Source organism: Lissotriton helveticus, chromosome 2_1 (assembly GCF_964261635.1).
Source record: "Lissotriton helveticus chromosome 2_1, aLisHel1.1, whole genome shotgun sequence".
NCBI lineage: Eukaryota > Metazoa > Chordata > Amphibia > Caudata > Salamandridae > Lissotriton > Lissotriton helveticus.
In genome coordinates, this window is record NC_136059.1 from 1,159,792,246 (window position 1) to 1,159,936,424 (window position 144,179).

Sequence of the window (144,179 nt, forward strand, 5' to 3'; positions counted from 1 at the left end):
AGAGAGGGACATTAATGTTGAAGCTGTTCTGCACTGCCCTAAAGTGAGAAACATCACTCACTGCATGATTTCCTACTCTGGTGAGACACAGTTGCTGTGCTATAAACTTACTTATGTTGTAAACTAGTGTTTATATCGTTTAGTTATTGTAATTGCTATGTAGTATGTTAGTAGTGGTCTATAATATGTTCTTTTTTCTTTATAACAGATTGTAATTATCTACAAAAAGAAGAAGCAATATGCCTACTAAATCTGTTCAAAGAAGAAAATATAAAAAAGCTTACTTTTCCAAGAAAACGCAATTACAAAATGTATGTAAAAAACAAAATACAGAGAAAATGAAGAATGCTCCTGGTAAGGCAACAAAACATTTTATACGGAAATTAACTCAATGTAAAAAAAGTCAAGATAATGCACAAAAGAAAAAAAATGTTTCTGCAACTACAAAGAAAAAGCAAAATCCCAGCAAAAATGTAGAAAAAGTTTTTGGAGATACTATTGTCTATATTAATAGACGTAAAAATCAGTTCATTGACATTCGTAGGCGAATGTTTTATAACAGAATTGTTTTAAATGTATTAAAAAATGTTAAGAATTGTAAAAGGAAAACAGATTTTTACAAGAAAAAGAAAAGTATAGAGAGGATAGTTGATCAGGCTTTTGAAATGAAAAAAAAACTATATATTTTAGTAATCAATAGAATTCGTACACTAGACAAGGTAATCAATGTTTTGAAATCAAAAAGTGAGTGAAAAAGAGTAATTAATCGGACTAATTTTTGTGATGTTTTTTATGGAGAATGGAAGCATAGTTCAAGTTGTGAGCCATTTTTTAATGAAGAGAGTTATTTTCAGGATAATGATTTGGTGCATGCAGTTGACATGAGTGGTCGAGCATATGAGGTGAAGGACGGTTGTCCGATTGAAAAAGAAAAAATTGTGCCTAGAAATGCAGAAGAGGTGTTAGCTGATGAAGTTTTAGGGAGACATCCTAAGGCTCCAGTGTACACTTGGAATTGTAGTAGTATTTGTAGTGTGCAACAGGATTCAATTGATTTGTTTAGCAATTTCTTACGTACATATACTAAGTCTAAAACAAAAAATTAAAATGTTGCAAGAGTTCGATCCTTGCAGAGTGAGAGAAAAAACTGGTTTGCATGGGCATTCACTGGCTTGTCTTTCTAAAAAAGTATGTCAGTGTGTTTTTCATCATTTTAGGATGTTAGCAGTACATCAGACTAAAGTGAGGAAATTAGTGAGAAGGATGTATTATGCAAAAAGTCCAGCACTTAAGCTAAAACAGGTAAACAGTGCTCTTTTGCATGGATCTGTATTAGATGTGAACAACATTTGTGAAGAAATTGAGTTTAGTTACTTTGGTTAAAAAGAGGGCAGTGCAGAAACTGATACAGTAATAGAAGGTAATGTGGAAGAGAACGTACAGAATATAAGTACAGAAAATGTTGACAATGAAATTACAAAGTTTAAGGTCATTTCAAGTGAAAGGCCACATTTTTCTTGTGTGTGTTGTCGACGAACTCATTATAAGAATCAGACTAGGTTAGTTGATTTATATGTAAAAAGTGATAAGGAAAATAATAATGAGTGGAAGGATTTTGCAACTTATTTGTTGGCAGAGAATTGTTTTGATTTGGGTTCTGATCTGCGTATTTGTAAATATTGTTATAATAAATTAAATGAAAACAAAATGGCTGCTAGAGCTGTACATAATAATCTTGAGTTGGTAAACATTCCTTCTGAATTGATGGATTTAAATACTTATGAGTCTATTCTGATTCAATGTGTGCATCCATTTCAGGCTATTGTTCGCATGGAGCCTAAGACAGGGAAATTGCCTCCTTCAGATTTACAGAGAGGATTAAAGGGAAGAGTTGTTTATTTACCTCTAGATTTAAACAAAAATATTGATACAATTGGTGTTGAAAAAGTGAAAGAGAAACTTCTGGTTATTCTAGTTAATGGCGTTCCTACAAAGAGTAAGAAAATCTGGAAAGAATTAGTGGATGTTAGGAAAGTCAAAAAGGCAACGTTGTATTTGGTAAAAAACAATCAGTACTACAAAAATGAATATGTAGGGGAAGAGGAAACAACTGTAGAAGAGGACAGTGATTTCTCAGCTGGGCAAATTGAAAAAGTAGATGTGTCTAGAAGTAAAAAAATTTATGAACATTATAGTGTTCATCTTCTGCATTCCAAAGAAGTAATGGGGAATGCTATTGAGTTGTTCCAAATGAAAGAAGCAAAAGAAAGACCCATTAGTATATGGGAAGAAAGCTTGGAAGCTCGTTGTTTTCCTCAGTTATTTCCAACAGGTCAAGGTGGTCGATGTGATGACCGATCTGTTCAAATTCCTGCATCTGAATACCAGACTTTAAGATTATATGCAGAAGATCCAAGGTTTGGCCAATGTATTCCATATTTGTTTCATCTTCTGTTTGAGAGTGATTTGTCTGGACTTTCCTATGCAGTGAACCATATACTGAAAATTGGAGTACATCTGCAAAATGTTTCGGCAAGGGACTTTATGGATAAAGTCCAACAGCAAGACACTATTTTGGAGTCTCAGCTAATTAATCTCATGGCATGTCAGCGTGGTACCAACGAGTATTGGTACCATCGTCATGGGGAACTGAAATGCATGCTAAGAAACTTAGGAACTCCTACATGGTTCCTTACTCTTAGCTGTGCTGAGTATGCTTGGGAAGACTTACTTCAATTTCTTCGAGAGGCAAATGCAAACATAGAAAATATAGAATACAAGACACCTGGAGAACTGTGCTCTTTGGATCCAGTTAATGTATGCAGGTATTTCAATCATAGATTTGAAGCTATGATGTCTTTTATCACAAACAAAAAACCTCCTCTTGGAGAGGTTTTGGATTTCTTTTGGAGAAAGGAGTATCAATCAAGAGGTGCTCCTCACATACATATGCTGCTATGGATCAAAGATGCTCCCAAATTTGGAACAGATTCGGATGACACAGTGAAGAGTTTTTTGAACAGTATTCTACATGTGTTGTTCCGAAAAGTACAGAAGAAAACAATTTAAGGCATCAAGTTATGGTTTCAAACCCATCGTTGTGGAAAATACTGTCGTCGAAAGTTCAAATCCAAGGACAAGTTCTACACAAAATGTCGTTTTGGATTTCCACGACCAGTAATATCTAAAGGAAGAGTAAATCATTTTATGTCTTCTTTGCGACATACTGTGACAAGAAAATCACCAAAAAATACATACAACTTAAAAAGAAATGAAGAGTCAAAATACATAAATGACTATAACCCAGTCATTTTGTCCATGTGGAATGCTAACATGAATATTCAATATGTTGCTGACAACTCTATTGCTGTGGCTCGATATGTAACGTCTTACATAACAAAATCAGAAAAGACAGAACTAAAGGAAATGTGGGAAGAAATTTCTCATGAAAAGAGTAAGAAATTGTACAGTTATAGTCTGAAGATGTTGTCGCATCAAGAAATTGGAGCATACGAATGTTCAGATCGGTTATCATCAGCAAGTCTATATGCCAAATCTAGAACAATCATTTGGGTGAGTCTAGGTCTTGCTGCAACACGAAACCGAGTTTTGAAATCTGTACAAGAAATTGAGTATTTGGCAGAGAAAGTACCAAACAGTACAGATATTTTGAAGACAAACATGTTGGATACATACTATCCAAATAGAAGTAGTCATCTTGAGAATGTTTGTCTCTATGAAGTACTGCAAAGCTATACTTTTAAGAGGAATATTACAGAAGATATCAATAAAGGAGTATATGCTGTAATTAGATGTGAAGGATGTCTCGTGAAACAAAGAAAAGGACATTTGATTAATCATCGAAAATTGAGTTGCGTATCTCCTGACAAAAGGGAATTTTACTATTTAGCTCTTTTGCAACTCTTTAAGCCATGGCGTACAGAAGAGGAACTACTTGGAGATTTTCTCAGTTAAGAAGATTCTTTCAATGCAAGAAAAAATACTATAGAATGTCCTGCTTTTACTAATTATCTGCAAATGTTGAACGATGAAATACAGCAAGAAGCTACAATTGCAGCAGAGATTGCTAGAGACAGTTCTCAAGACAGTCAGAGTTCTGCTTCATTGAGTCAGGATCCACTCGGAGGACCAATTATCCAAAATGAAGCTGCCACTGTCATGGATGAGGAGGAAAGAGCAATGAAACAAGCTCAGGAGGATGTAGTAAACTTAGAAGAATTAGAAAAACAACTAAACGTTGAGCAGAAACAAATATATGACGAAGTCATAGAACAGATTGAGCATGGTTTATGTCATGAGAAAAAAGAGTGCTCATGTACGTCATTTAAACCTGTCCAACTGTACGTGAGTGGAGAAGCAGGAACTGGAAAAAGTTTTCTAATTAAAGGAATTGCAACTTATCTACAGAAAATAACTGAGTCATCGCTCTCTTGTGTTGTTACCACTCCAACTGGGTTGGCAGCACATAACATTAAAGGGATTACTTTACATCGTTTATTGATGCTGCCAGTAGAGCATGATAATAAATTACAATACCACAAGCTACCTGGAGAAGCTTGTTGTGAAGTTTCCAGAGTCCTGAAGAAAATGAAACTTCTTATCATTGATGAGGTAAGCATGGTATCAAATGTAATGCTTGCTTTTGTGCATTTAAGAATGCAACACATTCTTAAAACAGGGTATGATGTGTTATTTGGAGGCACACACATCATTGCTTTTGGAGATCTACTGCAGCTAACTCCTGTAAAAGGACAACCAGTGTTTAAAATGCTTACGCATGAAGATACCAGAAAGTGCCTAGGAAGCATTGAAAATGTTAATATATGGTTATATTTCAAATATGCAGAACTGCTTCAAAATATGCAACAGGCAAAGGATGAAGATTATAAAAATATTCCTCAAGATATAAGAATTGGAAAAGTAAGTGAAAGAAGCTTTACAGGCCCGATTACTTTCAAATTTGTTTCCAAAAGAGAATATTCTCCCAGAGAATATTTATAGGAAAATTGCTGAAAACAAATCTGTGATATGCTTGATGCCAACTCTGCAAGAATGTGCAATCTTCAACAACAAAATGTTAAAGTTAGAAAATCAAGAGATTGTAAAACTGGAAGCTATTGATAAAATAGAGCATGAAGAAGCTACTATTATTTTGTCAGAAAAGTTGAAATCAAAATTGGATTCTTTAGAGAAGACAATATCTAAAACTGCTGGTTTTGAAAAGAGTCTATATGCATGTTTAAATTGTCATATAATTTTACGACGGAATTTACATGTGGAAAGAGGTTTAGTAAATGGAGCAATGGGTCATGTTGTTGATTTTGTGAATTACCGAAATAGAGATGAAATTGATTTTTTGAAAATTTAATTTGATGGAATTGAAGAAGTACAACAATTGAGTTGTTGTTCTGCTCGATTTTTGCTTGTGAAAGATTTATATGTCCGCCGAAAACAGTTTCCTGTTTGTTTGGCATATGCGGTGACTATTCATAAATCTCAAGGTTTAAGTGTAGATAGTGCTTTGGTGAACATTGGAAGTTCTGTGTTCAAGGAGGGTATGGCATATGTTGCTTTATCTCGAGTCAGAACTTTATCTGGATTATACTTGATTGATTTTGATGAGACAAAGATTAGTGCAGATCTAAATTGTGTAAAAGAATATAATAGGTTAAGAAGAGTATATGCTCCAAATTTACCTCAATATCCTTTATTTGAAAAGCGTGTGGTAGGCCGAAAAAGAAGAAATAAGAAAAATTGTAGCGAGGTTGTAGCAAAAATAAAAAAACTAGATGAACCAGTAATTGTAAGCAGAAAGGAAAAGGATTCTGTTGAACATGTTGTTGGATTTCAGTTTGAAAACAGTTCTGGTGTCAACTGCTATGCTAATGTAGTGGTTAATGTTGTTTTTTTTCTCCAAACTTTACAAGAGCAGATTGTTGAAAATCGGGATCAAAGATTTTGTTGTTTGTTGAATACTGTGTTTGAGAAATGTAGCAGTGATAAAACAAAAATAGAAAGTGTTTCTGATATTCGAAATGTTTTAGGCATATGTTCTGGTCTAAATCAATTTTCACAGAATATTCAGCAAGATTGTCAGGAATTTCTAATGTATATGCTTGTTGTATTGCAAGATGAAGGTATAGATGTTGAAAATCTTTTTGGCCTTTCTTATAAATGGCAGCTTGACTGCGACAATTGTTCCTTTTCAAGTAGTACTACAATAGACACTGAAAGATTTATATATTTGACTTTACCAGACTGCAAATCAGTGTCTTTTAATAATCTCGTTAGAGAAGCAAATCAAAACATGGTCTGTACCCAATGTAACTCTGCAATGCTATCAACATTATTTATACATCAATCTGTGTCCGCCAGGAAAAGTATGGAATTTATAACCTAACTGTGAATATACCCCTTCCTGTATATTTTGCTGCTATGCCGATCGCTATTCCTCCCCTTGTTAGGATTGTACTGAATTTCTCATGTGTTTTTTTAACATGTTTTAACAATTTTTATTGGATATATATGTAATATTCTGCGTGCTTTTATGATTGTTTTTTGGATGATCGAATAAAGCTTTCGAATCGAAATTGACAACTTTAATTAAAAATGTTGTGGCTTCTCAATTATCAATTTCAGGAAGAACCTTTGTAACTGCAGCAATTATTTTCCATGATGGTCCTTCTACAACATCAGGACATTACACAGCTTATTTAAAACATCAAAAAGGCTGGACTTATTGTAACAATACTCAATTGACATTCAAGCAACATTTGCCTTTTGACTTACAAAATTCTTACCTAGTGTTCTTACAACCCAAATTTTAGGAAAAGTAATTGGCCTAGCAAGATTAGAGCAGTTAATAAAAGTTAGCCTGCTGTTCAAAATTACTTTGTGAGTGAGAGTGATCAAGATAATAAAAAACTTGTAGTTCTCATAGAGGTAGTGTAAGTGTATCACATAGTGAGTGATATCAAAGTCAAAGTCAAAGTCAAAAAGCTTTATTTCGATAAAAATTCATTATCATAAAAGCAGAACAGCATAAAAAATTACAATTTAAGTTTTACTTTTAAAAAGAAGAATTCTGTATCTCTGGTCCAAGCAAAAAGTTTCTAGAATTAGTTGCTCAGTATTGCATAGCCAGTTAATTTTAAAATAATGAAAAGTTAAAACATTGCTAGAGTATTTTTTCCTAAAAAGAATTAAACAGATTGTTTTAGCTTTTTGGCTCGGATAGCCCAAGCCCAAAATAAAAATTTGGCTAGGGCACACACATAGGGTACATAACTGTCCGAAACAAGAATCCTAATTGCCACATCATGGCTCCTAGTTCCCAGCTGACGGCATAGGTTTTTCAACCACACCCTTCTTGGATTAGCATATTCCTTGCAGACAAACAGAAAATGCGCTAATGACTCTGGGTTGACTAGGCACGATGGACATAAATCAGATTTACCTAAACAGGATTTCCATCTTTTAGTAAAAGTGTTTAGTGGCAAAGTACCCGTTCTAAATCTAAAATACAAAGTCCGGGCAAAGGGTTTCCCAATTATGTCCAGATAGGGTTCGCGCCTGGGGTAGTCTTTAAACATCAGGAAGTCCTCTGTTAGCTTGCCAAGAGACATGCTGGAATGTCTTTGGGAGCAAATCCAATCCCGATAGAGCTTTTTGAGTATTTGCTTTGGTGGTGAGGTTCTACTTAACCAAGACTCAAGTAGGCCCAATTTAGTCAGTAAGATTTTCATGTCTTTTAACCATTTGATTCTGCCCCAGTGCGGTGATGCCATGATTTCTTTAAGACCTTTTGCATATCCGCTGAGTTCTTCTGCCCGCCAAATACGGGCCCATGGTAGTAGTGGACGGAATTTCGCAATTTCTCCAATCTGGGTACAGCCAAGGTCCATAAACAAAGGAAGTAGTGGGGTGCTTTGTGGAAGGGACATTATTTGTCTGCAAAAGTTGTTCTCAGACCTTTGCAGCGCTTCGGTAGATGAAAAGCCCCAAAGTTCCGCTCCATAAAGGGCAGAGCTGACACCTTTGGCTCCATAGATCTCAAGAACTGTTCCTATTGGTCGTGTTGAGCTAGAACGTTGCTCCCTCAAAAGGGCACCTGTGATCCTTTTATGGCTCAGCAGCATTTTGGCTAGATGAGGCGTCCAATCCATTTTGTCTGAAAGGCGTATCCCAAGGTAGTCAAAAACTTTTACCCTTTCCAAATGCTCAGTGTTTAGGGTAGGGGAACGCACATGCTGTTTTGGAGAATTGAGGACCAGGTATTTTGTTTTATTGGTGTTTATTACTAGGCCTCGGTCAGTACAAAATGATTGGAAATTATCCAGGAGTTTCTGGAGTCCCATTGGGGTTTTGGAGATTAAAAGCGTATCATCCGCGAAGAGGAGGGTCGGTATGCGTTCACCAGCCAGGGATGGTTCGTCAGATGGAAATTTGAGAAGATGCTCGACCACCCCATTGATATATAAAGAGAAGAGGGTGGGAGCCAGAACACATCCCTGGCGGACCCCTCTCTCTACCGGAATACAGCCCGTTTTCTCCCCTCCAGGGCCCCATCTAACTTGGGCGAAGCTATCCTGGTGTAACCTGACCAATAGGGATAATAAGTACTGTGGCAGCCCCATGTCACCCAGAACCTTCCATAGCATGTCCCTAGGGACAAGGTCAAAGGCAGTCTTTAAATCGATAAATGCAAGATAAAGACTGCCCTTGCCTATCACTACTACCTTCCAATAGACCATCATAAGCCTAAATGCTTGCTCAATCGTTCCAGTGCCTACTCTAAAGCCGGCCTGGAAGTCGGTAAGAATTTTATTTTCTTCTACCCAGTTGAGAATTCTGAGTAAGAGAACTTTACCGACAACTTTTTGGCTGATATCTAGCAAGCTGATCGGCCTATAGTTGGATGGGTCTTCCCTTGAGCCTTTCTTATGAATGGGGACCACCTCCGCCCCCTTCCAGGATGAGGGAATGGGGGCACCCCTAGAGATGGCAACAAGAAGGGAGTGAATCAGTTTGCCCCATTTAGCACTATCGGATTTTAGCAAATCCCCCGGAATGCCATCTGGTCCAGCAGCCTTTTGTGGAATAATAGAGCTTATTGCATATTCCACTTCCTTTAGTGTAAAATCAGAGTCACTGAGGTAAAACGTATAGTTAATATAAGGAGAGGGTAGAACAAGCCCTCCCCCATTGGGTCCGTTATAGCAGGAGTAGAGTTTCAAAAAGTGAGCCTCCCACGCATGACCCGGAATATTACAAGTTAAGAGATCACTATCAGGTCTGTTACGTGCCCTTATAGTGTCCCAAAAGCTTTTGGAATCTTTTTTCATGCTTGCTTCCTTAAGGGTTAGCCAGTAGGCATCTTCCCATTCCCTTTTAGCTAGCCGCAGGGCCTTTTTGTATTCGTTTCTGGCCGTTTGAATTGACAGAAGGGACTTCCCTTTAACTGCCACAATTAAGCGTGATTTGGCCTTTCTACATAGTGCTGAGTACCAATCATGCCTGCCTTTAGGTTTAGATAAGGATTTGGGTTTCCCTGCAGACCCTTGTGCCCAGAAAAGGTCCCCTATGGTTTTTATGGCTGCTTCAAAGATAGTGGTAACCTTATCTGCTGCCTTAGTTAGATCAATAGAGCCAATGACTTCTTGCGTGCCTTTGACCACTTCATCTATAGTGGATAATTTATCAATATTACACATAATCTTGCTCCACTTAAGGCGCCTGCCACAAGAGGAGACAGTAATCTCCTGTGGGCAACTCAATGGGGCTGGCAACACTTCAGTGGACCAAGAATCTTTTAATGATAAAGAAAGTGAGTTGTGGTCGCTCTCTATGGTAGGGATAACAACCATATCGATAACTAAATTCCAGAGTCCCCTGTCCAGCAGGATATAATCGATCCTTGTGGAGTGACCAACTCTGTTAAAAGTAGGAGCACCCAGCAGATCAGATCGTGTACGGCCATTTACTGCTCTTAATCCGAACTCTAAAGTTAGTGCATTTAGATGAATTGCACTACGAGTCCAGCGCTTAATGGGTGGGATAGAGAGGGTGGGAATACCCCACCTACTATCCTCTTCTCCTAGATCAGGTATAGTGAGTGATATCAGTATTACAGGAAATGTTGATCATGAGTGAGCCAGAGGTGGAAATATAACTATTGTTAGATGATTGAATAGATGTTGGAGGTTTTCATTCAGAAAGTCGGGTAAAGGGAAGTTTAAAAGTACTATTAAGTAATTTCCAAAAAAAGGACTTTTCATATACTATTTGGCCTCGTGGAAAAGTAAGTGAATCAAAAATGAGTATTTTGGGTAAATGTTGTCAATATATGTTTTTATATTACTTTACTTTGAGAGTATAATAATGACATACTAATGTTTTATTAGTTTGTGATTGTTGAAATGTACGTAACTTATTGTTGTTTGGAAAAAAACATTTAAGATATGTTTTTTTCTAAGTTTTACATTATTTATTGAAACGTCGTATGGGTTTTTTAAACACAATCTTTTTGATTGTGTTCTTATTTGCCTGCTGTCATATGATGAGTAGTATTGAACTCACTGTTTTTAGTGAAATTCAATATATTCTGAGAACAGCAAAATAAATCATATAACATATTGTACAAGTTATTTTGTATTTTGTATTGTGAAATATATATTATACTCTCCTTGTCTCACGCTCACTCGCCTATATTCACCCTCTATCACCCCTCTTTACTCACCCTCACTGCCCTTCTCTCACCCTCCTTCACCCCCGTTCCCTTACTCCGCTTCCCTCACTACCCCTCATTCCCCATTCCTTCACTCCCCTTCCCCTCTCTCCCCTCCGCCACTTTCCTGCTCTCAGTCCCTCTCCTTCACTCCCCTTCCCCTCTCTTTCCTTCCTTTGCTCCCTCACTCATTCCCCTTCTCTCACTCACCTTACTCCACTTCACTTACTCCTTCTCTCACTCCCTCTGTCCTCTCACATCTTCACTCCCTTTCCCTCACTCCCTCTCTCTTACCCTCACTCCCTCCATCTACTCACTTTGTCACTCCCCCTTCCCTCATGCTTACTCCCTTTAACTCACCAACACTCCCTCACTTACCTTTCTTTGCTCCCTCTCTCAGTCCCCTTCTCTCACTCCTTCCTTCACTCCCTCTATCTCCTCACTCCCTCACTCCCCTTGTCTTACGCTCACTCGCCTTTATCCACCCTATATCACCCCTCTTTCCTCAACCTCACTGCCTTTCTCTCACCCTCCCTCACTCCACTTCCCTCACTTATCCTCATTCCCCATCCTTAACTCCCCTTCCCCTCACGCTCCTCCCCCACTCATCTTTTCCCAGTCCCTCTGCTTCACTCCCCTTCCCCTTCTTTCCTTCCTTTGCTCCCTCAGCAATTCTCCTTCCCTAACTCACCTTACTCCACTTCACTCACTCCTTCTCTCACTCCCTCTGTCTTCTCACTTCCTCACTCCCCTTCACTCACCCTCACTGACCTTCCATCCCTCACTGTCGTGAATGCACCCTCACTCACTCCCCCTTCCCTCTCCCTCACTCCCCTTCCTTCACTCCCCTTTCCTCATTTAGTTTTGCTAACTCACATTCCTTTAGTCCCTTACTCACCTTCAGTTCATTTATCTTTCCATCTCTTCCTCTCTGCCACTGAATTTAACCACCTCATTATCCTCTTAGTAATTTGCTCTCCCTCTATTTCTCTTTCCCTCTCTCTGTCCTTCAGCGTTCCTTTGTTTCCCTTTCTGTTTCCTTCACTCCTACTTTATCTCTTAGTGCCCTTTTGTGATTTTTAATCTCCTGCCTTGTCTCTTGTATTTTGAAATATATATTATAAATATTATAACTTATCTTTTTTTCCTCTTCCACAGATATTATATTTAGTAAAAATATGTAATGAAGTTTACATTACTTATAAGGTAAGTTTCACCATCAAAATATAGTCTCTCATCACTCTTTTCCTCAACCTCACTGCTCTTCTCTCACCCTCCCTCACCCCCGTTCCCTTACTCCGCTTCCCTCACTTATTCTCATTCCCCATGTTTACTCCCCTTCCCCTCACTCCCCTCCCACACTCAGCTTCTTTCAGTCCCCCTTCTTCACTTCACTTCCCTTCCCCTCTCTTCCCTTCCTTCACTCCCTCACTCATTCTCCTTTCCTCACTCACTGTACTCTACTTCACTCACTTCTTCTCACACTCCCTCTGTCCTCTCACTTCCTCACTCCTCTTCCCTCACTCCCTCTGTCTTACCCTCACTCCCTCCATCCACTCACTCTCTCACTTCCCTTCACTCACCCTCACTCATCTTCCATCCCTCACTGTCATCAACTCACCCTCACTCACTCCCCCTTCCTTCTCCCTCACTCCCCTTGCCTTGCTCTCACTCCCATTACTTTGTCCTCCCTCACCCTCTTTCCCTCAATATCAATCCCCTTTTTTCACCTTTACTCATTCCCTTCCCTCACTCCCTGTCACTCTCCTTTGTTCACTCCACTTCGACTCACTCCCGTTCACAACTCACCTTCCCTCACTCCCCTTCTGTCACTTGTTCCCTCCGTAACTTTCTCCCCTTCATTCACTCATTTGATTCATTCATTTATTCAGTACACATTCTTTGAAAAAAAGAATGACACAATATATAAGGAATATAGCTCTTTTTGGAGAATTGAAGGTAGTTCTGAAAAGAACTTAAAAAAAAAATTTCTACTTTTTAAGAACGATTTTATATATTTTTAGGATTTTTTTCAGGAGAAAAACAAAACCAGGGAATCCAAAACTGCTCAACAGGAGCAAAAAAAAGGGGAGAAATTAGGGCTGGGAAGAGCAGTGGTGATCCTCCTTCTTACGGACAATTAGATCAATGCTCTGCTCCCCGTAGCAGAGCAGTTGATCACACTGTTTGCAGACGATTTTCAAATCTGCAAACACCGGCTGGATGTTGGGGATTAAAGTTGTTGTTCCTCTCCCAGATGATGTAGATGCTCCGGTAGAGGTGGTGGCGCCATCTCTAGAGGGATTGCGTGCCAGGTCCCTGGTGCTCTCCCTGGCAAAGTTGTTAGGATGCCTCCTCTCCACATGCCGGATCAAGGTGGCATTCCCAAAGCTGTATTTTCGGGTGGGATCCCCACATGACAGAGTTGTGTCACATATCCGGCATGTTACCTTTGCAGCATTACATTTCTTTCCCCCCTCTGGGAAAGTAAAGAACTTCCAAATAAAATGCTCTTGAATTTTTTTTTGGGGGCTCCTCAGGCAGGAATTCCACATCAGAATCTGAGGAGGGGTCCTGGGAAGCAGACATCCTTCAAAAATGAGTTTAAGAAACAGGCAAGAGGTGTTCTCTCAGCAATTGCAAAAAGGTAGTGAGGGAAATGGGTGAGGACTTTCCATAGTTGTGAAAAAAACTGTTATGAACCAATCAAAAGTGTTGTTATAAGGTCACAAGGCTTGACACGCGCTTACGCTGCGCGCTCCGGGGCGCTTACGGGGGCGCTTACGCTGCACGTACGTAGGTGCTTACGGAGGCGCATATGGGGGCGCTTACGCGGTGCGTATGAATGATGTTTTCCTCGATTTTTGGAAATGCTTTTAAAGTTAAAATACAGTTCTTAAAAATCAAAAATACTACTTTTATAAGTATGCCACTAAATGTCTCGCATTATTATTTATTTTAAATACATAAATATATTTCTTTTCGCTCGCGGGATTTGCGCTCTCGCTACGTGTACGGGTGCATGTACGGGTGCGCGCACCCTGAGCTCACCAGAGTTTAAATATTTAAAAAAATATATACAGGAAAAAACATCCAAAAAATAATATTATAAAAATATAGAATATTGGAATAATTAGAAAAAATTATAAAAATTAATAGCTATAAAAATTAGCTATTAAAAAAACTTGATAATTCACTTTAAAAAACGTAGGTTTCACACATGTTATAGTTAGGAATTAGCATTTAAAAAACCTTGCAAATCCACTGAAAAAACCATAGGTTTCACACACGTTATAGTTAGGAATTAGCATTTAAAAAACCTTGCAAATTCACTGAAAAAACCATAGGTTTCACACACGTTATAGTTAGGAATTAGCATTTAAAAAACCTTGCAAATTCACTGAAAAAAACATAGGTTTCATATCAGTTATAGTTAGCCGGACAATTTACTCATACAAATCCATTGAAATTCCCACGTTAGAGTTAGTTGTACTCACTATAACTGGCGCGCCCGCAATGCACTGCTAATGACGTCTCATATTACATCACTCATGACATAGTCAGTGACATCACTCATGACATCACTGATGACATCTCAAATGACATCACTGATGACATCACTGATGACATCATCCTTGTGAAAGAGTGGCAGACCCTCTCTCAGTGTAATATAAGTTTTGATACACACATTGAAAATTAGAAACAAAAAAATTCAATACAATGGAGAAACTAATTCCAGTTACAACAACCTATTCAGTAATTGCAAAATCTACATACACATTCACTCATTCACCAACATTTCTATATAGTTACTCATACACATACTCAATCATCATATGTACTCATTCACCTATACATCTTGTTACACACCGACACTCATCCTTATAGTTACTCACACACATACTGCCCCCGGTTTAGGCTTGCAACCAAGGGAGGGAGAACTTTCTCTGTGTTGGCTCCTCAATTATGGAATAAGTTGCCTGAGGAACTACGCAGAGAGGGGAATCTCCTGCGATTCAGAAAATGTCTAAAGACATTACTGTTTGGGAGGGCTCTGTGTACAATGTAGTCCGGCTGCTGTATCACCTTCTTGTGGGACACATAGTTATTGTATGAATCCATCTATTTCCGAGCGCCTAGAGACCTGTAGGTGATTGGCGCGATATAAATCTAAATTAACAATAACAATAACAATAACAATACTCACACATGCAAATAAATTATAAAACAACCATTCACTTGCTTATTCAGCTATACATACACCACTACTCTTACTTCTACAGAAACGTACACATACTTATTTTCTAAAACAATCACTTATAGGAACAAAAACTTATTTATTCAAGAACTCTTACTATCTCTCATTCTCACACATAATTAACTATATGCATCAATTCTCACATATACTAATTTAAAACATATGTAGTTACTCATAAAGATATGATTGAGACAGTCATTCACTCACTAACACACCCATACACACACTCATCCACCCATACAGTCCTGCACACATGCTGTCTTCAAAACATATATAAACAGTAAGCCACTCATTCATTCATCTATGCACAAAGTAATACCCCCACCAAACCATACAGATACTCATACTAATACTAAAAAAACGAACTAATAACCCATATAGACACTCATGTAGCTACTCACCAACCGAAGCAGCCGTCTCTTTATAAAGGGAGACAGTGATACAGATATTTATAAATTTAAACAATAATTGCTAATACATGTATTTAGTAAGATACACTAAGTCAGTTATACAATCAATTAAAAAAAATCCATTTAGACACTTATTTAACCGTTTGTTCTTCCATCGACGTTTAGGTACACATATATAAAACTTATATAAAACATATTTTTTCAGAAAGACACACATTCACTGGATGATGTCATCAGTGACATCATCCAGTATATATATATATAAACTCTGGCCCTTCCAATGAAGACAACTTATCGGTGTCATCTTATAGTGGGTCTGAAGGAAGTCTAATATCCACTACAATGGGTTCCACGGATTTAACTAACTTCACGCTAGTGGACGAATTGAATTTTGTCAACGAGGACCGGAGATATCATCTGCGCTCACGGAACATTCCTCAACCAGCAGGCTAAGCAGCAGCCAAAAGCGCCACGTCAGAAGGCACAATGCCAAAGCGCGGTGGAGGAAGAGGCACCACACGCAGGAATTGGAACAAATAATTACGACACAAGAAAATACTGTAATAAATTTGACTGACTTGGTACTTTCAAAGGCAGAGGAACAACTTCTATCTCTGGGTCTTTCTTATTGTCCTCCTAACAATTTTTCATACACTCAGGCACGGATCGACGTCTTTAAATTTATTAGAAAAATCAAACTCATGAAGTATTTTCTAATTCATCCACAATCTACTATTAGAGACACTGAGACTCCTGTAGAATCATTTGAACAACAACCATTACAGGTGAAAAATCTAGCAGGCCTCCAAACTTTGATCTCTTTAGCCTGTGAGGACAGTTCTCAACAATCTCCCACAGTCAGCCTGGTGATTCCAGTCAATAAATCGTCACCAACACCATTTAGAGGAAAATCTACGTTTTTACCTTTGATGCCTAAAGACGCCTTGGATGTATTCAGTGACAGGGTTATCACTGAACTTAAATCATTGAATCAAACTATTTTGGGAAAAAAAGAAAAAACAAATTGACTTCAACAACCAGCAATATACTACTTTGATTAAGAAAATACAAGGTAACACTAATGTGATAGTCAAAAATGCGGGCTAGGGGGGGAACACTGTTTTGTGGGCAAAATCCAACTACTTGCAGGAGGCAACTCACCAGTTAGGTGACCCCCTCTGTTACACTAAATCTAGCAAATTTGTCATGTTAAAAACGTATGATATTACCAGAAATAATATCAGTCATTGGCAAAGACAGGGTCTTCTTACTATAGAGGAAGCTACATTTCTAAATGTAACACATCCAATCACCCTTCTTTTTTATCTTTTACCCAAAATTCACAAATGTACTTCCCCAGTTCCAGGACGCCCTATTATTTCTGCACAAGGGAGCATCAATGAGAATTTGTCTAAATACGTAGATTTATTCCTCCAAACTCACATGGTTTCACTTCCCTCTTACCTCAAAGACACCACTGATTTTTTTGTTAAAATCAGTCAAGTCACGTGGTGTTCTGATTTTTGTTTCCTGGTTATGGACATAGAATCACTTTACACAAGCATCAATCATCAGCACGGTTTGGAAGCTATCCAATATTTTCTTGATATAAGAGTGGCTACTTTCAGAGAACATAATTCCATGTTGTTGGAAATGATACGCATTTGTTTATTTAACAACTATTTTCAATTTGACAGAGACATCTACCACCAAGAACGTGGCGTTGCTATGGGTTCGTGCTTCTCCCCCAGCTATTCATGTTTACATGTTGGCTGGTGGGAGGAGCACGTCCTCCGCAGAACCCACGGTCAATGGCTTCAACATCTAGTCCATTACTGGAGGTTTATAGATGATATTTTTATCATCTGGATGGGAACACCTGAACAAGCAGCTCTCTTCCTTAATGATATCAATATCAACAGCAGGAATTTAAAGTTTACTGCTACAATAACATCTACCTGTGCAGAATTTTTGGATGTTCAAGTTTACATTGACCAGGGACAGATCCACACCAAATTGTACAGAAAAAGCACTGCGGGATATTCTATTCTTCACGCCCGCAGTGCGTATCCACCACATACCATCCAAAGCATTCCGCTAGGCGAATTTATTCGCATTAAAAGAATTTGCAGTGACCCTAAGGTAACCAACCAATGTCTAGCTGATTCCATGCAAAGATTTTTGAGGCGTGGATATAAACAAGATCTTTTAAATCGTGCTCTTTCTAAAGTTCAAGGCCGCTCAAGGGACGAACTTTTGACCCCCAGTTCTAAATCTATCTCAGAATCTACTTCTTGGGGCACAGTTCGATTTATCACCACCTATTGTTCCCAGGTGCCCAAATTAAGACATATCATCAAAACACAGTGGCCAATTGTATTAACGGATGTTATTCTGAGCCCCATGTTACCCAAAACACCAGCAATCACTTTCAGGAGAGCTCCGTCCATGAAAGATGCTCTGGACAAAACACAACCTGAACTCTCCTCTAAAAACTCTTGGTTCACTAAATCAGTTTTTTTTAGATGCACATCCTGTCGGGCGTGCACTTTTGCTGTCAATGGTACTCATTATACATCAGCCTTCAGTGAGCTACCGTTACAAATCAATGAACATCTTACTTGTCGCAGTGATTTTGTTGTTTACCAACTCACATGCACTTGTTCACTTTCCTACATTGGGAGCACAAAGTTGCCTGCTAATCAGCGCATTTTGCAGCATATAAGGGCAATAGTAAATTCTGATATGAACTATCCTGTGGCTCGCCATTTTAAGGCTGTCCATGATAAAAAACTGAAAGATCTGAAATACACTTTATTAAGCTCAGTTCCCAATCCTGGAAGAGGCGGTGACCGAGAAAGACTGCTTAGACAAAGGGAAGCATACTTTATTCTGTCACTCGACACTAGGTCACCTAATGGGTTGAATGCATTTGACGAATTACATCATTTCTTATAATGTGATAATCCGGTGAATGAATCGTTTTTTTGCGGAGCTAATTTTAGATTTTCTGTAAATATTGCTTATGAATGGACTTTGCATAAAAACGATGGAATTATATGCAGGATGTTATGATACAACTACAAAGTCATGTTACAGGTTCCTAAAAGGGTTTTCAGTCGTCTGAATTTTTTTTTAATTGTAACATCAAAAAAACTTTTTTAATATGATTTTTTCTTCACGTTTGACAGCACTCACACTACCTATATCCTAGCATTGTTAACTTATCTGTAATATATGGACATGGTTGATTTGAATTGATTACATTTGCTGCAACTCAATATTACTTTTCATGCACTTGCATTTGATTGGTAAACTTTATTAATGTGGGCAATACTGCAGACATTAATGTTGGAGCACCATGCTCTCTTTATTTAATAATTTCTCAAATTTGTATTCAATATCAGTATGTACTTACACTGAATTGATTGTATGAAGTTATTGAGGAATCGAGATTGATTAATTAATTAATTTTTTGTCTCATGAGTTGCTTTGAGCACTATGCTACAATTCTTTTGGTTGTTCCATCTCGCTATGAATTGCGTTAAATGATTTATTTTAATGCTAGGTTTGCATTTTTGTGTACCCATGCGTCCTGTTTCTTTAGGCGCATGGGCTTTTATTCACTTCAAATGTACCTGCCTACTCCTGACGCGTCATGTGACCAAGCTCCTTCCGCGGAGCGAAACACGTCAGGGAGGGAACTTGCTCTGGCATTTTCAGATTAAAATTTCTGCACTGCTTACACTATATTGGTGTGATAGCGTTTGATATCTGACAAGGTTTCAAAACAGCGGAGAGGAGGTCCGCGCCCGTTCAAGACCGCAGCGAAAGGCGGTCGGGAGTCTTTTGATATATATATATTCATATAGGTATATATATGTTAGGCCTGGGCGGTGAACTTCGCTCCGTTCCCGGAGTTTGCAGAGTTTTGTGCACTTCACACTCTGCAAAGATCGGGGAGTGCAGAAAACTCCGCTTCGTGATTTGCGGCGGAGTTTTTTCCCCGCTCCGATCACGAACGGTAAGTTCACGAGCACAAGCTGCCGCTCGGGTAGATCGGGTAGAATTTTTTCCCAAGCGGCAGTAATACCAGCACAAATTGCAGTTTGCACTGCACTCTGCCACTCACTGTACTTCGCGGAGGTTTTTTGTAACTTCGCGGAATTTCGCGTAGCAAAACTCTGTGAACTACGACCAGGCTTTATATAAAAAAAAAAAATATATATATATATATATTTATATCCTACTAGCGGTTGCCAGTACGTAATTATAGTTAAGACCTAGTTTCCACAAGAAGACAACATTTTGATTTGCCAAACACTTTAGCGTTGTTTGAAGAATCCTAGCAAACGTTTCAATTTGATGCACACTTCAACTTCTGTCTTGAAAATTTCAGGGTGATCTTCCAAAGAGGGGCTGAGAAAAAGGGGGTCACAAAACGCTTTTTCTCCATGTTAATTTCCATTGGACACTTCAGACAAGACTAAAGCCCGAACTGCTGAATGGAATGACACAACATTTGACAGAATGGTAGCTGTTGGTCCAGAAAGGAGCTTTTTTCCTAAATGATTTTCTGGGGACATGCAGTATCCACATCCCCATCCAAGACCTCTTGCTGAGATCTGATTGGCTGCCAACACTTCACACCAGGAAGTGTTGGCAGCCATCTTGTGACTCGGTTGAACCAAGTAACATAAAAAACCTTTAAAAAAAACACCCTGGCCCCACAGGGACCCCGCTGGGCCAAAAAGCATTTTTTGTTTTGGAATTTTCAGAGGGAGTCTCTCTTGATCCATAACTACTGCTGAATCTTTTTTTTTAAACAAAGCGCGGGTTCCCCGCTTTGTTTGTAATTGGCCCTCGGGTGCGTCAGGTCGCAGGGGCATGTGTAAACTATATAAGAGGGGGCATGTGGGGTTCCCCTCCTTGGAGCCTCAGAGCCCCAGGAACCGCCACCTATCTGGGGCATTTTCATTAAATTATACAGGGGTTGCCCTGGGGACTGCCACGTGCCCTGGGCAAATGATGATTGAATACGGGGGACCCGCACGCTACCCCACAGCCCCAAGGAACGCCACCTTCCTTGGGCAAAATATGAATAATGTGGAGGGTCCATGCACCCCCCACTATCCCGGGGACCACCACCTCCCTGAGAAAATAGTTATAATTACAGTGGGAGGGCCGCATTGCCACCCATAACCCATGGGACTGCCACCTCTCCAGGGCTTTGTTCTGTAATGGTGGGGGGCCTTGTGGTCCCCCTCCCGGGCCAATTTCAGCCCGAGAGACCCCATTCCCTGGGGCCCGGCCTCTAGTGAGCGCACCCACTTGGCAATGCTGGGGACCTGCGAGGAGCTTCAAAGCCCCGTTATCTCTGCCAGCTCCCCGTCTCCTGCGGGAGCCAACATTGCTTTGACAGAGAGGGAGGTGCTAACATTTGAAAATATCTATATCTATATACATGACACACACATATATACTTACCTTAACTACACTTATCATGCTCAGTAAAGGCATGATGGATTAGGCACTAAAAATTGCATGTGTGTTAAAGGCTGTATGGTAAAACATCGTTGTAAAGGATGTTTCTGTCCTTGTATGACTGGGATACTAATTTAACTGCTCTAAAGTGATATGATTAGAATTTTTAGTTCTCTGGAAAGAGCTACACTATACTTGTCATTCGGTTCAATTCATTAATATATGAAATCAAAAATCTAAATAATAAAAGTCTTTTAACACTAAAACAAGCGCACAAATGCAACAAACAACAAAACAAGCTAAACTATTTCATAAAAACCAAAAATAGGTAATTATATGAAAAAAACTAAAAAAAAAAAATTTTAAAACAATTTGGCCCATATTATAGGTTAGGGGCTATATTCCAATCCCTGTTTAAACAAAGTTTTGCACAAGTATCGGAATTACAAGTTGTGTGATAATTATCACACCCTCCAATTTGTCCCCTGTTAGATCTGGCAGGTCAAACCTACCAAACTGGTTCGGAGGAAAGATCGTGTAAAAGAGGCTAAACATACAATATTTGGTGAGCATTCAACTGCCTCCTTTCACCCTCCCTTTCAAAGATACATGTGGCGTGCCACAAAGATCATCCCTTAGCCCCGCCATGTTCGAAATCTACATGACCCCCCTTGAACATTGTCAGATCCGATGGACTCAACATAATCTCCTACGCTGATGATACTCAACTATTTATTTATTTATTTTAGGACTTTTCTATAGCGCTGGCCAGACCCGAGGGTATTGGAGCGCTTCACAACAGGATATGTATAAGTCAAATACAGAGTCAACGAGTAAAAAAACACACAAAGATAAACGTTCAGATAGTCCACAGGTAAAATACACACAAAGATAAGCGTTCAGACAGACCACAGGTGATGTGGGCTGAGGTGTGACACTGAGGGATAGTGTTCAGGGGATCGGAGGTCCTTGTTGAGGTAGAACGGTCAGGGAGAGTTCTTGCTGACTCGGCAAAGTATTATCCTGCGAGATTCCCCTAGCGGTGTAGACCCCATGAGATGGAGAGGATATAGGGGATGAGGTCGGTTGCAGGTGCGTACGGTCTGAAGGTTGACATGGTTAGAGTTTGAGAATTACATAATTGGGTTCGGGAAGGCACGGTTGAGGTAGAGGTCTTTTAGGCAGCTTTTAAACTTTTGGAAGGAGGGAATAGTTCTACTGTCCACGGGGATGGCGTTACAGATTTTTGGAGCATTCCCTGCAAAGGAGCGGTTTGCCGTTTTCTGTTTGCGTGTTTTCAGGGGGATGAGAAGGAGGGAGTTTGAACTTCTGAGAATTCTAGATTGGCCGGCTTTATTGAGTTTCGAGGCTAGGTATTCTGGTTTCCCTGTGTGCAAGGCTTTGTGAGTCAGGCAGGCCATTCTGAAGCTGGCCCGCATTTCCACTGGGAGCCATTTTAGATCTCTTAGTGTGGGAGAGATGTGGTCAATTCTTTTTACTCCTGAGACCATTCTGGCCGCTGCATTGAGGGTGGTTTTTAGGGGTGCTAGGTGGGAGAAAGGCGTACCAGAAAGGATCGCGTTCCCGTAGTCCAGTCTGGATAACACCAGAGATTGGGTGGCTTGTTTGAGATCCGTAGGTGGAATGAAGGGTTTGATTTTGTTGAGTAGCTTCAGATTGAAGAAGGCGCTCTTCGAAGAGTTCTTATTGTGGTTATTCATGGATAGTTTGTGGTCCAGGGTGATTCCCAGTGATTTTACCGAGTTTGTCAGAGTGAGATTTACGTTGAGAGTATCAATGGCTTTCAACCACTCCGTCATTTGCGGGTTTTCTTCCTTGTTGGAGATGAGGAGGATCTCGGTTTTACCTTGATTGAGTTTAATGTGGTTCGATGATAACCACTCTTGGGCTTCTTTGAGAGTATTATTGAGTCTTAGAATGTCATTGAGGGAGGAGGATTCCAGGTAAATCTGGGTGTCATCTGCGTATAGATGCAAGGGGATGTTGGATGTATTCATAATGGCGGCAAGGGGTACCATGTATATGTTGAACAATTGAGGGGAAAGAACAGAACCTTGCGGGACGCCTCTGTTCACGGGAAGAAGGTCAGAAGTAAAGGATTTGATTTTGACTCTCTCGGAGTGATTCTGGAAGAAGGATGAGAACTATTGCAAAACCTGCTCATCTGCACCAACTCTCTCTTTGAGTGCCTTGATGAGAAGGCTATGATCTACCGTGTCGAAGGCTGCTGACAGGTCAAGGAGGACGAGTAAGCAGCAATGGTCTGAGTCAAAGGACTGACGGATGTCATCCACAATGTTAAGGATTGCAGTTTCCGTGCAACAGCCTTTTCTAAAACATGATTGATGTTGATCTAGCAGATTGATAGTGTCACTATGTTCCCATTTTTCCAGAATTTTGGCCAAGAAGGGAAGATTGGAGACCGGTCTGAAGTTATTCAGGTCGTTTGAGTCTAGGCCTGGTTTTTTCAAGAGAGGTGTTACTTGTCCGACCTTGAGGCAGTCGGGTATGATGCCCGTTTTTAGGGAGCTGTTTATGATTTCGCACCAGAGTGGGGCAAGGGAGAGTTTCAGATCTTTGGCCAATTGAGATGGTATAGGGTCCAAGTTGTGGGATGAGGGTTTGGATGTGGCGATTAATTCGAGAATCTCAGTTTCCGTGACGGGGTCGAAGGCGGACAAGGCAATTGCGGGTCGCCTGCTCGAGGTGGTTTACATTTTCGTGAGATTGTTGCCTGGAGGATGTGGGTTGATGTCAAGGGAAAGTTCGATCTTGTCGATTTTGTCGTTAAAAAAGTTGGCGAAGTTATCGCAAAAGGCTTTAGAGGGCTGGACAAGGGAATTCGACGGTTTAGACGTTTTTTTTTTAATGATGTCAAATATTCTCTTGGTCTGTTTTTTGCCTTATCGAGCGCAGTACAGAAAAAGTAGTTTTTTTCATTGTTGATATGATTTTGTACTTTCGTCTTGCTGATTTGAGCTTTTCGCAGTGGCTAGAGGAGGGGTTCATTCTCCAGAGCCGTTCTAAGGCTCTGAGTTGCCTTCTTTCTTCATTGATGACCTTGTTGAACCATGTTCTTGAGGGGATGCTCCTGTTTTTTTTCAGTTTCACGGGGGCAAGTTGGTCTAAGATGGAGGACATTGTTGTGTTGTAGTGTGCTGTGAGTTCTGCAGTAGAGAGGCCGTCTGGGGAGATGAGTAGGAGGGAGGATATTTTTTCTTTTAAGTCGGCAGTGTTGATCTGCGATAGGTTCCTAGACCACGTAGGAGGGTCTCTGGTGGAGGGCTGACACATGATCGGTTGCGATATGTGGAATAGGATTAGGTGATGATCCGACCAGTCGACTGGAAGGATGTGGTCTATAGTCACTGTGTCCTGTTGGGCGATGATGGCATCCAGGATTGCCCCTTTGTTGTCGGTTTCTTTTGAGCAGTGCTGGGTAAGCTTGTTAGAATGTGATAGGTCATTCAATGCTTGTACTGGAACACTATTCTCATCATTCCAGTGTAGATTGAGGTTGCCTAAAATTATGTTGTTAGTGCTTCGGAGGGAGCAGTGGGCTATCAGGTCTGACAGGTGCTCTGTGAACGAGGTGGTGTTGCCTGGTGGATGGTACAGGAGGTTACAATGGAGTACAGTGTTGTTGGCGGTACTGATGTTGGTGGTTAGGCATTCATAGGAGTTGTGGTTAATGGACTCTATTTCAGAAATCGATATGTTGTTGTTGTGCCTATTTGGTCTTTCCTATCCTTGCTGATGATAGAGAAGCCCGGGGGTGCGAGCATATCCAGAATGGGAGGCGAACAGTCGTTTATCCAGGTTTTGGTGATGAAGGCTATGTCTATGCCATGATTGAGTATGGTTTCTGCCAGCTCGGCGGCATGCTTTGATGCAGATCTGCAGTTAATAAGCATGCAGTTCATGTTGGATCTTTCTACTTTAGATTCAATAGGGATGTTGATGAGGAAGGCTGGTGGTCTAGGGGATTTCGGGAGTGTTTGATCGCTTCTGAAGCCGGTGATTACCTGGATTGTAGATTGCTCACCGCAAGGGGAGGTGTATGATGAGGCCAGCTCGAGCGCTCCGGGGACGTGGCTTCTGCGGTTCTGCTTGGTCTTGTGGCATGGTGCGGGGAGGGACGGGGTACCTGGCTAGGGGGCGGGGGCTTTGTATGCCTAGGGCATGTGCGGTGAAGAATGGTGGGGGAGGGGTAGGAGTTTAGGGGGGGTTGTGAAGCGTCAAGAGGTTGGATAGGATGAGATTCAGTCCTTGTATTATAAAGGCAACTTGATTTTCGATACGGACGAGACGGCAGTCTGTCTCAACTGATCCTCAACTGATCCTCTCGCTCACGGAGGACCCCTCAAACTCCAGAACCAACTTTCACAATGCCATGCATCAATATAGCCGAATTGATGAGTGGCAACTTTCTCCAACTCAACTCTGGCAAAACTGAAAGAACACCTCCACATGGGAACAGAGCTTGTGGGCTGTAGAGCTTGGACTCACACCGACTGACCACGCACCTAACCTCAGCATCATCCTCGACAGCTAACTGACCATGAAACGACAAGTTAAGGCAGTCGCCTCCTCCTGCTTCGACACACTTTGCATGCCCCGCAGAATCCTCAGATGGATTACAAAAGATATCAGAAAGACTGTCATCCAGGCCCTCGTCACCAGCTTCCTTGACTACGGCAATGCCCTCAACATCGGCATCTTCATCCAGCTCCTCGGAAGACTCCATACCATACAGAATGCTGCAGTCAGGCTCATCATGGGCCTTACCAAATGAACCCACATTCTCCTCCCTCTTGAGAGACCTCCACTGGCTCCCCATTCAGAAGAGATGTCAGTACAAGATCCTCACTCATGCATGCCTGCCAAGCCCTCCACGACCTAGGGCCTGCCTACCTCAACCATCTACTCAATTTCCACCAACCCACTAAACATGTGAACTCCTATTCACTTGTGCTCACACACACATCTTGTATCCATCGCAGCCTCAGTGGCGCCCTTTCCCTACAGCTCTTACAGCCCCCGCGCTGGCAGACTTCAGAAAGAGACTCAAGACCTGATTATTCAACGGAGACTCAGTGCCCAGTTACCCCCAGGGGTGACAGTGTTGCACTTTACAAATGCTGTTTAATTGATATACAGATTCCACATGTCATGCTTCATTTTAAAGTAAAAAACCGGAATAGTAGGTATTTTCCACATATGGAAAATATCTCACCCTCGATTAACAGTATTTAGCATATATAGTAAATGCACCACACTATTCAGACCAGCTTTGACTTTTATGTTTTTTTCTCTTTTTGGGATGATTAGCAGTTAGGCTGTAAATTCTGATCCCTGTGCAATTGCAAGCTGAGCAAGAAGTATTGCAGCATCTCAGTTTTCGCTTATCTATTTGTCTAGGGGAAGCCTGTTGAAAGGTAACTAAGGGACACTAGGCAAAATAATCAGTTTTGATGCTGTAAATTTCACATCTGCATATTGTGTCTCATTCCCAGGGCAGAAGGCCCTAATAGGATCCAATTATAGCACTATGGCCCACCTTATGTCATGGTCTGAATAGTATTTACCATACATGGTAGAAAATATTGCTCCTCAGTGGTATATTTATCACATGTAGCAAACACCTCCTATGCCAAGTTTTCAACATGAAAATGAGGCATAACATGCAGAATCCTTTATTAGAACACTGAATGTTGCATATTTTTCTTTTTTTCAGGGTCTTTTACCCCCGATACATTTTGGCATTTTTCATCGACTGAAATTTATCAGGAGAAAACTGTAAGGGTGTAGTAATTATCACACAATCCATAATTTGAATATAGTTCTTACCTTAAAAGGAGAGCCCAGTAATGGGAATGGCATTTACTAGGTGTAATAATTTCCCTTGAATCGATCCCAACTTGTAACCTTGCCCTTAATCTCTAACTTCCACTTTTCACTCCTCCAGGGGTAGATGAGTTCCGCCTAACCCGCCTGACTCCTATCCAAAACCTAAGGCAATACGTTTTAAAGTTAAACATAAAAGCCTGAATCCCTTTGATAGGGAATTTCTTAGTAGGACGTCCACCAGCATTAGGTACCAAACAATACGGTCCTCTTACATTTTTGAGAATTGCATGATTTAACTATTGTGAACTCCACTCTGAACTATGCAAACAGGCTTTATTTAGGTTTTACTGAAATATTTCTGAATTATTTCATAAAGCACAACACGCAGAGGCCCACTTTTGAGGTGGATGTAAGGAGACGAAGAAGGGCCTTATGTACAGAACCATTTTGCCATCTCAAAGCCTACAATTTGCAGAATTACAGGGTTTACAGGTAACTGCAGAATTGCTTTTTAAATCAACTAAACCCATTTTTTGATTTGGTAATATGCTACTGAATTACAAAAGGGGTTTAGAAATCCATAACAAATCACTATTTGTGGGGGGGGTTGGAGGTTTAGGTTGTCCCTTTCAAATAGTGATTCGTTCTGTCATGTGGAACAATGGAAATTTACTGACTCTAGAGCTGGGGTTTTAACACATTCATTCAGAAAATCAAAGTGGTCACATAAGGAACCCTGACCCCTAATGAATGTAGAAAAAGGTTTGATGAGGAACAGTCATTGGTCCAGGTGACCACTTTCTAACTCTCTGATCTGCACTTGAAAAATGTTTAATTTATTTCTAATGCATTTATAGATATGGTGGTCTGCTGACACCAACTTGCCACAGTCCCTGTGATGGCATCCAATCATAGTGAGCTGTGATTTGTGACCGATCTCATGAATATTGATGAGATAATTTAGACTGCAACCCACTTCAAATCAACGTTTTGTGAACCAACCGATCAGCCTATTCGACCATAGGTCAGTTTGCAAAATACTTTTCCATTCTCAAAAAGTTGGTGTGGTATTTGTGACCACTTTTTCTGAGTGGAAATTTTGCACATCAGGGCTGAGATTATGTATCTAGAGCAATAATGAGAATGCATTGGCTCATGGATTATGTTTATGTGTTTGTGTGCTTGATTTGGATGCCATAATGGCCTTCTGCCAGTCAACCTCCAAACAAAATGTTCATATAGGTACCATTTCACCTATAATCTACATACAGTCCTTGGGAGGTCTGATGACAGGTATTTAGATACCAGGTACCGGAATTCCAACACTCTATATCTACATTTGGAGGGCTCATTCACCACTTTTAGACCCAAAATTGAGACAAGTTTCTCCTAATTGTTTTTTAAGATTGCAGAACATTAGCTTCTATAGAGTATGTTTGTTGTCTGCTGCTGTGTATAATTGACATTCTTGTACCATATTATGCCCCTCATATTAACATTACTGGTATTGGTCTGAAAAGGTTAAGATTTCCTTAACAGAGATTTCTTCTGTACTTCCGGAAATTACCAGTAAGCTAGTTTTAGCCTTGAACTAGACATTTTATAAGCCTAATGTTACTTTTAACCCTTTTTAATGTCTTACATTGTGAGAGTGGTGAATAGTGGTCATTTGCTCAGAGGTTGATTACACATCCTTCACAAGTTCAGTAGGACAGTTCCTATTGTGTAGTGAGATAGAGGCCTTTGAAGCGAGGTTCATAACAGTTATGAGGTGGGAGATTTAGTTGTTCCAGATTCTGTGCGTGTAGATCTCTCTTACCTTTTTTTACTTCTTGCATGTCTTTGTCTAATTTCTGACTATGTATGTCCTTTTGCTGGGGCATTGCCCACCTAATGTACTTAGTTTCAAAGTCAAATATGAGGAGGCATTGTTTTTCAAAGCCCTTTAGTTAATGCAGCTGGTTTTGAAGCGGTGTGGAACAGGACAGGAAGCAAATGTTGTTCCTTCAGAATTGGGTTGATATGGTGAAGCCTTTTCAGGCACTTGGTGAAGTTGTCACAGTGTGAAAAATGCCAATCAGGTTGCCAAGAAGGTGCTGGGGAAGTTATAAAGCAGAGCATTGCCTCCATCCAGGTGAGAGACGACCAGGGCTTGCACAATTGCTATTGGTTTGAAGTCGTCTTCTGACATAAAGAGTGAAACTTTTTTTCAATAAGGAGAGCTGGAAGTAAGCACTCTGGGTTTTCATTTTGAAGTGTACTTTGAAAGACAGGTCTGTGCAGTCACTGAATACATCTGATTTGCATGGTCTCTCAGCTGGGGTGACAGACAATGGGATTGGCTCATGTTGGATAACAATGCCTGAATCTGCTGTAGTTTAGTGCTGTTTGGAGCAGGAGCACTTCAGGGTGGTGGACTGAGCTTTACGTAGGTGTTTAACTTAGCATCCAGTTCTCTGCTAGCTGAAAGTTGCTTTTGAGTACCTGGATGTTGTTAGATGGGACAGTTACATAGAGTTATGCATTGTCGCCGTATTTAGGAGACTGTCAATGAGTTTGGATCAAAGGTATTCCTTGTAGAGATTGAAGATGATCTTCAATGGGCAATGGTGTAGTGTAGTTCCTATATTCCCAATAGGCTCTGCACATTGGAATAATATATACTGCAGTTTTGACGTAGGACTAAGGTCAACTAGGTCTCTCCCGAATATATTAGACTTAATTATGTGCGTGCCAGCTAGCTCAGAGGTCACTAGAAACTTTCTAGAAAGTACAAGAAGGGATTAGTTTCTGACAACCATATAACATGACAACTTTGTTTCCCATGAATAAGAAATCAATCTTCAGAGTCGTGGAAACAATAGATGACTATTGTACTCAGTCAATCGTGTATACTTAGTTTCACCAGAGTTGCTGAGATATAAGAGAGACAGGCCTTTTCAATAAAAGGTATTTATTGAACAGTCTTCTATCTCAAGCATGAGAAATGTACTGCTACAATAGTAATGCTGGTTATAAAGTGCAAGGCATATAATATAAGCAGTATTATAAAGTAGTACTGTAAAAGCATGATATGGTTTCTAAGCCATAAGTTGCTTTAAATAGATAAAATGCATAAAATACATACAATGATAAAAGAGATGGCTAACAGTACTCAACTGGTGCTTCCAAAATACACCTACCCCGGTGTACCTGACCTAAGCCTACCACAAGGGAAGAAATAAGTTTAGGAGTAGTTTTAAGTTTAGTATTCTTTGCCTAGAATCTGCCTAGAGTCTAATCAAGAATTCTCTATGGGTCTAATCAGCTCCGTACCTTGGTTTAGAATGAAGGAGGTCTTGTATCTCTTTCTCAGGACTCGATCTCCCAGATACCCGCAAGGGTAAGCTGGAAACACTGGAGCTGGATTTCTCGGCAAGAGAAGAAACAGCGTCTCTCGGTGCGTCTGCTGGAGGGTCGGCTTCCTTCGGCACTTGCTGCTGCAGGGAGTCGGGCAAGTAGTTAGTCGATCTGCTCCAAGAACTACCGTGTGTTAGTTTGGGCAAATGTAAGCATATTTATACCATGAAGGTGCCGAGTTTATTTATTTATTTTTATTTTCAGAGTTTTGTATAGTGCGAACTAGATCCTTGACAGATATCAGAGCGCTTCACATACATATAAGAAGAGGACAATAAGAGGGAGAATGACATAAGGAAATTTGTGCAGGGTAAATGATGCTTACAGAGTAATACAAGGGGGAGAACAAACAGGCGAACTGAGTAAGTAGAGTTTATGTTCATGTGAATTTAGCCAGGAGGATCGCTTTGACTTTTTTTTTTAAGGATGCCGAGGATGAGATAAGTCTGGTTTCTAGGGGGAGGGCGTTCCAGATCCTGGGGGCCATCCCTGAGAAGGAGCGCTTTTTCTTGTGAAATCTTTGTGGTTTCAAGAGGAGAGTTTCTGCACTTCTTGTGGCTCTAGAGCCTCTGGAAGTTGTCAATTTCTGGGCGATGTAGCTGGGCGAGCTGTGGTGTAAAGCCTTGTGAGTAATGCAGGCGATTTTCATATGTATTCTAGCTTCTAATGGAAGGCAATTCAGGGATTTTAAGTCAGGAGAAATGTGAGAACGTTTTTTTGATCCAGTTATGAGCCTTGCTGCAGCATTGATAGAGGCTCTTAATGGAGCAGTTGTTGAAAGGGGGAGGCCACAGAGGGCGGTACTTCCATAGTCAATCCTAGGGATAACTAGGCCTTGGACTGCAGTTCTGAAATCGTTGGGTGGGGGGAAGGGTTTCAGTTTCCTCAAGGTATTAAGTTGGAAATTTGCTCCCTTGGTTGCATTACTGATGTGTCGTTGCATATTCAGATTGGAGTCGAGGGTGATACCTATGGATTTAGCTGAGTCTACAATGGTAGGTTGGACGTTGAGTGCAGTGAGGTGTTTCAGCCAATCTTTGGCGATGGGGATTTTGGAAGGGGGTGCGATTAAGAGGAATTCTGTTTTTAGAGCATTGAGTTTCAGATGGTTCTCAGCCAGCCAGGTCTGTGTGACTTTGAGTGTAGAGTTGAGTAGTTTGATGTCTTCAGGGAATTGTAGTTTGAGGTAGAGTTGGGTATCATCCGCATACATGTGGAATTGCAACTTAGATGCATGAAGCAGTGTGGTGAGTGGCTCCATGATAAGGTTGAACAGGGTCGGGGATAGGGAGGAACCTTGTGGGACACCAGGAGTAACTGGTACGGGTGTGGACATGGTATTGTTAGTTTTGAATTTCTGGGTCCGGTTCTGTAGGAAGGAGGTAAACCATTTGAGTACTGACCCCGAGATACCCATTCTGAGTTTCAGCAGGTCGAGTAAGTTCTCGTGTTTGACCGTGTCGAACGCAGATGAGAGGTCGAGTAGGATGAGGAGGCAGGTACCATTTTGGTCTAGAACTTGGAGTGCGTCATCAATTATGTGTGTCATGGCTGAATCAGTGCTCTGGCCTGCACGGAAGCCGGATTGATGTCGGTTGAGGAGGTCGTAATGATCGATGTGTTTTGTCAGTTGGAGGTGAACACATTTCTCTAACAGTTTGGCTAAGGTAGGGATGTTGGAGATGGGGCGATAGTTATTGAGGTCGGTAGGGTCCGCTGTGGGTTTCTTTAGTATAGGCGATACTTGTCCAATTTTGAGGGAGTCCGGGATAGATCCTTGTTGGAGAGAGCTATTAATGATTTTGGTCCAAAGCAGGAGAAGCCATCGGGTGAGGTCTTTTACGGCGTTTGTAGGTAGAGGGTCAGAGAGGTGATTGGAGGGCTTCAGAGTACTGAGGATCTTGCCTATGGATTCTTCCGTGTAGGTATCGAAGGATGCCCAAGTAGCATTATTTTTTAGTGTGATGGGTGTTTTACAGAGGGGGTTGGAGTATAGGTTTAGGTCAGCGAGGAGATCCTCCTTGATGTTGTCTGTTTTTCGCTTGACGTAGGTTGCGAATTCTTCACAGGATGGTAGCGTGCTGGTTGTGTTATGTGTTCGCTGTGGGTCATCTTTGGATTGAGTTTTGATTAGATCGAATAGTTTTTTTGGTCGGTTTTTTGCTTGGTTTAGTTGATGGCTAAAGAAGTCCGCTTTCGATCTTTTGATTTTCCTGAAATAAGCATTTCTTTTTTTCATTAGAGTAGTGAAATGTATAGCTGATGGGGCGGTTCTCCAGTTACGTTCTGCTAGTCTCATGTCTCGTCTATCATTGTTAAGTAGACCGTCGTACCAAGACTTTTGGAGGAGACTCTCTTTAGCTGAAGGGGGGCAACATCGTTGACTAATGTAGCCATTGAGTTGAGGTAGTGATCGGTGAGAGCCTGGACATCGTCGTTGCCAATTGGGGGTATGAGTAGATTGTAGCTAGGAGAGGGAGCGGAGATAGGATTGAGGTTCCTCAGGTCTCTTTTCCAGATCTTGGGTTTGGTGGGTTGGGCTGGGTAGAGTTTCACCTGCTCATTGATGAAGAATGTGATAATGTGGTGGTCGGACCAGTCACAAGGTTGGATTGAATCGAGTTGGATGACGTCAACTTTGGAGATAATGAGGTCCAGGATAGAACCCTTGTCATGGGTGGGGCTGTTGCAGAATTGGGTGAGGTCTAAAGTGTTAAGGAAGTTGTTGAGACAGTTAACCACTCATCTCTGCATTTAGAAGATTAGCTAGGCTCCTCCCTATATCTGCAATTTCTAGGTTCTTCTGGCACAGTAATAGTGAAAAAAAAAGAAGACAAAAACACAAGCAGTGGCAAAGCTTAAAGGTCTCGCCTATGAAAGAGGTATTGTCTTTGCCAATGTGTTTTAGTAATGTTGTACATCGCGTGGCTGGTGTTTAGCATGGCTAAATGTTGATAGCATAGAGATGAATGGTGTAAATTGGAGTGCGGTGTCATAGAGGGATGTGGCCTAGAGTGCAGTAGAGTGTCGTAAGGTGGAGTGGCACAAAGTGTCATGGTGAGGTGTAGAGTGGAGGAGAGGGTTATGGAGTGGCATAGAGTGAAGAGGAGTGGTGTAGAGTGGAGTGTCGTACAGTGAAATGTTGTGGAGTGGAGTAGAGTGAAGGGAAATAGCATAGAGTGGAGTAAAGTGTTGTAGAGTTGAGTAGAGTACAATCATGTATAGTGCATTGTGTAGCATTGAGTGGAGTAGAGGAGCATAGAGTGGAGTGGCGTAGAGTGTTGTGGAATATGGTACAGCTGCATGGAGTGTCATAGAGGGGAGTTGAATAGAGTAGAATGGAGTAGTGTGACATAGAATGGAGTGTCATAGAGTGGAGTGTCATCAAGTGGAGGGGAGTCAAAGACTTAAGGGTTGTAGAGTGGAGAAGTAGAGAGAGGAAGGGTGTAGAGTAGAAAGGGTGAAGTTGCAGACTGGAGTAATGTGTCATAGAGGAGAGTATAGTAGAATTGCTTCTTTTCCACTCGTCTTACTATGAATAGTGTGTTGACACTTGCTTTAGTCACACAAATTTTTGCATTACCCTTCCATGCATTTTTTGTGTATTTTACAACTTATCTGGGTAAAATGATTACACCTGTATTGGCACTTAAAAAACTAAATTATGTTGTTGTCGTGGTTGAGGGTGTTGTGCTTGTCATGCCTGTGGGTGTGCATTCAATAGTGTGTGTGTTGTATTTATGTGCTATGAAATATATAAGGAAAGGGGCATAACACATTTCCGACATATATTTTAGAAGCAAACACAACATATATGTGTATTTACATGTAAATCAGTAGTACTTACAAGTCTCCTCTCCACCAGGGACTTACTGTCAGCAAACTGCCAGCACAACAGCACATCTATACAAGCTTGGTGCAAACCCACCGACCTGGCGGTGACGGAGTACTGTTAACCAGCAGAAGAGTCTGCTGCATCGATAACGCTGTGCTACTTACATGATGGGAAACGGTCTGTCGACGCTGATGGCAGTTCAGCCAGCACACTTCTGTATATGGCAGGTGGAATACCACCAGCTTGGCAGAGTACTTGGATATTCTTCCACAGAGGGACAAACCAAGTCCCGCCAAGATCAACATCAGGCCCTTAATGTCTTGGATGGGAGTGGGATAGAGTGGAGTGTGGTAGAGTTGACTGCTCTATAGATGCCTAGAGTTTAGTAGAGTGTTGTACAGTGAAATGGCGTAGAGTGAAATAGATTGTCTTAGAGCGTCACAGAGAGACATGTCATAGAGCACTGTAGAGTGTAGTAGAAAAGTGTGTCATAAATTGGAGTGGTGTAGAGTGGAGTGGCATAGAGTGTGGTGGCATAGAGTGAAGTACTGTGGTGTATAGTGGAGTAGAGCAGTGTAGAGTGGAGTAGAGTGGCATAAAGTTGAATAAAGTGAACTAAAGTGTCTTGTAGTGTCATAGAGCAGAATGATGTAGAGTGGTGTAGTAGAGTGGAGGGGCATAGAGCAGAGTGGAGTGGCGTAGATTGACGTATGCTTGGTGTGGTAGTGCACAGCCATTACAGACAACACATTTTCTATTGAAATGACCATTATATTTGCACAGACACATTTTTACTGATAAAACTATGCAGTGCACAAATGATAATGTTTGGAAATGGCACCACATAGTTTACTGATTAGTTATGATCATATTAAAATATGCGTTTTTAGCACACTTTAGAATTTAAAAAAATGCTACATTTGTGCTTTCATAATTCTGATATGCTCCCAAATATTTGCACAGTTAATTTACATACATTTAAATTTTGCCATGTGCTAGAAAAGCCTTTCCTTTCACACCCTCAGATTGTCAGATACATTATCACACTTTCAAATAAGAGAAAGAAAAGCAAACACCAACTCCCAGGAAGACAGAGCCTGACATTTGACCTCTGTCTTTGAATGCACAACAAATGTGACAAGATAAGACCAAAATGTAAAGCCCTGTTTACATAAAGACAATGCTGTGGAAGACTACAGTAAACAGGCAATGTTCCACAGGAGGGACAAAGACATGCTGAAAAGCCTAAAACAAATAAAGGCGGCAAACAGAAAAAAAGCAAATTTGAGGTACAAACCACAAAGCCAGTGGTAAGCAATGGGCGAAATACATTCTTAGGTCAACTTTCAGAATGTCCCCAAGAAATCTTCTGCAACGAGACAGCTGCGCTGTCTGGTAGGCTTTGACGTAAAAAAAAGAAAAAAATGAACAGCAATAAAAAGATTAAAAGAGCAAATTCCATTCATGACACCCGAGCTCTGGCAGCTGGTCTGAGGAAAGCTGCGCACACTCACATGATGTTCAGCAGGACGTAATGTCCTTTTAAGGAGGCAATATCCTGAATACTATCAGTCTGGGCCTGTTTCACAAATGTTGGTGAACGGGTAAAGTGAAGGCTGCTGTTACTACCTATTGCAGTGTAGTGATGATTTTGCAATCGTGATGATGGTGCAGGTAGATTATTATTTTGTAGAACAAGACAGAAAAGTCCTACCAGTAAAAATGTACAATATTCTAAAAGTCAGTTATCTCACTAGCTAAACCAGCCTATTGAATGAGGACGAATGGTGAAGGGTAAAAAAACTGTTTTTGAACCAGTTTTGATATAAAAATTGTCTGCAAATCCTCTCGGGTTTTGAATATTTTTTTTACTGACTCTTCTTCAACATGAGTATTTGAAAGCACAATTGCACCAGTATATCTTCTGCGATGCGTCTGCACATCTATATACCAAGGAGCAGACTTACTATTTTGTGCTGACACTTGCATGACTTTCACCGGTGCTACGGAACACAAAGCTGTGCGATTGGCAGCGACAGTCAACTTTTAAGCTTATTTTACATTGAAAGTTGAAGTGACTGTAGTGCCAAAAAAGATTGTCCAAGATTTAATAATGCTTTGCGCTGGGTTTGTATCATGTTTGACCAGAGTGTTTGGGTTGCATTTACAATCCAAAGCAAACCAGGATTTGTGTTGGAAAATATCACAGAATAACGCACTACATGCTATTTTGGGCTACTTTGCATTAATGGGGTGTTCCTTGGGTGGTACATGGATGTTGCTATGCAACCACCCTTGGGTATTTACACAAAGCCCTATCGACTAACATTTATAGACAAGGATGGGTGCCAAAATCCTTAAACTTCCTGAGGCAGGCATAATGAGGAGAAATATTTTCATTTCCCCTTATTTTACCAACTTTGAATGTGTGCTGCATTGTACAACACAGATACAAAGTGGGACATCATTAAAATATATCTTTTGTACTGGAACCAACTATGTTTCAAGGGTGTGTGCTTTGGTGCCTGGCAGCCAAAAGCGCGCCAGCACTGGGGGAGTGTAAAATGCATCATACCATCATACCGTCAAACCGTCATAGATATGGTGCATTCTTTCCCCTCACTGTGACCAAAGGTAACGCATCATGTTTGGTGCTGCACTGCTCGCATCAAATATTAGTAAATCTTGGTCCTAATGTAGTGACTCGCCTGATCTACGAAACTAGAGTGATTTGGCTGTGCGTGAAGTAGTAGCACTTCATTAAACCAGGTGGTAACAGTGGGCAAGCTGGATATTACATGATATATTTCCATGTGTAACAGGTGGCTTACCCTTGGTATGTTGTCTTTGTACAGGGAGCTGTCAGAGATATCTGGTAGAAGTAGCACACGTCGTCCAACTTTATGGAATGAGAAATGTCGACATTCTGCCTGACTAGCACACTGGCTTACTATTTCACTTATCACTTTTTTTAAGGATGTACCTGACTGCTCATATTGTTGTAACTAGTATAAGATTTCAAAAAGTAACGATTAATATGCTCATATCACTTTAAGAATAAAAAGGTAATGATTCTTTTTTTAAATAATTCTATTCACAAAATTAACAGTTTTTCCCTGTCATAACTCTAACCTAAATGTCACCTCTCCGCCCTCTCTCTCCCTAATACAACAGATCCCTCCCACACCACAAATCCACACGTCTCTTACCCTGACAAACATTTAACCCAACAGTACACAAACACCCCCACCCTAATATCAACACACCCTTACATCATAAGAGCAACCATAATCATTAGTACTACACACAAAACCTACACTCCCTAATCCTAGAAGTAGAAGCCAACCAAGTGCATTCCTTTCTCAATAACAGTGAGCCTTGTGCTCTTTTTTAAACCACAATTTTTAGGGGACTTTTTTAGGTCCAGCATGATAGACATGTACTAGAAATACATAACCTTGAAATGTCCCTTTGGGTGGGGCTATAATTTATTGATGAGGCTGCTGTAGCAGAATGGATGGCAGAGGTAATCTGTGGGTACTGCCAGCTGGTGCTTTTCACCACTTTCTTCCTTTTCAGGCAGTTTTCCTGCACAATCTGCTCCAACCTAAGCTTCTGCATCCACCGTGAAATGTACCCCAAGGCCCATCACCATGCTGCTCCAGGAGAAGCTGCTGGCTTGTGACTCCTGGACCAGTATCTGGGTCTTCCACTTCCTTCCTCTCCAGGGCTGGACTCCCAGTTCCAGCCCACTGTGATACCATAGGTCCCCCTTGCAAGCAAGGAGGTCCATCGTATGGTGTACCATCTGGTACTAGGAGGATGCAATCCCCATAAGTTTACTCATGCTCTGGCTCTTTCTGCATGTAGTTCTACCTGAGAGGGTGTAACCCTAGAAGATCTGCCACTGATCGTTGACATACAGGGAAAGTGTTTGCACACTAAAAATAACAATGCTGCCACCTCCCTGGTAGCAAAATGGTTACGCCAGCACATACAACGTGTCTGCGAAAGGCACAAAAATACAAAAATTGTGCAGTCTGCCAAGTCTTTTGACAATTCCTCTTTTGCCATGGTTGTTGCAAAACGTTATTGCTCGGGAAGCTGGGATGACATCATCAAACTAAATAAAAAAATTGCCTAATGGCAAAAATGTTATTTTGGTCTCAATAAAAGCACCCATTGCATAGTACTCTCTGGCAGTGCGGGGGCACGTCTTTGTGTGCTGATGTGCTCCTTGTGAAAGGGCAGAGAGCTATAACTCATAGTGAAGTCAGCCAATAGCTGAAGTGGGCTGACACATTGGGGCATATTTACAAGGGAAGTGGCTGAGTGAGGCGTTAGCCTTCCTGGCTTAACGCCTCACTCCGCCACTTCAGAAATGCAGGGCTGTACCATATTTACAAGAATATGGTGCAGCCCTGCCTTTCCCTCTGCGCTGGTGTTACACTTAGCAGCCTAGAGCCAACACAGGCACCCTTGCACCATAGTGCAAGGGTGTCTGCGTGCAGGCGAAGATTTTTGTCTATACAGGAAGGTCCCCCTTCCTGCACGTAAACAATCTTGAAATTCCGTTTTGTATCTTCTGTGTGTGCTGCTTAATACAGCACACATAGAAGTTGCAAAACAGCATTTAAAACATTATTGTTTATGTGCAGGATGGGGGAACCTTCCTGTACATAAATAATCATTGGCCTTTTGCTGTTTTCTTGTGTGCTGCACAACGTAGCATACATGAAAACAGCAAAAATTAGGAGAAATTAAACAATTCTCCTCATTGAGTTAGGGTAAGACCAGTCTTTCCCTGGTTTTAATTCTGGCGCTGCCTCCTATTTATGACTCCCTTTTAAATAGGGAGCAGCGTCGTCAGAATTAATCTGTGTTGTGGTGGAACGCCCACTGCAACGCACACTGCCCTCCCCCTTCCCGCTAAGTATAGCTTGAATGGGTGCCTTATTTACTAGGCAGTGATAAGCCACATTTAGTGGCTTAACGCTGCCTTGTAAATAAGGCACAGGAACATCAGAAAAAGTGACATTTCCATGGCAATAGGTGACTGTAAATATGCCCCATTGTCCCTTGATGAATGCTGAAAATGCGGGAAGAAAAATGTGACTGACAGAACCAAAGACTAACAGAGGAGGTCTAGCTGAAAAGCACTATAAGGAACCTACCCCCAGATTCATCAAAGTTCCGTTTTTCGAGTCCTTAATAGCGATTTTTAAGGAATCTCAATTAAAGACTCGCAAAACAGGATGCATGTAGAAATCGCAATATTTTTTGCGATTTCTACTGCTTCCTTATTTGCGATTCGGTAATTGCTAATCGTAAATAAGGAATGGCTTTCCCATTCAAGGCCCATAGGAATGAATGGGGAGTCATTCCTTATTTGCGATTAGCAATTAGCGAATCGCAAATAAGGAAGCGATTTCAAGGGTGCCAGGGTGTCCAAAGGACTCCCTGTAGCACCCCTGAAATGATAAGGTACACTCGTGTTGCGCACATACATGTCCAAAGGACATGTGTGTGTGTGTGTGTGTGTAACATACAACTTAGAAAAATGCACTGAAGTGCATTTTTCTAAGTTTTCGCTATTTACCACTAGTTAGACTTCGCGGTAAATAGCGGCCCCAGATTGCGAATTCGCAATTTTAAAATGGTTCATGAATTGCATTTAAGGAATCTCACATTGAGATTCCTTAAATGCAATTATTCGCAATTTAGCGATTTCTAAAATTGCGATTTTTGCTTTTGGGATGATGAATCCCAAATGCAAAAATAGCGCTCGCAAAGGGGCAGATTCTCAGAATCTGGCCCTTTGCGAGCCGATTTCGGCTTGATGAATCTGGCTGTATGTTACATACATAATTTTTAGTAAAATCAAAAGGTCTGGTGTAACACAGACATTAAGAAGCCAATCGGTTAGCATTGGCAGCCAAATTCTGGCCTGCAGGAAAGAAGGAAGCAAAGAAACAAAGTAAGAATGAGGAAGGCAAGAAAGTAAAAAGAAAGAGACTAAAAGAAGAAGGAAAGGAAGAACGATTAAAATCAAAAGGAAGAGGTAGGTGAGAAATAAAGAGGAAAGAAAGAAAGGAAGAAAGAAAGAAAGAAAGAAACAAACAAACAAACAAACATGGAAAGAAAGAAGGCACAAATGAAAGAAAAAGGAAAGAATGAAAGAAGGAATGAATAAAAGGAAGAGGAAAGGAATAAACAGGCAAAGAAGGAAAGAAAGAAAGAAGCAAAGAAAGAAAGAAAGAAGAGTGAAAGAAAGATGAGTGGGACACAGCTGACACTGTTACCATCGCACCAGGAGGCGCATAAAGGGCTTCTTGGGGCCGAGGGATTTGTTTTACTTCCCCTGCCCTAGACGCTGTGCCCTTGCTCGCAAGTCTTCCCCCACCTGCCTCACCTGCATACCGGGATGCTGCCGTAGCTGGGACTACATTACCCAGCATTCCTGAGCGCGGCGAAGATGCAGCTGACCCTGTTACCATCGCGCCAGGAGGCACATAAAGGGCTTCTTGGACCGTCGTCCGGCGGGGATGCGCGCGGGACGTGCCGTGAGAAGCCCGGGACAAGGGCGGGACCGTCTGAGGTCGTCCAAGGCCAAACGAGGCTGGGCTGGGCCCCCCTCTCACGCCTGAGGTACAGAACAGGGTAGATTTGAAACGTACTGGGACATTGGTATATCTTGGGACTCCGACTACAGTAATGGCAGATTGATGTGTACATATACAAGGCATTATGATCAACTGCTGAACTGTTAGCAATCGCTCAACCGAAATTGATTGGAGGTCTCTTCGGTGTATCTAGATAACAGTTGCAGTACATACTGCTGTTGTGGCTTACCTGTGTAATTGATCAAACTAACATGGCTATGTCAACTATGACAAGTTCAAGGAAGGGGACCGCTGGGACTCTGGACGTTTTCATCACGTGGGCAGAGAGTGTTCTGAACCACGAGATAGAAATCACACAAAGGAGGCTTTCGTTAGATCCGTCCCAATTACCCACATACATAACATCAGGAGGGCAACCTCCAGCAAATATCCAGGGCTCTAATTATGACATCGGATCCCTGCAAGCCATTGATAATTTGAGCCCACTAGTAATTGTCTCGGGAGATGACACTTTAGGGCAACAGAGAGAACATGCACAACAAAACACAGGTATTGCAAGTAGATTACGTACACAAAAAACCTTAGGGACGGCGGGTCCTTTAAGCGGGGAAAAATGTGACAAATCCCTGCGGGGTGCGAAAAACCAACAGAAGAAAGGTAAAACAGTGGAGACAGGAAACCCCTGTAAAGGGTGCCCCACCACTACACCAGGGAAAAATGGTACTAGCACTAAAACAATAGCGGTACAAAAAGAATTTACAGGCCATACCGATGCAATTAGAGACCAAGAGGTAATAGGGGCAATGGAGCAGACAGTCGCTAATATATTTAAAACTGCCCTGTCTTCTATTCAGGTACAAATAAGCGATTGCTTGGATAGTAAATTAAGGATCTTGGACACCGAGATTGCCCAACTAAGCGAAATGGTGCTCCGTTTAAATAAGAACATAATAGAAGGTAATATCATAATCACTGAAGGGGAGAAACTTATCGATGGTTTGAAAATAGCTAATCAGGACACCATGGCCATTAAGGATGTCGACCAAAAACAGACACAAACAGACGTAGGGCTTCCAAATAAGGCGCACAAATCTGACAAAAAAGATCCTCAAGGGGCTAACAAGTGTGAAAAGAGGGCCCATCCTAGTCCCACCAGTACCACATCGCCCTCAGAAGCCCCAACCCAAAGGAAAAGGATATATAGTTCAAACGATACAGACCTTGTACCTAATACAGAAATATTAAAACTGCCCCCTGCTACGTGCCCATATGTTCTGGTTTTAGCAGGAGTACCAGTACTAAAAAGAGACCAAAAAGAAACGTGGCAAAACCTAAAGAATAAGGTGGTAGGTTGGTTGACCAAACACAAAAAATTTATGGCAAACAGAGCCAATGATATTTTGATGGTACGAAGGGTAGGGTGGGTGGGAAGTGGGGAGAAAAACATACAGGGAGATTGTATTGTGGTTAACTTTAGACATCCCCATGTAATACGTTCCCTCTTGCAAGCCCATGAAGCAAACTCAATGTGGGAAACTAACATATGTGCACTACCACTGGGTTATTTTTATAAACACCTGGAGCAAGGTAGGAATAAAGTAGTAAGTCATTCTTATGTCCCCAGAAACACACAATAGATTTCAAGAACTCTCCCAACTTGAGGAAGTAGATTGACTGCACGGGTCAGGCGTACCCTTAGCTTTTTGTAGGCAGCCGGCAGTATTGGACATTTTTCCACCGGGGACATTTGATGATGTAACTATTGAGGACATAAGTAGTTGTGTAAATAACCCGAAACAACTAATACTAAATGGTAGTACTCAACTAGCTTATGGCGACTCCATGAGAGCTACAATTAATAAAGAGTGGGCAAATTTGAAAATGATCTCATGGAATATAGCGGGATTACATAGGAATACTGTTGACCCCGAGTGGAACAGTTTTATTAATACAAGTGACATATGTGCTTTGCAGGAAACTTGGTCGACTAAGACCATACATTGAGTGGGTTATAAAAGCTATTTTTTACCGGCTGTACCGTCAGTAAGAGGAAGACCCTCTGGTGGCCTAGTAATATGGGTGAATGTCAATTTAAGTATTAGTATAAAACAAATAGTGACTAATTCACCGGATATCCTAGGCATTAAAATATCAACCAGGGCAAATAGGATAATGCACTTTATAATGTCTATAACAGACCTGGGCCAGGGTCAAAGGAGTCTAAAACAATCGGGCAGCTGGATAGTATTTTAAATACAGTAGATCATGGTGTAGGAATAGTAATTTGTGGAGACCTCAACTGTAATTTTGAACCCATTAGCGGACTGGACAAGATTTTAGACGATGAAGACATGGTAAATAAAATTCCAGTTTTAACAAGTGCGAAACAGGTCCCATGTCTCGCTTTAGCTGTGCAAATACTTAGATTTACAGTGACTCACGGTCTCAGGGCATGTAACGGACGTTTTCCTGCAGATATGGAAAAGAATGCTACATTTTGTAGAGGCCTTACCCAAACCAAAATAGATTATATAATGTTATCCTATGACATATGGCCATTCGCCGTTGATTTTGCAATCGTTGTAAGGATGGAGAGCAATCACCGCCCACTCACCCTTGCATTAGAAGGAGGGTTGTTGAATAGTTCATTGAATAACTCGAACAGCCAATCCCACAAAATGGATAATGTCAGAGTGAGTAACAATCGTCGCTCAGTTAAATGGGCGCATATTTTGGAGTGTGGGAAGAAGCTGGCAATAGTCTATGATATTCTGGTGGATATCTTTGGCCTGTATGTTTTGGGAAATGAGGATACGGGCAAATTTATGGAACTGCATGCCACCTATTCGAAGGCAATTGTCCCATTGATCACAAGAACTGTCAACAAAGGGAAAGACAAAGGCAATCAAAAACTGAATGGGAAGGCTTGGTGTAATAAAGAATGTCGTAGTGCCAAAGCAGAACTGGTCCAAGCTATTAAGCACAAAGAGTGCCAGCTAGTCAAGGAGAATAGGACCAGATACAAGAAAGTGGTAGAGAAGGCTAAGTCAATTCGGGACGAAGAAACTTGGTTAGGTATGTTAGAGGTAGCGAAAGACAGGGACCACATAACCTTTTGGAACCTTGTCGAAAATGGAAATAGGAATTGTAGGGACTCCAGGGAAGTTTACCTAGATGAATCAACTTGGGTTGAACATTTTACTAAATTATATTCAGCCTCAGAAACAGGTAGCCTTGAAAGTGAGGGACTAGTATTAAATCTGAATGAAGATAAACTAGAATTTACCCTACAAGAATCACTGACGGCTATAGGTCTAGTCAAAGCAAGCAAAGCTCCCGGACTAGACAAGATCCCGGGTGACTTATACAAGCATGACATTGGTGTATGGGGCCCTTATATAAACTACCTATGTAAGTCTGTAGCAGCTGGTGCAGATATCCCTGAAACGTGGAGGGGTGCTGAAATCATTTGTATTTTTAAAAAGGGTGATAGGAACGACCCTGGGCACAATCGCCCGATAAGTTTAATTGACATTTTACAGAAAATATACGCAAGGCACATTTTAAATCGCATCAATCTATGGATTGATGACGAGCAAGTTTTAACGAAATATCAGGCAGGATTCAGAGCTAAAATTAGCACCATTGATCAGGTGTTCAGGTTCGCTTGCATGTGTTGGAAATATGTCAACATAAAGAAGGTCCACTTATATGTGACATTCGTGGATCTAAGAGCCGCGTTTGATCTCATCCCTAGACATTTACTATGGGGAGCACTTAACAGTTTGGGTTTACCGGCCAATCTCCTAGAGGAATTAATTAGATTGCACCACAACAACTATGCTAAAGTGAGGTGGGGACCGGAAGGAGAACAGTCTGGGGCAATACCAATAAAGAGGGGTGTCCGGCAAGGATGCGTTCTAACACCAACTCTGTTCTCCTTATTTGTAAATGATAATCCCAGTTTTTTGAAGGACTGTAGTAATGATGCCCCAAAACTAGGAGGAGAGACTATACCCGCTCTCCTATTTGCGGACGATACTATATTAGTATCACAAACACTGAAGGGTCTACAATGTTTACTTAATACTTTTCAAACCTATTGCAGCAACAAAGGTCTTGATATTAACACCAGTAAAACTAAGTTTATGGCGATAAATCCGCACAGGTCATTTTCCGGACAAATGGTTCTAAATAAACAAAGAATCGAATATGTTCAAAATTTCACGTACCTAGGGGTCTCAATTGATTCAAAAATTTCCTGGAAAACCCAGATTGAAAAGAGTAAGCTTCTGCTTACGCAGAATGCTCTCCCAATCTTAAAAAAATATGGTAATAGTCACAATAAAGCTGTATTGCCAGAGCTTGAGGTTTTTAAATTTAAGGCTCAGTCCTCTGCCATATACGGCGCCGAACTTTGGGGCCCAGCGTGTAAAAGAGAGTTCGAGTTTAACGAAAATACATTTTATAGACCACTACTAAAATTACCAACTCACAAACCGCTAACACCATTGATGCTGAATCTCAATGTGAAGCGAACTGACTACCATGTAATTTTCAGACCACTAATGTTTTGGGTCAGGGTATGGACAACACCAGAGTTAATGGACTACAGAGCAGCCCTAATTGAGATAAAGGATTTAGATTTATAACTGCCTCACTTGGTTTAATCATGTTAGGTCCTGGCTGATAACGATTTGTCTTGTACATTTCTGGAACAATCCCTCAGAAATGACAAAAAGCTCGAAGATGATATTAAAAAAGTCATTCTGGTTTTATATTGAACAGAATGGACCAAATGACAGAGCAAATGGTTAATTGGCCAATGAATTTCTGTTGTTTAAAACTAGCCCAACATTTGAACCCTTTCTTAATGAGGTAAACCCTCCTCTTGCCAAAACACTCTATTTGAAGCTAAGATATGGTATACTAATGTTAAAATCATATGTGGCAAGATGGACCAAGGACGGTAGCGATTTATGTACCTTGTGCTCTGGGGGTAAAAGGGAAGATATTACTCACTTTCTTTTTTCTGCCCAGCTTATGGGATGGCAAGAGAAAAATGGATAAAACCAGTTTGTAGAAACATAGGTGTGAGATCATACCAGGTGGCGGAAAGAATATTAAAAACAAACACTAGCCAAGTATTTGTTTTTGGTGTAAGCAGATTTTTGCTAGCAGTCAATTTTATCAGGATTAGGGTGGGTGAGAAGCTCTAGTACACGTATGTGCATCTATAAGAAGATGCAAGAAAAAAGGGGAACATAATGTAATGCTAGACCTGAACTATGGTCAGGGGATGAGAACTGCCGAATCTAACCAATTTATGAATTACTTGTTTGCTAATTGTAAATATGATGAAACCTGTCACATCTTGTTCTTTACGTTTTGATACGTGCCCTTTTATTCTAATGTATTTATTGTATAGATTTGATTTTAACATCCCTCCAGAATGGAATTTATGAAGTGTAAAACTAGATCAGAGGATTATGTATCTCTATGTGAACGCTCTATGATAAAATGTGTTAATGTTTTTAATGTACCTTTTATGATACGATTGTATCGAAATAAAGGAATACGATACGAGTGAAAGAAAGAAAGCAAGAGGAAACACAGCAGGAAAAAAGAAAAGATAGAAGCAAGAAAGAAGAAAATAAAGAAAGAGAAAAAGGATGAAAGAAAGAAAAAAAAGAAGAAAGATGCTGTGTTACTGCGACCATGGACCTGCCTCACCTTGCACGGGTGTGTGTACACACGTGTTGTTTCATGCACATGCATCCAGAGTCTGGAGAATGGCAGACGTGTCCTCTGTTGTATTGGGATATGTGAGACATCCCCACGATGCAACATGTTGTTTGGACCTGTGTTGTGAGTACTAATCGGATGTGGCTGTAGGAAGGTAGTTACTCGTCCATGAATGCCTGCGCAGCATCATATGCAATGTGTTCCAATAGTACGTTGTTGTCGTGTTCAAGGAACACCAGGGTGAGCCAATCCATTAACTGGTCCGGGCAGGTGTGCTCAGCCCATGACGTTTCACCAATCCGCAACACAGACCAATAGGGTAGCAACTCTAGGCAAATGAGGTGGTCACTGCACATGAGGAATTGTGCAATCTCCCACACAACTGCCAATACATATGCAGTATGTCAAGGCATCCCATGCATGGCTGCTGCGGTTACACTCCTGTTTGTGAGCCAATAGGGGGCGCACACACAAGTCTTAATCCAGTTCAGCTACCATTCTGTTGTATAGGCAGACATCCATGGGACACTCAAATGTTCGGCAGTGGAACCAGGGCTGGACGCAGGTGATGTAGGCAATGCGGAAGCTGAGCCGGTAACTGATCTGCAGCGCTGCCAGTGGCACTGCACCCAGTAAATGCAGCATACGTGTTCCACGTGATGGGGTTGTGCATGTGCCCGGTATGTCCTGCCATTGCCTTGGTGAGTTTCGTGGAACCGGCACTCTTCTGTACTGCTGCAGTTGTGTGGAGGATATGCCACAGCTCTGAGCAATGATTCGAATGTGTGTGCAAAGTTGGGCAGAATGGGTTGCTGTTTCCGTGACAGTCAAGGCCATCCCATGCGGGGGTACCTCAGACAGGGGCTTCTGTGTGTGAGGTGTGGATGGTTCCTTTGCGCAATGCGTGGTGTGGGAGTTGTCCACATCTGCCATGGCATCTCTCTCAGGGTGTTCCAGGCACGTTCAGGAACAAAGTCAGAGGTGCAGGTGTTCTCCCTCCTTCTGCATTGGAACAATGGAGCTTTCATCCCTGAGGTTTGTCTGACTACTACTTGGGGTTTCGGAATGTGATGTGGCTTTGTGGCTGAGATTGGGACACGGCCTTGGGCTCATGGTGCATGGAAGGTTATACACACACACACATGTTGGCATGTGGTGCCAGGTGCCCTGCAAGGCCTTGCACTGCTTGTGCATTCTCACTCCGTCTCTCTCCCTCAATCTCTCCCTCTCTTCCCTTTGTTGGGCGCATGGCACACCTTCTTGTATTGGATTTAGTCGTCCAGGCTATGTCCTACAGATTGTCCAGTGTGGACCCGCTAGGACTCATCAGAATGTTTGGTTTGTCTTTTGTTTGTATGGTGTTTTGTGTTGGTTTTGTTTTGTGTTTCGTGGTGTTGGTGTGCAGTTTCTTGGTCAGGGTTTGGGTGTGTGCCCAGGGGGGGGGGGGTGGGGGGGGTTGCGGGACTGGGTGTGGTGTCGGTGGGTGTAGCGGCCGTCTTGGGTATCCGTGCTGCATGTTCAGTTGCTCCATGGCAAATGGCTGAAGTAGGCTGACCCATTGCCCCCTGCTGTATGCTGTTTGCTGTAGTGGGCAGAAGAAAATGTGAATGAATCAAGACCAGACCAATGTGTGAAGAGAGGTGCCTGCAAGCCCCTTTATGTAAGTATATAACCCATATTGTTTTAGTAAAATCAAAAGGTACTGGTTAACGCCAGATCCAAAGAGAAAACAGAAGAAATCAGCAAGCAGGTAAATTAAAAACAACAAGCTGAGGAAAGCCTCAGGGAAGGATGAGGAATTGGAAAAACATGACATAGTGCAGGCGTTAAAGAAAAAAGTGTCAGTCTCTCTTTCTGGAGCAGAATTGAAAACATGGCTGCCTTGCATGAACACATTTTCGGTTTTGTGTCACATGACTGATCTGTCATGATACCATGTTACTGTTTTGTACATGATTACTTATCTTTTGCAGCCTTATCTTGTTAGTGACTTAACACTCAAGAAAAAACGACCTGAAATTAAACTCCAAATGTTGAAAAGGGAGAGTTTGTAATAGTAAAGCATTGCAGAAGTCTCAGTTCTCATGCATGAACCCCACCTTATGTACAAGTCTAAAATACGCATATATTTATTGTAGCTATAAGCAGGTACTCCAAAAAAGGAAAAATGAACTGATGACACAACATTGGGATTCACTCCCACTAGTTGCAATTGAGAAAAATGGTAATCTCTTTTGGGCCTCGGTCAAACAGATGAAACAGCCAGAATCTATAGACCCAAGGATTGGGTGTTATATTTCTAGCCAAGATTGGGAGTTACATTATTTCAAAATATACTATCAGGCTAATTTATCTACTGATACACTGCCAGACCCTGATTTTGGCTTAATCCAACTGCCTTTGGAGGAGGTCAAGGAGGCATTGTAACAGAGTGCTGGGGGCAAGGCACCAGGCCCCAAAGGAGTGCCTGTAGATCTTTTTAAACATAACCCGACATTTTGGGCTCCATTATTATTAGATGTTTTTTATAGCCTTGCCAGTGCTTCCATTCCAGAATCTTGGCCGACAACGATCATAGTCCCAATTTTTAAAAAAGGGGACCGTTCTCTACCCAGTTGTTACAGGCCGATATCTTGAATAGATACCACTTTAAAAATATTGGATAAAGTTTTATACAAACGTATCAATGACTGCGCACAAGAAACGCAATATTGCATCCCAGCCAGTATGGTTTTAGACCTAAAGTGGGCACTATTGAGCAGTGCCTAGATCTTAAATTAATTATAGGCAAATACACAGTGGCAAAAAGCTTTCTCCCCTATGTACCTAGCGTTTATGGACTTGTCAACAGATTTTGACAGTGTTAATGGGTCCAAGCTATGGTTTATCCTAATCTCTCTTGGCTTAGACGAAGCACTAATTCACTTTCTAGCATATTTGCACAGAGGGATGAAAGCCAGAGTTAGGATTAATATCAATGGAGAGGTTTCAAAAGATGTTTGTATAATGAGAGGCGTAGGACAAGGCTGTGTTTTAGCTCCCCTTTTATTCATTTATATATTAATGACTGCCACAATTTTTTATCTACTATTACAATCGATGTGCCCTTGATTAGAACTCTGCCGCTACCCATTCAGCTGTATACAGATGACTCTGTGATGATGGCACGCACACCAACGGCCCTCTCTCTCTTGGTGAACGGTTTAAAAAAATTAATGGTGTCATTTGATTTGCAGATACATTTTACCAAATCTTTTATTATGTCTTGTGGCCGGAAGAAATATAAAACACACTACTTTAAGGCAGGTAAACAAAGACTAGTAAGCAATTTCACTTACTTAGGCTTGATTTTAATGACTGTGGCTCTTGGAAAACACATATAGCTAACAGCTGAAATAAACTGTTCAGAGCCACAGGTCCACTACTTAGCCTGCCATGCCCTGGGAAGGGGAATGTTTTAACCCCCTTACTGCAGATTTATAGATTACAATGTTTGCTGGCGGATACCTATGGGGCAGAGGTCTGGGGGCTAGAGAGTAGTCCCTCAGTACAGTTAGCGGAAAACAGATTCTGCAGAAGAGTGTTTAGAGCACCGATCTCTAGCTCCAGTTTTATTTGTCACAACAAGCTAGGTCTCCCCTTTGTTGAGGATTACATCAGTGCCCGACCTTTGCTTTTTTGGCATGCTATTTGGCAAAACACTGAGGGAGCACTAACAAAAGATATCATAAAAGATTGCTTTGCATGTGACAATGGGAGGAAAATCCTGTGGTTAAAATATATCAAATCTTGTTTGCCCAAAAATGGCCTTAACCAACTATATGAAAATCCTGATGGCCCTCACTATGTTACAAAGAAACAGCTGCAGGTGCGCTGGTACGAATATGTGCAGGAAGACAGAATAAAAAGGGAGACAGCAAAAACAAGAGTATCGGACTACCTTACTAGGAATCAGGGACGAGTTGGCTCACCACAAAATTATTTGACTGGTAATACGAGTGATTGGGAGTGCAGGTTATTGTTTCGCCTTAGAGAAGGCACCATAAAATATTCATTGAACTGTGATGGGAAAACCGGGCTGATAGACCTGGCATCTTTGGCGTGGTTTCCCCCTATCTGTTTGCCTCTACCTCCTGTATTTTTGATGCTGTGCTGGATTTTATTTTTGCTGGTTTAGATGCTTTGGGCACTTTGCCACTGCTGTTCAGTGTCAAAGTGCAAGTGCTCCCAGTGTAAATTGTTATTGTGATTTTTTTGTCCATGATTGGCATATTTGTGTCACCAAGAAGTCCCTAGTAAAGTGCACTGAGTATGCCAGGGCTGGTGAGAACAAATGCTACTAGTGGGCCTGCAGCACTGATTGTGCCACCCACATGAGTAGCTCTAAAATGGTGTCTGAGGCCTGCAACCGCAGTGCCTGTGTGCAGTCTGTGAACTGCCATGTCCTCCTGGCTAGTGTCCGCTCTGACCAGGCCTAACCCTTCCCTTTCTGTACACATTGGTCACCCCTATGGAAGGTCCAAAGTACCCCCTTGGGCAGGCTGCAGTGTATGGGAAAGGTAGAGCATGTACATGTGCAGGTGACATGCTCTGGAAGTGAATTACTGACATTTTTGTTTTTCACTATTGTAAGGCTATCTTGCCCCATAGGCTATCATGGGGAATGGCTACCAGCATATCTTCCCATGGGGGCAAGATAGGACATAAAAGTCTGGTATCCCTGAACTCATAATTTAATAGCACATCTTTTAGGAAAAGTTGTTTTTAAATCCTGTGTTTGAGAAAAGCACCTTTAGACTCATTAGCAAATGTAATCTCTGTCCATCCCACCCTGGGGTACACCTCACATGGGCACTCTGCATGGGCCAAGCGGATGTGGTTGCATTTGTTAGACCTGGCATCTTTGGCGTAGTTTCCCCAGTCTTTTTGCCTCTACCTCCTGTATTTTTGACGCTGTGCTGGATTTTGTTTTTGCTGGTTTAGATGCTTTGAGCACTTTGCCACTGCTAATCAGTGTCAAAGTGCAAGGGCTCCCTGTGTAAATTGTGATTGTAATTGGTTATCCATGATTGGCATTTTTGTATCCCCTAGAAGTCCCTAGTAAAGTGCACTGAGTGTGCCAGGGCTGGTGATACAAATGCTACCAGTGGGCCTGCAGCACTGATTGTGTCACCCACATGAGTAGCCCTAAAACGGTGTCTCAGGCCTGCCACAGCAGTGCCTGTATGCAGTCTGTGAACTGCCATGTCCTCCTGGTCAGTGTCTCCATTGACCAGGCCTAACCCTTCCCTTTTCGTGCACACTGGTCACCCCTATGAAAGACCCAAGGTACCCCCTTGGGCCGGGAGCAGTATATGTGAAAGGTAGAGCATGTACGAGTACATGTGACATACTCTGGTAGTGAATGACAGCCATTTTGTTTTTCACTATTGTAAGGCTACCTTGCCCATAGGCTATCATGGGGAATTCTGGCTACAGTGACTACCAGCATATCTTCCCATAGGAGCAAGGTAGGACATAAAAGTCTGGTATCCCTGAACTCAGAATTTAAAAACACATCTTTTAGGAAAGGTGATTTTTAAATCCTGTTTGAGAACTGCACTTTTAGAAAGTTGCTGTTCTTTAGTCTGAGCTTTCTGTGTGCCTTGGCCTGTCTGTGAATTGACTGTCTGGTTTGAGAGTGACAGGGGCTGGGGATCCCCCAGGAGGCTGAATGACTGCATCTGCATCTTGAGTGGTGGGAGGGGATAGCACCTGGGCCTGAATAGGGCTGTGCCTGCCTTCCACAATGCTGGCTCCACCTCCTGCTGGGCGGCTGACGACCCTGCCCCTCTCCCTGAAAGGAAAAGAGATGCCAGGAAAACAAAGTGCTCAAGGAACACCCAGAACTGGTTCAGACCGGGCTCAGAGCCCTCCTGCACAAAGGTAACAAAGACTTTTAGGGGTATAAGTACAGGACACCTGACTACAGAAGATTAGATCATTCTCGAATCAAGAAGGAACCTCTGCCAAGGAGAAAGCTGAAACTGAAGAAGGAAGACTGGCCTGCTGTTGCTCTGCTGGACTAACTTGCTGTGGCTTTGCTGCCAAGGAGAAGGGAAGGACTTTTCTTTGTGCTGTGTCCCCTTGCTTGAAGGAATCTCCAAGGGCCTGAGAAGAGCTGGCTCCCTGTTAAGAAGTCCCAGGAACAAAAGGACTTCACCCCCAGCTTCCCTGAACTCTGCTGAGAGAGTTCTGTCCTTCCTAGAGTGCTTGGGACAGTTGTGGTGCCTCTGGAAGTTGTACCTGTGTTGGGAAGCTGGAAACCAAGCTTTTAAAGAATCTCTGCAAGTTTTGTCGCATCGCCGTCAGTGCGAGGAAATTCCTGCCGCTACGAAGGCCGAGATCGTCGCAGCGCATGTTGCCGCTGCCAGAGTCATCTCATCCTTCGTTTGAAGGACGCACCAGTCCAGTGCGGGAGGATTAACATCGCCTGTCATCACTGGGTGAGATCGTCGCACCGCTTACTTGCGGACCGCATCACGTCGCTGCGGGTGTCGTCGCAGAGCCATTGCAACGAGGAGCTGCGAGAGGAAGATCACCGATGAGCGAAGTTTGTCGCACCGGAGATTGTCGATTCCCCGGAGATCGTCCCATCGCACCTTTTGCGAGCCGATTCCACCGAAACCTGTGCACCGGAATCCATGCAAGGTATCGCATCCCTCCCCATACAGACCGGAGTCATTGCAACACGCCCGCTACGTCCAGCGGGGTTGTTGCATCTCCTCCCCAGGGCCTCAGGAGTGACGATCGCTTGCTTTTCAGCGCTGCAGCTTTCACTTGGAACTTTTGTCGTATCTAAAGGTACTGTTGGCTAAAACGTGACGCAACTGTGGATTATTTTAACGCAACCTTAAGAACTCTTTTGAAACCATATTCTTTAACTGTGTATGTTGGATTTTTGCTGTTTTGGTCTTGTATAGTTTAGATTAAAATACCTTTATTTTTCTAAACTGTTGTGGAGTCAGTTTGTGGTGTTTTCTCTGTGTTACTGTGAGTGTTGGTACAAATACTTTACACATTGCCTTCGATAAGCCTTGACTGCTCTTGCCAAGCTACCCAATCAATCAATAAATCAGAGTACTTGTAAAGCACGCTACTTACCCGTGAGGGTCTCAAGGCGCTGAGGGGAGGAGGTGCCGCTAATGCTCCAAGAGCCAAGTCTTGAGTAGTCTTCTGAAGGCGAGTAGGTCTTGGGTCTGCCGTAAGTGGGTAGGGAGGATGTTCCAGGTCTTGGTGGCGAGGTAGGAGAAGGATCTGCCACCGGAGGTTGTTCATTGGATGAGGGGAACAGCGGCGAGGGCGAGGCTGGCGGAGCGGAGCTGGCGGGTGGGGGTGTAGAAGCTAAGTCTGCTGTTCAGGTAGGCTGGTCCGGCGTTGTGGAGTGCTTTGTGTGCGTGGGTGAGGAGCTTGAAGGTGATCCTCTTGTCGACGGGAAGCCAGTGTAGGTCTCTCAGGTGAGGGGTGATCTGGCTGTGGCAGGGGACGTTGATGATCAGTCGGGCAGAGGCGTTTGGATGCTTTGTAGTCATCGTAGGTGTTTGGCTGGGATTCCTGCGTAGAGTGCGTTGCGGTAGTCCAGTCTGCTGCTGACGAGGGCCTGTGTCACCGTTCTTCTTGTTTCGGTCGGGATCCACTTGTAGATCCTGAGGAACATGTGGAGGGTGTTGTAGCAGGAGGAGGAGATGGTGTTGACCTGTTTAGACATGGAGAGGGAGGAGTCGAGGATGAATCCTAGGTTCTGTGCATGGTCGGTGGGTGTCGGTGCTGTTCCCAGTGTGGTCGGCCACCAGGAGTCGTCCCAGGCTGAGGGGGTGGGTCTGAGGACGAGTACCTCGGTCTTGTCTGAGTTCAGCTTCAGACGGCTGTTCCTCATCCAGTCGGTGACGGCCTTCATTTCCTCGTGGAGGTTGGTTTTGGCGGTGTGCGGGTCCTTAGTGAGGGAGAGGATGAGCTGGGTGTCGTCAGCGAAGGAGATGATATTGAGGTCGTGTTGGCGGGCCACTTGTGCGAGGGGGGCCATGTAGACGTTGAACAGCGTCAGGCTGAGAGATGAGTCCTGGGGGACGCCGCAGATGATGTCGGTGGCCTCGGATCAGAAGGGCAGGAAGCGGACGCTCTGGGTTCTGCCGGAGAGGAAGGACGTGGTCCAGTCAATGGCCTTCTCTTGGATTCCGGCTTCTAGGAGGCGTGTCTTTAGAGTGCGATGGAAGACCGTGTCGAAGGCGGCTGACAGGTCCAGGAGGACGAGGGCTGATGTTTCACCGTTGTCTAGTTGGCGCCTGATGTCGGCTGTGGCGGCGATGAGGGCTGTCTCGGTGCTGTGGTTTCGTCTGACCTTCGCTGGGAACGGGAGCAAGGGAGATGGGCTGGAAGTTCTTGAGGTCCTTGGGGTCCGCCATGGGCTACTTGAGGAGGGCGTTGATTTCGGCGTATTTCTAGCTTTCCGAGAATGTCGCTGTTTCGAGGGAGATGTTGATGACCTTCCGTAGTTGGGGTGCGATGGCAGCGTCTGCTTTGTTGAATACGTGGTGTGGGCACGGGTCTGACGGAGATCCTGAGTGGATGGAGTTCATGACCTTGCGTGTCTCGTCGTCGTCAGGAGGTCAGGAGGTTGGCGCTGGTGGTGTTCACAGGGGAGGTGGGGTCTGGCGTAGCCGGGTCGGTCATGGTGTTAAAGCTGTAATGGATGTCAACGATCTGCTCGCCAAGAGTGTTCCTCTTTAACCTGACTAGAAGCAAGGGTCCCTATTTGGACAGTGATGCCTACCCTTGCCAACTAGAGACCCCCAATTCTAATAGCATGCATTTATGAGGGCGTACAGAGTCCCTGATAATCTCACAAACATGCAGGATGACTGCACTGAACCCCCTCTGTGGCTTGCACACATCTCCAGTCCTATGCATGTCTGGCCACTACAAACATCACATATCCACCTGTGTCTGTGTGTAGACTCACTGTGTGCATGACTGGGCAGCATTCAATGAGCAAGTCCTGTGAACATATCTATATGTTATGTGTGTGGCATCGGGGTACATGAACTCACCAACAAATATACATCAACACAAGTGTGGTCGTGTGTAATTATACAGGGCTGAGATGGTGCAGATTTGGATTTCAGTGTGAATGAACAAGAGTAAGGACACAGTAAGTGTAGTGATGTGATCTGGTCTTGGTGGGTGGGAACTGTGCAGAGCATCTGGGTTCACACTGAGTCGATCAGCAGGGGCACACAGAGACAATCAGCCAAGCAATTACTGTCCTGGCATCTGCATGTACAACATCCTGTGGCTCTGTATGGCTGACAAGGTAACACATTCCACTCAGACATAAGACTGCATGTTTGTCAGTGTATGGCACAACCCCACACCCTCAGGCATATACTGCAGCAGAACTACTACATGTCTGCCCCCTCTGCCCTATACCTCCCTTTACGATGACTTACCGCGACATTTGGGGCACCATACAGCCTTGGGTACTGTGCGAGCACCTCATCCACCAGGATAGCTCCTCTGTTGTGGATGGACTGGCACGGATCTTCTCTGTCCTTGCCATCCCTGTGGACATGAAACACCTGTGGTGGAATTGGGTGGTGAGGGGTCCCAGGCAGTAGGCTCTGGAGGCAGCAGCATATGAGGGTCCCAGGCAGAAAGCTCTGGAGGCAGCAGCAGATGAGGGTCCCAGGTAGCAGGCTCTGGAGGCAGCAGCAGATGAGGGTCTCTGGCAGCAGGCTCCGTGAGCAGTGGAAATGTGAGGCTCACTCCCACACATTTATAGCCCCCTGGGGTCATTTCTGAGGTGCCAAGCTGCAACAATTGGTTGTCCAGGTCTGCCTCTTTCAAAAGCATCCAATGACCGCCTCCGCGGTGGCAGAGCACGCCTTCCGCGATTATCAAAACTGCATTATTCCACCACAATCATCGCTCCCATTGGCTTTAGGCAATGCTCCATGGCGGTGATGCACCGCAGGGGCCCGTGGTGTGCTACTACGATGGTGCAGCTCTCAAAAGCATCCAATGACCGACTCTGCGGTGGCGGAGCACGCCTTCCGCGATCTTCAAAATTGCATCATGCCACCGCAATCATCGCTTCCATTGGCTGTAGGCAATGCCCCATGGCGGGGATTGACCGTAGGGGCCCGGGGTGCGCTACTGCAATGGTGCATCTTTCAAAAGCATCCAATGACCGCCTCCGCGGTGGGGGAGCACGCCTACCGCGATCTTCAAAATTGCATCTTGCCACCGCAATCATTGCTCCCATTGGCTGTAGGCAATGCCCCATGGCGGTGACACACTGCTGGGGCCAGGCAGTAGCGACCGCGAGTAGGGTGGGGGAGCATGCCAACCTCCATCTTCCCATGTGTCCATGCCAATGACAACCGCATTCGTGTAAGGGGTGGTGCTGGCAACACACCGCTGGGGCCAGGCAGTAGCGACCGCGAGTAGGGTGGCGGAGCATGCCAACTGCCATTTGGGCCTGTCTCTATGGCTAGCACTACCGCACTCATGTAAAGGGTGGTGCTGGTGAAACACCGCCGGGGCCAGGCGGTAGCGACCGCAATTTCTGGCACATACAGTGTCAATGTCCATCAGGAACACTTTAACAGTGCACAGTGGCCACATGGTGAAGTGCACATCATATTGCACACAATGTCAATGTTCCATTGACTCCACAGGTGCCTACATGGGCCATGGTTGTGTATGTGTGACGTATATTGGTCTATAGTCCCTAACATGTCACAAATGCATTAGATGGTTGGTGAGGTAGGACAGTGTTGTATAGGACTCTACAATATGTACACATACAAATGTGTTTTGGGGCAGTGATGACCTTGGCAAGGCTTGTCTCACTGTATGATGTTGTTACTTACTTGTGCTTATTTGTGTGCTCATACACGCAATTGTCAATTCACTGCCACTGTGATCATTGTGTTGCTGATCTGTGCCAAGTTTGAATGATGCATTGAGGTGTGACAGGTACAACAGATGAGTATGAGACAGTTGTGTTGATTTGTTGCACAGTGGCTGAATGACATGCTCCCAGGCGTGCACATGTTGAATGTGGCCTTGAAAATATGTGCATTCACATTGACCTATGTGGTGTTTTACGCACTGGTGTATTGTAAATGGAGAGGTGTGCCCTCTGTGTGGCTCAAACTTACACCCATGTAACATGGTGTGTCACACATCCCTCAAGTCAGTGTTTGTTCATTCTGTTTCATCCTGAACGTGTTATGCTGTGGCCATCTTATGATGGATGTTATTGACATCCATCCAATTTCATCTCAAATAGGAGGAGGGCGCATCTGATACGTCACTTGACACTGCTGGAGGACATGGAGGATATAGTGATCATTTGCAAGTTCTGTCTCGACAGAGCCACCCTAAAGACCCTTTGTGATCTGTTGGAGCCCCACCTGCAGCCTCGTCACCACTACCCAACAGCTTTCACACCAACTTACAAGGTGATGGCAGCACTCCATTTTTTTGCCACTGGATCCTTCCAGGAGACTGTGGCCAGCGCTGCTGGGGTGTCTCAACCCATGTTCAGCATGGTGCTGTGGGATGTTCTTGCAGTCATGAAGATCTACAAGGACAGATACATACATTTCCCCGGGGAGCAGAATTGGCAGGTGTGAAGGGAGACGTCTATCCCTTTGCGAATATACCCCATGTTGTTGGGGCCATTGATTGCACACATGCCGGTCTTGTGCCACCACAGGTGAGTGAGCACATTTTCCGTAATAGAAAACATTATCACTCAATCAATGTGCAGGTGGTGTGCCTGGCCGATATGACCATCCTGCATGTGTGTGCCAGATTCCCCGGCTCAGCCCATGACTCCTACATCCTGAGGAACAGCATTGTGCCCAGGCTGATGGCTAATCTGCTTCCTGATCGTGCTTGGATTGTGGGTGAGTATGCCTAGTCGTATGGCATGCTGGGTGTGTGACTTGCTGCCATCTGCCTGTGCAACATTGCAATGTGTTTTTGTCATTCCTAGGTGACTCTGCATATCCCAGCCGTTCATGGCTGCTGAGCCCACTGCGGAATCCCAGGTCCCCGGCAGAATTCCGATACAATGAGGCACATGGCAGGACATGATGTGTGGTGGAGCGTTTCACGTTTCCGCTGCCGTGACAGAACCTGAGGTGCACTGTCATACTCGCCTGGGAAGGTGTGTAAGATTGTAGTGGAATGCTGCATGCTCCACAACCTGGCCATTCGCAAGGATATTCCCCTGATCATGTAAGATGATGAGGACCCAAGGCCCCCGCCTGCACAAGAACCTGAGTCCAGTGATGAGGACAGTGGGGATGAGGAAGGTGGTAACATGCGTCAATAGCTCATCACCCGCTACTTCACTTGACGGTGGGTGACTAAGTACAACATGTCCATTGCCTGGCGAGATTGCTGTTGTTGTGGTCTATGTGTGAATGGTACAGACTGCTAGATGTCAAGTCACCTGTGTGTGGAAATTTGAGAGTGACATGTCATCTGTGAATATATACGTGACGTGTTTGTTGACACTTGTTGCTCATTGTGTTGTCTGCATGTTGGCTTATGTACATGGTTGGTGTAGTGTAATGTCTGTGATGCCACACTCACACCAGTGAATGTTGTTCTGCTGTGTTTCCCTAGGTGCCTCAAAATTATCCATGACGACATCTTTTGGATACATTTTTAACATTTTGAGAGACTGTAAATAATGCACTAAGGACAAAACTGACACAATTAAAGTGTGTAAGGTATTTTATTTGCAGAGTTGACATGTGAGGGTTGCAGGCAGATTTACATGAAGGTGGTGATGGAGCAGTGAGTTGACAGTCATGGTAAATAAGATGAAAGAGCAGACACCACATCGATGTGGTGACACAGTCCAACAGACGGGTGCCATTCACAAGGCAGTGTGGGGAAGGACAGTCCAAACAGTCAATGCAGAGGGGAAGAGGGTTGCCATCAGGGCTGGCTCCGTGACTGGCGTTTGGCTGGTGCTTTGCCTCCAGAGACTCCCAGGCTCTTATTTGGACGACCCCTTGGTCGTTTCGCTGGGGTGAGCCCTGCTGTGGTGCCAGTGGCGTCTGAGGACTCACATCTCTGAGTGGCCTCAGGGGAGGATGGTAAACTGTCATCCTGAAGCACACCAGAGGGGGGTGGAGGTGTTGGTTGTGACACAGGCCTGTCCCTCAATAAGGCCACTTGCTGGCCTATGAGGCCCACCATTTGTCCCATGCGGGTGTCGATGGACCTCATCATCAGGATGTCAGGCCGGCCACTTTGTCCCTGGACCGGTCGTAGGCCCTGATGACTCTGGTGAAGTGGTCCAGGGATGGGGTCCCAACCTCTTGATGTCTGGGGGTGACCCTGGTCCTCCCACCATCCCTGCTGCCATAGACCTGTTGCCTCATCATTGAGGTTCCAGGCACACTCTACTTTCCGTCCACAGTTGTTGGTGTGGTCTGGTCATCCCCTGGAACAGGGAGGGTATTGCAGGTGGCACTGGTAGTGGCGGTGGTGGCGGTGGATGCACAGGCCTTAACAGCAGGGGTCTGCTGTGCTGTTATTGTTGCAGCAGATGTTGTTGTGGGCAGGATGCGGTCCTGGGACCTGGTGCTCCCTGGAACACCAGATGGGCTGGCCTCAAGCTCATCGTTCTGAAAATCCTGGGAGTCTACATCCAACAGCCCATGTACCAGGGATGGAGACTGGCTCTGCTGGTCATTGATGTTGTCCTTAGCAGTGAGTTCTTAGTCACCTGTGGATTAGATGAGGAATGTTCAGTGTAGTGCACTCAGCAAGAATTCTGTTAGCTGTGTGTCATCCAGTCTCTGTACAGTACACAATTGACTGATCTTCAAATCTTTTGCTATGTGCAATACTGTGCCTCATGACATGATTTATAGGTACATATATTACTCTTACATGTTGTCAGATGTCGATGCACTGCATGCAAATCGTGCTGTGATCATGTTCACAGGGACCAGTTGCCATGTAGGGACCAGCACAAATGGGTTTAATGGTTCTCTCAATGTTGCTTCGTATGCCCTGGCTGACGTCACATCTGGCCAAGGAGTGGCCATTGTATTGTACTGCATGAGTTTAACCTGTAATGTATATATTTGGATTTATGAGCACATACATGCTTTCTGTGATTTTACATGCTCCTTGCTGATTGGGCCACATGTCAATACACTCATCAGTGTGTGCTGTGCGTGGTTGTGCACGTCTTCCTTGTGCATGTCCATTGGTGTGTGACTCTTTGTTGTCTGTGACCGTTCCCTTTGCTTACCTGTGTGCACACTGTGCATGTCAAGCGGGGTCGGTGTGCGCATTTAGGCATGGAGAAGGCTGGTGTTGGCATGTGGCATCATTTAATTGGTGACAGATGTGTGGCTACACGTACATGCTTCCTACCTGTTAGCGGAAGGTGAACAATATAATGGCTGCACACTGCTGCTGGGTTGGTGTGGCATGCACATCCTGCTTAGGGGTGGGATAGGGGGCATGGTGGGAGTAGTAGTGCAGGCCTCCCACCCACGAAGACCCTGCCAGTAAAGATGGCTATCTACCTGTAAGTTTGATGAGGGCGATGCAATGGCTCCCGGATGCTTCTGGGTGGGGAGGGGAGGGATCCATCTTGATGATGCTGTGGGACAGGGTGCATGGTGGGAGTAGTGGTACAGGCTCCCTCCCCCGAACAGACCTCCCAGGCAAGATGGCTACCTACCTGTTAGGTGAGGGTGAACAATACAATGGCTGCAAAGTGCTTCTGGGTTGGTGTGGTGTGCTACATCCTGCTTAGGGTTGGGACATGGGGCATGGTGGGAGTAGTGGAACAGAGCTCCCTCCCCCAGACAGACCTCCCAGGCAAGATGGCTACCTACCTTTTAGGTGAAGGTGAACAATGCAATGGCTTCCAAGTGCTTCTGGGTGAGGGAGTGTTCCATCCTGCTGGGGTGTGGGACAGGGGGCATGGTGGGAGTAGTGATACAGGCCTCCCACCCACAAACACCCTGCCTGTGAAGATGCCTACATACCTGTGAGCTTGTTTGGTGTACTGCAAAGGCTTCCAAATGCTTCTGGGTGAGGCAGGGTTCCATCCTGCTGGGGTGTGGGACAGGGGCCTGTTGGGAGTAGTGGTACAGGCCTCCTTCCCCCACACACACCTCCCAGGGCAAGATGGTTACCTACCGGTTAGGTGAAGGTGAACAATACAATGGCTGTTAGTGTGTGTGGTGGGGCCAAATGGGCGGGGCTGCCTTCTATATGAGTTCACATGCCTCTTGTGTTTATAAAAAGGTCAGAGACCGATCAGGACAGCAGATGAGGAGAAAGAAGCTCCTGGTCACTGAATTGCACGGGTATTGCGCTCGTGAAAATCAATGATGCAAATGCCTCCATCAATCATCACAGCTAATTTTCGAGGGTAGATATGGGGAGAAGGCACACCTGCCTAACCTCGACAAAGCTAACGATTTTTTTGGGCTGATTAATGAGTTACTGAATTTGAGCTTAAACTCGGGCACCTGCTTTATTTATATCTGTAAGTGCTTCCTGTTGAGCTTTAATTTGTGTGACAGGAGCGCTGTGCTAGAAAGAATCCTGCCCTGCCAACTATGTACGAAGATACTTCCGTTCCGCCGCGGATCGCAGAAGTTTTGACATTTTCGCATTCCACGCAGAACGCGAAAATGCCGAAATTTTGTACGTTCCGCGAGCGGAACGGAATATGCCGCCCACCCCTAGTGCTGGTACGGCATACACAGGTCAGCGCAGGGGTGTGCCTATCCGGCAAGGGAAACATGGTGTCTCGGACATGTCCGTGTGCAGGAAGTGTTGTAAGTGTGTCTCTGTGTTCTGGCGTGGCCTGCCACAAGGGCTACAGCAGACAATGTTGTAAAGTGGCATTCACCACCACCAAACGGCACTCATGGTGTAGTTTGAATGCGGCAGGACATGCCAGAACAGACATTACAATGCTGTGCCATACGAGTGCACGGGATACAACAGCGCACCGTACAAAAGTGTGGGGGCTCGTGGGAGGGAGGAGCAGCTGTTTGGCAATGTAACACACAGTGAACCCGCCCATGGGCCATGTGCTGGGCATCTCATCCATGATGACCACGGTCGCAGACATCCCACAACACCTATGACCGGCCTTTGTACACATCCTGTATGAATGCAGCGTGGTTTTCACTTCTATGCTCCTTCAGTGGTGTAATGTTGCCGGATTGTGTGACTTATGTGCCTTGTTGGTGTGTTTCATTTTGGCCATTGTTTGTCAATACTTGTGTTGTACTTGATTGTACAAGTGTGCCATTGTGCCCATCTCCCCCCGTCCCCCACTCCCTGTTTCTTCCTAGTCCTGCCGCAGTTGTTTCTATAATTTTGCTCCTCCACACATAAATACATGTAAAGAACTAATTAGAATACTTCCTTGATTCTTTTACGTTTCAAAACTTCTCTCTATTAGTTTCTTTTTACTTTTCCATTAAAACAGTTTTTTTCATATTCAACGACACATCAAAGTCAGCGGTGCAATGTATTCTATGAACACACTTTCTAGAACATTCTACAACACGTGCAGGTTAAAAGTTTATCAATTTTTTTAAACCTAACAATATTTATTGCAACATTTTCTCAAAATTTAACAGCACGTGCAGGTTAAAAGTTCACAATTGTTTTAAGTTTGAACAGTGCCTGTGTGGTTGAGTTGAGAAAATGTTATCCTATAATATGTACTCCATGTTCAAACTTCTTTTCCTAACCAATCACAAAGATGCTTTTCCACAAAACAAATGTGCACCCTACTTTTAAAAAACAATGCTTTTCACCTCCCAATCAGGTATCGTTTTGTATTTGAAAAAAAACGAGTTCCCCATCTTTAAACATATCTCTTATTCTACGAAGGAACTGCATGAGCTACAGACATCTTTCCATACCTTCCAGGCCATACCTTCAAAATGCTATTGTGGATCGTAGTACATAGCTAAGTTTTCTGGTGCAAGAGGTATGCAGAACAGAGACGTATTGACTTAGACCTAGGTTTACAAAATGTGAACATTAAATGGTTTCCACAGAGAGGATTGAAGTGGCACCAATTGTTGCCTTTGGTCAAAACCTGTTTGCATCTCCAACACCCTGAGCTCATGATTGTACACTGTGGTGGAAACAACCTAGGCACATTGACTGGGATAGATTTGGAAATGCTTATGAAGGACACCTTTGGACAATTGATGTTACTTTTGCCTCAAGCTGTCTTTGTATATTCCAATATATTCCAAAAGACAGAAGTGGAAATGGTCATGTCAATTTTGTCCTCAGATTGAAAAATCTAGGAAGAAAAAGTCAACAAAGCTGTGTCTGCATACCTCAGAGACCACCCAATGTAGTCCATCTACAGCAACAACATACGTTTTTATATGGCGGATATCTACAGAAGTGATGGACTACACTTCATAAATCAGGGAAATCAAGTTTTCCTGAATTACTTCAAGCGGTGCATCCACGCTTATATGTAGCTCCAACTAATGAACACAAGTGCTCTTTTTAGAGCCACCCTATAACTTACAACTGAGGCCCGCTATTTTAGGGCCAGGTAAAGTCAACTCCCGGACCCTCGCCAAAATTTATTCTCCAAACAGCTGTGCAACAGCGGCCACACCATCTCACTTTGCAACAAAGAGCTCTCGCTTTGATCACGACTCTACTCACCTATAGGGTTGAGTAGTTTGCGCTTTACAAATACCGTATTGATTTACCTTTGCACTCCCTATACAACACCACCTAAGCACCATATACAAGTTGGACAGGTGAGGCACAGCACCCAGAGCACATGACTTCACAGCATAGCACACACAGTTGAGGCTCATGGTTTCATCCCCGAGTCCAGCAGCAGCTCAATTTAACAGCATTACACTCTAGGCAATACCTCACTAAATTTCCGTACCCCGCACTTTCAGACTGATAGGGGTCAGTAGTTCAGCGACTTTACCCTGAGTCCATCAGCAGCTTAGGTTACGCCCTCAGCGCCATGAGACTCGTAGGAGTGAGTAGTTTCCCCTTCACAAATACCAAATTTATTTGATACACTTGAATTTACCTTTGCACTCCCTGTATAACAGCACCTAAGCACCATACACAAGTTTCAATGTTCAAAACATAAGTTCATCCGAGTAGGTATAACTATATGCTCACACTACTGGGACAGATGTGGCACAGCGGCCAGAACACACAACTTCACAGCATGTTACACTCAGTTTGGGCTCACACTTTCATCCCTGAGTCCGCCAGGAGCTCAGCTTAGCACCAGGAGACTCTAGACAATACCTCACATCTTTTCCGTACCCCAGGACTTTCAGACCTGTACGGATCAGTAGTTCATCCTAGTAGGTATAAACACATGCTGACACTACTTCCACAGGTGTAGTGCAGCGGCCACGGCACATGACTTCACAGCATAAGACACACAATTTGGGCTCATGCTTTAATCCTCGACTCCTGTTCCTGCTCACCTTAGCAGCATCAGACTCTAGGCAATACCTCACTTTATTTCCGTAGCCCAGCACATTCAGACCGGTAGGTATGAGTAGTTAGCTTTGCACCCCCTGTATAGCACACCCTAAACACCCCACAGAGGTTAAATTGCTCCTACCCTCCTCTTTCCTACTTTTTTCGCCCTTTTTTCCCCTTACTCGCTTCAACGGAATTACAAAATTGCAGCCAACACTTCCTAGTTGCACGAGACTCTGGAAAATACCTCAAATATTTTCCGTACCCCTGAACTTTCAGACCAGTACGGGTCAGTAGTTCATCCTAGTAGGTCTAAACACATGCTGACACTACTCAGAGACTGAGCTCTTGAGGCTGTAGCCGAGAGCAGAAGACTTTTTAAAAGATTACATTTTAAAAATCGTGATTGTGATAACTTGTGTTTTAAAACTACTCGAGAGCAGAAGACTTTTTTAAAAGATTACATTTTAGAATTGTGACCGTGATAACTTGTGTTTTAAAACTACTCGACCTCCTGCTTCCCCCGTGATTTTCCTCCCCGCGCAGCCGAGTCAGGCGCTGCAGCGGGTCGCAGGGAAATCGCCGTGACCTCCGGGCACCGCCCACTGACCCAGGCCACGCCCCCTTGCTATTTAAGGTGCGCTTTTGGTCAGCGCTCGCACTAGACTGAGCTCTTGAGGCTGTAGCCGAGAGCAGAAGACTTTTTAAAAGATTACATTTTAAAAATCGTGATTGTGATAACTTGTGTTTTAAAACTACTCGAGAGCAGAATACTTTTTTAAAAGATTACATTTTAGAATTGTGACTGTGATAACTTGTGTTTTAAAACTACTCGACCTCCTGCTTCCCCCGTGATTTTCCTCCCCGCGCAGCCGAGTCAGGCGCTGCAGCGGGTCGCAGGGAAATCGCTGTGACCTCCGGGCACCGCCCACTGACCCAGGCCACGCCCCCTTGCTATTTAAGGCGCGCTTTTGGTCAGCGCTCGCACTAGACTGAGCTCTTGAGGCTGTAGCCGAGAGCAGAAGACTTTTTAAAAGATTACATTTTAAAAATCGTGATTGTGATAACTTGTGTTTTAAAACTACTCGAGAGCAGAAGACTTTTTTAAAAGATTACATTTTAGAATTGTGACTGTGATAACTTGTGTTTTAAAACTACTCGACCTCCTGCTTCCCCCGTGATTTTCCTCCCCGCGCAGCCGAGTCAGGCGCTGCAGCGGGTCGCAGGGAAATCGCCGTGACCTCCGGGCACCGCCCACTGACCCAGGCCACGCCACCTTGCTATTTAAGGCGCGCTTTTGGTCAGCGCTCGCACTAGACTGAGCTCTTGAGGCTGTAGCCGAGAGCAGAAGACTTTTTAAAAGATTACATTTTAAAAATCGTGATTGTGATAACTTGTGTTTTAAAACTACTCGAGAGCAGAAGACTTTTTTAAAAGATTACATTTTAGAATTGTGACCGTGATAACTTGTGTTTTAAAACTACTCGACCTCCTGCTTCCCCCATGATTTTCCTCCCCGCGCAGTCGAGTCAGGCGCTGCAGCGGGTCGCAGGGAAATCGCCGTGACCTCCGGGCACCGCCCACTGACCCAGGCCACGCCCCCTTGCTATTTAAGGCGCGCTTTTGGTCAGCGCTCGCACTAGACTGAGCTCTTGAGGCTGTAGCCGAGAGCAGAAGACTTTTTAAAAGATTACATTTTAAAAATCGTGATTGTGATAACTTGTGTTTTAAAACTACTCGAGAGCAGAAGACTTTTTTAAAAGATTACGTTTTAGAATTGTGACTGTGATAACTTGTGTTTTAAAACTACTCGACCTCCTGCTTCCCCCGTGATTTTCCTCCCCGCGCAGCCGAGTCAGGCGCTGCAGCGGGTCGCAGGGAAATCGCCGTGACCTCCGGGCACCGCCCACTGACCCAGGCCACGCCCCCTCTCCCCTGTCATAAAAGAATGTGTTGTTCCAGGAGGCGCAGCGGACAGGCGCAGCGGGCGCGTGGGTGGTTAGCCGAAGGCGCGCCAAAGGCAAGCCCGTCTGCGCCCGTCCGCGACCTTACGGGACCAGGGGCCATAACCCCTGGCTCCCATGCAACAAAGGTCAGGACGTACAGCTCTGCAGAGATTCACAACATAGGAACTGCAGCGGCTACACACTGTACTCACAGTTATTCACCAGGTGACCTCCCCTCTCGTTGCCACGGATGTAAACATCACTTTCATAACACTACGTCGTCCGCCGCGACGCAGGAATACTATATGTATGTGCTAAACTGCCGGTCACTACCAAGGCACAGCACACAAATCGCCCTTCTTCTTGAAGAGCGCAAGCCGGACGCCATTTTTCTAACAGAAACATGGCTTACATCCCATTCGGAGCCAGACATAATCTCAGCCTTACCCCCCGGTTTCCAAATCTATAGACTAGATTGGACTGAAGGGAGAGGAGGAGGCCTGGCTATCATATTAAAAGACCAGTATCGCTGTCGCACCACAACTGAAACTATCCCTGAGTGCGAGAGCCTAGCATTCAGCATAGACTTCACTGCGAACAGCTCCTTTTCCGGCACACTGATATATCGCCCTCCAGAGCCGGCTAAGTTGTTCTGTAGATCTCTTCCAGACATCATAGCCAAACGAATCATGACCTCCGCTAATTACATGATTCTAGGAGACCTTAATTACCATTTCAACTCCCCCACAGATCATACTGCCATGGAACTAATAGATGATCTAGCAGCCTTACAACTAACTCAGCTGGTCCCAGCCCCCACTCATGAAAAGGGTAACCTACTCGACCCAATTTTTAGCAACTGTACCGAGCTGATGGTGGGCCAACCCATTCGCCTTCCTTGGTCGGATCATTTTCTGGTCCCATTTACCTGGCTCACCGGCAAGACCCCCCTGCCTACCCCCCAGGTCTCAATGAAGAGAAATTGGGCAAAATTGTCTATGGAGTCCTGGATTAACAACTTAGACTCCACTCGCCCCCCCCCCCGCCCAGACCCCAACTTAGCAAACAAGAACTACGAGGACTGGATCAGGGACTCACTGGATACGATTATGCCCTTTCAGAGATCTATCTCAAAGAAGCTGCACAAAACATCACCCTGGTTCTCAAATACCTTAAGAGAACAAAAACGCCTCTGTAGGAAACAAGAGAGAGCGTGGCGATTAGACTTCCTACCTGAAAAAAAGGCCAAATATAAAGAGGCAATAAAGGCCTATAGAGATGGGGTCAGGGCTGCCCAGGCCACCTACTTCGCAGACAAAATTATGGAAGCCAAATCCAAGCCCAGGGAAATTTTTCACCTAGTAAAAAAATGTACTATAGTGAACACAGCCCCCCCTTAGCAAAAACACAAGAACAATGCAATGAGCTAGCGGATTTCTTTCATAATAAAGTCACCCAGATCTACTCCTCCTTCCCGACGGCAGCCACCAATCCAGGAATATCCGACAAAACATCTCCGGGACACCTCACCCCCCCCAGATCAGCCAAAATTAGAAAATGTCCCCCCTTTAGATTTTGATACCCTTTACCAATTAGCACGCCAAGTCAAATCAGGCTCCCCCCGCGACCCAGCTCTACCAGAGTTTCTGCTTCAGGCAAGTCAAGCCACCCTGCCTGTGATACTGGACCTATTAAACTCCTCCATCTCCTCTTGCACAGTGCCCTCCGTATGGAAGAGAGCCATGGTACGGGCACTGTTAAAAAAAACCAATCTTGATCCAGAAGACCACTCAAGTTACCGCCCCATCTCACTACTCCCCTGGGCAAGCAAGGTTCTGGAGAAATATATAAATACCCAGTTAGTACAGTTTCTTGAAAACAACTCGCTATTGGATTCGACCCAAACGGGCTTCAGACCTAAGCATGGCACTGAAACCGCCTTGCTAGTGGTCACTGAGGAAGCCCGCGGGATACTAGATCAAGGAGGATCAGTGGCAGTGATCCTCCTTGACCTAAGTGCGGCCTTTGATACGGTCAGCTATTCCATCTTGCTGAACCGTCTACGTAACATCGGAGTATCAGGCGACGCACTAAGGTGGTTCGATTCCTTCCTGACCAACAGATCTTTTCAGATCTTTGACGGGGAAATGGCGTCAGTCAGGAAATCACTGAGCTGTGGGGTGCCGCAGGGCTCGTCTTTGAGCCCTGCGCTGTTTAATATTTATATGAAACCACTGGCTGGGGTCGTCGAACCATACGGTATTACAAATATATCGTATGCCGACGACACCCAGCTAGTGGTCTCCCTGGCTCAAGAGGGTAATAGGCAAACATCGGAAGGCCTGATGAAATGCCTAGAGGATGTCAAGGCTTGGATGACATCCTCCTTCTTAACACTTAATGGAGATAAAACGGAGCTCATGCTCCTGGGCCCAGCCCCCCCAGTATAATTCACCTCCCTATGGCCCGCCTGCCTGGGAACACCTCCTACCACAAAGGAGAGTGTAAAAAGCCTAGGAGTATGGCTCGACAAAAAACTCTCCTTCTCCACTCAGGCCACTAAGTTATCCGCCACATGTTTTGGATTACTCAGAACACTGAGGAAAGTTCTTCCTCTTCTGCCAATGGAGGCAAAACAGGTGGCAGTACAGGGCCTGATCCAGTCGCGGTTAGACTCGAACAATGCCCTATACGTGGGAGCCCCTGAGATGACTCTACGAAAGTTGCAGGTGGTACAAAACTGTGCAGCCCGTACCTTGCTACAGATCCCACGCACCGAGTCAGCCAGAGCCGGATTGAAAAGCTTGCACTGGCTGCCAGTGAAACAAAGAGTGGCATTTAAGGCACTATGCATTGCCCACCAGGCCTTCTGGAAGACAGGCCCAGCAATCAGTAACAACTTAGTCACCCACTACCACCCAACAAGAAATCTTCGCTCTACGGAGGCTTTCCTGGCTGTGACTCCCAAAGTAAGGAGAGCTAGGACCGGAGGAAGGATGTTCTCTCTAAACGCATCGAAACTGTGGAACGCACTCCCTTTACATCTCCGGTCCAACTCGAACCTGCTCTCCTTCCGCAAACAACTGAAAACGCTTCTGTTTGCAAGGTCTACTGAGTTCTAACCTCTTCGCACTGCCCAGCTCTGTCTACATGCTTAGCGCTTGGACGCCCATTGGGCAGCAATCGTGCTATATAAATCAATTTTCAATTCAATTCAATTCACTTCCACAGCTGTAGTGCAGCGGTCAGGGCATGTAACTTCACAGCATAAGACACACAGTTTGGGCTCACGCTTTAATCCCCGAGTCCAACACCAGCTCACCTTAGCAGCATCTCACTCTAGGCAATACCTCACTTAATTTCCGTAGCCCACCACTTTCACACCGGTAGGGGTGAATACTTCGCTTCGCTTCACTCCGGTAGCGGTGATTACTTCGCTTCGCACCCCCTCTATAGCACACCGTAAACACCCCACAGAGGTTACAGTGCTCCTACCCTCTTCTTTCCCACTTTTTTTGCCTTTTTCTCCCCTTACTCACTTCAACGGAATCACAAAAAGGCAGCCAACACTTCCTAGTTGCAACTGCTCGCAGCCAATCAGCAGCAAGCTTGTGCTCGTAATGCCTCAGCCAATCAGATGGCAGAATTCCTAAATATCGATATTGGTAAATTTCAATACTTCTTAAAAACTACTGAACGGATTTACACCAAATGATCAAAAGTGTGCTTTCTAGACCAAGACCCTTCTCCCTGCCAAATTTGGGGTAATTCCGTTCACCTGCTCGACCTGTAGCCTTGTCTAAAGTTTCCTATGGAAATTAACAAGGAGAAAACATGTTTTGGGACCTCCCTTTTTTCTCGGCCCCTCCTTGACGAATCACCTCCAAACTTTCAACATAGGAGCTGATATTAACAAAGAATTTGTTTTAAAAATGGCATGAAGATTCATCAACGGACGCCAAAGTTATAAGCAAAACAAAAAATGCTCTTCCTATGGAAACTAGGGGGCATATGTATTAAAATCCCTGTTTGCGATTCTCAAATAGCGATTTTTTGAGAATCGCTATTTGAGAATTGCAAAAAGGGATGTATGTAGAAAATCACAATTTTTTTGCGATTTCTTAGTTTTCCTTAATTGCGATTCGCAAATTGCGAAATCACAATTAAGGAATGCTTTCCCATTCATTTCTATGGGCCAGGAGACCCATAGGCATGAATGTGAAGTAATTTTGAATTTGCGATTTGCTATTTGAGAATCACAAATTGGGAATAATTTTAAGGGTGCAAGGGTGTCATAAGGACACCCTGATGCACCCCTGAAATGAACATGTGTGCGCATATAGCGCACATACATGCCCTAAGGGGCATGTGTGTGCGTCACATGACACCTTTACAAATGCAAAAAAGTGCATTTGTGAAAGAAATCGCAAATGATCACCAACTTGAAGTTGGTGGTAATTTGCGATTTCTTAATGAGATACATAGCATTTAAGGAATCACAATTTGCGATTCCTTAAATGCTTATGCAAAATTTTTGCGATTCCTTAATTTTGCGATGAGAAAACAGGTCAAACATCGCGGTTAGCGATTTTTCATTCGCAAACGCTGTATTTTTGCGAATCGCAGCATTTGCGAATGAAAAATCGTTTGATACATATGCCCCCTCGGTCCTAACTATAACTACCTACTGGCGACCGCCAGTAGGTAATACACTCACGGTATACAGTCAAAAGATTGAGTAAAAAATATAGAATGGGCAAAATATCAAATGGACAGAATATAGACCACAGAAATATCGAATTGAATAGCAGTAACATCGAATTCAAAATATAGAATGGACAAAATATCGAATGGACAGAATATAGACAACAAAAATATCGATGGACAGAATATAGACAACAATTTTTTTTAATTTTAGGTAAGTAAGTTAATATTTATTTTTTAATAATATCTAAGTGTTTTTTATGTTAGTATATGTGTTAAAAGTGTATTTTTATTTTATAATTTACTTTAAATAATTCATTTTATGGTATTTAATTTTTGTGTAATCTAATTCTGTAGCGGGTTGTGGGTTTATAGGGGAATAGGGTAGGAAGTAATTTAATTATAATTATTTTATTATTTAAATTTATTTATTGGTATTTATTTTGAATGAATTGTTAATTAATTTTAATTGGTAATTAATTAAAATATAATTGGTAAATCATTTGTATTAATTCATTAATTGATAATTATGTTAATTTTATTAATTTATTTTCTTTAGCAGGTTGTGGGTTTATAGGGGAATAGGGTGGGAAGTAATTTAATTATAATTAATGAAATATTTTAATTCAATTTTTGGTATTTATTTTGAATTAATTGTTAATTATTTTTCAATTGTTAATTAATTAATTGTTAATTGGTAAATAATTTGTATTAATAGGTAACTATTTTTTAGTAATTTGTTTATTATTTCTAATTGATTAATTGTTATAATATATTAAATTGGTAATTAATTTTAATTAATTTGTAATTGGTAAATATTTAATTTATTTTTAATCATATATGAAGTATTTACTTTCCCTACTGTTGCCCTCCTTGGAGTGGGAAAAGTAATTTTTACCCTTCCGCTATCCAATGCTTTCCCTAATGTTGCCCTCCCTGGAGTGGGAATAGTAATTTTTACTCCAACGCTATTCAACGCTTTCCCTACTGTTGCACTCACTGGAGTGGGAATAGTCATTTTTACCCCTACGCTATCCAACGCTTTTCCTACTGTTGCACTCTTTGGAGTGGGAATAGTCATTTTTACCCCTACGCTATCCAACTCTTTCCCTACTGTTGCACTCACTGGAGTGGGAATAGTCATTTTTACCCCTACGCTATCCAACGCTTACCCTACTGTTGCACTCCCTGGAGTGGGAATAGTAATTTTTACCCCTACGCTATCCAACGCTTTCCCTACTGTTGCACTCACTAGAGTGGGAATAGTAAAGTTTACCCCTACGCTATCCAACGCTTTCCCTACCGTTGCAGTGTTTGGAGTGGGAATAGTAATTTTTACACTCCTGCCATCCAACGCTTTCCCTTCTGTTGCCCTCCCTGGAGTGGGAATATTAATGTTTACCCCTACGCTATCCAATGCTTTCCCTACTGTTGCACTCACTGGAGTGGGAATAGTGATTTTTACCCCTATGCTATCCAACGCTTTCCCTACTGTTGCACTCCCTGGAGTGGGAATAGTAATTTTTACCTACCTGCTATCCAACGCTTTCCTTACTGTTGCACTCCCTGGAGTTGGAATAGTAATTTTTACCCCTACGCTATCCAACGCTTTCCCTACAGTTGCACTCTCTGGAGTGGGAATAGCAATATTTACACTCCCGCTATCCAACGCTTTCCCTACTGCTGCACTCACTGGAGTGGGAATAGTTATTTTTTTCCCTACGTTATCCAACGCTCTCCCTACTGTTGTACTCTTTGGAGTGGGAATAGTAATTTTTACCTTCCCTCTATCCAATGCATTCCCTTCTGTTGCCCTCCCTGGAGTGGGAATAGTAATTTCTACCCCTACTCTATCCAACGTTTCCCCTACTGTTGCACTCTCTGGAGTGGGAATAGTAATTTTTACCGCTACGCTATCCAACGCTTTCTCTACTGTTGCACTCACTGGAGTGGGAATAGTAATTTTTACCCCTACGCTATCCAACGCTTACCCTACTGTTGCACTCCCTGGAGTGGGAATAGTAATTTTTACCTTCCTGCTACCCAACGCTTTCCTTACTGGTGCACTCTCTGGAGTGGGAATAGTAATTTTTACCCCTACGCTATCCAACGCTTTCCCTACTGTTGCACTCTCTGGAGTGGGAATAGTAATATTTACCCTCCCGCTATCCAACGCTTTCCCTACTGTTGCACTCACTGGAGTGGGAATAGTAATTTTTATCCCTACGTTATCCAACGCTTTCCCTACTGTTGTACTCTTTGGAGTGGAAATAGTAATTTTTACCTTCCCGCTATCCAATGCATTCCCTACTGTTGCCCTCCCTGGAGTGGGAATAGTAATTTTTACCCCTACTCTATCCAACGCTTTCTTTACTGTTGCACTCTCTGGAGTGGGAATAGTAATTTTTACCGCTACGCTATCCAACGCTTTCTCTACCGTTGCACTCACTGGAGTGGGAATAGTAATTTTTACCCCTACGCTATCCAACGCTTACCCTACTGTTGCACTCCCTGGAGTGGGAATAGTAATTTTTACCTTCCTGCTACCCAACGCTTTCCTTACTGGTGCACTCTCTGGAGTGGGAATAGTAATTTTTACCCCTACGCTATCCAACGCTTTCCCTACTGTTGCACTCTCTGGAGTGGGAATAGTAATATTTACCCTCCCGCTATCCAACGCTTTCCCTACTGTTGCACTCACTGGAGTGGAAATAGTAATTTTTACCTTCCCGCTATCCAATGCATTCCCTACTGTTGCCCTCCCTGGAGTGGGAATAGTAATTTTTATCCCTACGTTATCCAACGCTTTCCCTACTGTTGTACTCTTTGGAGTGGAAATAGTAATTTTTACCTTCCCGCTATCCAATGCATTCCCTACTGTTGCCCTCCCTGGAGTGGGAATAGTAATTTTTACCCCTACTCTATCCAACGCTTTCTTTACTGTTGCACTCTCTGGAGTGGGAATAGTAATTTTTACCGCTACGCTATCCAACGCTTTCTTTACTGTTGCACTCTCTGGAGTGGCAATAGTAATTTTTACCTCTATGCTGTCCAACTATTTCCTTACTGTTGCACTTTCTGAAGTGGAAATAGTAATTTTTACCCTCCCGCTATCCAACGCTTTCCCTACTGTTGCACTCACTGGAGTGGGAATAGTAATTTTTACCCCTACGCTATCCAACGCTTTCTCTACTGGTGCGCTCAGTGGAATGGTAATAGTAAATTTTACTGTCCCGCTAACCTACGGTAAAAATATTGTAATTTTTTTTAAATAATATTATGTTTATATATATATGTATGTATTAAAAAATGTAATTGTATGTTTATTTATTTTTAACTTAAATTAATTATTTATTATTTTTAAGGTTATTTAAGTATTTTAAGTATGTTTAAGTTAATTACATTATATATTTTATTATTATTCAATTACTTTTAAGATATTTAAAAAATTCGATATTTTGACTATCTATATTTTTTACAACAATATTTTTGATTCGATATTTTTGTACTTACCTGTTTGGAGATAGGAGTTCGATATTTTTGTATTCTATATTTTTAACTCGATATTTTGCTACATCGATATTTATGTTATCGATATTATGTCAGTGATCCTACACTCACACACACACACAATAGGGGACCTTGAGACTCTGGTTATCTAGAGTCTTGACGAGTAGGCATTTCTAGCAAAAACCTGAGAAAGAAACATTAATTTGAATGAAAAGAACAAGGTTTGTTACTAAAAGAACATGAAATCAATGGAACGAAATCTGGGATTAAGAAATATATCACTTTCAAGAGTAAATACGTTATTTACATCCTGAATTTCTATTTTTTTTTTCTTCGTTTTTTTTTTTTTACATGAATTTCCCCCCCTAAACCGAGGGTAAGAAGCACAACATAACATATAATCAATTTACCGTATACATACAGAAGCACATAATGAATTCATAAAGAAAAGGGAAGATAAAAGGCATGAGGATAGAAAAATATCAGGAATAAAACAACCTAAAGCATGAAATAATCACATCATTAACCAATCCATCTCTAAATACAGTCTTCTTATCCTAAGTCTCCTCCTTCCATTTAGTTATTGGTTCCCATATATTTTTAATCCCAGTTTCCTCCCTTTCTTCCCCTTTCTAGCATAAATTGCTTTTTCCAAATTATATATATTAAGAATCCGGGCTAGCCACTGTTGATATGTCGGTGGTAGTGGATCAAGCCATGCTGAAGCGATACACAATCTTAATACCGCCATAGCCACAAAGATAAAATAACATCCTTCCCCCTGAGTACCATCCAAATTTACACCCAACAATATTATTGAGGGGGTTAAGTTAACGGGTATTCTCAAGGCCCTTTGTACAAAAGTCTCAATTTCTTTCAATATTGTGAATAATTCTGGGCATGATGCAAATACATGTACTATATCAGCATGTAAACTTCCACATCTTGGGCAATTGATGCCTGTTGTAGCTCCCTATTGCGCAATTTTTGCCGGAGTATAATATAACCGGTACAGTGTCTTATAATGTTGTGCCTGCAGTGCTGCAGAGCACAAAACATTCTGACCCAACTCTAATGACAAATTAAAACAATTCGCTTCAATCTCCAATTTACTTGCCCAACTTTCCCCCCATTTCTCCATATCATCCTGTTTAGTTCATAATAAAACCTTTTAATGCTGCAACTGACTCCTTCCTGCACCAACTCCAGTATGGTATTTTTTTCAAATCCCGCAGGCCCGCCTCTTTTATTTACCAAATACTTCTTACTTGAAGCTACTTAAAAAATGCCTTGTTTCTATCCCATACTTTGCCTGGATCTCTGAAAACTGCATCAAGCCCTGGGACCCCATCAGATCACCAATTTTCGTAATTACTTTTCTTACCCAAAACGTAAAAACTGCATCAGAAAAAATATCATAAGGAAAAGTTGAATTATTCTTCATTCTTGTATAGCTGTTATTTTTGCCCAGGCCATATCTCTTACTAAAGGCCTTCCAGATATTGTATGCTGCCATAAGAGTCTTAAAACGAGTCCTCTTAAAATAAACAGAATCAAAATATCTAAGGAACACATTATTCGCATCCCCACCCAACAAGAGCCCATATATTGCTAAGGTTCCTAGATCGTCCTCCCCCTCCACCTATTAAACCCACCATATATTGTATGGCAGCAGCCCAATAATAAAGTTTCAAATCTGGTAATGCCCACCCTCCTCGTTCTCTTGGGAGTGCCATAAAACGTAGTGCTCTCCTGGTCTTTCCTTTAGACCAAATAAACCTATTGATCATAACTTCTAACTTATTAAACCAGAAGTTGTCAAACATCAGTGGAATTGCCCTAAATATGTATAACAATTTTGGTAGCACTAGCATCTTAATGATATTTGTTCTACCAACTATCGACAAATGCAGATTATGTAGCCTATCTAAATCCCTTCCAACCTTGACTATAATAAGGGCTATATTTAATTCCACTACCTTATCTAATTCTGAGGTAATTGTAATTCCGAGATATACACCTGTCTGCACCACCCTTTGATCCTGACATACCATGTTGTTGTTCTTAACTATTTGTGTTTTATTGGTATTTAGGGAGTAACCTGATACCCTTCCAAAAATGTTTGCCTCCAATTCCACATATCGGATAGCCTCCGTGGGTGATGGTGTAAGAACTGCCACATCATCGGCATACGCAAGTATCTTGCAGTCCCCCCTGTGCGTGATCAATGGAGCAATATTTTCATTGATTTCCATCCTCCGAATCAGAGGATCCAAATACATAGCAAACAACAGGGGGGAGCACGGGCACCCCTGCCTTGTTCCCATTACATCCTGAATTTCAATGTAATGTGTTGATTGTTGGGAGCACACAGTGCTACCTAAACTAACACATATTGTAACATTTATGTGCATTTGCAAATATGATTTAATTATCCCATATTGTGACATTACAAGATATTTCATGGGGGTGATCCTTCATCTTTGACATTCTGGGGAATTGAAGAGGTGGTGGAATCAATCAGAGAGGGAGACAGAGAAAAATCTTTATGACAATTGACATCAAAATATATGATCAAATAGCAGAAAAAGACCCTATTTGGACACAATCAGGATGAGGAACTTTTTTGTACATTTATGTGTCAAAAGATAGCTCAAGGTTCCTGAAGTGGCACTAAAATTTATATTTTTTATTCTACCTTTATGATTATGTAAAAAACAGATGTATCTATCTATATAGATAGATGTAGAAATTGCAAAACTGTAGGGCCTTATTAAGAGCTTGGCTGTGTGGGAGCGGACCTGACGCTCTCCCTCACTGCCAAACCCATGTAGGAACCACCCACCAGATCAGGAGTTTTCTCCTGTCTGGCGGGCGGTTCTTCAGTGTTCCCAGAGTGGTGCCTATGAAATAGGAACTGCAATGGGAACGTCAAAGGTAGTACCTGCACGGCATGGAGTGCTCCAGTTCATGCCTTGCAGGTACTGTTGTGCATGCATACAAGGAGGCACAATATTGTTCCCCTTGTGCATATCCACATGGCGTGAGGGACAAGGTTTCCCCACTGCTACACTTTTCATGGCGGTCGAACATTCATGAAAAGTGTGGCGGTGAGAAAACTCGTAGTATACTTGGCGGGCCACAGTGGCCCTGCCAACCATATTGTGAACACAGGACCGCTGCGCAAACCCCAAGGAACAACTGTTGCTGGTGGTTGCAGGAGATGTGGTGGTTCCATGGCGGCCCTACCACCCTAGTGGCTATAGGGCAGTCAGGAGCGGGCCACAATGAGTCTGTCAGTCAGTGGACTGCCAGACTCATAATAAGCACCATAGATATGATACAAGAACCAAAATACAGTGCTCACATGGGTGAAACTGAAAGAATTGTGTTTTATTACCACCCCCACTACACACATTTCAGTTTCATTTCAGAGTCACCTGGCCTTGATTACATTGCACTCAACTCTTGGCCACTGCACTCATAGAGAGGCAAGTTATACTTCATTTAGTCTGCCTAGTGCGTTTACAATGCTATGCGCAAAGGTGAGCGAGTTAAAGATAGTTTAGAAGGGGGGGTGGAAATTATAACTTTCAATTCTAACTATAACTTTCTAATTACTAAGTTTTTGTGTAGTTTAATTTGCTTTGCTATAGAATAATAAATACACATTTCCTAACTATAACTTATCTTCAATCTTTGTTTTTTCAATTAATATAGATGGATAGATAGATAGATAGATAGATAGATAGATAGATAGATAGATAGATAGATAGATAGATAGATAGATAGATAGATAGATAGATAGATAGATAGATAGACAGATAGATGTTTTAAGGCTAAAGGGACATTATAGCTCGGTGCTAAAATAGGATAAAAACGAATGGTTTAATACCATCTGAAATGTATCACTTATATTTTACCAAGCGAACTCTAACCACAGCCATAGAGTGCTTAAGACCTAAAATATTACATCACTTGTGGCATGTTAAATTACATCACAGATGAGATCACTGATGGCATCTCAAATTACATCATTCATGGCATCACTGATGACATCCTACAATAATAGTGACACCGTCCTATAGGGTTTGTGAACTTCTACACCTGTGGACAATTTTCTCTTCTCCTTGATGAGAAACCCTCTTAGTGACTTCACATGACCTGTAATTTTAAGCCAAGAGATCGGCAGGTACACATTTGCCACTATAAACACATTGTGCCTAGCTATATGGATAATGTGCCATAGTTTAGTGAAATACACGACACACATTCCTGAGCATGGTATAATGGCATACAAATTTACAGCCATGCTTACAACCCTTGCATGAGATAAACCACCTCTAACTGGGACACCCCAACATTCTAAATTATTCAATAATCTGCAATTCCTCAAAATATGTTGTGCAGTTCTGTAAATAAACATGTACAAATTATAGAATTTGCCTTTACCACTTTAGTATAACTATTTATCCAGGGCACATGCCGAGATATCCACTGGTGGTTAATGTTTTGTCAACTGTAGCTTTGGCCTTTCTCACATATTTGTTTAGTAGAGGCTTTGGTTTAAGCCACACACTACTTTTAAATATACCTCTGTAACCCACATCGGGTGGGCTCAGCCTTTACCTTGCTTAACAGGGAGTACTTCTTCCACCCTAAACTTTAGTGATTTTTAAACGGTGCACAATACAACATTTAAAATGGACAACTGCCATTGTCTCCAGAGCTTACGCTATTTCAGTGTTATCAACCAACACGTGTACAATCAATAACTATAAGATGTATATGACTATGGAGTGAGGTCTTCAATGATGTCATTAAACATGTCATGAAATAATAAGTACTGCATAGACTGATCCCCCAAAACAGAGGGAAGAGAATGATAATGTCCCAGAGTCCTATGAAACAGGAGACTGTAGAATAAAGGAACTCAGCACAGAGGGAAGGAAAGTAAATAGGGCAGGATTAGCCTTTCTGTCTTTGAACGTAGCGGGCCTGGGGGGTAAATTTGACAACAAAGAGTGGAGAGAGTACATAAGGGGCTTTCATATCATAGCCTTACAAGAAACATGGGCGCGAGACCCTGACTCCTGCCAACTGGAGGGCTATAAATGTTTCTTCAGGCCGGCCCAAGAAGAGAGATCTGGGAGGGCGAAAGGAGGGCTAGTGATATATTTTGATTTAGACCTAAAAGGCACTTGGTCACAACCACTCTGGGTGTCAGATACCATACAAGCAGTGATATTCCAGGGACAAGGGCAGAGATTTCTAATTTTAAATTTTTACAACCCGGGCCCAACTTATGGAAATTTCCCCATATTAATAGAGCTAGAGAGTAGGCTAAATAAGGAAACAGACCTAAGGCAGGGGGGGCCCGAACCAATTGTCCTACTGATGGGGGACTTTAATTGTCATCTGTGCCCAAAGTTACTCCCTATTTCCCCTGATTGGTCTTCCTGTTCTGCAGAAAGTGGACCACACTTCGAACATAACAGAGAAGGCACACTGCTAATGAAGCTTTTAGGTAGCTTTGCTCTTACCCACACAATGGACCTGTTGCCAGTGAAAGCAGGGGACACCCTCATACCCACATTCAAAGGAAGAGGTTGTGCGTCTATAATAGACTTTATAGTAATCTCTGCCTTTGCCAAAGAGCAGATTATAAAGATAAGAACGGAGTGGAGCCCCTTTAGCGACCACAACCCCCTATCTCTTGAAATAGAATATAACGATCTACCAGTAAAACATCTGAGGGGGATATTGTAATCCTACCAATGGATCAAGGGAGGCGCATAAGATGGGCAATGATTAATCCACAAGATTTCTACAGCACCCTAGTGGATAGAGGGAAAGATCATATAGAGACCTGTTTAGACCTTGCAATAGAGGGTAGAGAAGTGGTCCTGGCATTTGAATCCTTAACTAGGATAGTGGAAGGATTATTAAAAACTAAGCGGCCTACTAAGGAATTGTCTGCCCCAAGATGGTTCGACTCGAACTGCTCATGGGCACTCAGAGAATTAAAACAGAGTCTAAAGAAGTCCCCGAGAGATAAGAATGAAATCGCAGGTTAAGCTAAGAAAGAGTGCACTCCAAAAGGAAGTTTGGGCAGATCTCAGAGAAGCAGGAGAAAATAGGGACTACGCCCAATTCTGGAGAATTATAAACAGACCCTGCTATCAAGACTCAAGCTCCCCTGTAATTAGCACCAATATACTCCCCGAACAATGGATTAACCATTTTAAAAGTCTGTATAATAAACTGGACTCAGATATCGGGGATGGAGTATGGGAGGGTCCCAGAGCAATGGAGCTAGAATTCTCCTTGTCGGAAGTTTTAAAGGCAGTGCTTGGGCTGACACGTAATAAGGCTCCAGGCCCGGACGGTACCCCCCCCAGACCTGTTCTTAAGTAACACCGACTTATGGGTACCGATCATGACCAGAGTACTTAATGCAGCAATTAAATCGGGTCTTCCGTGATCTTGGTCAACTGCAGTGATGGTTCCTATATATAAGAAAGGCTGTAGGGATAATCCACAGTGCTACAGACCAATCTCACTGATTGATGTTTCAGCTAAACTTCTAGGTAGGGTAATTCTTAATCGCCTTACAGAGTGGACTGAAGCACAGAACACCTTGGTGGATACCCAGTATGGGTTTAGAACAGGCAAGTCAACTAGTGACCAATGTCTCAACTTATACCTACTAGCTGCTAAATATATTAAATCAGATAAAGGAACCCTGTATATGGGATTTATGGACCTTGCAGCTGCATTTGATAATGTAAATAGATCTAAACTCTGGGCACTTATGTATAGACTGGGAATTGATCCAGACCTGATAAACATACTCAAGGAACTCCATTGGAACACCGCTGCCAAGGTCCGCTATAGCTCAGGAGGGGTGAGTACCGATCCCTTCCCGTGCTCTAGCGGGGTGAGGCAGGGGTGTATCCTGGCTCCATTTCTATTTTCGTTCTACATAAATGACCTGGAGAGTGCTCTGCTGACATTGGGGACTGATTGCCCAAGAGTGGGATCACGTCACATTGTTACTTTTGTACGCGGACGACGCGGTCCTACTCGCATGAACAGCAGTAAGCCTGCAGCAGCTAATTAGTGGCTTTGTGAGGTTCATGGAGATTCTAGATCTTTCTGTAAATCTGACTAAGTCCTTTATCATGGTGGCGGGAAAAAAAACCTCTCAAGAGATTTGTGTTCAAGATAGGAACTCATGTTTTGGACACTGTGAACACTTTCTCCTACTTGGGTCTCTTGTTTGATGAAAATATCAGGTTTGCTCCATTGATAGAGGAAAGGTGCAGGAAACTTGTTTCAGCGAATGGTGCCATTTTAAATTTTGCACAAAGGATGGGTCGTTGGTCCCCTGAGCAAGTAATGACATTGTATAGAGCGGTCAGCACTTCTAAAGCTATCTACGGGGCAGAGGTGTGGGGCTTTAGGGATGCATACCAGATACAAGCAGAGGAAGATAAATTCCTAAAGAAACTGCTAAAGCTACCACAGAGCATCCCGGCAGCAGTCACGCACAAGGAGCTTCGCTCCTCATATATATCTGACCTGATTAAACTAAGACCAATTCTGACCTGGCTCTGAATTTGGCTAAATCCAAATGCTGAATTAACTAGACAGATTATTGCAGATTGTCTTCAGAGAGACAGATGGCTGCAAATTTCTTGGCTTAAATACATTAAAGAAACCCTAGTGTCTATTGATCATCAAATGTTATTTACTGACCCCTCAAAGATTGATAGCTCTTGCAAATATCGTGTTCAAAAGCAGTTATTGGATAAATATGATTATAGCAGGAATCAACTTGACTCTAATAAAACATCTGTAATAGCGCACTCTCTTGTGAGTAATGAATTGGGTATGGAACCGTATCTTTTTTTAATGCATAGTCAACAAGAGAGGTTTTTAATGTGTCGTTTTAGGCTCAATTTGTTACCTAACATTTTAGCTTACCCGTCTGGTTTTACTCCAACAATTGAGCAGAAGGGTGCCTGCGGCTGCGACAATAGGTCTCCGCAGGACACCCTTCATTTTGTATTCTTATGTTCTTTTTATAAAATTCCGCATCGAAGATTTCTGGTGGATATTTTAAAGGAGTCAAAAATTTACCATGCTAAAACTGCTTTATTATTCTTGCAAAGAGCCACGGAGACGCGTACTCTGTGTTCTATTATGAGTTTTTTTTAAATTGTGGTTAAATTAAGAAATACCAGGGGCTGATGTAGGATGAAATGAACTAATTGCCCCATCCCTTTCAATTAATGTTAATAATAATAATTTTAAATTTGTTTTTAAACATTGTAAAGTTCAGAAGTATAATGTAAAATGACCGATTGTGGATTTGTAATGTAATGTGTATTTTTATGATGGTTTTTAACCACCGAAATAAATAAAGAACTGAACTACTGCATAGACTGGGAGGCAAGTTATAGTTAGCTCAGTAAACTAGGTCTGGTAAATTTCAGAGCACTTTTTTGTTTGTAAACATTATTTATATCTTATTTGAACAATTAACTATAACGTCACTTTAAACTTTGGCTATTGATGGTAAATGGTACAGTGACGTTATAGTTAGGTATTGAAATAATACAAAACGAATGTTAAAAAAACAAAAGGAAACACTGACATTCATCAGGTTTAGTTTACTCAACTAACTATAACTTGTACCCTGCCATCCACTGCTTATGAACTCACATATTGCATCACTCTCAACAGGTTAAATGGCATAATTGTTGCCATCATAAGTTACATTGTTGATAACATCATACAAACTACTGCTCCTCAAATTAGACTATAAGCTGCTAGATAGTTTTGTGAAAATAAAGAAGATATTAAAGGACGCACAAACCTGCATAACTTAGATTTACAATAATGACAATATGTATGTGTAAATATATGAAATCAAAATAGTGTAGTACTGGAGACTAAGTATGACTCCCTATGGTAAAAGTTCAATAATGTCCACTTTAGCTACATGTGAAGTTTTAAGTGTGAGCCCTACTTTATTTAAACAAAGTAGAGACTGAGTACAACTAGTGTAAGTTGCAGACTAGCGTTTCAAATGGGTATTCGGTTATTCAAAGTCCTGTTGCCAAAACGTGCAAAAAAGTTATGCTTTTCCTTAGAATACATTAGTCATCTTGGAGTCTGTGTACATTCTAATGTAAAAGAGTACTCATGTGATGCTGTAAACAAGTTCTATGTAAACTGGCATCTATAAAGTGCAGATATTTGTTTCATAAGTTCAAATACATTTCTGAGACTTTATACTTTGTTGTAGAATGTTTCATATTTGGATGATCTACTTACAAACGGTTCAAGTTGCAGTATGAATGTAAGCATTGTTAAATGGTGTATATCAGTCTGCTCATTTCAGGAATTTGTTTAGGGTACTTTTACATACTACAGAGGGTTGTCAATAGGGCCTGGTAGTGCACGCCTTATCGTTGGCCAATGTATAGATGTGAAGTCGTTCATTTAAAATTCTTTGTCAGATGAGGCATTTACCAGGCAGGTCTTATTAATGTAAATACATTGACCAAACACTGTTTTTGAACAGGATTCAAGGTTTAAGAAGTTCCTGATCTCATTAATTTTCTACAGAGCCATTACATTTCTTACTCTCCTCAATACCAGTAAAAGAAAATCAGAACGGCTACTTAATATGGGTGATTTCCCTGATCTTTATTTTCTGCTTCTTCTGCTTGTTGCAAAAGGTTATGCCCACTAGTACTGGAGAGGTTATGTAAAATTAATTTTACGTGTCACTAGATGAACACATTCCAGGATGAAAAAAGCGTAGCAAACTCATATTCGTTGGATGATGTCTTTAGTGATGCCATCAATTATGTTGTTAAACATGTCACGAGTGATGTATTATGTCAGTTCATGAGCATTCCATGATTGGAGCGCAAGTTATAGTTAGCTCAGTGAACTACAGCTGTTGAATTTCATTGTCATTTTGGCTTATGACCTCACATATTACACCAGATGAATTTCAAACGAAGATCTTCATGTATGCAACAGCTATTAATTCCATATTACATGCAAGCAGTGGGCATCTAAAACATTAAAATGATGTATCCCATGTGGCCAACTATTGAGGGCATGGAGAACCTGATCCTCTGACATTGACTTTGAGGTTCAATCTGCAATAATAATTTACTATATACGATACCCTAAAGCAGTATTATGAGGTGCAAAATGCATACTGTGAGAAAGGTAATTATTAATTGAAGTGGATGGTCGTTTACTACAAGTAATAAGGTCTTTCTAGGTTCAGTTAAAGATTTCATTTTTTTAAATCTGAGATGAATTCCTCATAATTAAAGCAGAGACAGACGGGCTTAATTTTTTTTTTTATTATTTTTTTTTTTGGTGTTCAGACTGTTTTATTGCATAGTTTATACAGTACACTGCTGTTTGCGCCTACAACCCTGAGGCCGGCAGCGGTAAGGGCAGTTCAAGAAGATGGGGTCAGTCAATATTACACAGCCTTTTAACCGGCATCCCGGAGGCCCGGTGGCGTAGAATAGCAGCAGTCGGTAAGTGTCCTGTATCCAACGCAACATACACGTCAGCAAATACTCTACAGTAGAACAAGTTTTTCAATTGTTCACAGCATAGCGACCAGGAACGGGCTACACCTCAATTTGGAGGATAATGATGCAGAAGATGAAGAGCCAGAAGCCCCTCTACAACAGCCTTGGGACCAGAGCATAGCAGTGGAGGGAAGATGCTAACGTGATCACATATCAACACTTTACTGTGCAAGGTAGGTTATGATTAACACTGGGCTCATTGAAATGATGTACGCATAGACAATATTGCAAATTAAAGCAACCTTTAATGGTAAGCTACTCTTTTATTAGTTTACATTTTAAACTGTATGATTACAAAGTTATAGGTACAATGCAAAAATATTTTGGTTACATCATCAAACAAATGATAGCCATGTGACAATACCAAGCTAAGATCATGTGTCCATCAATGCTTTTTGCGGATAATTCCTACACGCCATACCCCTGCTTGGTCTCCAACAGTGGTACAGCTTCTGCTGCGGCACAGGGCATGGGAATCAGTGGCCGATATGCTGCTCACACTTGAAATCTCCTCATTATCATGAGGGGTATCTATAGTGCCTCTTACTATATTATGGTCTGTGGCCGTTCAACAGCAGATGTGACCTACCCTAGGCCCTTGGCAACATCACCGCTGGAGCATCCTATTTCCACCTGCAGTATAACGTTATTCTAGAGAGGCTTGTAGTAGAATTGACATAACCGGACCATTCTAGCTGCAGCACTGCGATCACTATGCCTCTGATAGGCACAGTTGGGCCCCATTTGCAGGCATAATTCCTGTATGGCAGTGGTCAGGCCTACTTCATAGCTATTCATTGTTGCCAATTGTGTCCCAAAATTGTCAAAGCCAACAGATATGCTCCTTCTGCATGTTATGCATATTCCTGCTTATGATTTTTAATTGCTTGTATTGCAGGCATTGAGTTTAGTGCAGGGATGCCTCTGACCAACAAACAACTGTGCGTTGGCTTCATCTTCAACAGCTTCACGTGCCTCAAGATGTCTTTTGCACCCATGCACTGTAACACAATGCTGTTGACTCACACTTGGCTGTGGGATGGGACTAGGTGTCAGAGGGACATCATCATCCTCAATTGCTGTGGCTTCGGGTGACAGTGACACAGTGTTACATTGGGGTGGTGTGGTGCTTCGGTGACTGTCTATAGGAATGGTTTTACAATGATACAGCACAGGTAGTGGTGGTACAGATTGTCGCACTTCCAATCCTAAGATTTTTCTGGGTTTTTATTATAATTGATTACGTCAGTCCGAATTATTTTCTGTAAGGTGATGGTGCCCCTTGAGTTAACAGTGACATCCCACTACCACAGATGTCGACTTCAACTGAAATCCCAAGTGAGATCAGTTGTAGGAAGCTGGCTAAACAGTTATTGTACCTCAGCACTCAAATCTTCGATTTACATAGAAGCAAGTGCTTCTAAGCGAGATAGTTCCCCGTCCTGACCTTCTTAGGAAGTCGCGACTTTCAATGATTCAAATAAGCATCCAATATTTAACTGTATAAAGAGAGCATCCAAAACATAAGATATCTTTGCTATTATAATATCATGTTTTACACAATTATTGTCTGTACAATCTCATATTAGTGATACATGTTACAAAACTCGTTGTTAGGGGTTCTTCAGTACATATATCCCAGAGAAAAACACAACAGGCAGCCGACACGTGTTTCGTTACAGGAAAGTAACTTCCTCAAGGCTTTTATTATTTCCTATTTGGGATACGTCATGTGCAGCTTAGAAATTTCTCAAAAACAAATGGATCGATGAGCCTTGATTAAGAGGATGATCTTTCTCCCAATCCTATTAGTCAACTTGCTGTTCCCCCAAACATCACAGATATGTGATCCTGAAAGTGCGACGGCGTACGAGAAATAATTCCCCAGTGGTAAGGAGTCTTATACGCTAAGAAAAAAGCTCTGATATGCTCTTGAAAATCCGCCGCATGTCACGGAGAAGGTCCGATCATACTTCCTTCAGACAACTTGGTTCTCCGTGACATGCGGCGGTTTTTCAAGAGCATATTAGAGCTCTTTTCTTAGCATATAAGACTCCTTACCGGCCTTGCCCAGGGACATATCAGAGTTCCCAACATATCGTTTGAGGATACATTTATTGAGATACTATTCTTGACAATGTGAGTTTGGATTCGCACATAGAATCCCATGGCAGAGACAGAGAGGGAGGGAGGCAGAAAGGGAGGGAGACAGAGGGAGAGGGAGACAGAAAGAGAGGGAGACAGAGAGAGAGAAAGAGAGAGAGGGAGACAGAGAAGGAGGGAGACAGAGGGATGGAGACAGAGGGAGGGAAACAGAGGGAGGGAGACAGAGGGAGACAGAGAGAGGGAGACAGAGGGAGGGAGGGAGACAGAGGGTGACAGAGGGATGGAGACAGAGTGTGACAGAGAGAGGGAGACAGAGGACGGCAGTCAGGGGGAGACAGAGGGAGGGAGACAGAGGGAGGGAGATAGAGGGAGGGAGACAGAGGGAGGTAGAGGGAGGGAGGGAGAGGGAGTGAGACAGAGGGTGACAGAGGGAGGGAGACAGAGGGTGACAGAGAGAGGGAGGGAGACAGAGGGTGACAGAAGGAGGGAGAGGAAGGAAGACAGAAATAGACAGAGAGAGGGAGACAGAGAGGGAGACAGAGAGGGAGGCAGAGAGGGAGGCAGAGAGGGAGGGAGAGGGAGGGAGGGAGGGAGGGAGAGGGAGACAGAGGGAGTGAGAGGGAGACAGAGGGGGGAGACAGAGGGAGGCAGAGGGATTAAGACAGAGGGAGGGAGAGGGAGACAGAGGAAGACAGAGGGAGGGAGATGGACTGCCTGGGAGCATTCTGATCGCACCATTATCAAGTGGGTTTGTTTTTGTGCCGTTTCCCTACAACTTAAGTAGAAGACTTGTTCGGACTCCTTGAGATTTATTTGTATTTATCATATTGCCTACGCAGTACTACGAAGGTCCGCACCACAAGGGAAAATTTTCAATTGATTACTCGGGCTACATACATCCCTCTCTCAATTGCTGGCTTTCACATTTTCAACGCCGGGAGGGGCCTCGTATTACGGACGCTCTAACCCTACCGCTGTTCACCTGACTGTGGGCCCATCACTCTTCATTAGATGTATGTTTACATTACGTACTTGCAGAATATCTAGTAACCTGGGCAACCATATTACCGCTTTCGAATACCTTTTGAGAACCTTAGAAGCGCCATCATATAATATTTTCAGCGTATTCATCTTAGCTTTGAAAAAGTCGTCTCAAGACGCAACACGTGTAGGCTGTTCTTGTTCTGTCTCTACGTGTCAACATTGGAGAAGATTTAAGAATAAAATATTTCTGTTGCATACACAACTGGACATGTGCTACTATTGTTCTTTGAACTGTTGACTCACTTGAGTCTTTTTATAACGTATTTGTGTTGTGCTCTGTCAATTAGTTTATTGTTTTGGTTATATGGAGGTTTCCTGCATATAGAGTAGCATTGTGGATGGCACAGTGCTTGACATTGAGCACGCTGGAGAATATCCTTTTCATTTCTTAAACTTTGTGGAAAATATATACAGAGGTGCTGGCTGTAGTGTACCACTGCCATCAGGTGTTTTTAGAAAAGCGTCCCAAATCACGCCTGGGATCATATGAAGAATCCCAGGAAGATATATAAAAAGCACATCTGGATTGACCAGAAAGCAAAACAGAAGATATTGTGGACAAAGCTACTTTCCTGTGCCAAATAAACCAACAACAGGCTCTTCTGGGAATTAGTTAATGGTACAATGAGATCATCACAAATAATAAATAATACATACGTAATGGAGCCAGGATGGGCAGCTCACCTAAACAAAACATGTGAAGATCCTACACCAGGCATCAATAGAGAGATGGACATCAGCCACAAAGCTTTGGAGCCCAAACAATTTGGAAACAACATAATCAGAGCTCAAGACACCAGTACCTCCTTTGTCTCGTCAATTGCCCTGGACAGCCAAAGCCATGCAGCAGAAAAGGTATCCAGAATAATAAAAAGGGGGGCGCAGGGACAGGGCAGCTTGTCCAAATGGCATCCTACAGACCATCTTTAGGAATGATCCAGATTACTGAGCAATTCCACTGTCGGGGCTCTATACTGAGATAAGCACAACGAATACCCTTCCCATGACTTGGAAAGTGTCAATAATCAACCCGATCTTTAAGGGAGGCGATAGGACAGATCCAACAAATTACAGGCTAATTGCATTTATTGACATTGAAGGCAAATATTATGCATCATTAATCCTGGAGGACCTGGTAGAATGTTTCAATACAAACAGACTGATCCCATTCAATCATACAGGATTTCGCAAAGTGTTTGGTACGACAACAAACATCTTAGCCCTGGCCATAATAGCCCATAAGTGCAAACACTTGCAGAGAAAATTACAACTATGTTTTATATATTTTAAAGCAGCATTCGATCATTTAAACCGTGGCTTGTTGTGGAGTAAATTAAAGAAACTGTCCTCCCTGAAACAATACTACTAGCCATAATACACTGTACAAGTGCATGTGAGTCCATGTGAAATTAGAAAATGGCACAAGACTGTCAAGGAAAATACAAACAGAGATAGGATTAAAGCAAGGATGTGTATTAGCCCCTCAATCTATTGAATCTATTTATGGCGGATCTCTCACCACAATTGGATCAGGTTAATTCACATCCCCCGCCCCTGGGACCACTGCCCATAATGCATCTCTCATATGCAGACGACATAGTCTTGCTTAGCTTAACTAGAGACGGTCTTCAAAGAGCACTCAATGAACTATTAATGTTCACTAAGGCTAATGCTCTGGAAATTAATGTCATAAAAACAAAAACTCTGCAATTACGAATCAACAGGGATATCAGCATCAAATCAAGCTGGAAGAAACAAGCTTAGGAGAAGTCAGTACATACAAATATCTGGGGGTAAATATAGACAATCGATTGAATTTTCAATTTCACAAACAATATCTTGAAAAAAAAGGAAATGCCGCTATTTAAGCTTTCTGCGCCCTTGCAAAAAAACTACAGGGACCATCTTTTAAGCCGCTAGTAGCAGTGATGGCCGCTAAACTATTGCCAACAGTAACTTACGCAAGCATAGCTATGAATGGCAAAGATGCAAAATGTCTAGACTCTCTACAGATGAAGATGTATAAAAATGTTTTTAGTCTACCTCGGAAGGCAGGTAAACAAAGACTAGTAAGCAATTTCACTTACTTAGGCTTGATTTTTAATGACTGTGGCTCTTGGAAAACACATATAGCTAACAGCTGAAATAAACTGTTCAGAGCCACAGGTCCACTACTTAGCCTGCCATGCCCTGGGAAGGGGAATGTTTTAACCCCCTTACTGCAGATTTATAGATTACAATGTTTGCTGGCAGATACCTATGGGGCAGAGGTCTGGGGGCTAGAGAGTAGTTTAAACGCTTTTTAAATATTTGAAATGACTGTAAATTGACAGACTTTCTTTTCTTTTACCACATTGTTATGGTTTTATTCACTTAAACAATAAAGCATTGATTGATTGATTGATTGGAATTACTTGTTATAAAAAAAGTGATGTTATTATTTTGTATGATGCCCAAAACTGTATTAATTATATTGCACAGTAGTTTTTCGTACATGTTGATGTGAGTGGTCTATGTAATTTGTGTTATGTATGTGCTGTGTATGATTTTATGATTGTGAGAATTTGATGCATAGATTGAGAAATCCTGTAATTTGAGAAAAAAATGATTTAAAAGAAAAATGTGAAAATAAACGGTGATCATATTAATGTGGTTGTGTGATCACAGATTGAACCAGGTTTGGTAAACAGAAGTCAGTATTGGCAATTGTGACGCTGAGTGCTTACTTTTAGAAAGTTGGAATTTGTTGTACCCTAGTTTTTTGGTGCCTCCAAACTGCTCCAGGGTCACATGACTGGGTTCAGTTGGCAGTTGCTTAGTCCTCCCAGACAGCCACAAAATAGAGGGATTAGGTGTGCCTGGATGGACCTTCACTGGCAGGATGGGGTACAGAGTTCAGCACACCCCTACTTACAAGTCAATGGGCTATGCCCTGCCTTCACACAAAGAACTTTGCACTACCTCTTTGTTCATGCAGTCAGGCTGGAGCTAGGGCAGTGAAGTCAGAAAGCTTCAAGCACTTCAAAGGGAATTATGTAGTAACTTCTTCTACCTCACAAAAAGGCATCAGGTATAAAAATCGGACCCTCAGACTCACTCTTCAGTTCACTTTCTGGACCTGCGGTAGACCTGTCAGAGGACTATGTGGTGCTGTGGCCTGCTGTGTACATCATAAGATTGCTTTTCTGTACCTGGAAGTAATGCTCTGCTGTCCAAAGTCTGCCTTGAGCCCTAAGAGCCCTGCCCTGCTTCTTGAGCCCTGTTCCACTGCATGAAACCAGGACTATCAGAGTGAATCCAAGGCCTGGATGCCTGGCATCCTGTTCAGAGCCTCAGAGACAGAAAAGGATTTATTCATGCTGAACCCACAAATGGACTTAGCCTGAGTAAGTTGTGGCCCTCCAAGTGCTGCCTCATCAGTCCTGGAACCTTGGAAGCAGTGCTGAAGGTGCCGAGATAGCCACAATTCAGAACTTGGGGTGTAAAACATTTTTACCTAAAAACTGCTCTGAGAATCAAGAGGAGACTGGAACCTGGCTGCTAATTGATTCGCCCATGGTGCAATGCCAGACAGCCTAACTTTGCAGCAGCTCTCACTACTTTCTTCTCCACAGCAGTAAATCCTGCTCAGTGGCCCTTCGCAGAAGGATGATCCAGCTTCTTTGAGCTTGTTGGCTACAGCTTGCAGCTTCAGCCCACTGGATATTTTTCACTTCAAAGAAAGTCACTAAGGGGCATATTTACAAGCCCCTATCGCCACCATGACGTCACTTTTTTGGACGTTGTGGTGGTGATACAGGCTTAGCCTTATTTACAAGGCAGCACTAAGCCACTTCACATGGCTTAACGCTGCCTTGCAAATATGGCACCCTTTCGTGCTATACTTAGCGTGAAAGGGGAGGGCAATGGGTGTTGCTTTGGGTGTTCTACGACAACACCCATTGATTTTGACTCTGCCCCATATTGTCAAGGGTGGTGTAAATATGGGGCAGTGCCGAAATTAAGACAAACAAATCAGGCCTTACCCTGGCAAAATGAGGAGAAATGTTTAATTTCTCCTAGTTTTGCAGTTTCAACTAAAAGTGTTCATTTTGATTGTCTCAGATCCCAAACACGTTACTCTTTCATGTCGGTCGCGCTATACTCTTTTACACCATCAACAAATCAGCAAAAAACTGTTCTCCTAACCACAAATCAGATAACATTTCTAGGTTTTTCCATAGAGTCCATCTTAGCCTCCCTCTCCCTACTATTTCAAAAGATTTGGAATATATAAAGACAGATTCACAGAATTCTCACAAAAGACAAAATAACTATTCGATGGATAGCCAGACTTGTGGGCCTCTTGGCTTCCTCTAATCTGGCTATTTTTCCTGTACCTTTAAACTACAGGGCTCTGCAAAGATTGAAGATTCTCCATTTAAGAAAAGGACTTTTTAATGTGCAGCAAATTCAGCTTAGAGCACAAGTGAAACAAGAATTGGTGGTTCAATTATGTGATTGCTTGGAAAGGAAGAGCTATTTTTGGCCTAGTTCTGGGTCTAATGATCGAATCAGATGCAAGCCGCTTTGACCGGCGTATGAGATGTGGGGAGATAAGTACAGGTAGCAGATGGTTTAAAAAATAATTATCTCTTCTAATCAAATTTCAGCAGGATCTTTTGCTATCCCTTCTTTTTCTTCCCAAACATCTCAAGGTTGTATCCTTCTAAGAATGGACAATATTTCATCAATGCAATATAGTTTAGGGGGAACAATATCAGATCTCCTTGCAGAGTTTGTGAAAGAATTTTGGCAACCCTGTCCCTCCCACAATATTTGTGTACAAGCAATTTATCTCCCAGGCTAAGAGAACATTGTTGCAGACTCAAATTCTTGTCATGTCAGAGATCCAGCGATTGGCTCTTTTGGGGTCTATGCAAAATGGATCTTTTTGCATCCCGTTTGAATTTCCAACTCATTTTATTTTTACAATTGGTGACTAAAGATGTTTTCCTTCAAGAATGGAAAGAGTTGAGTTATGGGCCCACTTGGTCAACCTCATCCTTTAATATGCCAAATCTTCGTCTGGTAGCGTGGAGACTTTCAGGAGATGCTGGCAAATGCCAGGAGTTTCTAAAGAAGCTCTCAACCTTATTGACAATCCCTGGTCTGATTCTACTCACAGAAATACAGAACAGCATGAAACAGATGGTATTGCTGGTGCATTGAACGGGATCTGGATCCTATTTCAACAAATGTAACTTTTATAATAAATTTTTTGGCATCCTTTGCTGCTGAAGGCATTTCCTACAGAACATTTAGGGCCCCATTAGATGGAGGGTGGACTTTGTCCGCCCGCCATACCCTCAGGAAATGGGACCACCTGCTGAGGGTGCGGCAGTCCCTCACTCCCGATTAGTATGCGCCCGCCACAGAGGCGGGAGCATGGAGCATGTGCAACATTGCGGCGGGCAGTGCAGAGAGCACCGCCGGCCACAATGCCACAGAGGCAGGTTGTGCCTTTCAATGCACAACGTGACAGGCACCGCGCGGTGGCTGTCACGTTGTTCATTGAAAGGTGCACCCCCCACCCCCAGGAGTCCCTGGGGGCCTGCAACGGGCCCCTGCAAGCAGACTCCGCATGCCTTTCCGTGGCAGCAATGCCGGCACGGAAAGGCATGTTCCCGCCCACATTCTAATATGGCTGGCGGTAACTAACAGACACCGCCACCATATTGAACCCTTTTCCGCCGGACGGTCTTTCCGTCCGCCGCGGACTCCCCAGCCATTGTAATTTGGCGGGGGTCTTTGCTGCAAGGATGACGGGCGGATCACCCCTGCCGGGCCAGCGGTGACTACCGCCGGCTCGGCGTGGGCGATCCTCCCGCCATCCTAATGGGGCCCCAAAGCAATCGGCCATTTTGACTTGACATTTGCCAGTAGCAGGACAACCTTTGGCTTCCAAATTATTTAGGGGTATTCAATTTCCTTCTCCTTTTTGCTCCAAAAATTCAACTTTCTGGGGCGTATCTATTGTACTAAAATATTTGTCAAAGAAACAACTACCCATCAAGCATTCAATTTTTTTCTGTTTATCTTCTTGTAAAAGAGTTTCGGATATTCTAGCACTTGTTATAACAGGGCAGTACTTCACTCCTGAGGGAGTAATATTTTATATTTCAAGGAGAACTAAATCTGCAACCAAACAAATTTCTTTTCATGCTGTCCCAGAAGATGAAGAAAATGTGTGTACTTTAATGGTTAAAGACCTATGAATCTCGCACTGCAGAGTTCAGATCAGCAAATTCAAACCAGTTCCTAATTTCTTTTGTAAAATCGTATGCTCCCGTTTCTTGTCTACCTTTAGCACGTTGGATTAGATGGATTCTTTCTGAAGCAGCCATTGACTTTTCTATTTTTGGAGCACATTAAATCAGAGGGGCTGTTGCTTACAAATCTTTTAATGTTGGGGTTCTCCTTGAAGATATCTTTTGTTTAGCAGATTGGACTTCTGACTCAATGTTTAAAGAATTCTATAATAAATCAGTGAGTAATCATTTTTCTTTATTAGCAGATTAGCTTTAAACGTGCATAATCTGAAGCTCCGGTCTTGACATAGAATCAAAAAATGAATATCATTTGTGAACAAGAATTTTCAATTCTTTAGGCCACAGTGGCGAAGATTATCCTACCCAATTTAAGCCTCTTACAATATTTGTGTATATAATGAGTTGGTGATATTAATGTTTCTCTGCTTTTTCTCTTACCCTCCCTAAATGATTAAAATATATTAAAGAATGTATAGAATATTTTGTTTCTGAGCGGTGAACAACCTTTACAATGAAACTTTTACAACGCACTACCATTACAACGCGGTCATTACAACGCAAACCATTACAACGCATTGCGCTGGGGGGCGCTCTAGGATAGGGAATACGTTTAATTTTCTATCCAACACCTTCCCTAGTGTCCATGGGGACTGGAGTTGGAATAGAAAATTAAACTTACCTCTATCCAGCACCTATAAGCGCTATGCGTTGTAAAGGTTTGCGATGTAAAAACCGCGTTGTAAAGGCAGGCGTTGTAATAGCCTGCGTTGTAACGTCATACATCCTTTCTGAGCACCTTTATTTGTAGTTGCATACCAAAAGCAAGAATAAGTCTCTTAAAGTTGTAGTCTTGTGATGTCCTTGGCTCCTCTCAACTAGAAGAGGAAGTGATTACATAATCACAACACTTTATATGAACATCTTTATTTTGATTGGCAAGTTATCTAGGGAATGTTGGGATTTGTAGTTCTGTATTTCACCTGGGCTTCGTAGTGCATTGTTTTTTTCTTTTATGTGTTTTACTGTACCGTTTTATGACCACTGCAACAAGCAGTCCTTAATCGTATTGAAAATTCCTACTAATCAATGCTATAACATTTTGGATTCCCCAGTGGTCTACTACAGCTTCTCACAGTGTTCTAATACATTTTAGAGTGCTCACATTCTTTATTTCTAAAAAAAACTGTGGCACACTTAAAGTCATCTTGATGGACTAAAAGCTGTAAATCCTAAAGCGTTTCCTTTAAAAATGAGCAACATCAGGGAGTTTTTTGTCATAGAAATTATAGTTAGTGATCTAGAAAGCTATGAGGTCACAATTTCTATGAGTTCTCATTTCTCATCCATGTCAGTAAAACATTCTGACGTGCAGACTGCAACATTTTACTTCCAACAGTAGTAGCCTGTCAGATAACTCTCCAGTATTCTACTGCAGCTTCCCACAGTATTCTAATGAACAACTGCAATGCTAACATTCTGTATTTGTGACAGAGTGTGGGACACCTAAAGCCATCTTCATGGATTCAATGCTGTAAAAGGTAAAGCATTTTCTTTAGAAATGAACAGAATGACGAGGTTCGTTTTGCCATAGAAATTATGGTTAGTTCTCTAGCAAGCTGAAATGTGGACACATTTTCTACGAGTTCTCACATTTTCTCATCCATGCCAGTAAAACATTCTGACATGAAGACAGAAACATGTACTTTCAACATCAGCAGCTGTTTGTGAGCTCATTCCCCAGTATGCTACTTCAGTTTCCCAAAATGCTCTAATAAACAACTAAAGCGCTGACATTTGTAACATTGTCAAAAAAGTGGCACACCTGAAGCCATCTTGATAGAATCAAAGCTGTAAAACAGAACTATTTTCTGTAAAAAAATGAATTATGGTGCTGTAGACAGCTAAAATGAGAACAAGGAGATGGCACGGGCAGTGCGCAGTATAATGGACCGCAGATGGTAGGTAGGAAGGAGGGTGCAGGCACACGGACAACTAAGGGCTGGGTGGTGGGGGCAAGGGAGCAAGCTGACCATGGAAGGCAGGACAGCATGGAGAGTGGCAGTACAGCAGACTATGGAGGGCTAAAGGCAATCACAATCTTCCCATGCCTCTAAATGTAGAAACTTCTCTTGTAACATGCTCTATTACCGTCTGCTGTAAGTTGGTTCTGAATGTGAAGGTGTACTCCTTTGCATATCAATTCTTTTCCCATCCCAATACACAGTCGAGTAATACTCCTGTGGGCTAATTGTAACAAAAAGCCAGTTTTTTCAAGCTATGACTTAAAGGTAGTGACCCAAACAACAGTGGCTGAAGGGGGCTGGCTCAAAGCTCCTCTCTGGATTGTTTCTGACACAAGATTGCGATAGTCCTAAAAAAAAACATTTGAGACTACATTGCGTGATGCAGGTTGGAATTCTGCACATTGCAGTGCAACGTTTTGGGGTGAGGATTGAGGATGAATGGGATAATGTATTTGTCATGCTTGTTAGATTTGGGCAAGCCCTTTGCATCAGAAGAATTGGATTTATTTGCTTGTTAGTGAGTCACCTCTTACCAGCGACTACACCCTTGTGCCAGGAATTTCATGACATGGATATTCAAGTTAGAACTGAAAAAGTACCTGCTCCCACTCTCCTAAAATTGCGACCTCCCATTCATGAGTCAACATTCTTTCAACCTTTACAGCATCTCATGGCCTCACTATCCGAGACTTTATTCACTAGGCATTGTTAATCACAATATGCATTGGTTGCCACAACAAGGATGTTGAAGACTTTTTAATGAAGAACATCTATTCAATAATACAAAATTAAACACAAAACAAAAAAGCATATATTTATCCAATTAACATTCAAAAAACGAAGCATAAAATGACAAGGGCAAAGCATAGTCTTTTTTAATTTAATTTGAAAATAATTAATCAGATTATAGTTATTGTAGTGTGCTTGGGAGGAACGAATAGAGCTTTTAAAATGTATCTCCACGTTTTTTATTAAGATTATGGGGCTAAACTGGTTTGGCAGAATGGAAGATCGACTATAAATTGGCAGAGCATCAGCTACAGGGGATGATGCCAGTGGTCTTATTTCTACAAAATAAAAAAAATGGATATCAATTTACATAGAAGTTACACAACGCAAGACAGCAAGTAACTTGCTCTGCTGCTTTTTATGAATGGGAGAGGGGGGATCACTGGCATATCTACTAATATGTGGCGCTGTTCTGCTCTCCCTGTACTTGGTGCCTGTAAGCAGCCATGCACAAACGCAGACACCATTGCGCCATAGTGCAAGGGTCTCTGTGTTGTCTAAAGCATACTTTTTAAACTTGAAGGTGTCTCTTCCAGTACAAAAGCTATGTTTTTAGCCTTTTCCTACTTTCTACGTATGCTGTACCATGCAGCACATATACAAAGTTGAAAAAACAAGGAGAAATGAAAACCTTTCTCCTCTTTACGCCTGGCTCAAGGAGGCGCAGGTTTTGGGCACAGGTCTTTGTCTAAAATTCTTTGTAAATAGGGATTTGCACCAAAACCCATGGGTGGTGCATGGGTAATGCTCATGCACCACCCATGGTATGCCCCCTTAATACAAAGTAATGCAAGACAGAGCATTATGCAACTTTGTGCTACTTTGGTTATAATCCAATAAAAAGTTTGATTGCCATTGGATTGTAAATCCCACCTGAACACTTAGCGTTGGGTTTGCCTTAAAGTAGCACAAACCTGATGCAAAGCATTTATAAATCTGGGCTATAATGCCTGTTGGTCACCAAAACTTGAAAACCACCTGGCACTTATGCCACATTGGTGGAGGCACTTTTGGCAAAAAGATTCCAAGTGACGTGATGGGGATCTTTGAAAAAAGAAGCATAGTCCAATGTCTAGAAACTGGAGGAGAGTCGTTCGCCGACTTGGTAACCAACTTGGACACCCTCTAAAGTCTAAACAACCCAAAGTGCTGCACGAAAGGCCACATTTGTCTTATTTATCAAATATCAAAACATTAAAATCTTGGGTGTAGAGCACCCTTTTCTCTGTTATTTATTGGATGGTGTAACAGAATTGCATCTTCCAATGAAAACTGGAATGGAGTGAGCCATGGAGTTACCACTATATTTTATCTTTTTTTCAGTTGAAATTAATAAAGCAATATCTTGTACATTGAGGGGCATATCTATGGAAATAGTGGCGCAAGGCAGCTCAGAAAGTCACCTTGCTCTGCTGCCCTGCGTCACTGAGAAAGGACAGGAATGTGCTGTTTTTATATATGTTTTATATATATTAAATACAGTGCTTGCTTAATATACAAATACAATCAAGACTTAGGTTATAAGACAATTAAACTAGTATCATGTAAATCAACATGCATTTAAAAAGCACAACACTAAGGTAGCAATAATAAAAAAGATTTTTATATTGCGTCCAGTACATTAGTACAGATAAATCAATTTTCGGAATCACCAGGGTTTAATTTTTATATTAACGATCGGCTCCAGCTATGTGCAAAAACCTTTCTCATTTGATCCAGAACGAGAATAGGAAACAACTGACCCCATAGACAATTGGTCCTGTAGTATCAGTTTTCAGGATTCTATAGGCAACCTGGTGTTGCCTGGCTCCAATGTTTAAGCAGGTCGATTGTATCCATCTCCTACGGATCTTTTGATATTTTATGCAGAAGAAGAAGATGTGCTCTTCTGTCTCCAATGTTTTGGCACATGCAGGGCAGAGTTCTAGAGATAGACCTGCCGTGTGGTTACTGGCAAACCGTAATAGGAGGTTACCATACCTAAATCAAACATATCAACATTTTGCAAGTGGTGGCTTGATTTGATCCAGGAAGGGTTCAATGGAAGGGCATGGCTTAGCACATAGAAATTGTGAAGTTAATTGGTCATTTGCTAACCTAGTGGTATAATGTTCTTCCACGGCCGCCCAATACCTAATCTTCAACTTTGGACAATCTTCTCTATCTGCCTTCCCATAATTCTGGTATACCGAGTGTTGTAAACCAACTTGCAACATGCTTAAACCAAGGGAGGCTTTTAGCACCACTGATCTTCAAGACATCCTTTAGAGAGTTAAAATAATCAGAAAGATGTGGTGTTGTCCAGAAGCGTAGCCAGTACATTAAAGGTTTCAGTGAGGCCATATCACCGATTCTTTTCATCCCAAGGTCGAAAAATAGTGGAATTAAGGGAGTGATAATAGGTACTTGAGATGAGTAATCTAGCAAAGATATTTTCAGATATCGTCAATTTGTTTGTATTTATATAGCCCCATATCTCTGCTCCATACAGGGCACCACTCTGAGCTTTTGCTCGATACACTTCAAGTGCTGGGGTCACTGATCGAGTTTAAGTTTGCCTATAATGTCTCACTGGTGATTTTGACCTATGAACGAGAGTTACATTGCTCTTTTCCAATTGTCGCTCCCAGCCTAGTGTATCGCTCAGTCTGATCCCCAAATAATCATAGCTTTTCACCCGCTCTAAATGTTCCAGTGCAATCCTATCCTCTCTTGATTTCCCTTGATTTTTCCAAACACCATAAATTTGATTTTGGCATCGTTTAGTTCCAAACTCCTGCTCGTGCAGAAGTTCAAAAACGTATCCACTAGGATTTGCAAGCCCATTGGGGTAGAGGAAATAAGTAAGGAATCGTCTACAAAGAGCAGGATTGGGACCTTCTTGCCATTCATGACAGGGGAGCAGGTCCTGCAGTCCAGTAGACTGCTGGCCACATCATTGGCAAACAAGGAAAATAGTGTAAGCGCAAGCACGCATCCCTGATGCACCCCACGTTGTATTGGTATTTTATCAGTTAATTTGCCTTGTGTTCCCCATCTGACCTGGGGATAATTATCCTCGTGGAGTCTCGCTCTCAAAGTCACCAGTTCCATTGGGGTCCCTAGGTCAAGCATTACTTTCCACAACAGTTTGTGTGGCACTAAATCGAACGCAGCTCTTAAGTCGACAAATGCCACAAAAAGCTTTTGTCTTTTGAATAGCACATACTTCCAGGCGAGCAGAGTAAATCTGCAAGCCTGGTCACACGTGCTAATTTTGGAGCAGAAGCCCACCTGGTAGGGGGACACCACCATCTTCTCACCCATCCAGCTCTGGAGTTTATCAGAACTTGGCGGGTGAAGATATTTTGCAAACTATCTATTAAACTAATTGGTCTATAATTGGATTGGACAGAGGTGTCACCCTTCTTATGTATGGTGAATATCTCAGCTCCCCTCCAAATTGGAGGAATAACCCCACCAACAGATATGCAATTTGTTAAGGTGTTTATAAAGGGAGCCCATACCATTGGTTCCGATATATCAAGGTCGCCCGGTATTTGGTCGGTGCCAGGGGCGTTTCCTACCTTAAGTCTATTGCTTGCACTGTCGCATCCAAACTAAAAAGTAGTACTGTGTTGGTCGTGGGCATAGCAGGGAGAATGTCAGAAATAGTTTGTTTAGTGCTTGTATTGTGTTTGTAATCAGCTTCTGGGTTCTTAGAATATAGTGTAGTAAAGTGCTCAACTCAAACCTCGGGCTGAATGTGGTAACTAGGAGTGTTTGAGCTATCCGTATGACCCCTTGTGAGGATATGCCAGAACAGGCGGGTATCCTTACAATTGGCTGCTAATACCAGGTCCTGACAGTTTTTATCTGAAAATTCTTGTCATGCTTTTGTTATTACAGTTTTGTATTTATTAGGTACCTGGACAACCCCTGGCTGGATGTGGTCCTTAATAGCTAGCGGAAGGGCCCTCTTAGCTGATTTACATTCAAGATTAAACCAACTATTCATTATTTTGCTAGCAGGCCTACCACCCGAGCTTTCTTTTGTAAACACACCTTGCAATGCTAAAAAAAAAATCATTGTGTACAGGGAGTATGGAGGTTAGTCCACCTAGATGTTCGCAGTCCAGGCTACTGGAGAAACCAGACATAAAATATACAAATAATTGTAAATCCTAGCATATAAATGCAGGTCAGCGAGTACATTAGGCCAAGTAACCCTTTTGCGATTATTAGTTACAAGAGGCTCATCCACCCAGGACAGACAGCCAGATGCTGTCTGTCCAGTGCGGAGCCCCTCATTTTTAACAGCATGGGATTATGGTTGTTATCTGACCTCGGGGCAATAACATATCCTCAACTAGTGTCTAAATTCTAACATTAACAAGGATGTAATCAATTACACTTGTGCTGCTGCCACGTTTGAAGGTGGTTTTCCTGCTCCCATCAGATAGAGTCCTCCGTTACAAGCCCTCAGGCTCCTACCTGCGACCAATAATGGAATCTGCAGGGACACAGGCTTTGCTCTATAGCAGTTATTAACCGGTACCAAAATCGGAATGCCCCAGGTCTCATTCTCCACCTCCAATAAAATATTAAATAATGGGGAGGGTTCAAAAGTGGTATTAAAATCCCCTGCAACGAGGGGGACGTGGTCTGCAGCCGAGTGGAATGGCCGCGTTTTGAAGCGGCTCCTCGGCCCGCGCCCGTATCTCTGGCACATACTCCTGAGCTAGTGCCATTGATTCCCCCTACTCCAAGGGGTACTGGCCGCACACTCGTCTGGACGCTGCTGCCTGATCCCGGGACGCCTCCGGGCTCCTCCAGACGCACCTTGTCTCTGGGGCTCTACTGTCCTCTCGGCCTAAAATGGCGGCCAGAGCCGCCGACTGCAGCGGGCTCTGACTCCTAGATCGTTCCTGGAGCCTTGGTGCCGATTCAGCGGGGATCTGCCTGTGTCTGGACCAGTGGAGCCAAACACCGATTGCCCTGTGAAGGTCCCGCCCCACCGGCTCATATTGATGCCGACTTGTGCTGCCTGTGGTGGGCCCCCCCTGGTGCCTGGACTGACTGGCACGCGAGTCCCCGGCTTTTGCCCTACTGCCGGGGCCCGCTTCGTTCTGCTCACGGCTGCGCTAACTGCTCCCGCTGGACATCGCCGGTCATACTGCCTGCCTAGACCACTTTCAGCCCCCCTGGAGGGAGGCAGGACACGCGCACTGTAACGCGGGGCTCCGTGGGGCGGCCCCGGCTGTGAGGAGTGGGTGCTGACTGAGACCTGGCCTGGAGACGCCGGAGGGGACTCCCACGACCTGGCACCTAGGGCCCACACGGACTGCCCTTGAGCACCCTGGGCCCTGGATAACGTGGCGGCTGAGATATAGCACGCCGAGGTGGACTTGGCCTCCTCTGCCCCGGGGGGACCAACGAGGGGCCAAAGCCCAGTGATGGATATTTTGATGCCCTAAACTTGGCCCTGGGTCACTTTGGAAGGCCACCTCCACTCTCTATTGCGGGGGGCTCAGACGGCCGGGGATCCACCCCTGATTGAGTGCATCCACAACGTGGCCGAGCCTTGGGGCGCTCCCCTCTCCACCTGAATCGCCTGACTGGAATCTCTCCTGTTTGGGGCGCTCCTACAACCGACCTGTGGCCTGCCTCATGGTGAGTGGCGCTTCATGCTCCCAGACGTCATTCTGTTGTTCTGTTTCCACTACTCGGCTCCCGCTTGAGGCTTCATCAATCTGGCTTTGGCGACCCATCGAGGGTGGTGGCGTGCTGCCTGACCTGGGGGGGTTGGAGCCTACTCCAGTTTGATTGTTTCCAGGTCGCGCCGTTGGACTAATCTGGGTGTGTTGGTGCACAGAATGGCCTCCAATAAAGGCAACAGACCGTCTAATCAGAGACAGATAAATAAACTCTTGTGGGGATCTAAGGGTGACAATAAGGAGGTGAACCCTGAGACTGCGTCTAAAACTGTGACCCCCCGCCGTCTGCACGTACCCCCACGCTGGAGGATGTGATGGAGGCGATAGCTGGGGTCCGCTCGTCGCTGGAGACCCGAATAGACTCTGTAAACATAGAGGTCACCCTACTGCGTGCAGACTTCCGCAAAATGGACTCCAAAGTACCGGACATAGTGGGTAAAACCGCGGCGCTAATAGATGACACCTCCACCCTCCAACAACAGGTGTCCCAACTACAGAAACAACAGCTGCAAATGGGAGAGCTCCTTGACGACTATGAAGGACGCGCAAGACGCAACAATCTCCGCATCCTAGGTATTCCGGAACGGATGGAGGGACCGGCAGCCGACCTCTTTGTCGAGGACTTAATCCTGAAACACCTCCAGCCAAAACAACTGTCTAATTATTTCTCCATTGAGCGGGCGCACAGGGTCCAGGGGGGTAGACCGAAACCGGGCGCCCCCGACACATAATCGCTCGGGTGTTTAATTTCCGAGACCGTGATGTCATCCTCCAAACGGCGCGGATGGGGCCGCCCCTACGCCTAGAGAACGCTCAGATCACGCTCTTCCCCGACTTCACGGTGAAAGTCCAGGCTCATCGACGCAGTTTCCTTGAAGTCAAAAAGGAGCTCTGTGCCAAGGACATAAAATACGCCATGCTGTTTCCCGCGAAACTGCGTGTGGTGTCGGATGGGAGAACTTGGTTCTTTTTGTCACCTGCAGAAGTCTGGGACTGACTCGAAGGATGGCGTCAGTCAGGTGCCACTCCAACTCATCGTCAGGGATCGACCGAGCGTGCAGGCCCGAGCTTGCTCCCAGAAAGCCAAGAATTGTTCTCTGAAGGCAATCGAGAGGACCTGTAGCATCCCCAGCTGCCCGCTCCTATTCCGCTGATCGACCAGGATGTTGTCCCAGGACCGCCTGGTACAGTTTGAGATCTTCTGTTCTGGACCGACTGAGTACCTACTGGTTTGTGTTCACCCTTGAAACTCATGCATTCCTTTCTACGATCCGGTCTTCATGGACCGTCCAGGTTGCTTCTTTGTTTAATGTACTATGTGAATGCCACTACTGATTGAATTCGATTTAAGCAGCACTAGGCTCTTTTATCTTGTTGACTTTGGGCGAGGGCTCCCAAGGCTCTCCACACACCCCATCTATGTTTGGGAGGGCGAAAGGCACTCTGCCTAGTTGGGGAGTGGATAGTTTTAAGTCCGCGGGCAGGGGGGCAGGGTTGGGGGTTGGGTTTGGAGGGAGGGGGGGGTCCTAGGATGTTTTGTTCTGTTTTTTTTATTTTTGTTGACGTTTGCTTCAGAGTCTTTCCTTGTCACACTTCACTTCTCCTTCAGGGTCCACACTTGGCAGGTCAGCTCCATTGGAAGTCACCTGGTCCCCATGCAATTCGGAGACCTCCTGATCCTATATCCCACCTTGTCATGGCATACCGGCGGTGTACGCTATCTCTCCTCCTGCACTATCTCCACAGATCCCACATTAACCACCAGCATGTCACGACTCGTCTCTAGGACCATCACGATAATGTCGTGGAACGTTAACGGGCTGGGGCACAAAATAAAACGCGGTATAGTCCTCCAATATCTGCGGCGCCACTCCCCCGACATAGTCCTGTTACAGGAGACACACTTGGTGGGCAACACTTGTCAAGCTCTTCAGAGAGGTGGCTACAGGCTTCTAGTACACGCGGGGTTCACCTCTGGATCCCGAGGCACAGGAATTCTTGTTAAAAGGAGTCTGGCACTCACTTACACGAAGACATGGGCAGACCCTTTGAGCCGCTTTGCAATAGTTGAGGCCGCTTGGGATGGACATCCACTAAACATTATATCTGCATACCTCCCGCCGACCTTAGGTCGTGATTCCCTCAAGGAGCTGGGCACCCGGTTGTTAGGCCTTCCCACTGGCACACTCCTCATCGGGGGTGACTTCAACATGACAATGTGTGACGAACTGGACCGACGACCTAGGCGCAGCTCCCATAGGCAGGGTTCTGACCTGTTTGACTTTGTACAGCCCATGGCTCTTGAAGACATTTGGCGCACCCACTACCCCGACACACCTTACTTCACGCACTACTCTAACGCATGTAACAGTTTGTCCCGCATTGATTATTTATTTTGCCCCACAACCAACATTGGCTTTTTCATTCGCCCGAAAGGTCTTCCTCGGGGCATTTCAGATCACTCACCTCTTAGCGTTGACCTAACGTATCACTGCCAATTCACCCGAGGCCCCATTATTATTAACCCCTGGCTAATGCAGATTCCGGACGTCAAGGACAGTTTGATAGAACGCACCGATTTTTATTTTGCCGAAAACGTTGGTTCAGTGAGCTCAGCGGTCACGATTTGGGAGGCATACCTAGCGTTTGTTAAGGGTGAGGCACTAGCACTCAAGATGGGATATCTACGGAAGCACAACAAACTGATCCATCAGGCCGAATCTGACCTCCTTAGCCTCGAAATGTCCCAAAATGCTGCCCCCTCGGAGGAAACGGCTCACCGTCTCCGAGCCCAGCAACTAGCCTATAAAGTGCTAGCACAGGAAAAGGCACAGGCTCGGATACTTCACACACGCCACCGCATATATGAATTTGGCAACAGTGCGGGCAAGATGCTTGCCTGGCTGGAACGGCGTGACCAGGGTACTAGATGGGTGTCATCCATAGTAAAACCGGATGGGTCCAGGATCGTAGACCCACAAGAAATAGCGGAGGCTTTTGCTGACCATTTAGAACATATCTATACTCCTGGAACATGTTATACTCAGGAGGAGTCCAGACAACTTCTGGACGAGATGTGCTTACCTACCATCTCAGACACTGAAAAAGAGACCTTGGACGCTGATATCACGGTAGAAGAGCTGACTACAGCACTTTTTGCCGTTAACTCTGGCAAGGCTATGGGCCCCAACGGGGTCCCCATTGAATTTCTGAAAGGCATGTCTCCAGGAATTCTCCCCCATCTAAAAAACATGTTTGAAGACAGCTGCGAGGCTGGTACCCTACCGCTCGATCAACGATTAGCGTCCATTGCGGTCATCCTCAAACCGAATAAACCGCCCAGAGATTGCGGGTCTTATTGACCGATTTCTCTAATTAGTGCGGAGGCAAAGGTCCTGGCTAAACGTCTGGCTAACTGTCTCCTTCTCATGCTCCCCTCCCTAATACATGACGACCAATCGGGTTTCCTTCCGGGATGTAATACGGCCCTAAATTTACAGAGAGTAAATAATTTCTTGAGTCGGCAATCTATCATCCAACAGGATGCCGCCATTCTGTCCCTTGACGCCACGATGGCGTTCGACTCGATCGAGTGGCCCTATCTCTTTGAGGTCCTGCTCAGATTTGGCTTCGGACCAAATTTCATCCTCTAGCTACGACTCCTGTACACAGACTTATTGGGCCAAGTCCGGGTCAACAACCATACGTCTCGACGGTTTTGACTCCACAGGGGAACCCAACAAGGCTGCCCCTTGTCACCACTGTTATTTGCCCTCACCCTGGAACCCCCGGCCCACTGGGTCCGCACAGACGTCTCTATTAGAGGCCTCCAATGGAATGAGGAGATAACAGACAAAATTTCCCTCTACGCCGATGACATCCTGGTATATGTGTCTTCCCCAGGTCCTCTATTAATAGTTTGTTCCATGTCCTTACTAATTTCGGGAAATATTCGGGCTACTCGATCAATTGGTCTAAGTCAACCTTATATATGCTGCATGGCCCCCCGTCCACTCTGCCCCGGGGGTTCTCCATTGCAGTGGCCCCAGACGGATTCAAATACCTCGGTATCTATGTTACATCAGACCCCAAGGTGTTCCATGATCTTAACCTGCTGGGTCCCTTGCGGAGATTACACAGTGACGTGGCCCATTGGCGGTCCCTCCCACTCTCCCTCCCTGGCAGGGCGGCCCTATTTAAAATGCTGGCGCTCCCGCGTTTCTTGTACGCTATGCAAAACTGTCCGTTTTCGATCCATGACTCTTATTTTAACGCGGGGGAGAGTGACATCCGCCTTCTGTTATGGGACGGCGGGGCAGCCTGCATCGCCCTTCATAAACTCTTCCAAGGCTGGTACGATGGGGGAGTTCCCTTGCCTAACCTACGCCTTTACTATTGGGCGTCGCAATTGGTGGCCGTCAACCATTGGATACATGGCTCACCCCTGAATCCGGCCTTCCTCCTTGATAGATGCCAGACCGGGAGGGAGGGATACCTGGGGGCCCTCTACAGCAAGCCGGTCAGAAATAGATATGCAGGACCCATGGCACACACAGTCGCAATATGGCACAGGGCCAACAAGTGTATGGGATGGTCCGATAAACTTACCAAGGCAACACCCCTATGGTCGTCGCAACGACCTGGTTCCCTTTGCTTCCTTCAGGGATTTGACAAATGGGACACGATAGGGATCTCAACAGTGGGAGACCTAGTACATAGGGGCAGACTACTGACATTTACTGAGCTGCAGGCCAAACACTCCCTTGCACTGACGGAATCTTTTCGCTATCTACAAATCAAACACGCCATCCTCGCCGCAATCCCCGACCTCACATCCATACCTGAAACTTCCAACTTCCCCCCTGGAGGATAGACTACTGTCGGAACCTCTCCCTGAAAAGGCCACCTCCTACACTTACCGCAAGCTCTGTAACAATCTCCCTGACTCCTTCCAGCCTTTGCGGAACAAATGGGAGGACGACTTGGGTCTTTTAGATGATGAGGAATGTCCCCTAGGGAAGCAGCTATCTGCCATCGTTTCCGACTGATCCAACTGAAGGTTTTACATAGAGCCTACATGTCCGCTCCAACACTGGCCAAAATTGGTAGACGCCCTGACGTGTTGTGTCTAAGAGGTTGCGGCTCACCTGGCACCTTCTAACACATCCTATGGGACTGCCCGGTGATTCAAGACTTTTGGGGGGGAACTATTCGTAAGATGGGCTACTCCCTGGGCAAGACAGTCCCACAATCGCCGAAAGAATGTGTCCTTAATATGTGGGGAGCCACTGACCTGAACGAACTGGAACTACAATGGGCGGCGCTGGGTTTCCTCCTTGCTAAGCGCTCCATTGCTATGAAATGGGGCGCTCCAGAGAGGCCGCTGGTGGTGGGCTGGATGGCTGAGATGGACCGTTGTATGATTGCCAAAAAAACAGTATACAAAGTCAGAGGCTGCCCCAAGAAATGGGATAAGAAATGGGGACATTGGAACAAATATAGAGGTGAACTCTGTGAATCTCCGACAACTGAGCTGGCTATGGCCCGAGCCGGACACATATGACGAAACGTATGCAAATTTATTTTCCTGCTTTATTTGTACCTTGATTAAATTGTGTCGTTTTAATTGTGACTGATTTCATGACTCTGTTTTTCCTTCCAATAAAATATTATTAAAAAAAAAATCCCCTGCAACTATGATATTAGAGTTGTGTTGGTATACCTCCAACAGCTCATCTAGCTGTGACAATACAGCAGATTCATTATTATAAGGTTCAGACCTGGCATATATATATTAAAAATAGGTTAAGGCCTGTATGCTGAATCTCCAGTATTTCTTGAGATTCTATGGTCAACTGTTTATATTTTCAAGCTATATTGTTCTTCACAAAAACTATCAGTCCCCCACTCACTCTGCCCATTTTTTGGGGTGGTCTTGCTTCCACACTGTAGGTCGTGTAGCCATTTATATGTGACTTATCCACTGCCCAAGTTTCTTGGAAAACGCAAATATCATTAGAGCCAACAAACAGGTGCCATTCTGGATCTTGCAATTTAGAATGTACCCCCGCCAGATTCCAGTAAATTATATTTAAGCAATTATTTGCCTCATTTTTAGATATGGTTGGGCATCTACAGGACTCTATCACCATAAAATGCCCTGTTATCAATGGTTGGATTAGGAAATCCAATGAAAGAGGAAGTTAGTAAAGGGTACGCAACCTCAACTACACCAGAAATACTAAAAGAGGATACATCATTAATTGCCTCGAGATGTACAATCGCTACGGGAGACTCCTTAATATTATCAGGCTCTGGAAGTATTGTACAAGAGGGTACACATGTAAGGGAGGTAAGATTACTGGTCTCATAATTGTGATGAAGGCCCTACCTGAGCTGTATGACCCTGCCTTAAATCGTGACCCATTCTGCAATACTTGAATCTGATGTGGGAATTGTTTAAAGGATCTGTCCTAAGGTCTAGTGCCACTAGATCATCCGCCATCCTAGCATCTTTTAAAGATAATTCAATCGAATCAAACATGGTGGAAGTCCTTCTGACATGGTGAATATCTTCCCTAATGATCGAGCGGCACACTTTAGAATGTCTTACCCAATGAATGGTCTTATTCAATTCAATTCAAGTAATCTTTATTTCGATCATGAGAGATCATAAAAGATGTACAGATAATTTGCATCATTAAAAACATTATAAGAAAGATATATTATAAATTTTAAGAATTTCCCCCGGCTCATGATTACAATCAGATTACTAAAAAATGCATTTTAATTTATATATTAGTTTATATAAAAACGGAGGAAATGGTCATGGGACTTTAGTGTTCCTGATAATTATTGCACGTATCCGCCACATTGCCGTCAGGAATTTTGCCATTGCGAACACCGTTGGTGCCGATAAGTCTGTCTTTAGGACTCTGTAGGCCGGGGCATAAGTACGGAAGCCCAAATTCCTCAAATAGGGGACCAGCCAATATCTCCTAATTCTGCTATAAGCTCTGCAAAACAAGACCACGTGGAGATCACTTTCTAGTTTGTAATTGCATGCTGGACACACCCCAGTGTCCAGATTGCCATTCCAGGATTTAGTAGTAGACCTCAGGGGGAGAGAGCCATATCTCCATTGCATGAAGAGCTTCCGGACAGACACAGGCGTCATAGTGTCTAATACATATTCGGGACTATAGAAGTCTTTGGTCTTGATGAATGTGTCCGTTAGGGATCCATCCCGTATAATATTGATAGATTTCTGGAGCATGGCGGTGTGAAACAAGTTTGAAAGTTCCTTTCTGGAAAGCCTTACAACCGCTGCTTCCGGGTTGGACCATAACTCTGGAAGTCCGAGAAACAAGCACATGTCCCTAATGTACTTTATCCACGGGACTTTGGTGGCATAGGTTGATCTCAAGAATTCCTGCAATTCATTTCTATAGTGTACCAGATCTTGACTACTCCACAAGCGCCTCCAGTAGGTCAAAGGTTTGAGGCCCAGTTCCTCTGTGATTGGTCGTAATGCCAAGTCCATTCTTAGGGGGAGTAGAGGAGTGCTCGGGGGAAGTGCAGCCAGTTGTCTTATGAAGTTATTTTCTGCAACCTGTACAGTGTGCAATGGAATATGTCCCCATAACTCACCCCCATAAATGATGCCCCCCCAGGCTTGGGCTTTATAGATATGGATGGCAGGTGCCAATGGACGGAGAGGTGATTTTTTGGCGATTCTTGTAATGGCACCTGCCCTCTGAACTAGTTTTGAGGTTGCTTTTGTTTTATGTGGCAGCCAAGTCAGGTTGTGATTGAGGGTTATGCCGAGATATTCTATTACGTGTACTCTTTCTAGGGTTGTGGATCCCAGACAGGGATTTGGGCAACTTTTAGGTCTGGGATTGAGGATCATAAATTTGGTCTTAGAGGGGTTTATTTCTAAGCCCCTTTCATTACAAAACCCCAAAAACCCATTCAGAACCCTCTGCAGCCCCATTGGTGTTTTTGACAGCAGCAGGGTGTCATCCGCGAACATGATCGCTGGCACCCTGCTGCTATTCAATTGTGGTGCATCGATGTGGGGGATCCTATTCAAGTGCTCAATCACCCCGTTCACGAATAAGCAAAACAGGGTCGGCGCCAATACGCAGCCTTGTCTAACCCCTCTGCGAACGGGGAATCTGTCTGTCAATCTACCGCCCTTCCCATATCTCACACGGGCATAATTGTTTGTATGCAGCCTGACTAAGACATGGAGAATATCTCCTGGGATACCCAATTCGGCCAGCACCGCCCACAGTCTGGCCCTTGGGACCAAATCGAAGGCGGCGCGGAGATCCACAAAGACCGCATACAATGTACCACCTTCTGAGAGCACCGTCTTCCAATATAAGATATTCAGTCTTAGTATTTGGTCGACTGTTGAAACTCCTTTTCTGAAACCCGCCTGGAGAGGGCTTAAAATATCAGTCTCCTCCATCCAACATAGCAACCTATCAAGAACTAGTCTACCAAACAACTTTTGAGATACATCAATGAGGCTGATTGGGCGATAGTTGGCTGGGAGCAGAGGCGACCCCTTTTTAAATATCGGGACCACCTCTGCTCCCAGCCAAGTATCTGGTATTTTCATTCCCCCCAGCACTGCATTGAATAAGACCATGAGGTAGGGTGCCCAGATTCCAGGTTCATGTTTAAATAGGTCGCCCGGCACCCCATCCAGGCCCGGTGCCTTTCCGGCGGTAAGCCCCGCTATCGCCTTCCTAATATCTTTTATGGTAAAGAGATCAGAGGTCTGTCTGACATGGGCAATTGGCATTTCTACTTCTGCGTCCTCGTTCTCTATGGAATACAACTGCTGGAAATGTTTTTGCCAGACGTTTGCGGCAATATTGGGTTCAATTGCAGTGGGGAGATCCCCACAGCCGTGGTTAATTATTCTCCAGAATCTACGGGAGTCTCTTAATGCTAGAGACTCCGATAGGTTCTCCCAATGGTGCACATCCCACTCTATCTTAGCATTTACTGTAAGCGTTTTGTAGGCCTTCCTTCTGGCGGAGATATCTTCCCGTGGGCTTCCTGCTTTTATACTAGATAGTAGGTCACGTTTTGCATCTCGACAAGCTCTATTAAACCAGGTGCATTTATTCGGCGCTTGGGGTCTAGGCACCCTGGTGCTGAAGAAATCAGCTTCAAGCTTCCCAATCAAATGTTCGTGTACCTGTGCTAGGTTCTCGCTAGTTTGCCCTGCCGAACCTAAGTTCCATAAGTCAAAGGCCTCTTCTAGGGTTGGGATAATTCCAGCGTATAGGGCGGCTATCTTGTCTTCGCCGGAGGCAAGTTTTTCCCATTTAATCCTCCTTCTATTATTGTCCAGGAGGTATCCCTCTCTAAACTTTTTCTCACTTGGTGGACTCTCTTCCAGACAGGGGGTGGCAAAGTCTAGTTCTAAAGCATTATGGTCACTGTCCTGTCTAGACAATACTCTGAAGTCCAGGACCCTTTTCCACGCATGCAACTGAACCAGGAAGTAGTCCAATCTGGATTCACTGCCCACCCTATTAAACGTGCATTTACTCGGGATATCAGACCTAGTGCGGCCGTTGCAGGCTCTTAAGCCATGAGTAAGATTAAGTGTGTTTATTTGAACGGCCAGCGGTGTCCATGCTCTGGGGGGGGGGGCTTCTGTTGGAGGAACCTGCCAACTTGAATCCTCCTCTAGGGAGGGTCCATCAAGTAGCCCGGGTAACGGTTCAAAGTGAGAATTAAAGTCCCCCCCTACCAGATATGGTACACCCCCTGGTATAGTTTCTAGGAGCCGGGACAATGCCTCGATGGTTTTGGAGGTGGCGGCTATTGGAACTGGCCTGGAATAGATGTTTATTACAAGTAATTTGTGAAGTGCCGGCCATTCGAGTAGGACTGCCAGTATGTCCTCCGAGTCCACAGTGTATCGAGAAGCTAAGCAGCCTAAGTCAGAAGCCACCCAGATCGCCAAACCTCCAGACGGTCGACCTCTCCCACCCCAGCTAGCTTGTATTGAAAATGTCTGAAAACCCCTATACATAGTCTCTTCGCTTGCCCAAGTCTCTTGAAAGAGGCAAATACTTTTTGAATTTATTAGTTCACCCCACAAGAGCTTATTTGTAAGGGAGTCTCCGGATTCAAACTTCACATGTGGCAGTAGTTTTGGTACATTTAACATAATTTCTTATTTCTCTGATTGATGGGCCTATTTCTGAAGTAGGATGGTGTTTTCGGGTCAAGCCCTCCATTAGTAGTAACTGGGGTAAAGGAAAGTTGTAGCTGGTGAAGTTTAAGCATCTTGGGATTATTTGAGTAACATTGGTTATATTGAGGATACAAAGGATACTGGGAATTAGGCTGGCTAGGCTGACCTCTCCTTGACTGACTTCCCATCTCTTTTGGGCCCGGGGTCCCCTGCTGGTCACAAGCAAAAGATTGGGATACAGATTGTTGTGTATCTAACTGTTGAATGGACTGGGCAGGTTGGGTGGTATGTGTGCACCGGCTACTCAATGTAATAGATGTATCAATGTTATTTACACACTTTAACTTCTTTATAATGAGGACCAATTTAGATATGGCAGTTTTTAATTACCCCACTTCAGTCCTTAATCCATTAACTAGAATTGTACATTCCCTGCTTATTTGTAATTGCGAATCAGATGGTACAGTCCCAGAGGGAGTTTCGGAGGGGAAGATACAGGAAAGCATGGGTTGCCATTTCCTCCACAGTCCCATCGGGCAAGTGCAGCAATGGCAAGAATCGGTTCTTATAATGGACAACTTCTGCCGGTATTGGTGGATGAGATAATCCTGTTGCCTCCCGACTAGAAGAATTCCCCGTCATAACCATCTTGTCCATAGGCTGCTTAGCTGCCTTTCCAAACTTTCTAGGTATGCCTGGCTGTGAGCTAGATGTAGAATTGCCCGCTTGAGTAGGGTCCAGTGCGTTTATAGGGTCCTGAAGTGCCGATGGTTCAGATTGTAACAGGACCTCGCATACGGTGATTAGATTATCAATGCTATCTATTACGCAGTTCCCACCAGAAGATTCGACTGTTCTTTTAGCTTTTTTTTGTTTAGTGGGAACCGGCGTACGCCCTTCGGTAACCTTCCTCTTTCCCATTATGGATGTGGTGTTCGATAGTACAAAAGGCGAGAAGAAGAGCACCGGGCAAAGTGAGCTATTGAAGCATACTTAAAACAATGTCAAGATGAAGGTATGTACACGCCTATCGGTGCAAAGCAAACCCCTTGCACTTTATTCGTCAGAGGGTCAAAGGTAAGCTCTGTGAGGGGATGCCAAGTATCAATAATAGAAATAATGAATGTTAACAATACAACAAAGTCTTCCGAGCTTCCTGGATCAAAGAGTTAGGGGGTGGCCCAGCCCAGCCTCCTCCAGACTCCGACAGGCATGGCCCAGGCACGCCAGTGCACATCCAGCGCTGCGGGAGCCCTGGCCGGCCTAAAAGCGCCTCAAGGATGCCGCCATCTGAAACGGATTAGTTGGCGGCGTCCTTGCTGTGAGGCTGCCTTGGAGCTGTAGTTCCTGCTCCCTGGTTGAGTGGAAAAGGCAGTGGTTTTGTTGCCCCCCCGGGAAACGTGGAGGCAATGGCGGCACTGTGAGCACCTCTGCGGACTCCCGCGGACTAATGGCAACAGCAGCAATGAGCAATACAGTGCATTTCTGTCCATTCTCCCTGCGCTGGCACTGTTTCAGCAGTCTAGTGCCAACGCAGGCCCCCTCGCACCCTGGTGCAAGGGGGCCTGTGTTGTAGGCAGGGTTACTTTCATGATGGAAGGGGCGCCTTCCTGCACAAAAACAATCCATTGAGGCATTTTTTACCACTGCAGAATGCAGCTCACATAGAAAGAGGAAAAAACAAGGAGAAATAAACAAATTTCTCCTCGTTACACTTTACCTCAACAGATGATCTGTTCCAGCAGTAAAAAGGTGGAAGTAACTAAGGAACATACCACAATAGCTAAAAGGTTAAATAGGGCCAAATGAGGGAGGTGGAGTGCAGGGGTTGGATAAGGACTCTTTCAAGGTATGGGAACTTTGCCAGGCTGAGCGTGCTGCTGCTTACAGAAAGTGTATTGCAGAAAGGATAGGACAACTGAATTTTGCCTCAGGCACATATGGTGGGATTGGCTTTGCTGAGATTGTGCAAATTCTGATCCTGAGATAGGGTCAAACCAGTGAAGGGTGGAGGTGAGGTATGCAGTAATGCACGCAATACATTATTGGCAAGGAAGTGGTGCATGAGTAAAGATGGTGATTTTTGCTAGCAAATTATTTTCACATTTGTCAGAACTGCTGCACATAGGATATTATTTTTTTTATGTAATGATATCCCCCAGGACACTGCTATTGGTAGAGTTGTTAACAATATATATATATATATATTACTATTACTCACTTTCATGACACTCAATCTATCGACCTGGGAAAAAAAAGAAGCTGATTAGGCCCTGCTGCTATCTGAACGTGTGGCCTACACATAAAAACATGTATTAGGAGTATGTATTTAACTCATTTTAACATATGAGGCAGCCATTTTTGTTGGCTTTGAAAGCCTTAGTGGTTATGTTAAGGTTAATTAAATGTTAAGCTCGGGTGATTAACATATTGAACCAAAGAATCAAACAATTGTATGGTCTGAAGTCAGTACCAATAGACATCTGAAAGGCTGAGAGTGATGTCTCTGCCGATACATGTACAGATTTTTGGCAGAACGCAATTCTGTCCCAGTAGACACTGGGTCAAATTGCGATTTAAAAGGAATTAGAGACCAATTAAGGAAAGGTTTTGAGAAAGGAGGGGAAAATCAAGGGTTACAGAGATGTTATAGTTAGGCTGACATTTTACTCATACAAAATCAGGGAAATTCAGCAGTTGTGCTAACTATAACTCACACCCCACAATGCATTGCCTATGACCTCACATATTACATCACTCATGACATGGTCAGTGACATCACTGATGATGCCACTGATGACATCTCAAATGATATCACTGATGACTTCATCCAGTGACTATGACTGTTTTTAAACAGTTTATGAATGTTAAATATATATATCAATGTCTATTGGTGAATTAGTGAGTGTATGAGTGCCTGCATGAATGATTTAGTGGTTGCATGACTGACTTTATAAGAGAATGATTAATTGTCTCAGTGAAGATATGGGTGTGTGACTGGTTGTTTGAATATCTGTATCAGTATGTTACTTGGTGTGCAAGTTGCTGAATGGGTATGTAAGTGGGTATGTGAGTTGCTATATGGGTGAGTGATTGGTTGTCTTTATAAGTGTCTGAGTATCTGTGTGGATGGGTGAGGGGGTGTGTGACTACCTGTATGGATGAGTGAGTGGGTGAGTCAGTGGCTGTAAGACTTAGTGAGTGTATCTGTCAGGAGCTGTACAGGTGAGTGAGTGTGTGTATGGTTGTTTTGGTAACTGAGGGCTTATGTCAGTGGTATATGGGTGAGTAACTGCATTTGTGAAAGGCAGTAGAGGTGAGTACTGGAGTATTTGAGTGACTGTATATGTGAGTGACTGATTGTGAGAGTGGCTGTACGGGTGAATGTGTGCTTGTGTCAGTGACTGTATAGGTGAGTGAGTATGTGTTAGTACCTGTATGAATAAGTGAGTGGGTGTGTGTATTACTGTATAGGTGAGTACGTGGCTATGTGATTGACTTTATGGGTGAGTGAGTAGGTGTGTGAGTAGCTCCATGGGTGATTGACAGTGTGTGAGTGGTTGTATGGATGTATGAAGGGATATATCAGTGGCTGTATTAGTGAGTGAGTTGGATTATGAGTGGCTGTATGGGTGACTGAGTGAACGTGTGTGTAAACCTATGAATCAGTGAGTGGGTGTGTAAGCACTGGTATGGGTGTGTCAATGGTTTTGAGAATGATAGTTTGGAAGTAGGAGTGAATTTATGAAAGGTTATATTGGGGTGTGAGTGAGCGTGTCAGAGATTCTATGGATGATGTTATCAGTAATGTGATTTGAGATGTCATCAGTGAGTTTACTGACCATGTCATGAGTGAGGTAATATGTGAGGTCATAAGCAGTACATTGCTCTGCTAACTATAACTGCTGAATATCTCTGGTTTTCTACAAATACAATGTCAACCTAATTATACCGGGGAACAACCTTTATGACGCAACTTTTAGCACGCAGTGCTATTACAACGCAGACTTTTAAACGAAAACCATTACAACGCATTACACTGGGTGGCGCTCTAGGATAGGGAATAGTTTTAATTTACTATCCAACACCTTCCCTAGTGTCCACGGGGACTGGTGTTGGAATAGTAAATTAAACTATTCACTATCCAGCGCCCCCCAGTGTAATGCGTTGTAATGGAATGCGTTTTAAAACTTGCGTTGTTACAGCATGCGTGGTAAAAGCATGCGTTGTAACAACGTACATCCAATTATAACGTCCATGTAAACTTTGTTTTTTCAGTAAATTTCAAATGTTTTTTTTATTCCATTTCCTAACTATAAAGTTCATGCAACCTTTGTTTTTTTCAGTGAATTTCTATGGTTTTTTTAACTAGTAGTTATGTTTGCAGAGTGGTGGAGAAAGAAGGCTGGGCCTCCGACCAGCTCTCAGGAATCCTGTAGGAGGTACCAGAAGGGCTTCTTGGCTCCCAGGGTCCCTCAGGAGTAAAAGGGACTTCATCCCCCAAACAGTAGTTCACCATGAGCCTCCTTAGCAGAGTGCTGAAGAAAGGGGGCGTGGCGTCTGAAGACCTCTTTGCAATCCCACTGTGTGGGACTTATTGGAGATAACAGGAGGGATAGTTGTCCCCCAAAGACATCCTTGGGGACCAACTACCCCTCCTATTACCTCCAGTAGGTCCCACACATTAGGATTGATGAGACCTGGTAGGAGACCACGCCCCCTTTCTCCAACCATCTGCAAATGCGCCTCCTGGCATGCTACTAGTCGGAGTGAAGTCTCCTTGGCTCTTGAGGTTCCTTAGGGGCCAAGTAGTCCTCCTGTTACCTCCAGTAAGACCCATACAGGTTGATTACTGAGAGGTGCTCCAAGGCCACGCCCCCTTTCTTCACCACTCTGCAAACGCGCCTCCTGTTACACTTCTCATTGGGGAAAGAAGTCTACTTTAGTCCTGAGGCCCCTCAGGAGGCAAGGGGACCTCATCTACCTGCCAGCAGTGCACTGAGAGGCATGTTTTCAGAGTGGTGGAGAAAGGGGGCGTGGCCTCTGACAACCTCACAGCAATTCCACTGCATGTGGCTTACTGGAGGTAACAGGAGGTCTTGTTGGCCCTTAAGGACCCTCATCAGCCAAGGGGACTTCATCCCCCAACCAGCAATGCTCCAGAAGTTGCATATGCACAGTAGTGGAGAAAGGGGGCAGGGTCACTAGCGAGTTGCTGGCTTTCTTTTTATTTTTTTTTAGAAAGGGTGCCCATGTGGTCCCAACTTCCCTGGACCATATTGGGCATTGTGGACCCCATCCCCAGTGCCTGACCCTTTTTTAAATGTCTATTTTTTTTAAAACAAAATGGAGGGCAGCTTGGCCCCCCCAGGGCCAATTTTGTCCCTCAGGGACCCCATCCCCCTAGGGATCAGACTTTTTTTTCCATAGGGAAGGGGTCCGAGCACCCCCCTCCTGGGCCGATTACGGCTCTGGTGACCCCATCCCCCAGGGCCAGGCCTTTATATTTTCTTTAATGGGAGGGGGCAACATGACCCCCTCTCCAGGCCGATTACGGCTCTGGGATCCCATCCCACAGGACCAGGTCTTAATATATATTTGTTTCAATGGGGAGGGTGTCCCGCGTGGCCCTCCTCCCTGGACTAACTTAGGCTCTGGGTACCCCATCCCCCGGGGTCTCATATGTCTGTTGGGGACCATGGGGGAGCCTCAAGGCCCCCGCTGTCCCTGCTGGAACCACACCTCCTGCAGAAAACTTCATTGCTTTGGGATCCAGGGAGCTGCATGTCAGCAAAGCAATGTCTGTTTCCCTGCTTACTTCACAGCGTCCAGGGAAACAGACACTGCTCTGCTTTCAGCAAGTGTGAACATTTTTTCTCTCACTTGCTGAAATCGCTGCTCCTGCCAAGCTATTGCAAACTGCAATTTACCGGGGGTGGGCAATGGACCCCCTTAATTATTGCATTTGTGCCCCGGGGAAGGTAGTGCGCCCCGGGGTTGCGGGGAATCTTTTTTTTATGTTGTTGCGTCATGTGGGACACATTGAATGCTCAAAACACGGAAGTTTGTCAATATGGTCATGTGACCAAGACCTGGACAGGTCGAAACGCATCTTCTGTTAGCCTGAATAAATCTTTAACTCGCATCTACAATCGGAGTGACTTATTTCTTACTGGAAGTCGGTAGGAGTGTGACTGCACCCTCCTGCAAGGGGATGCAGAGGGCTGCACCCAGAAGGTGCACTGACAGGGCGCAACTTTTTAGATGGCGCACTGTCAGTGTGCCTCCTGAGCGCTTTGCCTTTGCTTCTGCGTCGGTAATATTTCAGAGGTGCAAAGGCAAAGGGATTCTCTCATTTGCATGGGGCATGCCCCCATGCAAATGAGGGAATGCCCCCTGTAGATAGCGCTGGTTCTTTATGTGGGCCAGCGCTATTGTTATTACAGAAGGTGCCGTCTGCGGTCCCTTCTGTAATACCCGAGTGCCCTGGGGCGGGGAGTGCAAAGTGGGCGCAAACGCCTGTTGCTCCCCCGGGTCACTCTCTATCATACACCCCAATGTGGGCTAACCAAGACCAAGACCATAGAGGGGTTTGCAGCTCACCCATTGATTACCGTTGGGTGGCTTACTGTCACTGTGGAGAAGTGTGGCTCAATGGTTAGAGCAGGGAGACCTCGATGCAGAGCTCTGGCCAGGGACCAGGGTTTGATTCCCGCCTCGACGGGTCTCGGGCTCATTAATTCCCCTGACTGGATATTCTCGCCTCAGTGCCTGTTCTGATCATGGGTCCCACGCTGCAACTCTGGGCAATAGCTTGCTTAGTCTCCACAATGGCCCCCACAACGCGAGGGATGCCTGGTCTGCACTATGGGGGTGCCCAGGAGTGGACACTTCACAGGGAAAGCCAGGAAGGGTTCCCTTGCGGTATTCGTACAAGCGCCGGGAAACCCACTGCGGCTAGCTGTGCGCTATACAAGTACAAAAACAAAAAAAAACATTTACTCCCATTTGCTTGCTTTGTATTCAGTGACTTCCCTTGTACATCTTGTCTTTGTCAATCTGTTCCTTGATGGTGAGGTGTGTGTCCGGGTGAATCTAAGTCACTTAGCTCTGAGTAAATGTCATTGTTTGAAGCCATGGAGATTCATGTCTTTGACCTACATTTGGCCTAGTTGTTGCTGGTTATTCTTGGTAAATATTAGGAATTCTGTCTTGTTGGGGTTGAGTTTCAATTCGGTGGTAGACATTCAAGTCTGAATGAGGTGCAAACAGTGTTTGAAATGTTGAATGGCTGGAGAGAAGGATACTTTAAAGTCTATCCATCTATCTATCTATCTATCTATCTATCTATCTATCTATCTATCTATCTATCTATCTATCTATCAATCTATCCGCCTGTCCGTCCGTCCGCCCACCCATCCATCCATCCATCCATCCATCCAACCATCCATTCATCCACTGTCTGTATGTCTGTCTGGCGAGCTGTCTGTTCGCACACAACTATAGCTACACACCTGGCTGTATGAATTGTTCTTGGTCAGTTTGCTTTGCTGGCCCTGCTCTCTGACATTGACCCTGACTCTTTTCTTCTCCCACCCCCATGACACTTCTGTCACCACATTCGGCTGGGCATGGAAGGAGCCTGTGAGGTGGGTGTTGCATGCCCTCGCCACAGCCACTGTCCAATGCAGTGATATATTGCAAATCTCTTACCTGACTACCACAAACTCTCTGTGAAGATGGCAGCAACTTTATGTGCCCCCTTACCACGAGGCACAGCTAAACTCCCCACAGCATATATGATGCTTATATACTACTTTGACTGCTCAAAAGTCAATGCTCAAGACAAGCTCCGGGGAGCATGACGGCCGGAAGCTAACGGCCGTAGGAGGAGTCCCGTTGTTGTGTGGATGCGTGCGCATCCCTCTAGTGATGTTCTCTCCACGGCAGGATTGGCGGTGTTGACGAGGTCGGTGTCGGCGGGCCGATAGCGATAGCGGTATTTCCATTCCTCCATCCCTCGATCTGTCATGCGGCATCTTCTACCCGACCCTTCTACCCGACCCTGCCGGTATTTAAAAGCGGAGTAAGAGCAGTGGCAACACGGTAAGACCGGGGCCGGGACTGAGACCGGGACCGGGACCGAGATTGCAGCGGCAGGCACGCACAGAGGTGTAGAGTTGAGACCGGGCCAGCAAGGCGAGAAAGGCATTTTTTTTTCTTTTCTCTAATGGTGTGTTTAAACTCACTCTATTTTGTGTACCTGCCAACCCGGAAACCCACGGAGCTGCCGGGTTGTAGATTACTCACAGCTGCTAGGGAGTGGAAGAGGGTTAGCCCATGTGTGTCTGTTAGCGGTTTTGGTAGGACGAGGCAAGGAGACCTGACCCTGCATAAAATAACACACACTGGCATATTAACAATTACTACTGCAGCTGCCCTACCCCGCCCCCACAATACCATTTTACTACATGATATTGGTATCAGGATAGGAGTAGGGGAAGAGAGTGAGCGCAGGGGTAGGAGCTTTGTGTTGCCATCTGCATTATTAGAGGAGAGCCACACGAATGTTTATTGCTGCAGCCCAAAAATCCTTGAAGGGAGATTAAACAGCCCGGTGTGCATGGATAACAGGGTAGAGGTGGAGGAGGCTGAAGTGGTGGAGCTCGTTCAATCTGCCGATAACTTGATTAAAACTAAAACTAAAGCGGATGCTGAAACGGTTAAAATAGACGCCTCATCTAGAGCTAAAGTTAGTCGATACACACTTCAGAATAGAGCCCTGGTTGACATCTCTGAACTACCTGAAGCAGCCAAGAGAGTACCACAGGTGGTGGAAGTGAAAGGGAAGGGGAAGGGGAAGGGCAAGGGGAAGGGGAACGCAGCTATTAGACATACAAAGCAGAGGTGTGACACACAAGAGTCCCCCTGAGAACCTTTAGATTCCCCTGAAGAGAGGAAGCGGAAGAACAGAGGGCAGAGAAAGACGGGTTCCGCAACTAATTTAAAAATAACCCCGTCTTTAAAATCCTACTATAAGATTTGTGGCACTACCTCTACATCCTCTTCTCTAGCACTTTCCTTTACCAAGCAGGAGATGGATGCTAAAGGGTCTTCAGATTCTACCACTCCATTGGCCCCTTCTACAGCCCTTAATGCATCAATGATTTTGACTACCTCCAGTGCCTTAACAGAAGTAGATACGAATAAAGCCTTGGACCAGGGGCTTCCAGTGACATTAAACCCCACAGCTACCATCTCCAATACAATTATTACTCCTGGTACTTCCAGTATTGACTGTTCCAAAAGCACCACGCATGTGATAGCGGAGACTCCTCTGCTTAGTCCACTGGGGGAGTATGTAGAAGTTTATCCTTCCATCGAGCTTTCAAATAGCTTCTCAGCCCTTGAATTGAGGGACTTTGATACGGATATAGAGAACCAGTCCTGCACGCTTGGTGAACCCGGTACTGTGGCTAAGATGGGAGCTAGACCCAAGGATTTTACGAGCCGAAGGAAAGAACTACATGGGGAAAGTTCCATGTCTCAAGCTTCTGAAGTTCATCCTGAACCTTCAAGTCTGGCGCATGTCTCGGTTGAAAACCCCGGATCACTGGCTGACATTTTATTATGTATACGAGACGATATAGGAAGGAGATTTGATGATATTGGGAGGAGATTCTCTACATCAGAAGCTAACCAGGAGGCGATTCGAGCTTCCTGTGATCTTTTGTCTCAGAAAGTGGAGGCAGTCTCTAAAAGAACCGAGATGCTTGAGTCTGAGATGCCAAAAATTAAAGAGAGTATAAACTCCTCCTCTACAATGGTTAAGAAATTGACCCAGCAAAATCAAGAGTTATATGATGAGATTGAGAGGTTGGAAAATACTCTAGAAAAAATAATCTAAAGCTTTTGAATTTCCCAGAAGATATCGAGGGGACACTAATCTCACCCGCAGAGAAAGAGATAGATTTAAAAATTGATATACAGAGGGTCCATCGTGATCCCTACAGAAGAGTCCCTGGAAGAGAGCGCCCTAGGAAAATATTAGTAAATTTTCTTACTTACTCCCTCAAAGAAAAAATCCTGTCCATAGCCTTAAAGGCTGGTCAACTGAAAAGTAACCTGGCCCCTAATCCGTTTACGTATTCTATCTGGTCAGATATATCCCATCGGACAGCCGTAAAACAATGGGAACTGGGCAAACGGATGGCAATACTAAATCAGTTGGGAGCTAAAACCCAACTGAGATTCCCCGCCTCTCTCCGCATTATGTGGGATAACCACATGTACAATCTTCATCACCTAGAAGAGGTAGACTCCTTAATTGATAAGATAAAAATGAGGAGAGAGGGAAAAGCAGATACAGAGACCGGAAAAGGAGAAGGAGAAAATCAGGCCAGGGGGGGAGGAGAGGTAGTTATTACAAAGTGAATCATACACTACTATGATGCTGTACACGACCAATTAAGGAATTAAATGATTCAGGTTAAGGGGTTAGTATAATTATTAGATGCCGACACCTTATTGGCGATCACTAAAAATCACTAAAAAAAAAAATTACTAAAATCACTATATGTTTTATATAAACACACATCGAATGGGGCTCCCCCAAAGGGCTTATGCCCAAGAAGAAAGGGAGGGTTCCCCAGGGAGGGTCAATGGGGTCACAGGGGGTTGAAGGTGGGGGTGGGTGTGGCACGGGTGGGGCTGCAGTGGGAAAAAATAAAAATAAAATGTTGTCCTCAAACCTAGTACTGCTAAGGAGAAGTAAGCTAGCTTGGAGCATTGACTCCAGATTGGGAGTAGAATACCACAGATATAAATGGCTGGAGATAGGATAAAGTTCCTATCGTGGAACATTAATAGATTACGGTGTAGCAGAAGACAGCGTCTAGTTTTGAAGTATCTTGAGCAATCTACCGCCCAGATTTTTCTTATCCAGGAAACCCACCTTAGCCATGTAGAGACCAAAGAAGTTTTTGGTAGATACAAATGGATAGAGCATTTCATCTGCTCCCAAAATACGACACATAATAAGGGGGTGGCAGTACTGATTAGGAAGGGAGTCTCCAACGTCATTAAAAAAGTAACAACTGACGCTTCTGGTAGGTGGATCTTGGTGCAGGCTCAGGTGGGGAGGACTGAGATCGCTATGGTGTCATATTATGGGCCAAATATAGATGATCCCGGTTACCTCCTCAAAATCCAGGCTATACTAACTGAAGTCACAACCCCAATAATATTAGGGGGGATTTTAATGTTCTATTAGATCCTGTTAGGGATAGATCTAACCATAGTAAATATGTAGCTGCACCGCGCACTCGGAGAACAATGATTAATATGATCCATGATTTGGGCCTAGTAGACGTATGGGAAGCCAAGGGAGGAACAGGATTGAGGTTCACCTATTTTAGCAAAAAACATGGCCATTCCTCCAGAATTGATTATATTTTAACAGACACAGTTGGGGTAGAAAATATGGAGGATATCTTTGTTTAGCCTTCTATCCTCTCAGATCATGCACCTATAATATTTACTTATGTAGGCAGCATAGCTAAATCATCTCACCGTTGGACGTTAAGTAGAGACATACTGGTAGATCCAGATCTGATCATCAGGATTAAGGAATCCACAATCAGATTCTTTTTAGATAATGTAGGGTCAACAACCCCTGACATGGTGTGGGAGGCTTTTAAGGCCTATATCCGGGGAGAATTCCACAGCTTCACATCTTCTAAAAACAAGAAGAATAGGATAGAATTCCAAAAAATGGAATTTGAGATATCTAGACTTGAGAATGCTAGGCTGAACTGCCAACCAGAAGCCCTCCCCTCTATTCTTAAGGAACTAGAAAGAATTTGCCTAGACTATCGAGGCAAGCTGGAGGAAAAAGTAAAAGCTAAATGAATGCTCATAAAATGGAGCATTACGAGTATGGGGAGAGAGCTAGTGCCATATTAGCTTGGAAGTTAAAATCTGACAGGGTTAAAAATAACATTAACCAGCTAGAAGCAGACGAACTTGGTACCATATCTGGTAAGCATGAAGATATGGAGCGATGTCTGGTTAACCTGTTTTCGGAACTTTATAATGAAGAGGCAGGCCCCGTTGTAGACTGCACCCAAGAGTGGCTTAATAATATAGATCTGCCGAGTTTGACCATTGACAGCAAAGAGTTACTTGAAAGACCAATAACGGAGAAAGAGATAAAATTGCATATTGCTAAAATCAAAAACAACAAGGCAGCAGGGACAGACGCACTTCCAGGGGAAGTCTATAAAATCCTGGATGATGCAATAACATCTAGACTTCATGAGTTATTTAACTACATATATATAGGGGGGGGGAGAATACCCCGTCCTGGAAGGAAGCAACTATCGTCCTTATATTAAAACCCGGTAAGAGCCCACTGAAGGCAGACTCCTATAGGCCAATCTCCCTGCTTAACGCAGACTATAAGATCTTTACAAGCGTTTTGGCAGGGAGGTTGGTCAAGGTGATACCACAGGTAATAGGAGAGGAGCAGAAGGGGTTCATTCCGGGCAGATATATACAGGAACAGACTCTACAATTACTCTGCTGTATAGACTTAGCGATAGCAAAGTCAGAACCACTAGCAGTAGCAGCGTACGACGACGCCAAGGCGTTCGACCGCGTTAGATGGATCTTCCTCTGGGAAACTCTAAGAGTTATGGGATTTGACCCACTCTTTATACGATCATTAATTAAATGCTATGACGGCGCATCTGCCAATATCCTTCTAAATGGTAAACTAACATCTAGATTCGAAATAAGGAGAGGCACCCGACAAGGGTGCTCAATTTCACCCTTAATATTTAACATTTATATAGAGCCACTGGCACAAATGCTCAGGCTAGATCCGCAAATAACTCCCTTTCGGGTGCAAGACCTCAATATTAAGCTCGCTCTATACGCGGACGACCTGTTAATATACACTAACAACCCCACTGAGGTCCTCCCAAAGGTCGAGTACTCCCTAAGTGAGTTTGGAAGATTCTCCGGTTATGCAGTTAATACTCTTAAGACCGAGATAATGAGCTGGGGAGTCGATGGCTGGGAAAGACGTGAAGGGCCAGGATTTAAATATTTGGGAATTAGTATAGAGCAAGACCTGATAAACATACCCTTGACTAACCTAAATAGAGTGATAAAGGAAATTGACCATCTTTTCCTTCGGTGGAGAAACCTCCAACTTACAATATATGGGCGTGTAAATATAGTCAAGATGATAATTTTGCCCAAGTTAACATACCTCTTTAGCGCTATTCCCCTTGAATTCTCCTCTAAGCTTATCGGGAAAATTCAAAGTAAGATCGGTAGTTTTGTATGGGCCAATAAAACCACCCGACTGTCCTGGAAAAAGCTGAAGAGAAGACTACTTAAGGGGGGGCTCGCACTACCGGATATTTTCTGCTACTGCCTATCTTTTCAGTTTAAAAACATCCGAAGTCTTTTGACCAGTGCTAAAGGTCAAGCTACCAACCAGAATAAAAGGTCCTTAAGTATTGCCCGGCGGTGTCGCCTCTTAAACCCATAAGATAATAATCAAATGAAGAGGCAGGCGCTGGAGACTGGAAGGCAGGAAACAAGGGTTTTATTCAGCATCTCTCCGGAGGAGAACACATCGGTTCGGACAGCAAGTATCGTCACGAGGTGCTCTAACCGCATCTCTGAGGCCTGGTCTCTTATACATAAGTTTATTGCTTTATTACATGCAACACATCCTTGGCAATGCTTTGATGTACGGAGGGATATCCTCTGAATCTCCCCTTCATACCCGTTCCCACACACATTTACAGTTGAAGTCCCCACCCCGGTCACAACAGGTGGTGATTACCGCGCAGCTGGACATTCTGCCGATTCATGGAATGTGGGGGTTTGGTCCGATCTCATAGGGTGAGGGCTTTGATCAACCCGGGGGTCCTTTGATAAGGGAAGTTTCTACTGTACGGGGAGGGGCAATAAACAGTATCAGCAGGGCTAGGTGTCGGCCTGGGAACGGGGAGGACAAACGGGCGCACAGGAAAAAGGGGTTTGCATCAAAAGGGCCTGGGACCATGAAAGGAATGAAGGGAAGTGTCGCGCTGGGAGCGGGGTGGGGTTCTGAGGCAGAGCCGCGCTGAAGAGGGGTTTATGACCCAAGACGTGTGAGAATGGAAAGGGGGGGGGTTGTCAGCGCGCGAGGGGTCGCCTGCGAGGTCAAGAGTGAGAGAGACGCTGGCTATCGGCACGGGGCAGGGAGGCCATGGTGTACAAAATGGCTGCCGCTTATGCGCACGAATGGGCCCAGGGAGAGCAAGATGGTGCCGATAATGTTGACATTTTCGGTCTAACCTTTAACAGTCCTCCCTTTTCAACATATCTAGCCAACTTGCCTACTCAATGTCAATCTTCATCAAATTCCCAACCTCGGCATCATATAATGCCCCCATGCGTTCGTTTCCAAAGTCCACGACCTTAGGACAAATACAGTTCGCACATAATGAACACAGGGGTGGCAGACATTGAATCCCTAAACATAGGCCACATATTATTACCACAGGAATTAGGATAATGGTGAACAGTCTCCAGCCCCAGTTCTTAACGGTGTTCCAGAACCAACCACCAAGCGACCATTCTTCCTGTTCCTGGTGGACTTCCGAAGAGAGTCTGTGAAGATGTTCGATGGCTTTGTACACTGAGGGCGAGTTGTCCGGTATGTATGTACAGCAGCTGGACCCAATAATGCGGCATGCTCCACCACGGTCCGCAAGAACCACATCTAGGACAAGGCGGTTCTGTAGGGCCACCAAGCGGACCGCTTGGAGTTCGGCTGTTGTTGTTGGCAAAGATACCAGCCGTGATATTCATTGTTGTCTCAACTGCCTGCGTCAAATGTCGGATGGCCCGGCTGTTTGCCATCGGGCCCCAAAGAGGAACAAGTCCCTTCATAGCATCGAGGAACTGTGCTCCCGTTGAGTCGGCTTGCTCGATGTCCTTGGCTCGTTTTTGTCTATGATGATTCGCTGGGGCCACATAAGTCGGAGGAAGGATGAAGGAGATGTAACAAGTGCCCCCCCAGCCTTTGGGGAGCCAAGTGTAGGCTTTGGTGCCGCAGACGAAATACATGTTTGGGGACGACACAAAGGAAGATGGATCCATGGAGTCCAAAGTTCTGGTGAAACGACAGGCACTGTGGCCCACCAGCTGTGTCCCATGTCCTTCTATGCACATGTGGCCTGTGACGTTGATGACTGACAGGGCCACAGTCAGGGTGGCAGCCGTTCGTTTCCGCAGGTAGGAGAAGGTGGGTCTGGTTGGATTGTTGAACACCTGCATTTCAATTCGTTCTTTAGCAGGGATATCCATGTGGACGGAGTCGTTGGAGGTCTGCGGGCAGAAGTGTGTCTTTGTTTTGTTTCGCCGGACCCCGTGGGAGAAATGCGTTGCGGTTTTGCTGGAGGTGGCATTGTCCTTGTAGCTTTCTTGCAGGAGGATCAGCCAAGCAAGGCAGGAGCCATGAACCGAGAAGGGTGAGGGGATGAATGGTATCGAATGCCCAGTGGCGTGGGGTAGCAACCCACAGATCCAACAGTTGGTGGCATTGGAGGCGAGATTGTGCTGGTGAAGCAGCTGTACGAAAGAGTTATTCCAAAACTCCTTTCGCCTCTCTCTGAGTTGGGGAGAGAGCGAAATCAGATAATGTTCCTTCGCGGTGATAGGCTGAGCAGTGGTCAGGAGTGTCTCATGAGCAGGTGAATTTTCTTCCACAATCCAGAGTGTGGTCATGAGGAGAAAGCAAAAAAGGATTGCGACGAAGAGTGCAATTGTCTTTGAGCTGTGGAGTCTGTCTGTTCTTGGGTTTCTGTAGTGGGTATTTCCTGTTGTCCCCATCATCTTCTTATTTGGCGCTTCCATCATCTTCTTATCTGGCGCTTCCATCATCTTCATTTTCAAGGTGCTCGGTAGTGGGCAGAACCACAGACTTAGTTTAACCTCTCTCCAGGCAACCCTTGATTGCTTTGGGTCACCGTTTTGAGATTCAACTTAGTTCGTGGTCTACTTAGCCGAAGCTCCCTCCTTTCGACGCAGGAAATACCCTTCTCGGGATGGCACAGTGGGATCGGAGAATTTGGAAAGTTCAAGTGTTTCGGTATCAGGATAGCAGGTTAGTGACGGTCGGTCCTTGTTCAGGAGCTCTTCTTGGTCGCCGATGTTTTTCGCCGTGGCCAGAGTCGGGGAGACCTTCTTACAGTGGTGCGCGTGCAGCCAATGCCTTTTCCCCTCCACGCGAAGAGCCGTCCGGGTGGTGATTAACACTTGCCAGGGGCCCGTCCACCGGGGTTCCAAACTTTTTGTCCGCTGAAAATTTCGGATCAGCACGAAATCCCCGGGTTGGATGGCGTGACCCGGACCCCTGGAAGCATCGGGGATGGCCTGCTGCACCTGCTGATGAATGACAGACAGAGTTTCAGTCAATTTATACAGATAATCAGACATTAGGACGTCCGGGACGTCATGAATGGAAGTTGGCTTTGGTGCAGACCAGATACTCATGGGTCGGCCGAAAACAACTTCATAAGGGGTTAAGTGATGTCTGGTGGGGGTGGAACGCATCGATAGCAATGCTAGGGGGAGGGCATCTGGCCATTTCAGACCTGTCGTAGCTACTATTTTGGCCAGTTTAAGCCTTAGTGTGGCATTGTGTCGCTCAACGAGTCCAGCGGACTGGGGGTGAAAGACTGCATGAAATTTCTGACTGATGCCCAACCCCTTTAGGATGAACTGGATGACTTCGGCTATGAAGTGGGGGCCATTATCGCTCCATAAAATACGACAAAGGCCGTAACGGGGGAAAAACTCCTTTAATAGTACCTTTGCAGTGGCCATAGCAGTGTTGTCACGGGTTGGGTATGCTTCCACCCATTTGCTAAAGGCGCACACCACGACAAGCACGTATTTCAGGCCTTGGCACCTATCTAGCTGGATGTAGTCCATTTGCAGGACCTCAAATGGGTGGTTTGGGACCCCAAATCCTCCCCGGGGCACTACAGTTCCTTTCCCGGGGTTGTGTTGCAGGCATATCAAGCATTGTTGGACCAGACGTTTGGCGGAATCTGTGATTTTATCATTGTGCCAAACACTGGAGACAAGTTCAATCATGGGGGCGGATCCTATGTGGGCAGGGGAGTGTGCCATAGCCAGTATGGGAATCAGGTATGAATCAGGTAGCAACCATTTGTTTGTGTCCCTTGTCCGCCAGCAGCCTTCATCGTCTTTTAATCCCACCCGTGCCCATTCAGTCAACTCGTGTTGTGAGCTAGCCGTTTGAATGTCTCTAATAGTGTCTCTAGCGTCAGTCCATTTTTCTGCTTGTGACCTGGTCACGTACATATGTGTTGTCGTCCTATTTTCAGCTGTTGTTCGGGCAGTGACGTCGGCTAGCGCATTTCCCTGTCCAATGATGTCTGTCACCTTTTTGTGTGCCTGGCATTTGATGACTGCAAGCTTGTTGGGGAGAAGGACGGCCTCAATCAAGGCGGAGACTAGATCCCCGTGCAAAATGGGGGTGCCATGTGAGGTCAAGAATCCCCTTTCCCTCCAAAGGAGCCCAAAATGGTGAACCACCCCAAAGGCATACTGGCTGTCGGTGTAAATGTTTGCTGTAGTTCCTGTTGCCAGGATGCAGGCTCGGGTCAGGGCAATCAGTTCCGCTGCCTGGGCAGATCGTTGCGTGATACGGGCTGTCTCAACTACAGTTCGGGCCGTGGTGACTGCATAGGCAGCGGAAGTGGTGCCATCGGGGAGTTTGATGCAAGAACCGTCCACCCACAGCTCTCCGTCAGGGTCAGGGAAAGCCGTGTCTCTGAGGTCAACCCTACTTCTAGTCTGTTCGTCTGTAAGAGTCACGCAGTCATGTGCAGGGTGCACGTTGGGATCGTTCTCTGGCAAGGGTAACAGAGTTGCCGGGTTCAGTGTGGTGCATCTTTTCAGGGTGATATGGGGGGCAAGCAAGGTCAGTTCGTATCCAGTCAGTCGTGCACTCGTCAGATGTTGCGTCTTGGTTTGGTTCAGGAGGGTGTTGACTGCATGGGGTACCAGTACCGTGAGGGAACTCGAGAGTACGATCCCCTCACTCTGTCGGATAGAGATCGCAGCAGCAGCTACGGCTCGAAGGCAGGCAGGCAAGGCTCTGGCTACAGGGTCAAGAGTGGCGGAGAAGTAAGCGCACGGTCGTTGCTTAGGGCCGATGGCCTGGGTCAGGACAGATAAAGCGCACCCCTCCCTTTCGTGTGTGTAAAGGGAGAAGGGCTTTTTGTAATCAGGGGTACCTAGGACGGGGGCCGAACAGAGGGCATCTCGTAGTTCCGCGAAGGAGGTTTGACACTCAGAGGTCCAAGGGAGTGGGAAAGGGACGTCTTTACCTAGCAGAGAAAGCAGTGGTTTCACAACGAGGCTAAAGTTTGGTAACCACTGTCGGCAGAAGGAGGTGAGGCCTAATAGGGAGCGGACCTGCTTCTGGGTCTTAGGGACAGGGGTATCTAGAATGGTTTGGATTCGATCAGGGGTGAGTTCTCTTCCTTCTTTGGACAAAAGGTGGCCTAGGTAAGTGACCTGGGGTTGGCAGAATTGCAGCTTCATCTTGGAGACCTTGTGGCCATTTTCCGCAAGGAAGTGCAGGAGTTGAATGGAGGCTGTGACCGCTAATGGAGTGGTGTCGGCTGCTAAGAGGATGTCGTCGACATATTGCACTAACACCACTCCGTCGGGTAACTGGACTTGATCTAGTTGTCTCTTGAGGGCCTGGCTGTAGATGCTAGGGCTTTCTGTGTAGCCCTGGGGTGCTCGGCAGAACCTATATGAGCGGTTTTTTAGGGTGAAGCCGAAGAGGTATCGGCTGTCTGGATGGATGGGGATGGAAAAGAATGCATTTTTGAGGTCAATGACAGTGAAGGTGGTGGCAGTAGAAGGAATCAAAGTCAGGATGGTGGTGATGTCCGAGACCACAGGGTACTGGGGTACCACCACTTTGTTGATCTCTCGAAGGTCGATGATAAAACGGTATGCTTTCTCATCTCCCTCTCCCTGTTTCTTGATAATGGGCAGGATAGGGCTGTTGCAAACGTTGCTAACTACTTCCTCCACTACTGCAGCGTCGACTAGCGACTGAATAATTTTTACCAATGCCTTCTCGCCCTCGGGCGATATCCGATATTGTGGAAGTTTTGGGAGAGTTGCGTCTGGTCGGACAGTAATGTGCACTGGGTCGATTAACATGCGCCCTACGTCCGAATCCGTCTTGGCCCATAGATATGGAGGCAGAGTGTCAAGCAGGGATGTGTCAGTGTCGGTGATGGAAAACATGCGTCGGGGAGGGCAATGTCTAAGCAGGACAGGGTTGTCGTAAAGAAAAACTCGAACTCCGTCTTGAGAACATCTAATCGTCGCTCGGAATTGTTTCAATAGGTCAAGTCCCATAATGGCGTCAGGGCTATTGGAGGAAAGCAAAAACGTGGTGTCAGTGGTGTTGTTTTCTACGTCAAAGAGGATCGGGGCGGACAAAGGGTTAGTGGAAGGCGTTCCATCGAAACCTGTCGATGTTATACGTGAGCCAGACAAGGGTGCCCCCGGAATCAGTCGTTTAGATAACGCACTACGTGTTGCGCCAGTGTCTACCAGAAATGGTGACGTGGTACCCAGGACCTTAGCAGTGACGTAAGGGCCTTGCTGGTCAACATAGAGCTCGACTGGATCCCTCCCTTGCCCTTGGCAGTCCTATGCAAAGTTGTGGGTGTCATCATAGTCAGATTGCTGGTATTGGTTCTGTCTGGGTCGATCAAATGCATTTGATCTACCTGATCTGTCGTTAGTCGTGTCATTTGAGGGCCCTCGCTGTTGTCCCTTATTTCTCGGCCCATTTGCTATGTCCTTGGGGTCTTTGTTTCTGATCATGTCCAGAAGAACCGGGCACTGGGATTTCCAATGGCCAGTCCCTTTACAGAAAGCACACTGGTCCTCTCTAATGTCTGTACGTCCACTGTGGGGAGTTGAAGTACGGTCTTGGGACTTTGGGGCATTCGTCTGATAGTTTCCCCGGTATTGGTCTCGTCCTATAGTCACCCCTTGCAGCTGGGCTATCATCACCCTCTCCTTCAAATCCTTCTTCTTCCTCTCGGTTGCCCTATCGTTTTCATTTTTCTGATGTTCATAATATTGGGCCATCTGGAGGATAGCCGTAGGTTTGGAGGCTGCCCAACTACTCTCGCTAGCCTGCAGTTTCTGGGAGACCTCGGACGACAGACCCTTAACATAATTTTGGACGAACAGATGGTGTCCGGTCGCAGTGGTCATGTTCTGGCCGCTGTCATCGGAGAACACTGTTTCGAACCGAGAGAAGTATTCTGATACATCCTCCTGGGGTTTCTGGCGACAGGCCGTTACTATTGACCAGTCTACTTTCTTTTCTGGAATCAGGGTTTTCAATTTCTGTACGATTTTATCTGGGAGGTCTAAAATGGATTTCAAAGGCTTCTGTCCCGGTCCTCGTTGTTTGTCAATTTCCTCGAATTGTGTCCAGGTATGTCCGAGCAGCTCATGGTGGTCGACTTTCCGGATTTGCTTCCACACATCAGCTGGTAGACATAACCCGAAAAACAAGTCGATGTCAGCCAGGGTCATAATCGTTGAACCTAGGGCTGTACCTAATTCAGTATAGAAGGCAGTGGGGTTTTTACGCAGGTCGGGTAGAGATTTCCGGAATGTCAGAATCTCTTGTCGGTCCCATGGCTGGTAGACCCAGTTGTACACTACCCTTCCTTTTGCATCTTGGTGGTTTGCATCATCGTGAGTCCCTGCACCTCGTGGAGGCACCCAGTAAGGGGCAGCCTCTCGTATTGGCATCATGGCGCTAGGTGGCTCAGTTTGTGGGTCGGTCGCCACGGATGTCGTGGGTTTAGCTCCCGATTCTCGTTCCGTGAGGTGGTGGAAAACCTCAAGCGTACGCGTAAGGAGATCCGTCACATCACACTCGCCCTCATCCCCGATATCGACCTTCCGGTACAGAGTCGTTAGGCTCTCGGGACCTTGGTCTCGATATCGGTCCTCGTATGCATTCAAGACATGGTAACACAGTCGTACAGTAAAGTGTCGTCTGTGACTCCCTGTATATGATTTAAACATATCCGTGATGTACTCTTCACCTTCCTTCCTTTCTACCAGTGTCCTTACTATCTTGTCGATCCCTGTTCGCTCATCTTTGCTTAGTCTGCTTATTCTGGCGGAACCGGTCCCTCGGGTCTCAGGGTCGCCCAACGTTGCCGTTTGCAGAGTATTTGGTACAAGAGGTTCGGCCGACATAGAGACCATGGGGGCCGAAGCTGTGGCACTACCCTCATTTGCACCCGGGGGTGGTGGGTGTTGTGCTAAGGGTTGGGAAGGGGCATATGGAGGAGGCATGTAGATGGTCGGAGGGCCTAACAGCAAATCATCGCTCGCTCGCTTTTGTCTCGAGGATAAATCAGGGTAGAGCATGGAGGGTGTTCTAACCGGGCACTGGCTTGATGTTTCCATTTCTAGTTTCTGTTTGGCTTTCTCCCTTTCCTTTATCTCTCCTTCTAGCTTCTGAGCAGCTAGGTGGGCTGCTTTTCGCAGCTCTTTTTCCAACCTACTCTCAATGTTCCTTTTATGTTGTTCAGTTTCTTTGCGCCACATGCCGAAACTATCAAGCATAGCGGGCGTTGTCTTATTTTTACTTAGGGCTGTTTCTAGCGCGTTTATTTTGTCATCATCGAAGGATCCTATCAGTGGCCACTGACTTCCTTCATTCTTTTTCGTATATTTATGCCACAGTTTGTTATAGGCTATAGCGATCAATCCATGCTTCATGAACATGTCCTTATTAGGGGTGCCTTCCGGTGGAGCCGGATGGTTCATCTCTAATAAGCGGTCCGGGCTAAACAGGCTACCGATCAGTGGGGAGAAGACAGACATGACGGCTCGCAATCAGGGACAAAAAGTCAGCACTGCCTATCTTATCACTGTGTGCAAAGACTAGACAGAATATTTCTATTCTACGTTGTTTGCAAGCAGTGAATACCTCATGGACCAATAAAAATAAAAAAACATTTCAGTGGGAAGAATAAGTAGGCTCGCAAAGGTCTGCGTTACCTACCCTTTCACTATCTGTAAAAAGGGGGAGAGGGGCTCTTCCCTGTTTGCAGACAGAGAATCTCCAGAAAACAGTTTGTGAACAATAGTTCAGTTTCAAGTAATTGATCAGTGGGGGAGAAGGATAGACACGACAGTTGTATTACCTATCCTCCACTGTTTGAAAAGGGAGAGCCTGTTGTTTCTCCGTTTGCAGACAGAGGATCTCCAAATAAATTAACAAAGAGTAATACTAGTATTTTCTGGACAATTCAAATAATCATTTCGCAATTCGTCGTGTTTACACGACCTTACCCGGACCGCATGGACAGTTTCTTGTCTTCCGAATCCAGCGCCCGATCGTCCTCTTTTCCTCGTATTCCTCACGGCACTCCTGATGGTTCCCAGTCAGGACCGTAGATCACTCGAGAGAGGTCTGTTCGGAACCAGTGAAGTTCGGATGATCGGCTGTCAGACGAGGGTCTATCGGACAGGCGCGCTCCCGATCGTTGCAGTCGTTCACTCTGTCGTCAGGACCTCTCCCACTGGATCCACGAGTCGCTGATGGGCCCCACGTTGGGCGCCAATTGCTAAAGGTCAAGCTACCAACCAGAAAAAAAAGGTCCTTAAGTATTGCCCGGCGGTGTCGCCTCTTAAACCCATAAGATAATAATCAAATGAAGAGGCAGGCGCTGGAGACTGGAAGGCAGGAAACAAGGGTTTTATTCAGCATCTCTCCGGAGGAGAACACATCGGTTCGGACAGCAAGTATCGTCACGAGGTGCTCTAACCGCATCTCTGAGGCCTGGTCTCTTATACATAAGTTTATTGCTTTATTACATACAACACATCCTTGGCAATGCTTTGATGTACGGAGGGATATCCTCCGAATCTCCCCTTCATACCCGTTCCCACACACATTTACAGTTGAAGTCCCCACCCCGGTCACAACAGGTGGTGATTACCGCGCAGCTGGACATTCCGCCGATTCATGGAATGTGGGGGTTTGGTCGGATCTCATAGGGTGAGGGCTTTGATCAACCCGGGGGTCCTTTGATAAGGGAAGTTTCTACTGTACGGGGAGGGGCAATAAACAGTATCGGCAGGGCTAGGTGTCGGCCTGGGAACGGGGAGGACAAACGGGCGCACAGGAAAAAGGGGTTTGCATCAATAGGGCCTGGGACCATGAAAGGAATGAAGGGAAGTGTCGCGCTGGGAGCGGGGTGGGGTTCTGAGGCAGAGCCGCGCTGAAGAGGGGTTTATGACCCAAGACGTGTGAGAATGGAAAGGGGGGGGGGTTGTCAGCACGCGAGGGGTCGCCTGCGAGGTCGAGAGTGAGAGAGACGCTGGCTATCGGCACGGGGCAGGGAGGCCATGGTGTACAAAATGGCTGCCGCTTATGCGCACGAATGGGCCCAGGGAGAGCAAGATGGTGCCGATAATGTTGACATTTTCGGTCTAACCTTTAACACCAGTCCTTGTAATAACAACTGGGGGATGATTTTAAAAACAATGGCAATGCATGAGGGAGGTGGAGAAGGTTTTTTGTACAAATTTGGAGCCATAAGGTTCTTCAAGAAGGTCCGACTGAAGGTCATCCGGGCAGCACTTTATGTATGGCTAAATTTGAAAACTAGATGGGGTATAAAATACTACTCAGACTTTGCCCCAATCTGGGATTCTCCTGGGCTCCCTGAGAGCTTGAGGGATGGTTTGGCGGTGCCAATAGAACTTGCAGGTATAGGTAAATGGTCAGAACTAATATCCGCAGAAGGGGTTTATCCATGGGAGGTCCTAAAAGCAAGAATCGGGGATTCCTTTTCACGGTTTAACCCCTTCGGCGCTGATGACAAAGCCAGCTCGTCATCAGCGTTACCTGCGCTGCGCGGATGACGAGCTGGCTTTGGCACGATCAAGCCATTTTTTTTTCAGCGCACAGCGGGAAAACGTGGTAGCGCTGTAGGGGTTAAATATATACAACTACGCTCATGGTTTGCAGCAGAAAATAACAATATTGGCGGAAACTTGGAAATAGAGCTTAAACTGCAAAATCCCACCCCCTTTAAAAAGGAAGTCGGAGTATGGTATAGGTACCTATTAGATAGAGAAGATATAGAACTTCCTCCACCCTATATGGTATGGAGAACATCAGTATTAGAAAATAGTGCTGCAGAATACTTTCTTCCTTCTATCATAAACCTTTATAAGTTCGTAAAATCTGCCTCCCTAAAGAAAAACCACTTTTTTACCCTGAATAGGATTTATTACACCCCTTATAAAGTTGCTAAATTTGTAGATAACCCAACCCCCAGATGCCCTAAATGTGGTATGCTTAAAGCAGACGATCTGCATATGTTTTATGAATGTCCCCAACTTATAGGGTACTGGCAGAACGTAGAACAGGCATTATCAGGTATATTTGGAAAAAAGATCAACTTAGACCCAGCACTAGTTATTTTTGGTTTAAATTCTTCACTTGGAAATTCCATGTCTAGAGCACAGATTGGCCTTTTTTTAAATGTAATCCTGTTGGCCCGTAGGGCATTATGTATATTATGGAAAGATCCAGCTGCCCCCCTATATGAGAAGTGGCTTAGAGACGCACTTGCAACCGCAAGGCTAGACCGTACGGAAGGTAACGTTTGGGCGTCCTTGGTGTGCTGGGGAAAGGCACTAAGGTTGGTTTAAGATCGTCCAAGGATTACACCAAGCCTCGTACAAAGAAGCAGGCCTGGCGGCCCGTAGTGTATGCAGGAACATGGACCATGGGCGTTCAGGATTAAAAGGGTCTAATGTAACGATTGCAGACGCTTACGGTGGTATGAGGGCAATCTTAAAAAAATAAAAAAAAAGTCAATGCTCACAAATCCACATAAGGAAATATAGCCCCTTATCTATATACCACCAAAGGCTTTGGCGTGCGTGTATTCATTAAGTCAATCCTAAACATAGGTAATAATTTCTAATTCGCCATTGTTATTCAGCCATTGTAAACACAACCCCTGTAATTTTCGACATTCAGCCTTCCTTTGGAGGCCCCACCTTGCTTCGGAAACAGCTGTTCTCAGTGTGAATCAAGAAGCCAGGCCTCCCTCACACTCACAGCGTTCTTTCCGGGAGTTCCTTGGCTTGCCTTGACCTGTCTCGCTGTAGGGCAGGAAAGAGCATATTCCGAAACCATAATGTGGGTCCTGCCTGCCTGAAGAGGCGGAGCCCAGCATTCCTCAATACAAACTAACCAGACCATGAAACCAGGTCCACTCTCAGAGCTCGTGATCAAAAGCCTTTTGACTTTAGATATGGTAAACAGAAACACTGCGTGACATTTCCGTTGGTCCTAAACGCCCACAGTTAGATCTGCGATTAACTTAAGTTAAATTTTTAAAGGGTGCTTCAGAGCTGTAATTCCAGCAGGCGTTCAGCATTTCTTTGATTTCTATAGCACGGCAATTAAATTAGGAGCAAAGTGTTTGGCGTGCAGATTTACTTAGAAGTACAGAGAAAGAGCACTTTGAACTTATTGTACCACCACTGATCTGCATGACTAGGCTGCACGAGCTCACGCACACGCATGAGCACTGCTTGCAGCTTGCATTAACACAGACCAGGAGGATTTTGTACGTGGGGCTGCATCGCGATGGGTCAAGCGCCTGGTTTTTGTGTGCCAGTTGGTTAAAGCTCAAACATACTATGTGGCATTTCTCGAAGTTAATGCATTAACTTTCAACAGAACAATGTGAGAATAGTGAGTAGGGACTGCCTCTTTCTGTATCTGACATGTTTAATTTCTAGCATTCAGGGGCAATATGAAAGCTTTCTCCAAACTGCCAATAAGACAGCTTCTTGCCCATTACTTCTTAATTCATGTAGACAAGCGTGCTTAGGGCAGAACTAAGGGGCAGATGCATCAAGCATCCATTTTGCGATTCCTTATTAGCGAAAAATTACGAATCGCTAATAAGGAATAGCAAAATGGAATGCATCAAGCAATCACTACAAAAATAGCGATTCCTTAGAATTCCTTAATTGCAACTCGCAAATTGCGAGTCGCAATTAATGAATACCTCCCCATTCATTCCTATGGGCGAATGAATGGGAAGACAATCTCAATTTGCAAATCGCAATTAGCGATTCGTAAATTGAGATTGCGAGTTCAAGGGTGCAGGGGTGTCCAAAGGACACCCTGTTGCACCCCTGATTTTGATCTGTGCACATATGTTGCGCACACACATGCCCATAGGGCATGTGTGTGCGCAACATGAAACTTTGAAATATGCACAAAAGTGCATTTTTCTAAGTTTTTGCAAATTACCATGAAGTTGTACTTCGTGGTAATTTGCGTGCCCTATTAGCGAATTCGCTATTTTTGAAACTTTCATGCATTGCATTTAAGGAATCTCAATTTGAGATTCCTTAAATGCAAACAATCGCAATTTAGCGAATTCTCTATTTGCGATTTTTGCATTTGGGATGATGCATCCCAAATGCAAAAATACCGTTTGCAAAGGGGCAGATTCTGAGAATCTGCCCCTTTGCTACCGGTTTTTAGCTTGATGCATCTGGCCCCAAGTGAATCATGCCCTATGCGCCTGTAAAGTGTACACGGAATATATTTAACCAGATATCTCCTTCAGTTAGCGCTATATTTTCAGACAGTATAGCTCAGAAACATAGGGGCTTATTTGCAAGCGCAGTGCACCGCCAGTTCGTCGCTTTGTGCCATATTTAAAGTGAGGCACATGCGGCGCAAGGAACTTGTAAATAAGCCCATTGTGTAGTGCTTTACTCTTTCTGTTTCTGAGTTCTGCTCATGCAATAATGGACTAAGTCAGAGAACTAAATATCAGGTTGAACTGACTTCATTTCATTTCAAAATACTTTATTCGGTTTACTGATGAGAAACCATAAAAGTTACACAATACGAAATACAACACAATCACAGGATAAAATCACAACGTACACAATGCCCTGGTAAAAAGACAGTAGTGGTGATTTAGTAACGATGTTATCATAAGGAAGAGGGAATCTTGAAGGCTGTTAAAAAGATGTAAAATGAAAGATAAAAACCGTAAAAACACTATGACCAATTAAAAATCCAGACATTTACTATATTTCATTACACTTTTCAGAAATCCGGCCACAAAGGGGATACAGTCAGGTTTTAATAGTTGCAAGTAAAAGAGAGCGGGACAAACTTGCACAAAGTTTAACTTTTTTAAAATAGGTTTTAAATAAAAAGTCCTGGGCATGTCATAGTATTTACAGAAGAACATAAAGTGAAGCAGATCTTGAGGAGACGTATTGTCGCAGCCACAGGGTGATAACACTTTATCTTTGTAACTGTCCTTTGGTACAGCTATTAGAATGTGAAAAAGGTTCAATCTAAACCTGATTAATAAAAATTGCTCGTATGCTGGTAGCGGCCATGATAAGTATGGTTCCATGTCTAGGGAGTCCTGATGACGATCCAAACTAAGATGGATCGAAACGCCGTCGACCTAACAGCCTAACTAACAGGCGTACTCTTCTTTCGTGGCTCAACCCTTAATTGAAATAAAACTCTGTATATTGTGATATCACGTTATCACTTGCCTTGGAGCCACACACTGTAAATTACTTGCACTCTGTCACAGTGCGCCGTCCTTGCTGTTCACTTCTTCACTTGCGTCGCCACCTTCACCACAATCACCTTGAGCAACAAGTTTTATATGGTTGTCACTAATTCATTTATGCAGTGCTGCTTCTAACTGTATATGTTCCGACCATGAACTTATGTCGTAATATAAAGATGAATAACTATCTTTCTTCAAATTAATGAGTTCTCTCCTTCTTTCCTTGTGAGCAATGCTGTATGCATGCATAATTAATTGCCTACACATCCTTACCTATCAGGACATTGTTTTTTAATGCACCTAGGGAGGTTTTAAGCATCAGATGTGACCTCACACTAGGCTTCAGCAGCTCTTTCTCCTCTCTTTCCATCGTTTTAATTAAAGTGAAGGAGTACTTTACGAGCGCAAGATCCTTTTTGGTGATCCCTTCAGGTTTTAAAAACAAGTCCAAACATCCCATCTCATTAAAACAAGTTTTTAAATATTTAATCCAAGGGATGTTGATCATGTGGTCTAAACTCAGAACCTCTTTTAAGATGTTATGTGTGAGACCTAAATCCTTGTTGAGCCAACATTGTAACCAAAATGTAAGGGGACGCAAGGTCAAGATATCACTTAAAAAAGGCATACCAGTTTCTTCATGTATTGATAGGTTCGCAGTCCCCTTTGGGACGCTCAATAGTTGTTTAAAAAAATTATTTTCTGTCACCTGGAGACCATCGAGGCCAGAGTATCCCCATATATCACTCCTATAGTTTACTATAGATAAGCTTTTGGCCCAGTTGAGCCGATGATCTAGTAGGACACCCAAGTAGGAAAAAGTTATACAGTTTGGCACCCTGACTCCATTCACCATGAAAGGGTACTGTCTTTTTGGACGCGGCCCTACCTGCATCACATAAGATTTAGTATTGTTTATGGACAGGTCACGCTTAGTCATAAAACCATGAAATGCCTCAAGTAGGGTGTGTAGCCCTTTTGGGGTGCGGGCCAAGAGGACTGCGTCGTCCGCATGTAGCAGGACGGGCAGTCCTCGCCGTCCCACATATGGAAAATCGGCCCCTGTATCTAGCAATGATACTTCTAGATCGTTAATATAAAGGTTAAAAAGGAAGGGGGCTAGTATGCACCCCTGCCGAACCCCCCTTTCTATGTCAAACTTCCTGGAGACCTTCAAATCGGTGGAATATCTAATATTGGCCTTGGTATCTCTGTGGAGATCTTTCAGGAAGTCCACCAGAGATCTTTCTACTCCCATGGCCTCACTGGACTGCCACAACTTTCCCTGGCTGACGCAGTCAAAAGCGGAGGAAAGGTCCATGAAGGCCATATAGATTGGCCCGGGGTGAGCGATGGTGTACTTCCCCAAGATCAGGTAAAGGTTTAGGCACTGAGTCATGGTCGAGTGGCCTGGGCGGAACCCATACTGGATGTCCGAGATGATCTTATTCTCCTCCATCCAGGTACACAGCCTCTTTAAAATGACTCCCCCAATAACCTTTACAACGGAGTCAATCAAAGAGATTGGCCTGTAGTTCATCGTACAGTTACGATCCCCCTTTTTGTGGACTGGTACGATAGTTGAGACTCCCCATGATGCTGGGCATCCTTCCTTAGCCGCATCCGGGCCTGGGGCCTTTTTATTAGTAAGGTTGTTAATACCCTCCTCTATTTCATTGACAGAAAACGCCACTACTTCTTTATCTACAATCTTATCAGGTAGAATTGACAAGATGGACCCTTTTTGAAATATACTGAAAAAATGGGACACCCATTCATCCTCTGTGATGTTGGAGCCCACTTCTCTGACCCCTTCCGCTAAAAAAGGTGATCGATTGATGGTGCTCCAAAATCTAGAGCTGCTGGATAAAGTCACGGGATCCAAAAGCTCCCTCCATAATACTTCTTTCATTTCCGCCTTGCGTTTAGCCAGGACAATTTTGTAATTTTTTCGAAGATTGCTAATCAAGGATCAGTCCCTAGGTATTGATTTCAGGCCTGCCTTGAGTTCTCTTGCAGCTTTTGAGCAAAGACAACAGAACCTTTTGGGATCACTGGACATATTACTTCTCCCTCTGACAAGTAACATGCCCCCCACTTTAGATGCAATCCCTTCAAAGGATTTTAAAATTCCTGTGGCTAAAGATTCTTCATTAAGGCAACAGGAAAATTCTGCCTCACAAGCGACTTTAAGAGTATCTTGGAAGAGGGACGGGATTACTTGACTCCATTTAATCCGCCGCCCTCCGTTAATGGGTTTTAGATTATTGCTGCCTTGTTCTTTGCCCTTTTTCTTCATGGTACTCCCTCCTATAGTCACACAGACAGGGTTATGATCGCTGTGTGCGCTTGGAATTATGGAGAAACCCTGAAGAAGAGCTAGGCTAGTTCTGGTTAATAATATGTGATCTATGAAGGACCCAGAGCCTCTGCCCTTAAACGTGGGTTCCCTTTGTTTACTAAGTGGCGGGGCAAAACTCAGTTCAGAGGTTAAGT